The sequence below is a fragment of the Geotrypetes seraphini genome, chromosome 13 (genome assembly GCF_902459505.1).
Source record: "Geotrypetes seraphini chromosome 13, aGeoSer1.1, whole genome shotgun sequence".
NCBI lineage: Eukaryota > Metazoa > Chordata > Amphibia > Gymnophiona > Dermophiidae > Geotrypetes > Geotrypetes seraphini.
The window spans coordinates 64,008,062-64,151,512 of record NC_047096.1 but is presented as its reverse complement, the minus strand read 5'-3'; the positions used below and the strand labels follow the sequence as shown (position 1 = coordinate 64,151,512).

The 143,451-nt window shown below is 43.8% G+C and overlaps 6 protein-coding genes across 7 annotated transcripts in view; 2 read left to right on the top strand and 4 right to left on the bottom strand.

Moving 5' to 3' along the window:
- Positions 1–15,013, top strand: part of PGAP3 (post-GPI attachment to proteins phospholipase 3) — a 15,456-nt gene extending 443 nt beyond the window's left edge. The window contains exons 2-8 of one of the 2 annotated variants that reach the window (XM_033919257.1): positions 6,280–6,377; positions 8,036–8,188; positions 8,878–8,940; positions 10,247–10,308; positions 11,298–11,434; positions 12,069–12,273; positions 13,506–15,013. In XM_033919257.1, the coding sequence (XP_033775148.1) occupies positions 6,280–6,377; positions 8,036–8,188; positions 8,878–8,940; positions 10,247–10,308; positions 11,298–11,434; positions 12,069–12,273; positions 13,506–13,569 (782 nt within the window). In that variant the 3' untranslated portion in view covers positions 13,570–15,013. The remainder of the gene's footprint in view (positions 1–6,279; positions 6,378–8,035; positions 8,189–8,877; positions 8,941–10,246; positions 10,309–11,297; positions 11,435–12,068; positions 12,274–13,505) is intronic. The other variant, XM_033919258.1, reaches the window with a different exon arrangement.
- A 1,654-nt stretch (positions 15,014–16,667) lies between these two features.
- PNMT (phenylethanolamine N-methyltransferase) lies at positions 16,668–21,345 on the bottom strand. The gene is made up of 3 exons (XM_033917488.1): positions 20,986–21,345; positions 18,750–18,957; positions 16,668–17,289 (listed from the first exon to the last, which is right to left on the bottom strand). The coding sequence occupies exons 1-3, from the start codon at positions 21,137–21,139 to the stop codon at positions 16,854–16,856; spliced, it is 798 nt and encodes a 265-aa protein (XP_033773379.1). The 5' UTR covers positions 21,140–21,345; the 3' UTR covers positions 16,668–16,853.
- Positions 21,346–41,392: 20,047 nt separating this feature from the next.
- Positions 41,393–43,585, top strand: LOC117347603 (telethonin-like). The gene is made up of 2 exons (XM_033918729.1): positions 41,393–41,689; positions 42,511–43,585. Exons 1-2 carry the CDS (start codon positions 41,553–41,555, stop codon positions 42,926–42,928), a joined length of 555 nt encoding a protein of 184 aa, XP_033774620.1. The 5' UTR covers positions 41,393–41,552; the 3' UTR covers positions 42,929–43,585.
- Positions 43,586–57,762: 14,177 nt separating this feature from the next.
- TCAP (titin-cap) lies at positions 57,763–61,750 on the bottom strand. Its single transcript, XM_033919412.1, has 2 exons — positions 61,458–61,750; positions 57,763–59,659 (listed from the first exon to the last, which is right to left on the bottom strand). Exons 1-2 carry the CDS (start codon positions 61,610–61,612, stop codon positions 59,242–59,244), a joined length of 573 nt encoding a protein of 190 aa, XP_033775303.1. The 5' UTR covers positions 61,613–61,750; the 3' UTR covers positions 57,763–59,241.
- Positions 61,751–66,537: 4,787 nt separating this feature from the next.
- On the bottom strand, positions 66,538–85,555 carry LOC117347640 (melanoregulin-like). Its single transcript, XM_033918824.1, has 5 exons — positions 85,235–85,555; positions 79,170–79,329; positions 76,333–76,423; positions 73,818–73,984; positions 66,538–67,287 (listed from the first exon to the last, which is right to left on the bottom strand). The coding sequence occupies exons 1-5, from the start codon at positions 85,324–85,326 to the stop codon at positions 67,054–67,056; spliced, it is 744 nt and encodes a 247-aa protein (XP_033774715.1). The 5' UTR covers positions 85,327–85,555; the 3' UTR covers positions 66,538–67,053.
- Positions 85,556–95,734: 10,179 nt separating this feature from the next.
- STARD3 (StAR related lipid transfer domain containing 3) lies at positions 95,735–127,305 on the bottom strand. The gene is made up of 14 exons (XM_033918715.1): positions 126,957–127,305; positions 123,811–123,888; positions 123,289–123,366; positions 123,006–123,059; positions 121,739–121,856; positions 120,736–120,834; positions 120,591–120,646; positions 119,801–119,893; positions 119,288–119,350; positions 118,216–118,311; positions 98,637–98,716; positions 98,293–98,397; positions 97,725–97,818; positions 95,735–97,429 (listed from the first exon to the last, which is right to left on the bottom strand). Exons 1-14 carry the CDS (start codon positions 127,146–127,148, stop codon positions 97,319–97,321), a joined length of 1,317 nt encoding a protein of 438 aa, XP_033774606.1. The 5' UTR covers positions 127,149–127,305; the 3' UTR covers positions 95,735–97,318.
- Between the last annotated feature and the right edge of the window lie 16,146 nt (positions 127,306–143,451).

The window sequence follows — 143,451 nt, the reverse complement described above, 5'->3', positions numbered from 1 at the left end:
TGAGATCTACTCGAGGCCCCCACTTACCTTGCCTTCAGAAAACTACTAAAAACCTACCTATTCAGTAAACACGACCCTTAATAATCCCTTCACCCCACATAACACCTGCCCCCCCCCTGCCTCCTTCACCAGACCCTCTCTTTTCCCAATATCTACTTCCCCTGTCTAGTTCGATCAAAGCTGCAATTTCGGTTAAATTGTTGGAAACCTCCCCTTCATTGCAGACTGTTGTAAATTGCTGTAATTTCATTGCTGACTGGTGTAAATTGTTGTAATCTATCGTAATTCTGCTTGTAATTTGTTGTAAATCTACTTGTTAATTGTTGTAAATCTGCTTCTCAATGCAGGTCATTTGCTAATTGATGTAAACCGCCTAGAACTCGCCGGGTATGGCGGTATATAAGAATAAAGTTATTATTATTATTATTATTACTCGGGGGACAAGAATAAAGGTCATATCCTGGACCAAAACTTAGTGGTGCGTAGATCTAACTCCGGTAACTGGGACATAAGGCCAGTGTCATGCAGACTTCTGTGGTCTGTGCCCCAGTTATGGCTAGGGAGATGTGGATGGGCTGGAATGGGCTTCCACAGCAGCTCCAGTAGTTGGAAGGTATGTCCAGCAGTGGGCAGACTTCCTTGATCCATGTCCTCAAAATAACAGAGGTGGTTGGAAACCCATGGGGAAAATAGGAGTGTGCCAATTGGAGCACAAAGCAACGCATGAATTGGGTATAACACGCCACAATCTGAGGTACGTATACAACCATGTTTTGAGATAAGATCAGTTTCCATTTGGCTGATTTTGTAAATCTAATTGTGAGTACCATATATTGCCATACAGTTCTTCTTATGTGTGGGGTTTTGTTCATATATTTTTGAATAATTTTTTTTAACCACACTGATTTTGAGTGTTATAGTCTCAAAATAACAGACAATGATCAAGTTCCATATTTTATATTGTATCGTATTCTGTGAATGTATCTTATTGGGCAGATTAAATGCCCTGTACAGGTCTTTTGTCTACTGTCATCTACTATTTTAATATGTTACTATGACAGAGGAAGTAGTGTGGATATTGGTGAGGGGTATGAGACTTACTCTCCCATCGCACTTTTAGCATTTGCAATGTGAAGAGGCCTAGTTTGGCGCACACTACGCAGAAGCATTAGTAGGGCGTGACAGAGACCTTCCTAGTCCTGATCAGAGGGTCTTATATACATGCAAATCCACATTTAAAACTTTGAAAAAGTCAGGATGATAAACAAAAGACCAGGAAACCGATATATACGCTCATAAATCAAGGTTTTATTGTATTTTGTATAAAAATTTTTGGGTTGTGGAACGAATCGTCTGAGTTTCCATTATTTCCTGTGAGGAAATTCGCTTTGATAGACAAGTGCTTTGGATTACAAGCATGCTTCTGGAACTAATTATGCTCGCAAACCAAGGTTTTACTGTACAGTTCAAATGCCTCTTACTGCCCTACAAATGCACTCACTCTGCAATTCCTCAATATCTATCCATACGTATCTCCCCCTGTGAATTCAGTTCATCAGACAAGTCCCTCCTATCTTTATCCTTCTCCACTGCCAACTCCAGACTTCAGCCCTTCTATCGTGTTGTGCCGTATGCATGGAACAGACTACATAAGAACATAAGAATTGCCGCTGCTAGGTCAGACCAGTGGTCCATCGTGCCCAGCAGTCCGCTCACGCAGCAGCACCCAGGTCAGTGCTCTAAATGAGTCCAGCCTCACCTGCGTATGTTCCAGTTTAGCAAGAACTTGTCCAACTTTGTCTTGAATCCCTGGAGAGTGTTTTCCCCTATAACAGACTCCGGAAGAGCGTTCCAATTTTCTACCACTCTCTCTCATTACATCGGGCTCCTTCTCTAACAGTATTCAGATCCAAGCTAAAGGCCCACTTTTTTGAGGCTGCTTTCAACTCCTAACTCCCACTCACTGTAAAACTGCCTATGACCATCCTATCATTCTCTGCAAGAAACTCCCCAACCCCTATATGTCCCCTCTGTCTGTCCAGATTAGATTGTAAACGCTTTTGCATGTTAAATGTACAGTGCTGCATACGCCTTTCAACACTATAGAAATAACATAACATAACATAAATCTTTATTTATGTACTGCAAAAGCCTTTCAGTTCGATAAATTGTAAATAAATGATAAATAGTAGTAGTAATATAGCAATCTACCCCAGAGTACAATGTTATATTTAGGTCACAGTATTACTTTATGGAGAATTCAACTCACAATGTAGGCTCTTGTTTGCTCAGTAAAATGTCCTGGGATCTGTCATAAGTGGATGATACTGCTGGTTGCAAAGTTTTATGTGTGTTTTATTGCAAAGGACCTCTTTATTAAGAATGGTGATGTGTCTCTTTCCCTTCACAAATACAGTTGTAGTATCTGGAGTTTGAAGGGATGTGTTGCGTTTTCTGCAATACCATTAGTATTGCCATTAGCTTTTCATCACATATATAGGGCTTGATTCTGTAAATGGTGTCTAAATCATAGGCTCCTAGAAATATGGCACTTAAATAATAGCTCATGTATCATAGTGTGGGTAATAAATATTTTAAATAAGCTTCAAATTTATATAAATTTGTTATACAGTCCATTTGGAGGGCCTTCTAGATCAGTGTTCTTCAACCTTTTTACACCTATGGACCGGCGGGAAAAAAAAAATTTATTTTGTGGACCGGCAAGCTACTAGGACTGAAATTTAAAAATCCCGTCTCCGCGAGCTCGGTCCTTGCAAACCATCTGATCCCATCCGCACAAGCCTCAGTTATGATTTTATATTAAATGTATTTATTAAAGTATAAAAAGAAACAATATTCTGTACAATTCACATATATCCCCTCTACTATCAAGAAAACTGAATAAGCATTATTACAGAATGCTACACAGAAATATCATGCTAACAGAATACCGCAGTCACACATAGCAGGAATAGGGTTAGGGGAGTTCAACTACATAGAAACATAGAAACATAGAAGATGACGGCAGAAAAGGGCCACAGCCCATCAAGTCTGCCCACTCCAACAACCCTACCCCCTTGAATTTACCCCCCTAGAGATCCCACATGTGTATCCCATTTCCTTTTAAAATCCTTCACGCTGCTGGCCTGAATCACCTGAAGTGGAAGTTCATTCCAACGATCGACCACCCTTTCGGTGAAGAAGAACTTCCTGGTGTCGCCATTAAATTTCCCACCCCTGATTTTCAGCGGATGTCCTCTTGTGGCAGAGGGACCCTTAAAAAAGAAGATATCATCCTCCACCTCAATACAGCCGGTGATATATTTAAACGTCTCTATCATGTCTCCTCTCTCTCTACGTTCTTCGAGTGAATATAGCTGCAATTTATTCAGCCTTTCTTCATACGGGAGGTCTTTGAGTCCCGAGACCATTCTGGGCAACTGTCCCCCTGGTCAGAGAGAGCTCTAAGCCACTGCCTGGACTTTGCAGTCCCCAGTTATGTCTAACACCAGCTCTAGCAGGATATATATTTCAAATCTGATATATTCTAATCACAAAATAAAAATAAAATTATTTGTTTCTACCTTTTGTTGTCTCTGGTTTCTGCTTTCATCTTCTTTTCACTCTCTTCCTTCCAGCATCTGCCCTCTCTGTCTCTTCAATCCAGCATCTGCCCCTTCCATCCTCTGTCATCCCTCTCCCCCTTCCATTTGGTATCTGTCTTCTTTCTATGCCCCTCTCCTCTTTCCATCCAGCCTGTGCCCTCTCTTTCCTTTTTACATGATTCATTCCAGCTTCACTGCTCTCTTCATTTTTATCACTCCTATACCAGATCTAGCATCTTTATCCCTCTCTATTTCTCTGCTGACCCCCTTCCCATCTCTCTACTTTCTCATTCCTGTCTCTCCCCTTTCCCTCCTCTAATCTCCCTGCCAGCTGTTTCCTTCTCCCTTTCCTCCTCCCCTCCCAGCAGCATCTCTCCTTCTTCCTCCCTTCAGGTCCAGTAGCAGCTGTCCCTTTTTTCCCCTTGTCCAGCAGCTTCCCAGACTCCTTTCCCTCCTCCCCTCCCAACAGCATGTCTCCTTCTCCTTCCCTCCAGGTCCAAGTAGCTCTCCCTTTTTTTCCCCTTGCACAGCAGCTTCCCAGCCTCCAACAGTGGCTTTCTCCCCTCCCAGCAGCTCTTCTTACTTGCCAGCGCAGTGATTCAGGAAGGCAGCCTTGGGTCCTTTGATGGGTCGCGCTGCCTCTGACTAATGAGGAAGTTGCATCATCAGCAAAAACCCCAAGGCTGCCTTCCTGAATCGCTGCGCCGGTAAGTACAGCTGCTGGGAGGGGAGAAAGCCACTGTTGGAGGCTCTCCATGATCTCCCCGACCCTGCGCAAACTGCAGATGTCGATCTCGCCGGCGCGGACCAGCAGGAATTTTCTGCGGACCGGCACCAGTCCGTGAACTGGCAGTTGAAGAACAGTGTTCTAGATGGTTTATAATCTAATTACATGAAAGTGAAAAGAGCATCAAAATCTGATAGGACAGAAAATAAAAATAAAGATAAAGCTAAGCAAGAAATAGCTAAAACAGAAACGAAAACCACATGTACACATAACCACTTGTCCAGTTTGTCTTAACTAGATTGTAAGCTCTTCTGAGCAGGGACTGTGTCTTCTATGTTTTGATGTACAGCGCTGCATATGTCTTTCATGTAAACCAAAGGTTCTCAACATGCAGTACACTTACCCCAGGGGGTATGCAGTGCCGGGGGTGTATGTCTCCCAACTTCCTTCTGCCATCGCATATCTCCCGCCTTCCTCATCTTCTCTTCCCAGTAAAAGGAGCCCTAAGTTAGGTGCCTAAGTTTAGGCATCATTTATAGAATCAGGGCCATACCATGTATCTCCAAGAATCTTACGAGGTCTGTTCAAAAATTTTCAGGACTAATTTTATAAAAATGTATTAAACAATCTTACAACTTATCCCATTGGGTCCCCTTCAAAGTATACACTTTTCCCAACATCATTTTCACTTGTGGAAACAGTCCTTAAACACATCTTCAAGAATCGCCAAAAGTTGCTGCATCAAATTTTGCTATATGTCTTCATTGGTGTCGAATCGCTTTCCTTTCAACATGGATTTAAGTTTAGGAAAAAAGAAGTCAGCAGGGGCCAAGTTAGGAGAGAAAAGTAACTTGGGAAGAACTGTCATTATGTTTTTGCGCAAAATTTGTAAATTTTGACGCATTCAAAACACCTTCCACAACTCATGACATGTTCCCCATAAGCCACTTTCAACATTTCGCAAGTTTCTATAGCAGTTTTAACTATTTTAAAACAGAATTGCATGACTCCTATATGGCAATTCTGAGTTGTATTAAATTCAAGATCTTGACCCAGGTCCTCTGCGCCTATTACACAAAATTCCCAGCATACTTGCACTCTGTCCTCCGTCATTCTCCGTTAGATCTCAGAGCAATTTCTTAACGGTTCCCTTCCTTCCTCATCTCTGGCTAGATACCTCTCAGATTGCAGTCTTTAGCTGTTTGGCTCCTGCATTATGAAATGCTTTTCCCGTAGACTTTCACTTGGAAAAATCTCTTTTTTGGAAAGGAGGATGTTGTGACAGAGATTAGTGTTCTGGGATTCAAGCGCAAGTTGGATGCACACCTTCTTGCAAATCGTATTGAGGGCTATGGTATATCTGGGTCTCCAATCAGGAGTACCTAAATGGGCTGCCGCGTGTGCGGATCACCGGACTGGATGGACCTCGGTCTGATCCGGTGAGGGCTTTTCTTATGTTCTTATGTAGCGCTGCTCATTGAGGTCACACATGATGAAAAATAGCCATTCACAAAAACACACTTTCACAAAAACTGCTGTAGCTCGGAGACAAAAACAGATATCAATAAATGGCAAAAAAGAGGTTAGTTGTGAGGTTTCAAACTATTCAGCTCTGCCTAGCGTGTCTCAAAAGAACTTCCCGTTGGTGCGTAATTCAAACTGTCTTGGAACTTTTTGAATAGACCTCGTAGATAGAAGTAAATTAAAACAAAAAATATAACAAAAACAAAAGGAAACAAGGTGAGGACTCTTTTATTGGGCTGAATGTAGTGTTAATCCACCTTTTTCTTAAATGTTTTCTTTTCTTTTATCTCCATGTATTACCTTTAAAGTGATCTAACATAACAACCACAACATATCTCACAAGAGTCAGGCTTTCTGGGTGTGCCATTTTATTCAGCTGAGAATTGCAACTGAAGTTTGACTAATTATGTCTTTCCTCTCTAGGTTGGACTTGTAAAGATGATTGTAGCTATGAATGCATGTGGTACACAGTGGCTCTGTATGTCAAAGAAGGTCATAAAGTTCCTCAGTTTCATGGCAAGGTGAGTGACTATCAAAAAGAATAAAGATTCCAGTGGACAAATTCACAAACATATAGACATGCTTCTCAAATAATTCAAAAAAAAATCTAAAGATGTGCGCTATATTGTATGTCTCAGGGGAGTCATCTTATCAGCATGGACAAACTGTTTATGGTGTTATTGTTACTAGAAACATGTTAGCATGAAAATTCTACAACCCATAGTGAAGCTAAGACTTGCTCCTTTTATCAAGGTGCGCTACAGGGGTTAGCGCGTCAGATCTTTTTTTTTTTTTCCAGTTTATGAATTATTTTTAATCTTATTCATTGTTTTGCCACTTGTTTTTGTTTTGTTCTATTTCTATCATTTAAATTTCTCCAGAATTCTTTTGTTCAACGGTTCCTCCTTCTGCATCTATTCCTTTCTCTCCTCTCTTCTACCTTCCAAAGTACTTAGTTCAATACAGTCTTGTTAGAATGTTTATTTGTTTACTTTTCCTCTATCTCTACTTTTCACTTCTTTATTACTCTCTAGGTACTTTAGTTAGATTGTGAGCCTTCGGGACAGTAAGGGAATTTCTAAGTACCTTTCTTTCTTATAATTTTAATGTATATTTTCTGTAAACCGCTTAGAACTTAACGGATGTAGCGGTATATAAGAAATAAATTACATTACATTACATTACATTTCATCACGTGCTAACCCTCGCAACAAGCCAAAAAACTAACGCCTCCTCAATGGAGGCATTAGCGACTAGCGCAGCAGGCGGTTGAACGCGTGGTATTCCGCGCGTTAACCGCCTACCGCACCTTGATAAAAGGAGCCCTGAGTCCGACCAAAGAACCTGCTAATCCAGATAGTATCTGGCATAATCCCCCGAACTAGCAAGATTCTGTGCGACTTACCCCCAGGGATAAGCAGTTTCAAGTGTTCACTCTTAAACACAGCTAAATGATCTACATTCTGTGGCAATGACTTTTAGAGTGAATAAAATATTTTCTCCTATTTGTTTTAAATGTGCTACTACGTAACTTTATGGTGTATCTCCTAGTCTTGTATTTCTTGAAAGAGTAACGAATCAATTTGTGTTTGCCTGCTGAATTTTTTTAGGCCTATCATTTCAAACAGAAGAGGAAACCTCTGAGATGCAGAGGATACTTTTCCTGCTTCTGTACAAAATGAACAAATTAATCTGCATACAACAAATGAGTACCAAGCTATCTGATCATTGTTCATTGTAGATTTCCAGCACGAGACATTTGAAATTGCTGTTGAAGGACTTCCTGCACATCCCTTATTTTTGCTATCATAGCCATTACTGCTTCTATTACTACTTATCATTTCTATAGCACTGAAAGGCATATTCAGCACTGTACATTTAACATGTAATAGGCAGTTCCTGCTCAGAAGAGCTTACAATCTAATTTGGACAGACAGGACATAAGGGGGGGGGGTTAGGGAGTTTCAGAAAGAAAGAAAAGTATCTTACAATGAGTGGGAGTTAGGAGTTGAAAGCAGCCTCGAAATAGTGGACTTTTAACTTGGATTTGCATACTGCTAGAGAAAGGGGTCATGAAAGTTTGAAGGGGACATTGGAACCAGAGATTAGTATGCTGAATGTTAAATTTCCTAATATCCCTTTCTTCCTATCTCTCTCTCTTTTTTTCTTTCCCCTTTAGTGGCCCTTCTCCCGCTTCCTTTTCTTCCAGGAACCCGCATCTGCCTTTGCCTCGCTTCTTAACGGACTGGCCAACTTCATCATGCTGAATCGGTACCGGACTAATGTGCCCCCTTCCTCGCCCATGTACCACACCTGTATTGCCTTTGCCTGTGTAGGTAGTTTTAGAATTCCTGCTGAATGTGATGTGTGGTGGCAAAACCCGACCCTCAGAAGTGGGAAGGTAGTGAGTCTTCTGCACTGTTTGAGGAATTTGTGATTCCCTGGTTTGGGCACATTTTCCATTTCTAGACTGCAAATACCTTTCAGTTCATTGCGGTGTACAAAGAAACGAAGAGACTGTAAAACTATAGCGACTTACAAAGTTTGCAGAAAACAATTTGCAGTTAAAATAGCAAGAATTTTCAGTTATAAAATAAATTACCAATAAATTTGGTAAACAATGATGATTTCAACAATTTTCAAGTTTCATAAAAAAATTTTAACGTGAGTAATTTGCACAATGTAAATACCTCTCCTTTCCCCAGTTTGGCTGTAGTCTGAGAAAATAACTCTGCAGTCTCTGTACTTTTGCTTCTCCTCTCCAAGAAATAGATCCGAAAACAGGAGGGGAAAAGGCACTGCCTTTATCTCCCTTCCACCGTTTGGGACAAGGCAGATTAAGAAAAGAACAGAGACAAAGTTGCATATATCCTGTGCTCAGGTCTTCAGATTGTCAAGGTCACATCCCCAGCTTGACTGAGCCTCCCAACCCTTTCTGCTCCCTTCCCTTCTTGTGCCATGGTGTGAAAGTCTGTGCCATTGATGTGAGTTGTCTTACTGCCCTGTTTCTTTTTCTTGTAGGTTTCTTTAAATGCCTGGATTTGGTCAACTGTCTTCCATACCAGAGACACAGATATAACTGAGGTAATGGGGAGGATTTGTCCATTGACAGGCGGGATATAATCGGGCACACTGCAGACTGGATCCTCTTTCCCAAAGCCCCGACAAGGCTATAAAAACTCACCCCCTCCTCCTTTTTCATCCACCTGGCAAGGCAGGAATGTATCTTTTTCTCTTCTTTTGTTTTTCTTCTTTCTCATCTATCAAAACTTCCTCAATTACAATTAACCTGGAGTCCTGTAGTGAGGGGGATGGGCCAGACTGGGACCTGGAGTCCTGCCGCATTACACTGAAGACAACAGGGACCAATCAGATAGTGGTAATTTTATAACAGGGTGCCTGGAAAAATTTTTGAAGAACATGCCTAAATTGTGCTTGTTTTATAAATATATAAATGTATTTACCCTTTATAAAATAGGCTTCTAGAAAAATCCCCAGTGGGAGATTGTGGCGCAGTGATTAAAGCTACAGCCTCAGCACCCTGGGGTTGTGGGTTCAAACCCATGCTACACCTTGTGACCTTGGCAAGTCACTTAATCCCCCTATTGCCCCAGGTGATTAGATAGATTGTGAGCCCACCGGGACAGACAGGGAAAAATGCTTGAGTACCTGAATAAATTCATGTAAACCGTTCTGAGCTCTCCTGGGAGAACGGTATAGAAAATTGAATAAATAAATGCTCCCACAGAAAGTTACCTGTGCTCTGAAACAGCAGCAACTTCCTGTGTGTGTTCTGGGTAGGTATGTGCAGGTCCTCCCCTGGGAAACATAGAAATAGACGGCAGATAAGGGCCACGGCCCATCTAGTCTGCCCACCCCAATGACCCTCCCCTACCTTTCTCTGTGAATAGATCCCACGTGTCTATCCCATTTGGCCTTAAAATCAATAACCTGAAGTGGAAGACTATTCCAGCAATCAACCACCCTTTCAGTGAATGTTCACAAGTGGTACATAGGGCTCATACATTTAGCTCTAGTTGTACGAATGTTGGCAAAATTTTATAGCAGTCGTTTTCCTCCTGAAAAAAAACATTCTTTATATACAGAAATGCATTGTACAGTAACTCACCTCTGCAGTGGTTTGGGTGTAGGCCCCTCGAGTTGATTTAACTGTTATTCTGGGGTGTTGCAATGTATTAGGTGTAATGGAACCAGCGTAGTAAGGCATCCCCACTATGCTCATGGTATTTATGTACTAGTAGGTCACAGTGGGCAAGATAATTATTTCTTGAAATCATATACAAGAAACGTCTGCTTTCCAAGTATTCATAGCGTCACTGTCTTATGTGTGTAGAATTCACACTAATGTCTCAAACCTTGCTTCCCATAGAAACTGGACTACTTTTGTGCCTCAGCTGTTATCCTGCACTCCATCTACTTGTGTGGTGTGAGGTGAGTCTGCCTCGTATTGCTGTGTAAACATAGCACTATGAATGCACAGTGAAGTCCTTTTTCATTATTTATTTACATTTATACTATTATCAAAAGAAAATCCTTGCTTCAGAAAAGAAGTTTAAGGATTCTAAATATGGTAAAGGAAAACTGTGCAAAAACAGGAAATGAAATAGCATATCATATGGTTCTTATATCCCACAGTTCTCAGCTTGGATTCTTTGCAGTTACACATCCAGAACTTAACTAATCCACAATTAGGAGAGAGAGCCAATTCACTAATTGCAAGAAACTTAGTAAATAAGAAAAAATAGGACAAAAAAAGCTTATATAGTGGCAGTATTTACTTAGATAAGGTCTCTAACCACCTAACTAATAATAATAATAATAATAACTTTATTTTATATACCGCAGTACCACAAACAGTTCAGAGCGGTTTACAATATAAGAGACTGTACATTTACAGCGAAGATACAATGAGGACTGTACATATTCAGTAAAGGTGTTTATACAGCGAAGAACAATGTAGACCAGTGAGTAGATTGGTCACAGGAATAACAGTGGGAGCTCCCACCTCCAAAGATTTGGAAGCCACAAAATTAGGAAAACGTTGCAGTTCATAAAAAATATACCAAACGCCTTGATGTTTAATTAAACATTTGTATGGATAATGGAAGAAAAATTAAAGTGCCTAGTTTCAGCACTGCAGGCTTAACTGACAGGAATTGGGCCACCTTTTCTGCTTCTCCTTAGACACGTCTGAGAAAAGCCATAGTTTAGCATTTATGAAAGTTGTATCTTTCGCTTGAGAAAACATTCTGACAAGCCAGTCCCTATCTGAGTCTAAAGCACATGTTATCAAAAATGTAGCCACCACAGGGTCAGAGTAGTGACGTTCTCCTTTATCCATTTGAAACTTCCATCCTGACCCTGATTGCCGACTGCTGTTCAGGTCCAGCTCAGTTGTGTTCCATTTTGTTTTTTTGCAGGACTCTCGGCTTGAAGCGTCCTGCCTTTGCACAATTCTTCGCTCCCTTCCTGATCCTGCTCTTTGCCTGCCACGTCTCGTACCTGTCACTGGGTCGCTTTGATTATGGCTACAACATGGCAGCGAATGTGGCCTTTGGTAAGGAGGAGGCCATCTGTGTCACCCATGCCTAGCACCTCAGGACCCTCCTTTAGCCTTTCAGAAGCTGCTTAGTTGCCGGGTTTCAAGGTTCTTGGATTTTATGGACGGGTTTTGGATTGTGGTAATGTCTCTCTGGAGTTTTGTACTTTGCTGTTAGTATAGACAGTAATTTGCCCTTAGTCCACAGCCTTGGCCCCACCCTTCATCAGGAAAATAGAGCCACTGAAAGAATGAAGAGCTGTTGAAGGCTGTTTGTTCTGACTTTTGTCTTCACCCTTCAATGTGGCAGTCTGCCAAGGGGGGAGGGATAAAAGGAAGAGGATTGCCTTTGGCTTTTTTTTGTGGGTGGTGTGTCCAAAGGCAGCATTTTGGTTGGTTGCCCAGCAGTGCTACTACTGGATCAGTCCTTAGGTGCCTATGTGCCACTCTTGCTTAAAGAATGACTTATGTTCCTAACTTTGTAATGTAGGAAATGCAAATCTGAAACTTCTTGAAGAGGTTTTTGTGCTTGGAGCATGATTCTGTGACTGTTGCAGGGAGCTGGAACTGAACTCTTTATGCTTGTTATTGTGGATCAGGTTAACCTAGTTCTCAGCAATGCAATTTGGCTAACCTTGAGTTTTCATTGCAGGTTTGGTTAATCTGCTGTGGTGGCTTGGCTGGTGCCTACGGAACCAGGCGTACCTGCCCTATGTCTGGAAGTGTGAGGTGGTTGTGCTGCTTCTGCAGGCCTTGGCACTACTAGAGCTCCTGGATTTCCCCCCTCTTTTGTGGGTCTTTGATGCACATGCTCTCTGGCACCTGAGCACTGTCCCTGTGCACATCCTCTTTTACAGGTGGGGATAAGAATTGTTTCAGCACTTGAGTCTGTACCTTGACTTGTGATTGTCAGAAATACCGTGCTGATCTTTTTCGTCCTATTGCTGTCTGTGCTTGCTGCTGGTAGTACATTAGAGAGGATTTGGTGTCTATGATGTTTGCTGGGAGAAGTTAGGATGTGGGGTTTGCTAGGAGGGCTGCAAGGGATTCTGGGAATGTAGGGTTTTGCTGTGGGGTAGGAGCTGAAAGGGATTTAAGGAGTGTGGGATTTTGCTGGGGGGACATGGTTGACTAGAATGGATTTGGGGAGTGTAGGATTTTGCTGGGGGGCATGGGGGTGAGAGGGATTCTGGGGGTGTAGGGTTTTGCTGGGGGGGACATGGTTGACTAGAATGGATTTGGGGAGTGTAGGATTTTGCTGGGGGGCACGGGGGTGAGAGGGATTCTGGGGGTGTAGGGTTTTGCTGGGGGGTGGGAGCTGGAAAGGATTTTAGAAGTGTGGGATTTTGCTGGGGGGGCATGGTGGGCTAGGATGGATTTTGTGAGTGTAGGATTTTTCTGGGGGACACGGGGGGGCTGGGAGGGATTCTGGGGGTATACGGTTTTGCTGTGGGGTGGGAGCTGGAAGGGATTTAAAGGGTGTGGGATTTTGCTGGGGGATTATGGTGGGCTAGAATGGATTTGGGGAGTGTAGGATTTTGCTGGGAGGCATGGGGGTGAGAGGGATTCTGAGGGTATAGGATTTTGCTGGGGGGTGGGAGCTGGAAAGGATTTTAGAGGTGTGGGATTTTGCTGGGAGGGCATGGTGGGCTAGAATGGATTTTGTGAGTGTAGGATTTTGCTGGGGGGCATGGGGGGCTGGGAGGGATTCTGGGGGTGTACGGTTTTGCTGTGGGGTGGGAGCTGGAAGGGATTTAAGGGGTGTGAGATTTTGCTGGGGGGATATGGTGGGCTAGAATGGATTTTGGGAATGTAGGATTTTGCTGGGGGTAATGGGGTGGGAGGGATTCTGGGGGTGTGTAGGGTTTTGCTGGGGGGGGTGGGAGCTGGAAAGGATTTTAGGGGTGTGGGATTTTGCTGGGGGGGGGGCACGGGGCTGTGAGGGATTCTGGGGATGTAGGGTTTTGCTGGGAGGCATGGGGGGTGCTTGGAGAGATTCTTGGGGTGTGGGGTTTGTTGGCAGCTGAGAGGGATTCTGTATAATGCTGCTTCAACTCCTGTATCTGTTCCTTTTCGTCTCCTGCTGCAGTTTCCTGGTGGATGACAGCCATCATCTCCTGAAGGAGAATCCCTCAGATGTAAAGATAGACTGAAGTGTAGCATGATTTTTGGGACGCAAGGATTCTCCTTCTGCATTCAAGTGCATTACCTGAGTCAGGAGTATCTCATCTGAATGTGAGCATGGAGCCCAGGACAGTGAAGCCTGTTCTGTGCAGCTTGGGCTCTCCCTGGGTGGCATAAAGTGCCTCCTTTACCTACTGGGGATGCTCTGCACTATCATGTATGATTTGACCACTTTGTTTTCTGCCTTTGGAGTGTAACAAATTATTTGTTCCCTCCTTTTCTAAGTATTGAAAATTCAGCAGCCATCTACATAACCAGCACAGGCATGGCTGTAAAAGTGCACACACATTCATTTAGATATAAGGTGGACCCCCCCCTTAGATATACCTGGAGTCACATTAATTGACAGATTTAGGACTTATTAGCTCACTAAAAATTGTATTTGACTAGTAGAAATGGTCCCGGGGTTCCTTGTGGGAGGTAGTATTGTAATGGGGTGTAAGACATTTTGGACCCGGGGAAAGAAAACAAAAATACATTAGACCAACGACAGTTACAAAAATGTGCAGCAGTGTCTTGGCTTGGTCTAGATGTTGGGAAATGTTTGGGCTTAAACTTGTGGCACAGAGGAAGAGAAAGGTAGTGTGAATGCCAGAAGAGGTGCTAGGAGGAGATTTATAGCCAGAAACGTGATCTGAATCTGCATTTGATGCTGTATGTAACCTGGGAGCAGGTGGCTCAGGGCTCAGCTGTAGGATGGTTAGGATACTGCCAGATGGCGCTCTTAGCTAAACTGTACATGGATGGCCCAGAGTCTGAAGCTGTGTTTATGTCAAGAGTGCAGGAGTTAGATCACTATGTCTTCACCAGGCTGGGCTGTCCACATGCAGGCCTGGTTTACAAATCAGATTCTCTTTTTCTGTGCCTGTGAGACAAACCTCTTAAAAATGAGACACAGTCTGTCTATTTCCTTTTTGAAAACTTGCTGAGAGTTCTTGTAGGGGCTGTTGCTGACAATGATGGGGTTATCTTCCCTAGAGAGGGAACAGTCTGGAGCAGCCATTCCCAACCTAGTTCAGGATATCCACAATGAATATTCATGAGTTAGATTTGCATGCAGTTGAGGCAGTGCATACATATTTATTGTGGATGTCGTGATAACTTGTTGGGACTAAATGTGCCCTGAGAACTGGATTGCGAATGGCTGGAGAGGATGCACAGGATTGTAAGATCTGGTAACAGAAGTCAGTAGTTACAGACCTTGGCCTGTGCAGGATTTCCCACAACCCTAATTATTAGAACTCTTGAAGGCTGGACAGCTGGGTGAAGCTCTTCTATGGCCTGAGCAGTACACTTCTCCTTCCGTATTCGCGGTTTCAGCTATCACGGTTTTGATTATTCATGGTTTTTAGCTTGCTAGCTCCTCCCCCCCAAATTACGTCAGCTTGCATAAAGAAATCACTGATTCCAAGCGTTTACAGAGAGAATCGCTGATTCCCAGCACTTTCTTCACCGTGTTTTGCCTCTCCTTCAGGAACTGGCCAGGTCTCCCACCATGTTATTCGCGGTTTCACCATATTCACGATGGTTTATAATAGAAAACTGCGAATAACATATGAAAAAGTTATTCACGGTTTTTCTGTATTCGCGGGTCTGTTAATCCCCTATCACAGCGAGTATGGAGGGAGAAGTGTATATCAGATTAATAGCTGGTTTGGCCATGGATGGAACAGACATCTGCCTGCCTGTCTTGCCAGATTTCTTCTTTTAATGTTTTGACTGAAAATATTCAGCTCTTTATGGTGAATAAGCTCTATTCTACCTGGGTTATTTTCTCTCCTGTTTACTGGTTATGAATGGGTGGTGACTGACATCACCAAATTGTAACTTTATGCTGTTTTTTTAATTTAAAAAAGTGTATTGTTTCCATTTTTTCAAATGTTTCTGTGGTGATTTTTCTGGATCAGTCCAGTTTGGACATTGCTTCAGCCCAGGATCATCCAAAGCTGAGTTAAATAGCTTTATTAGCACTGAATACCTGCCTAGGCATACCCACACTTGCTTAGCTCATGAAGGAGCATCCACACTGCCCTCTTTCTCAGCCTTCATCTGGTAGAGCAGCTCAACCCTTGTTATCTTATTGGAAGACATGAAATGAAATGACTGGAGCACATAACTTTCAATTATATTTGGAATGAAATCCTTAACTTTTTAAGACACTCCGGTATATATTTAAATGCAAACTTAGATCCCAATGGGTTGATATTCAGCTGGTGGGGCTCAGCATGTTGCTGGCCACCACTGGTGTTATGTCTGTACATTGAGTGAAGGGCCAAGTCTGGGCTCTAGCATTGAATTTCTGCATTTCTAGAGCCTTCTAAACCATAGCCAGCTAAGTGCCCATATTTTACCTGTTGGTGTCTCACTGATGTCTCGGTATGTATTTTCCTGACTGCTTATGATGTGACATTCTTACAAGGGCGCACTGTGGTCTCGCAAGCACTTAACTCTACAGGCAGTTTCCTTTGCGCTTGCGGTATTTGCAGTCATTAAAGAGTGATTTAAGCTGCCCCATTAGAAGCAAATTTAGCAGGTTTGGTGAGGTGCCTAATAAATGCAGGCTAATACAGTGAGATCCCTGTTTCTTATTTTACACACCGGAACGGGGAAGTAACCTGGTGGTCAAAGCAGTCAGGGTCTAAATTCCATCACTGCTCCTTGTGACCTTGGGTAAGTCATTTAACCCTGCTCTGCCTCAGGTACAAATATAGATTGAAATACCTGCTGTATTTGAATGTAACTCACCTTGAGCTATATTTAAAAAAAAAGCATAAGCTAAGAAGGAGCTAAATCCAGATCCCCCTTCCCCCATTACTGCCAGTCGCCTTGATCTAGAAACACAGAGTGTGGGTGTGAAGTGAAATCTTTTTTTTCACTTTATTTCAAACAAAAAAAGAAAAGGAACTGGATTTTAGCAAAGAGGCAGTGAAAGAGGAAAGTTGTGTTTCAGTCTGCAGATTAATATTAGCTCTAGACCAGTGATTCCCAACCCTGTCCTGGAGGAACACCAGGCCAATCGGGTTTTCAGGCTAGCCCTAATGAATATGCATGAGAGAGATTTGCATATGATGGAAGTGATAGGCATGCAAATTTGCTTCATGCATATTCATTAGGGCTAGCCTGAAAACCCAATTGGCCTGGTGTTCCTCCAGGACAGGGTTGGGAACCACTGCTCTAGACAGATTAGATTTATCTTATGGCTAGCAGTTATGGTAGTGACTGGGCCATTCCACTAGGGTGGTGTTGGCTGGGCTCATGTCTGCATTTTCTTCTGTGCATGCACAAAAAATATGCCTCTCACATCATCCACACCGATCTTCAGGCTGGAGGGCATGACGTAAGTACGGAAATCCTGAATTTTGTAGCCACACCTAGTAAATGCTCCTTTCACATCCTCTTCTGTCACTGGCACCACCAAGAGTTTGGCTTCTCCAGCCAGGTAGAAGGACTCTTCCAGGGCTCCAATCATCAGGAAGTGGCCGCCGAGCTTCAGTAGGGTGGTGACGTTCTCCAGGGCTTTCTGGAAGCTCTCATAGTTGGGGCTGGCAGCCTCGAGGCAGAAGGTGGATATCAGAGCATCAGCAGGTTCTGTCAGTGCAGAGCCCAGTGGCTTCAGCTGATGGATGTCTATGGGGAGGACACGTTTCACCTTATCTCGTAACTTCCTCTCCTTATCCTTCCAGTGTTCACTGAGGAGAAAGCCAGACAGGAATGAGTGGTGGGATATATCTTGTGTGTCGTATCTCTTATGAGGAGAAGGAGGAAAGGAATATGCTTGGTCTCAAGAGGAGAAGCCAGTTTTAATCATTGCCTGAGGAGACAGGCTTGAGAGTTGAAAAAGAAAACTTGGGAAATCATTCTTCAAAAATTGAGGCCCCAATATTTAAAACAATTGAAACGGAGGCTGCTGGATGTTTAAATCACATTCTTTTGTAGGGTTACTAGATTTCCTCTTTGAAAAAAAAGGACACCTGGCCTTGCCCTGTTCGGCCCCCAGCCCCTCCCCCACACAGACCTCATATCTCCTTCCCTAAGCTCAGAGCCACGTCTGGAGGACCTCTGCGCATGTGCGGATGTTGATGCGATAATGTCACACACATGCGTGTGATGTCATCACGCCAGCGTCAACAACCATGCATGCACAGAGGCCCTTCAGACATGGCGCCAAGCACAGGGCCTTCTAAAACCCAGACAAACTGCTGTTTTTTGGAAATCCCTGCAGGCACCCAGACATCTGGTAACCCTATGCTTATGGCTAACTGGGCTTACTGAGCGGCACTTAACTAGATAGTACTGCTGAAAATGTCTGGTTGGTGCCCAAGCCAAAACTGGTTACTTTGGGGGGCATTCTAGGGCAGAGTCTAATATTTAGCCCTTGATCAGCTAGAATAACTGCATAACCAGGACTGACTTTGGTTCACCATAGCCGATGACGTGCTGAATATCGCATATAACTGGCTGTGTTTTCATCACCCCTATTTCCCCAAAAATTCAATGCTGGAGCCCAGATGTGGCCCAGCATTGAATTTCCAATGATAACGCAGAAGCAGCTGATCACTGCAAGCTGAATATCAGGCCCGGACAATTTCATGGGAAGAATCACAGAACCATTTATACCCTATCTCCAGTTGATGACTTGGCTATCAAAAAAGCTGACAGATCAGTTACATTACTAGGGCTGCCTATCCATTTCTGTGAAGGGTGAGGAGGAAGGGTTAGCAAGAAGCTTCAACTCCTTTAAAGTACTGTACATGACTTCTTGGTTCATGGTCTGAAAGTAAATCATTCCAAGTTCAGTTATTGCCCGATTCTATCTATGAGAAAACTGAGCTTGGACTTTTCTTGACCAGACAACAGTGCTGTTCTAATACCAGCTTCTACAAGAATCCCTGCGGTGGCATAAAGTGATGCACATGTGGACTTGAGTGGGGATTTTGGATCATGTTTGATGGGCCACACTCTCCTATGTAACTGGATGGTGTATGTGATATACCTCAATAACTTGCTATCACAATAGCGCTGAGATCATAACATCAAATACTTATTCTATTTTCAGGTAATGCTGATAAAAAGGAACAGTAAACATTCAGACTGTTAAGAACAGGGAAATGTAATGCCAAAATGCCTATTGTCTACCATCTATACTCACCCTTTGCCCTCCAGGGTGCACGCATGTTTGATGTATGGGCTCCAGTCAAAGCTACCGGGCTCAGCCTGCAGCCACCCCCTCAGCACATCCCGGTTCACTTCCAGGAAATCTGTCATTATGATCTCCTCAAAGTGGTCAGGACTGCTCAGAAGCTGGTAGATGGTGGGTCCAGAGCCAATGTCTATTAGAGTTTGACCATGAATTTCACCTGGCAAAACACAAACAGACTGATAGCAGCACAGGTAAGACCTGCAGGCCTATGATAGATAACTGAATTACTCAGGATGATAAGTGATTTTGTTGCTCCCCCACAGCTGAGGATTCCAGGCTTTATCCCTCACTCCTGGCCTCACAGCTTAGAATCCTCTGTGCTTATCCCAAGCGTCACTCCTCTTAAAGATCCTCAGGGTATGTCCTCGGCTTTACTCATCACTTTAGCTCAGTGGTCTCAAACTCGCGGCCCGGGGACCACATGTGGCCCACCAGGTATTATTTTGAGGCCCTTGGTATGTTTATCATAATCACAAAAGTAAAATAAAACATTTTCTTGATCATGTCTCTTTAGCTATAAATTACAAAATTATTATTAAGACTTAGCCAAAAGGAAAGATTTATAAATTATAAAGAGTTTTACCTCCTGCAAAATTGTCATTTCTTTAATAAGACATTAACTATTTTTTCTGAGGCCCTCCAAGTACCTACAACTCCAAAATGTGGCCATGCAAAGGGTTTGAGTTTGAGACCACTGCTTTAGCCCATTTAAGGCTCCTCTGCTTATCCCGGGCTTTACATCTTATAGCTAGGGAGTCTCTGGGTGTATCCCAGGATTTCTTTCTCGTACTCCCTTTGCTGAGGATCCCCCATCTCGGGTTTTTCAGAATTATGTTATTTTTGCATCCATCGCCCTCACCGGGATACTGTTTTATGCATTGCCACCTTTTTTATGCTATTCATGAGCTCTCCTCCCACACCATTCGGCCTCATCGTTTGACGCTATTTTAGAACTTTGCTACAAAATGGTAATCCCCTTAGCATTATTTATAGTTGTCAGATATTTGAAGGCCAATCAAATATCCCTCTTCTCCCAGATATAAAGTCTTTTCAGGCCTTTTGGTGATCTGTATATCAATTTTTAGCTATCTTTAGGATCCCCTCTAACCTATAAGTAAATAAATTGGGAGGGGGGGGGGGGACCAGAAAACTTTCTTGCAATCACTACATTGGCTTACTAAGAATCAGTCTGGGATCATGCAATCACCTTTCAGAATGTGTCCTTTCCCTTCCTAAGGGGTCTTCCCTTTTTGTTGCCCAATCAGATAAGATCTCAGAACTCACTGATGACATTCAGAAGAGCAACGAAGACCCAACTTTTCAGCTAAACAGACTGCCTCCTCCTTTTCTGTATCCCTCCCCCATGTGCCCCTTTATTTAATGACCAATCTTAACCTTAGTCTCTGTGAAATTTCAACATTTTCTTCCCCCTTTGTACCCACTACCTTCTGACCAGTTGTGTCCTTAACTTTTGTGAAATGTCTGTATTGTGAATGTCCTTATGTAACCCTTTCTGAGCTTCGGCGAGGACAGGCTAGAAATCAAACTAAATAAAATAAGAATGCTTTTTTGGTCCTTGAACCCCTCAACAGATTTGGTTTTTAGACTATCCAGTAAATATTCATGATAGATTTACTTATATTTGGTTAACATTGCACATTTTGGTATATCTGAAAGCAGAATTGGCATAGGGGGCTCACGTCTCTTGCTCAAGGTACAATTGCAGTACACCCCTGATCTGCCAAAATCTGTTGCTCAGCAATGTGTTTTAGCAGTCTAGCCCAAGAGATTACCTGGGACTGATTAAAACAAACATCTACACCCATCCTACCTCTGTACCTGCATCCTGATGCACACTTTCACTCTCTCTGACTGACAACACACACTCTCCACTTGTAATGATGCTGTGACATACAGTACAGCCACACACCGATAATATCCTGGCTTAGGAATGAGGTTCGTTCATTCATGTCATGGTATGTGCAAAACTAACTCTTGAAGAAATAGCCCTGGGTGGCACCATGATGACTGGCACATCCTGATGTATACATACCCATATACCTGCATTCTCTTTTCTTCCCAGAATGGTTTAGAACATACATTCTGACACATGCTGTCCCCTACAACTGTGCTCTGACCTACACTCGCCCTAACCAGTCTGCAGCCTGACATATATGTCACTCACCTGTCCCAAAAGCTTCCGCCAAACAACGCAGCTTCCAGGGCACCACAAAGTCATCAGAGCTGAAGTCTGCCCGGGGAGGCATGTAATTATTCTGTAGGTAGGCTCGAGGGTTGAATTTCTGGTAGTTCTCCCCCACTGCAGCTAAACTACTCATGTTGGGAGGGAGCTGTATGCCGTCTTGCAGGGTACAGTGCTCTGCCCCTCTATTTAAAGGCTGCTTATCATGCTCTGGGCATTTCTCTGCACTAATTGTTCAATTCAGTTAGTGCTTCTGTGGCTGGCCCCTCCACTTAACTCTGGAAAATCAGATAGAATGTCCTACTACCTGCAGGGAGTAGGCAAATTAATGCCATTTCTCTGCCCTCCACCCTCGAAACACACGCTTGCACATTGCTGCCCCCACTGTTTTTGCAGAAGTTTTTGAGTAACTGGAACCCAGCTCTTTTTATAGAAGGAAGGGGTTCAGCAATCTTTCACCGTGCTCAGAGAAGGATTTAACTACAGCTCCTCATCAGTTATCAGAAAGTGTTTAAAAGGAAATGTTATGGTCCGACATCCATCTGCTCTCTACCTGCCACTTTTCATCAGAAGAAAAGATGCAGAGCCAGTCCTGAGCAGGGAATCTAGCTGAGAGTGCTTGGCCTGTGTTCATTCTGCACCTGTGACAAAGCGAAGAAGCCACTATGGCGAGGAAGGCTAGCAGCCTGGCTGTATGCTGCAGAGAAGGAATCATGATGTCATCCCTCTGTTACACTGGGCATGATGTCATCTCTCTGTTTACACAGTTTGAAGGAATTCAGTCAAGGTGGTGTACAGCAAGAAAAATACCTTATACAAAGAGTGCAAAACAGTAGGAGAGCCAGCGACAGACAATAGGAGGGCAGGATTTTTTACACTTCTCCCTCCGTATTCACGGTTTCAGCAATCGTGATTTCGATTAATCACGGTTTTTAGCTTGCTGGCTCCCCCCCAAATATGTCAGCTTGCATAGAGAAATCGCCGATTCCCAGCACTTTCTTCTCCTTCAGGAACAGACCAGGTCTCCCACCATGCTATTCTCGGTTTCACCATAGCCACGATGGTTTTTTAATAGAAAACAGTGCATAACATGAAAAAGTTATTTGCAGTTTTTCTGTATTCGTGGGTCTGTTAATCCCCTATCATGGTGAATACGGAGGGAGAAGTGTAGTGACTTTGGACTGTGACGAACGGCTCTTGGTGGTTACATAGACAATTCCTCCTAAAATGCACTTTATTGACACCAGGCATTGTGGCCACATTTGAGAAACATTGTGCTTGAGTACTTAAGAAGAGGGACAACCTGTAGAAAATGAGTCTAGGATTATGAGTAATAATATAGATGAGCCAGTTTTATAGATGCTGCAGGAAGAGAGGGTTTCATGGGACATGGCCACATAGTTCCAGATTTATTTTTCTTGCCCTTTTTCCTTTTATGGTTTGGAAAATTCTTGTTCTCCCCTCTCCCCCCTTCTTCTCTCTGGTCTCTGCAGTTTCATTACTTCTCTTCCCTAGCTAGTTTTCCTCTCATCCTCTTCTATCCCCTCTCTTCCTATCACTAATTAGGCGAACACAAGAAGGAGGCTTCATGGAGCTTTGTCGCTTGGGGCCCAATCTAACCATATGGGGAAACCATACTGCCAAGTCGGGGCCTAAGAGGCAGAAGTGGTAACAGCTAAGCTGAGGAAATACTATATTTTCATGCATATAGCATGTATATTCTATACATTTTTACAAACTGTGTGTTAAGACATGTGAATTGCAAAATTAGTGCATTAGTGCAAAATTAGTGCATTAGTGCAAAATTAGTGCATTAGTGTTCGTAAGGTTTTTCCTTTAGGTTTGTTGCAGGTTTTGCACAGTTATAATGTCTTGAAGAAGCTAAAAAGAAAAGTCCTTAAAAATAAATGTGTTAATGTGGCAATTAGCACTTTTAGAAGAATAAACTGAATCACCCACACATTAACACTAGTTGTTTTTTCACATAGATTCACAATTCATGTGTATTTTATGTGTATACTACTACTTCAAAAAAATGGATAAGAACCTCTTCCAAATCAAGATAATAAATACAGGTTCCACATATAATTGACTTGTACCTTATCAAGAGGGAAAGACCTCAGCAACCTGCTCCATGAATATATGAATATATAATGCACTATGTGCATTATATATATGTGCATTATATATTCATATTTTGTTTCAACCACTTACCGATTGAAAGAGTTGGGTGTTATAAACACTGTTATAAAAAGTTTTTTCGGGTGGTTGTGAGGGTTTTATGACCTATGATGGAAATTTTGTCCTGAAGAATCCCGTGCTTGAATTGACTATTCGGTGCATGGAGCAGGTTGCTGAGGTCTTTCCCTCTTGATAAGGTACAAGTCAATTATATGTGGAACCTGTATTTATTATCTTTATTTTATGTGTATAGCCATGTTATTCATAAAAAAATATGGTATTTGTTCACTCAGGATCCAATCTATAAATGGCACCGAAAAATCAGTGCTGACCAAAAAAACCACACAGCACCATTTATAGAACGGCGCTTATAGTTAGGCACCATTTAAAGAATAGCACGTGGGCCTAAATTCTCAATAGTGTGCTGTAAGTTAGGTGGTGATAACCACCCTACCACCACCTAAATTGGTTTTAATTGGCTTAATCGACACACTAATTGGTTGTGCTAATTAAACCACCTTTAAAAAAATAAATACATTAAAATGAGGTGCCAGGCCACCAATATCCTGTCCACAGAGGCGGAAGTGGTGCTAAGCATCGAGAAGCGCCTCTGTGGTCATCATTCTCGTGGAAGATAAGCGCTAGCTTACATTTCTGGCGCCTATCTTACACATAGCTGCAATTCTGTAAACAGTGATTGGTGGCCATTTTTAAGGTGGCCGCTGATAACGCCGTTTACAGAATCCGGGCCCTAGTGTCAAAATCCACACCTAACTTTACATGTGAGGAGTTATACCAACTAAACCCTGATATAAATCCTTGTGCCTAAATTAGGTGCAGATCCCCTTTATTCTATAACAGTGTGTATAAATTGCAGGAACCCCTGATCTGCTCATGACCTTTCTTTGGGGGACCGTGCGTAAAATTACTCTCGGCTTCTGGCACCTAAAAATGCACGTGTACATTTTAAGTGATGACAAATAGTGCCAATAATTGATTATTAGCACCCAATTATCGGTACTAATTGTGCACAGAAATTGGGAGCATACAAGTTTAACTCCATGTATAGAATTAGGCCGTCTGTGTTCAATTAATCTGTGGAATCAGGTGGCAATGGCACATTCAAGTTTAAAAGGAGTTTAGTCAAGTTCCTGGAGGAAAATCCATAAACCATTATTAGCCAGGTAGTTACTATGAGCAAAGAGTGGATCTTTGGAATTTATGGGGCATTTATAATTTGGATTGGCCATTGTTGGAAACAGAATGCTAGCCTTGTTGGATCTTTGAACTGAACTGGAAAGGCAAATCATATGTTCTTATGAGGACATATCCTCTTTCTAGTGGTGTGCTACAGGGATCAATCCTTGGACTGTATCTTTTTTTTTTTTTTGTAATTCTTTATTAATTTTCAAATCAAATACAACGTGCAAAGAATATACAATCAATTAATGCATTAAACAGCACTTACATTCAAACAAATAATGATACACAGTATATTCTCCCCCACCCCCCCTCCCACCCTGGATGTGTGTTAAGGTCAATTAGGAATTAAAGGCTTATTCGATTACTCAGTTTTTGTACTGCATCTTTTTAACAGTTTTGCAAGCTTTTGTGGAAGGGCCATAGGATAGACACCCTGGAAGGTATGGATAACATGAAGAGGGAGCTAGTGAACTTTGAAGTATGGTCTAGAATTTGGCAGTGCAAGTTTAATGCTGAAAAATGCAGGGCCATGCATTTGGCTGTGAAAACTCAAGCCAAATGCAGTATGTATAGGGGTGAAATCAGGGTAGGATTAACCAATAGGCCCAGTAGGCACGTGCCTAGGGCCCAAAATGGTCAGGGGGGGCCTGATGAAGGAGGGCATCAACACTTTTTTTTCCAAACAGCGATGGGCCCCTCCAGCATCGATCTGTAACTCGAGCTCCCCCCGATCGCCAACGCAGCCCCCCCCCCCCCCGATCGGCAACCCTCCCCATCAACAGAAAGTAAGTCAAGCAAATAACGCAGGTAAGAAAGGCAACGGGAACTGTAATTTTGAAAGCGGTGCTGCTTGCCCAAAGCTTCCCTCTGATGCAGCTTCCTGTTTCTGCCTGGGCACATGGTGGGGTGGGGCGGGGCATGGGGCCCTCGACGAATTAATCTGCCCTGGGTGAAATACTGAGCATGAAAACCGGGACCTAGGGGCGATTATATCTGATAATCTTATGGTGATCAAACAAGTAGAAAAGGTGATGGCAAAAGCTAGAAAGATACTTGGGTGCAAAGAGCGAGGAGGAATGGCCAACTGGAAAAAAAGTGAAGGTCCTTCTATATAACTTCAATTAGAGTACTATATACAATTCTGGAGACCACACCTTCAAAAGGATATAAATAGAATGGAGTAAGTACAGAGGGCAGCTACTAAAATAGTCAGTGGTCTTCATCATAAAGCACATGGGGATAGGCTTAACTATCTCAATACGTATTCTTTGCAAGGAAGGCGGGAAAGGGTTGATATGATAGAGACATTTATAAATTGCAGGGGATAAATGTGCAGGAAACAAATCTTTTTCAATTGAAAGGAAGCTCTGAAATGAGGGAACATAAGAATTGCCGCTGCTGGGTCAGACCAGTGGTCCTTCGTGTTCATGCGGCGGCCCCCAGGTCAAAGACCAGTGCTCGAAATGAGTCCAGCCTCACCTGTGTACGTTCCGGTTTAGCGGGAACTTGTCCAACTTTGTCTTTAATCCCTGGAGGGTGTTTTCCCCTATGACAGACTCCGGAAGAGCGTTCCAGTTTTCCACCACTCTCTGGGTGAAGAAGAACTTCCTTACGTTTGTACGGAATCTATCCCCTTTCAACTTTAGAGAGTGCCCTCTCGTTCTCCCTACCTTGGAGAGGGTGAACAGTCTGTCTTTATCTACTAAGTCTATTTCCTTCAGTATTTTGAATGTTTCGATCATGTCCCCTCTCAGTCTCCTCTTTTCAAGGGGGCAAAGGATGGAGGTGAAAAGGGATAAACTCAGAAGTAATCTAAGGAAATATTTCTTTACAGAAAGGATAGTGGGTATATGGAATGGCCTATCTACAGATGTGGTAGAGATGACTGTGTATGGTTTTAAGAAAGCATGGGACAATTACAGGATCTCTGAGGGAGGGAGGAACTGTAGAGGTTAGTAACTAGCATGGATGGGCAGACTGGATAGGCCATATGGTCTTTAGGAATTGATAAAGAACAAGCTGCTATATACAAACTCAAAATTAACCAGTCTAAGAAAAAATTTTACACAGACAAATTTAATAAAGCTAAAAATTCTTCAGCACTATTTAACATTTTAAAATCTATCTCATCTCAAAATACAAAACATTCTACAAAACAGACACCGCTTTTAAAAGCACAAGGTTTAGCAGATGCTTTCAATCAAAAAATTTACAACATTCGAAATACGTTTAATTCCAATATCAGTAATAATAACTTTATAGATGATTCTGAAGATCATCTTTTTTCAGCTAAATGCTCAAATTTCAAACTCCCTTCACTTAATGATATTAAATCACTCATGTCACAAATAAACTTAAAGAGCTCTGGATCGGAAATTCTACATCCATTTTACCTAAAAAAAATTTTTTCATCTTTTAGGTCCATTCATTCACTCCATCATTCTAAAAAGCTTACAATCTGCTACAGTACCCACGATTTGGAAAACCGCTACCATTATTCCTCTACTTAAAGATCACAAAATTAGTATAAATGATCCATTAAACTATCGCCCAATCGCCAATATCGCTTTTTTAGCAAAATTGACAGAAAAATTTATATTCAATCAGATTTCGGATTTCATAGAATCCACTAATGTATTACACCCCAATCAGACAGGTTTCCGCAAACACCATAACACAGAACATTCCCTTATCGGCTTAACAAATAACATTCACTATTTTCTGGATCATCACAGATCTGTAGTCTTATTTTCTCTGGACATCTCTGCAGCATTTGATACTATAGATCATGATTTACTTCTCAGGAGATTAGAATCAATAGGCTTTCGTGATCAAGTCCTTAATTGGTTTTCTTCTTATCTTACCAATCGAACCTCTCATGTCAAATTCAACAACGAAGAATCTGAAGAATATACAACAACCTTTGGCATCCCTCAAGGCTCAATCCTTTCTCCCCTGTTATTCAATATTTACCTTGCACCATTACTGAATTTATGTCAGTCTATAGGATTCACTGCTTTTTCATACGCAGATGATATACAGTTAATTCACCCATTTAATCCTGAAAATTACGAAGACATCAAGTCTTTAAATGTAAAACTCAAACAAGTTCATAATTGGCTTAACAATAATAAATTATCATTAAATATAAATAAAACAAAAGCAATGATTTTTAACTGGAAAAAAGATATAGGACTAAATTCTCCTTTCCTACTTAACAATAAACCCATTGAAATCGTCCCCAAAACAAAAATATTAGGCGTAATAATCGACGATAGTCTGGAATTTAAAGATCACATTAATAATCTAGTTAAAACCTGCTTCTACAAACTGCGTTTAATTCGATCTCTTTCTAAATTTCTCGAACTCAAATCTCGCAATATTTTAATTCACTCTTTGGTTATATCAAAACTGGATTATTGCAACTCTTTGTTGCTTAATGTTACCCAAAAGCAAAAACGACAAATGCAAATAGTTCAAAACTCGGCCATAAAACTAATTTATGATGCCAAGAAATTCGATCACGTCACCCCACTCTTTAAAGATGCACACTGGCTTCCTATTTGCCAACGCATACAGTTTAAAGTTTTACTACTTATCTATAAAAACTTGATCTTCAAAGAACCACAATGCATTTCTAAGATGCTAATCCCCTATTGTTCTGCACGCTCTCTCAGATCATCTTCCCAAAATCTATTAGTAATTCCTTCTTTGAAAATTATAGGCACCCGTAGATTGGAAATGTTTTCGGTCGTTGGCCCTCAATGGTGGAACTCTTTGCCCGAATATATAAAAAATGAAAAAGATGTTCCTTCTTTTAAGAAATCTCTTAAAACTTATCTTTTTAAAAAAATTTTTAATACATAAATAATAAAATACAAATTCTCCCATTTTTTAATTTTTCGTTTCAAGTATTTTAATACCTCCCTGATGTTCTTTCCTTAAATGTATTTCTTTTTTTTTATGATATGTAACTTTAACCTCCCTTTCCTCCCAATTGATGTTGGTCCTGTCTAAAATCTATCGTTTTTATTGTATGTTATTATTATTATTTTAATGAACTGTATGTTTTTATTATCTTATCTGATTGTATTTTAATGTACATCGCTTTGTATAACGATATAGCGATCCATCAAATATTTAATAAACCTTGAAACCTTGAAACCTTGAATAACCTAGTAGATGGACTCTAGCAGGCTTTGCCCCGACTCCCAGCACTTAATTTATAGACAAAAAGGAAGTGGAATTGAAGGAGTAGGTGGCCCAAGGCAGGAGAAACAGGAAAAGAGGGGTAGGATTAGGGAGTAGAATGATTGTCTCTGCTCTATTCCAGGCTCACCCCCTTCTCTCCTCTTCACTGCAGGCTACCTAGAATGGAGAAGATGGCATTCTCTAGTATAAAAAGAACTGATGGAACCTCATTCCAGGGTATTCCCTCAGAAATTAACCCCACTGATTCCTAATGTATTTTGCTTTGTATACCTATGCCACTTGTCCCTTGTTCATGGCTTCGATGTGTGAAAAGTACATTTTCAGTGTTGTAAAGCAGTGTCTCACAGACTTTACGAGTCACAGCACACAAAACTGGTGGCCGTGGCTCGAGGGCACCCAGAAGTGTGTGGATGTCGCCGTAATGAAATCACGCACATGTGTGACATCATCACATTGACATGCATATTCATTGGGGAAATCCTAAAAACCCGACTGAATAGCTCAGAGAGATTTTTTTTTTTTTTTCTCTCTCTCTCTGAGCATGTGCAGTGCCCGGGCCCCACTGGGCATGCCCGAGCCCTACCCATTTCCCCCTGCTTCCCCCTAATCCCCAGTCTTTAGTTTCCGCCCATTCCCCTTTTCCAAGAAGATAGTGGGTGCATGTACAGTCTCCTCATCCTAATGGTAGAAGCAAGCCTGTGAGACGGGCAGATGATCCTTAGAATGGGAGAAGTGAAAATAAATCCAGGACCAGTTGTCAGGATAATGGGAAAATGAGGTAGAGCTGGTAAGTACTATCAAACTCTGTGTTATTGTATCAGTAATTACAGTTCCTAAATAAATACCACGATGGCATTGCAAGACCACCAGCAGACTTGGGGGGGGGGGCTGTTACCCTAAGATCTGTGTCCTTGCCCTTCACACCCCCCCCCCCCCGGTACCAGTTAAGAGTGCAAGAGAGAATCTGACAAGATAAAGTTTGTATTTGCCCTCCCCCTCAATAGTCTCCTTCCCTTCCACTCTGAAAAAATAGACTCAGGCCTCACTGTTGGCTTTTCCTTATCAAGTATGTGTGTCATATCTCTACTTCATGTCTCAGAATCTCCGGATTCTATCCCGGAGTCAACATGGACGCTGTGCTCCACCCTGCTGGTGCATCCAGGGTCGGCTAATTCTATTACTTTCAGCCTAATGCATTGCCTCCCTCCCTGTGACTGGGGACCTGGCATACTTCACAAGTGGCATGAGCAGCAGGCAAAATAGGGCAGCAGAAAAGTAGGGGCGGGGGTGGGGATGGGGGCAGCAGCGTTGATAGCAGGGATTAATGTGCAGACCAGTAGAGGGTTATCTTCCTCAGATGCTTTCAGCTCCCTCTTCTAATGATAAATTATGTCAGTGAAATATCATTAAGTATAAAAAATCTACAAATGCTGGACAGGGTGGGCTGGGCTGGAGTGTGTTTGTGTCTGTTTATCTGTTTGTCAGCTTCCCTCTGCGAATCCTTGTATGTGTGTCTGTTCATATATCAGTTGCTTTCACACTGTGGATCTCTGTATTTGTGTGTAAATGAATGCATGTCTTGCTTTGAGGGGAGCAGCATTCGAAAACGAGGGGGGGGTTTGGACTCCACAGTGGTTGCTTCCACTTTCGGCAATGGAGAATGAGCCCCAGAAACTGTTCCTGTCCTGTACTGGAGTTTCTGAAGGTGAGCTTTAGATGCAGACATTCAAGGATCCTTTCCCTGCACCCCTGAAATTCTACCAGGACCCCCCAAACTGCACTAGTTCATGGTACCTCAACGCTAGGGTTGTACCTTTTCTTCAGATGCCTGTATAGAGGTAATAATTAGTCTGGGTCCATGTAGTGCTGGTAATGAAAGCACTGCTTCGCCTTATTATCCTGCCCAGCTCGGCCTCCACAGCCAGGCGAGAGATGCATGAGGCGCAAGGGCACAAGTCCATTCAGCACATCCCTCGGCTAGGGAGTCACCCATATGTGGCTGATTCACCCTGCTTGTCCCAGGAGAAAGTGTAGTTACTTACCTGTAACGTAGGTTCTCCGTGGACAGCAGGATAGTCAGCCAACAACCCACCCGCCTCCCCATACAGCCAACCCGGCCACAGCTAGGAACATCCTGGGGATTAGGGGGAAGCAGGAGGAAATGGGTAGTGCTCGGGCATGCCCGGTGGGGCCCCGGGCACTGCACGTGCTCAGAGAAAAAAAAAAATCTCTGAGTTATTGGAGAGTTTATCCTCAAATGGGAGCTGATGGGACATCACCCATATGTGGCTGACTATCCTGCTGTCCACGGAGAACCTATGTTACAGGTAAGTAACTACACTTTCCTTCAGATGCCTGTATAGAGGTAATAATTAGTCTGGGTCCATGTAGTACTGGTAATGGAAGCACTGTACATGCAAACTATGCCTAAAAGCATTCCACAGACACAGAAAGCTAAAAAATATAGCCATCTCATGGGTGAAAATGAAGCCACAATGTAAGTGTTAGTGAATTGCTAGTTGAAAAGGAAAGATTAAAGAAAGCAGATGAGAATTGAAATGGCCCGGGTACGGTTCTAGACTAGAAAGAATGATGAAGCTGGAACTAGAACCCAGGTTTCTGGGCAATATTAGTCCATAAAATACCTAGTGTTGTGTGGATGTGTTTACGTTTCCAGAACGCTCCTCCTGCCATCTGAGAGATGGATTTAGGAGAAGGCGGGATGGATGGGATACTGTCACTCCGTGAGTTATTCTCCAATCAGATCTTGCCTTAATCTGGTTAGAACTGATGGTTCTCGTAAACTTTCCAATCCAATTTGGATTGAAAGAGCCCAACAGCACAGAGCAGCCATAAGGCAGGAAGGAAAGAGAGAGACAGCAAGCAACAGCTGTGTGCTGAAATACTGAGCAGTCTGACAAGTATCTGTACCGTGCCGTCTGAGGTGAAAGTTTCCCCCCCCCCCCCATTATTTTGAGCAGCTCAGGCACACGGTGAACTCCAGCAAAGCTGGATTCTACCCCTTTTTCATACTCCTAAAAAAGGGCAACATTTTCTGAGTTAACATTCATCTACACCATTAATCCTTCTGCATTTGCGTAATACCTTCCTTCAATCAATACACCACCCAGCTGGAGCACATGAGACAGAGGGATATGCAGCCAACTCAGGGATGACTGTATGTAGAAACATCACAGTTTACAAAATATATAGAGCTATTTATATCCTTTCAAAGGCTCTGCCCTAGGAGCGCAGTGTGGCACCTGTGGAAAGAGAAGCCAGGTGTTGGGAGTAGGAGCACCTGTAAGGAGAAAATGCACTACTGATGAACTGTGGCCTCTCTACTCACTGTGAGAAAAATTTGGGCTTCTGATTTGATACATTTACAGCAGTAACCCCGAGAGGACTGGTCAGTGCTGTCTGGTGTATTACAGAGTTCCTATCTAGGGTTATACCATATGGCTCCAGAGAAATGAGGACAGAATGAGACCTCCAGGTTTTACTTCTAGTGCTTTCAGTGGAAGTAAAAATGAGAGACTGAGACATTTGGGTGGTGACGGGATAATCGTGCGCCAGACAACAGTGCGCCAACAATCCAGCGCCAATTCGGCAGAAGACAGAAGCGCGCGGGGGAAAAATAATTTTTAAAGAGCTCCGACTGGGGGTTTGGGGTGGCACCCCCCCCCCACACACTTTATTGGTTAGTGTTCGCGCTGCTGTTGCGGGGAGGTGTGGGGGGTGAAACCCCCTACATTATAGAGAAAATAGAACTTTTCCCGAAAAAATCAGAAAAAGTTCCGTTTTCGCTATAATGGAGGTTTTCAACCCCCCCGAACCCCCCCTCCAACAGCAGCGCGAACACTAACCAATAAAGCAAACCCCCCGTCGGAGCTCTTTAAAAATAACTTTTTGCCCCTCGCGCTTCTGTCTTGTGCCGAATTGTCGGCGCTGGATTGTCAGCGCTCCACTGTCTATGAACCCATTTAGGTTTTACAGTACTTTCATTGAAAGCAATGGAAGTAAAACCTGGATGTCTCAATCCGTTCTCCTTTTTCTGGCGCCATATGGTAACCCTACCTATAGCACACAGAAAAGAGGAGAGGCATATTCAGATTCTTGTGAATGTCCAGCAGGTCAGTCCTTAAGAAGGCCATATACCTCAGAATCTGCTGCAGGGCCTATGGTTTACACTAGCCACCTCACTGCCAATGCATTCCCGCTTCACACCCTTGAAGTCTGATTTGGCGGTATAATAAGATTTTAATAAACTTGAAACTTAAAGCTATCCCTGAGACTCACATTTGCACAAGGACCTCTACACTGCAAACTACCCAGTCACCCACCTCACAACCTACTCCCAAAAGGCTTCTAGAGAAACAGAGATTCCATAAAACTCAGGAGTCATGTGGTTCCTATAAATTCAACTACAGACCAAATACAAAACTTTGTTCTGGTTCACTGACCAGAGCTAGTAAATGGTAGTTTATTAAACAGTGAGTATGAAAAATAAGTTGTAAATTCTGCAAACAACCAGTGCTTGGGGAGGTTCATAAGAACATAAGCAGTGCCTCCGCCGGGTCAGACCACAGGTCCATCCTGCCCAGCAGTCCGCTCCTGCGGCGGCCCAAACAGGTCACGACCTGTCTAATTCACCAGAAGGGGCCCCCATGCCGCCTTGGTTTCCCTTCCTAGCCCTCCGGTCTTGCACATGCACGACCTGGGTTTCTATACTTATTTTCTGGTTAGCTTTCTCAATATCCCATGATCCCTTTATCCTTCAGGAATCCGTCCAGTCTCTGTTTGAATCCTTGTACCGTACTCTGCCTGATCACTTCCTCCGGTAGCGCATTCCAAGTGTCCACGACCCTTTGGGTGAAAAAAAACTTCCTTGCATTTGTTTTGAACCTATCTCCCTTCATTTTCTCCAAATGCCCCCTCGTACTTGTTGTCCCCTTCAGCCTGAAGAATCTGTCCCTATCCACCCTCTCTATGCCCCTCATGATTTTGAAGGTCTCTATCATATCTCCCCTGAGCCTCCTCTTTTCCAGAGAGAAGAGCCCCAGCCTATCCAACCTCTCGGCGTATGGGCAGTGTTCAGGGCAGGCTTTCCTCAATGAGATATGTCAAGCTGAGCTAGATCGCCAACCATGACCCTGCGGTAACTTCTGGGCTAATTGCAGGTACCGTACAACCAATGATAACCCATGACATGGGTTTCATGGTTAATGACATTACAGAATATTGCAACATCATACCTCCTTTCAAAGACTGGGGGAGTATGCAGTCCACGCCTGACTTTGAGGTCTATTTTCTAATGCTGTATATTATTTTCAACTATGGGCTCCTTTTTAGCGCACGCACAAGATTGGCGCGCGCTATCAAAAAATTACCGCCTGCTTAAAAGGAGGCGGTAGCGGCTAGCGTGCACAGCAATTTAGTGCGCACTGTTCCATGCGTTAAGGCCCTAACTCACCTTTGTAAAAGGAGCCCTATATATTGCCTGCTTATCAGAGATGATAATTACTAGTTCTATTTCGGACATTGGTTTACTCTTTGGACTATCTGCTATTGATATTATTATTGTTCACTTTCTTGCTTGAAGTATTGTTTTGTATTGCTACATACCAATAAAAATATTTAACAAAAAAAAAAGTTTATTAATTTTTTCGTTATACCGCCCATCACAGGTATCTACTGTAGATGGTTTACAATGATAAAAAAAAAGTTTAAACAAAAGAAAGAAACTTAATCTTAAAATATAGAAAAGGGAGAAGATAGACTAGATGTACAGGAGACAAGTGGGGTAGTGGGAGAAGGGAAAAGTTACAATAAAATATAAGAGGAGAACGTTTGGGGGTCTCTTCAAGTTTGCATCATTGAGTAGGTGGGGGTTAATCCGTATCAAAGGTGTCGTGGAATAGGAATGTTTTAAGTTTGGATTTGACTGATGTCAGGGATGACTCCTGTCTGAATTAGAGGTCTGCACTGGTACGGGGATCGCGGGAATCCCGCGGGTCCCGCGGGGGGTCCCGCAGGAATCCCCCTTAACCCACAGGACTCCCACTGGGAAACCCCCCCCCCCTCTGGCCCACAGGACTTCCATGGGGATGGAAGGCTTTGGAAGCAGGGTTCGTCCATATAATATAATGGACACGTCAGCCTTAGTAAAAGAGGGGGGTTTATAAGTTAATTACCTAAACAGAAAACAAAAAAAGGGTTCCACCAAAGAGATTCCACAAGGAAAACAGCAGCAAAAACACAAAAGAAACTGTGGAATTGATGATCCTGTCAGAAGTAATTGCTGGTTTTCATGGGGACGGGCGGGGATGGAGGTAATTTCTTGTGGGGACGGAGAGGATCCTGACGGGGACGGGCAAGGATGGGTGGGATTTCTGTCACCACGCAACTCTCTAGTTTGAATTCATTGGGCTTTGCGTTCCAGAGTGTCAGGGCCATGACAGAGAAGATTGATTTCCGAGTTCAAGGATTGCAAAGAAAGGGAAGTCTCACTAGCGAAACAAGATCTCACAGTGCACAGAAAACCCGTTTCATCACATATCTTATCTTACACTGCAGTGCACTCCATTTTACATCAACATATCTTATCTTTTGCTACAATACCTCACATTGCAGTACTACATATTCAACTGCGAAGCATCTCACCTCACCTTGCATTCCAGTGCATCGCATTTCACACTGCAACACTCACTTCATAGTCTTACGACATGCTGCAATATTGCATGCAACCTCACACTACAATGTATCCCATTCCTGTCTTGCACAGCAATGCATCCTACTTCACATTGCAATATTGTACATCCATAAGAACATAAGAATAGCCTTACTGGGTCAGAAGACCAATGGTCCATCAAGCCCATTAGCCCGTTCTCACAGTGGCCAATCCAGGTCACTACTATCTGGCCAAAATCCAAGGAGTAGCAACATTCTATGCTACCGATCCAGGGCAAGCAGTGGCTTCCCCCATGTCTTTCTCAATAACAGCCTATGGACTTTTCCTCCAGGAACTTGTCCAAACCTTTCTTAAAACCAGCTACGCTATCCGCTCTTACCACAACCTCTGGCAATGCGTTCCAGAGCTTAACTATTCTCTGAGTGAAAAAAAATGTCCTCCTATTGGTTTTAAAAGTATTTCCCTGTAACTTCATCAAGTGTCCCCCTAGTCTTTGTAAATCTTGATGCAGTAAAAAAATCGATCCACTTGTACCCGTTCTACACCACTCAGGATTTTGTAGATTTCAATCATATCTCCTCTCAGCAATCTCTTTTCCAGGCCGTAGAGCCCTAAGCTTTTAAGCCTTTCCTCATAGGAGAGGAACTGCCTTCCAATTTCACATTGCAAAATATTTTTTTTACATTCAATGAATAGTTAAGCTCTGGAACTCATTGCCAGAGGATGTGGTAATAGAGTTTGGACAAGTTTCTGAAGGAAAAGTCTATAGTCTGCTATTGAGACAGACATGGAAACCACTGCTGTCTCTGGTTCTCTTGGGACAAGCAGGATATGTCAGTCACATATAGGTGAAGTCATCTGACAGCTCCCATTGAATGGAAATGCTCTCCAATAACTCAGAGAAAATTTTTTGTTTTTTATAAGATCCCTGAGAAGAAGTACGGTAGCTATCCCTGCTGGGCAACTCCACTTCCTGCCTCAATCTTTACTATCCACCTTCCCAAACAGATGGATCTTCCTGCCCTCTAACTTTTTAAATTTAACTTTGCTTTCTTGTGTTGTTTTATATTATTTTTCTTTATATTCTCACAAGCAGCGGCCCATCAGGGAATTTTCTTCCCTGGTGAGTCAGCAGGGATTCGGAGAACCTCTCTTCAGGCAACAAGGCCTCAGAGCAGCTCTTCCTACGAAGGAAGCTGGGGAGGGGATATGACCTCATACATTCTGGGCTCTCTCTCCCACTAAAGCCCATGACAGGCAGTCAGATTTGCTGACCTCCTGTGTGACACCCTTCGCAACTTGGGATTGTTAGCATGGAATGTTGCTACTATTGGGGTTTCTGTCGGGTACTTGGTCTGACCCAGAATGGCTATTCTTATGTTTTTGGGGCGTAGTAGGGCACCAAATTTTGAAGGCACCAATGGACTAATGCAGAAAGCCTTGTGTTAAAGCTGCTGACTAATGGCTTCAAATGTGAGCTTTCTATAAAAAAATTGTCACCAAGATGGAGTAATCAATGAGCATGTAAATGATTGCTGCATTAAACTCATGGCAGTAATCCACAGCTCAATACAAAATGCATTTATTGAACTATACCTTTTGGTGGGAGTCTCTGTGTCACGTTTTTAAAATGGAACGTATTATGGCTATACAACAGGGACATTACAAAAAGTTTCTGAAGATTTGGGAGTCATTGACAAAATTTTGCAAAAAATGATTGTTGATTTTGCCCTTTGGTCATACACATCCAGGGTGGGTGGGTGGGTGGGAGGGTTTGAAAATATTTTTGAATTCTTTAATTTGAGTTCAATTTTTGAATATGAGTATGGAGGTGATATATCTATTTGTCATAGATTACAAGTTGATTGATTTTAAGTGCTTTTATAGTGTAATATGATTGTATAATATGTTGCACTTATGTATGGCTTAAAAATGAATAAAGATATATTTAAAAAAAAAACCCCAAAACAAAATGCATTTATTTATCTATCTATTAGGATTTGTCAACCCATGTCCCCTTTTAGTCAGTGCATGAATAATGACTGGCCCATGCACTGACAGAAAAGGAGACATTTAAAAAACTCTGTCACATGAGGGGGGGTCACCTCCTCAATGATTCCTCCCCCACCCCAATCTCCCAATCTTCCAGAATCACCTGCTGACACTCTAATCCCTCCCAAACACTCCTAAAAGAAAAAAGAAGACTTCAAATTATTCAGAATACAGCCATAAAACTAATCCATAACGCCAAAAAATATGATCACGTCACACCACTCCTGATTGACTCACACTGGCTTCCTATTAGTCACCGCATCTCCTTTAAGGTCATGTTCTTAACTTACAACATCTTTATTTGTTGCACCTTTTCTTATTGGACAATTCCACTTGTTTTTACTACTTAACTTACAACGAACCTCAATTTATAGCCAGTATGTTAACACCTCACAACTCCATGCGACCTCTTAGATCTTCCTCCCAGAATCTTTTAACTATACCATCCCTAAAAATAATTGGTACAAGGAGATCCAATATGTTTTCAGTAATGGGCCCCCAATGGTGGAACTCTCTACCACAATATATTAAAAATGAAAAAGACCCCACCTCTTTTAAAAAATATCTAAAAACCCATCTTTTTAAAGACGCTTTTAACATTTAAATTTTAGAATTGTTTTTTATACTTAGATTTTTACAATTCCCCCGTCCCCTTTTGTTTTTTTCCTTTTTTGTTTTCTCTTAAGAACATAACATAGTAACATAGTAACATAGTAGATGACGGCAGATAAAGACCCGAATGGTCCATCCAGTCTGCCCAACCTGATTCAATTTAAAATTTTTTTTTTTTCTTCTTCTTAGCTATTTCTGGGCGAGAATCCAAAGCTTTACCCGGTACTGTGCTTGGGTTCCAACTGCCGAAATCTCTGTTAAGACTTACTCCAGCCCATCTACAACCTCCCAGCCATTGAAGCCCTCCCCTGCCCATCCTCCTCCAAACGGCCATACATAGACGCAGACCGTACAAGTCTGCCCAGTAACTGGCCTAGTTCAATCTTTAATATTATTTCTGATTCTAAATCTTCTGTGTTCATCCCACGCTTCTTTGAACTCAGTCACAGTTTTACTCTCCACCACCTCTCTCGGGAGCGCATTCCAGGCATCCACCACCCTCTCCGTAAAGTAGAATTTCCTAACATTGCCCCTGAATCTACCACCCCTCAACCTCAAATTATGTCCTCTGGTTTTACCATTTTCCTTTCTCTGGAAAAGATTTTGTTCTATGTTAATACCCTTTAAGTATTTGAACGTCTGAATCATAAGAACATAAGCAGTGCCTCTGCCGGGTCAGACCAGAGGTCCATCCCGCCCAGCAGTCCACCCCCACGGTGGCCCAACAGGTCATGACCTGCCTTAATCACCAGAAGGGGCCCCCTTGCCCCCTAGGTTTCTCATCGAAGTCCTATCTTCCCATCAATGTCCTAACCCTCCGGCCTTGCACCTGCACGACCTGGTGAGCTGTCTATACTTATGCAACACCCCAGCACCTCCCTCAGTACCCCACGATCCCCTTTTCCCTCAGGAATCTGTCCAATCCCTGTTTGAATCCCTGTACTGTACTCTGCTAGATCACTTCCTCCGGGAGCGCATTCCATATGTCCACGACCCTTTGGGTGAAGAAAAACTTCCTTGCATTTGATTTGAACCTATCTCCCTTCAGTTTCTCTGAGTGCCCCCTCGTACCTGTCGTCCCTTTTAGTCTGAAGAACCTGTCCCTGTCCACCCTCTCTATGCCCCTAAGTATTTTGAAGGTCTCTATCATATCCCCCCTGAGCCTCCTCTTTTCCAGAGAGAAGAGCCCCAGTTTATCCAGCCTCTCGGCATATGGGCAGTTTTCCAGCCCTCTTACCAGTTTCGTTGCCCTCCTTTGGACTCTCTCAAGAACTGCCATGTCCTTCTTGAGGTGCGGCGACCAATATTGAACACAGTATTCCAGATGTGGGCGCACCATCGCTCGATACAGCGGCATGATGACTTCCCGCGTCCTGGTTGATATGCCCCTCTTGATGATGCCCAGCATCCTGTTGGCTTTCTTCAAGGCTGCTGCACACTGTGCAGATGGTTTCATGGATGGATCCACTAGCACACCCAAGTCTCTCTCAAGTCCGGTGTCTTCCAGCAATCTCCCCCCCATTTTATACTCGAACAACGGGTTCTTTTTCCCTATGTGCATGACCTTGCATTTATCTACGTTAAAGCGCATTTGCCATTTGTTTGCCCAGTCCTCCAGCTTATCGAGGTCCCTTTGCAGTTAAATATGTATCATTCGATCTGTCCTTATTTGTATTTGTATTTTTAATTTATGATTTTGTACATCGCTTAGCAAATCGATTAAGCGATTAATCAAATATTAATAGACTTGAACTTGAACTTGAAATAAATCACCTTGGCATCTAGTAGACCCCCAACCACCACTCCAATCCTTCCAAAAATAACCATGACCCACCTTCGAGCTCTCTGCTCCCCCCTGGCATACTTTCAGAGAGGCAGAAGTAATGTATACTCGCTCTTGCCTTTTGCACTACTATCTTGAAAAATGGCAATGCCTGAACCCATGCAGTGTATCCCGGGACGCACCACATGAGATCAGGCACCACCATTTTCCAGGATGTCAGCATGGAAGCAGGAGTGAATGGGAAATCACTCCTGACTCCTTGAAGGCACACTTAGGCTAGGGCAATGGGTGAGGAGTCTGGAGGGAGGTTGTGGGGTGTTGTTGACATCACTAGACATCAGGGCTTTTTTTTTGGGGGGGGGGAATAAAGGGTGGAGTCTACTAAACTTTGAGGCACTTTATTTGGGAGAGTTGGAGAGATTGGGTTGTTGACAAATTGGGGGGGGGGGAATGAATGCTGTTACCCTATGCAACTGCAGTAGAAAAGCAAGCTAACCCTCACATTTGGCGGTAATTTTTTTTCATTTCACCTTAAAAATCTTTTGTGCATTTCCATGCATCAGGGTGGAAAAGCTAATTGGCTCATTACCCCTCATTTTAATATGCTGTGAGTTAATGTCTGCTGCATGAGTAGTGTGACCATATGGCTCCAGAAAAAAGGGGACGGATTGAGACATCCGGGTTTTACTTCCATTGAAAGCAACCAAGATGTCTCAATCTGTTCTCCTTACTTCCATTGCTTTCAATGGAAGTAAATCCCGAATGTCTCAATCCGTCCCCTTTTTTCTGGAGCCATATGGTCACACTATGCATGAGTTAACTGCTGCAGTGAACCCCTAGAAATGTGGTCATAGACCTACAGTAGCTTTCTGCATCATCTTCCAAATACCTGAGCCAAACAGGAGATTGATTCTGCTTGCTTTGAAACCTTTGAGGAAGAAGCCTCCCCTCTGCTGCCTATATCTTAAATCTGGGCCCACACCTCACACGCACTGCATAAGAAATCAAAGAATGAAAAGTCTCAGGTTGCCATTCAAGGAACATATAATAATAATAATAATAACAGCTTATATACCGCAATACAGTGAAGTTCTATGCGGTTTACAAAGATTAAGAGGGGAGGAAGAAAGAGGGTTAATAGGACAGGAAATCCATTTTTGAGGAGAGAGTGATCAAACGAACAAGTTAATCGCTATAGAGGGGAGAGAGAAGAGAGGATCAGATGTCTAGATACTTTAGGAACAGGTGTGTTTTCAGACGTTTCCTAAATTCCTCATAAGTAGTGGGCAAATTGTTCTAGGTCTTTACCCCATGATGCTGCTTGGTGCGAGAGAAGATGTTCATGGTGTTTTTTCAGTTTACAACCTAGCAAAAGTGTTCTTCCTCTTCCTAGAATTGTGTATCAGTTGCCTGCATCCTGCACTATCTCCCTCTGATCCCTCAAGGATGAAACAACCCTAACATCCAAACTCCAGAGCCTTAGAGTGCAGGGAATACAACTTACTGGTGATGTCATAAATGTCATTTGTCACAAACTTCCCAGCAGTATTACATGATGTACAGAAACCTGGCACATGGAGAGCACATACTGAAACAGCTTTCTAAAATAGAATCAGCATGGTTCTGTATAAATAACCCCCAGAGGGGCAAGAGAGAGCTCAGAGCACCAGGCAGGAGAAAAGAATTAGGTGGAGAGATCAGAGAAAGAAGGAGACAGAGCAAGGCAGAGAATTCAGAGCAGGGAGAGGACAGAGAACAGAAAGATCAGAGCAAGTGGGGGCAGAAAACTCAAAGCAAGAAGAAGGCAGCAGACATATGCTGGTAATGAAGACGACAGGGACCGAGAGTGAACCTGAGTTCATTTGTCAATGGAAGGAGGACAACACAGTCAGGAAGGAGCATTTCTCAGCAGAATGGAAGGATTTACCCGTCTCCTCCAGACCTGAGCAGGGGTGAGTACATCAAGAGTTAAATTTCCTTGATTGCAGTATCATTTTCCCTTCTCCACATGCTGTATTAATCTCTCTGAACCTAAGGTTCTGTCTGGGCACACAGCACCTCCAGAGAGACCATATGTTATTCCCTTTGCACTCTCTGCTGCTGGTAAGAGGACCGTAGAAATGGGGTTCAGTGGGGCCAGTGATAAGGTTGTCAGCTGGCTAGAAAGATTTGAGCCAATCCTGGGCTTTCCTCGTAGCATGTGCTCTACTTTTTGGAGTTTTGCCAGGTACTAATGTTGCTGCTTTTTGGGGGGTTGCCAGGTACCAGTGACCTGGATTGGCTGCATGAGGACAGGCTATTGGGCTAGATCAGGGTAGGCAATTCTGGTCCTCGAGAACCACAGGCAGGTCAGGTTTTTAGGATATCCACAATGAATAGTCATGAGATGGATTTGCATGCACTGCTTCCTTAAGATGCAAATCTATCTCTTGCATATTTATTGTGGATATCCTGAAAACCTGACCTGCCTATGGCTCTCAAAGACTGGAATTGCCTACCCCTGGACTAGATGGACCATTGGTCTGACCCAGTAGGCTGTTCTTATGTTCTCAAATAAAAACAGGACTACAAGTCCCTGCATTCAGTGGGATAAAGCCAGGATTGAATTAACTGTTGGGCAAACCTGGAGCCAGTTGGCAGCTCAAGATGGAGTAGACTCCTACACTGCCATGCCTTGTGCTGGCTGTTGAACATTTCCCTGTTGGAAGATGGGTTTGATGTTGCATCTGCTGCCAGACTCTCTAATGCTCGCTGCTCTATGATCTCTCTACAGCTGTTCTTTTAGGGAAGCCAATGATCGCCAGCATGAGACATACAGCCAGCAGCGCCAGACCCAGTTCATGGTACAGAGAACTCCCTGGAACATCATGAGGATGGGCCGTCTAGGAGGCAAAACAACTGAGTACCATCTGCCCTACCAGAGATCACTGCCCGTGCCCATCTTCAAACCTGTAGACCTCAGCACCAAGGTCGACTGGGTGGCTCCTCCACCAGAGCTGCCTAGCAGAATAGAGTTTAATAGGGCACTGAGCAATTCAAGGGTTAATGGACTGTGCCAAGACAAGAAGATGATCTCTGAGATCAAGAAGGAGCTGCCCCCAGTCATGCAGCCAGTCCGAATGGAGATAGGAAAAGCAGGACTAGTGAGGTCGTTCTCTAGATCTATGTCTCAGGAGATCCAGAGAGGCTGAGTTGGGGGGTAGGGGCAGGTTCAAGGGCATCACACCCTTATAAGGACCTTTACTGGAGATTGTTTGGGATTTTATGTTAATTACCCATATGCCATGTAACTAGAGCTGTTCAAAATTCTGAGCCTGCTGCTCTCTGGGTACTACTCTGGCACGGAAGGGGGAGGGTATGGTTTTAAGATTCATATAACCATGTTTTTACCATCTCTCATGGCTTACTGAGCCTGGAGTGAGAATTTCATAATTGACAGAAAACAGTGATGATACCTGTTAGAACTTTTCACACTGCATAACAGGGAAATACCTGGTTTGGCATTGGCCTTTGAGATAGATGGAGCATGCCTGTAATGTTATGCTGAAAAGTTAAAGATGCTTTTATGCATTAAAACAATATTAATCTCATGAGCTGCTGGAGTCTATGAGTAAGGAAGAAGCAGCTTTTTCTGATGCGTAGGGACTACAAATCCCAGACTGCTTAGGAAGTGAATTTAACAACCAGGACTGGCTCCACAGCTTGCGAGCTGGAACCTGGTTCTCATTCTTGCATTTGGTCAGTCTATGTCTCAGACAAGAAGATAGGATTTTACTATTTAAACATTATTTTTCTAATTTTCCTCTGTGGTCTCCATTAAAAACTAATAAAACTCAGCTGTGCTCGAACTTAGTGTCCAGGTGTCCATTTAGACTCAGATGTGGGCTCTGGTTAGGCTGATCTCAGGATCACTGCCAAGGGCTGCAACAACAACAACAAAAATCTTGGTGTGCAGTGGTGGAGCTGTTAGGAAAGGGATTACCACAATCATCCTTCTGCCAGGACACACATTTCTGAGGCCTCAAATCATCCAAGTATTTCTGCCGTGAACTGTCGCTCTTTTCAAGGCTGCCAGGGTATCAGCAGAGTGACTCAGCATGCTCTTTTAACATCTTTGTGTGAGCCTGTGCGCACTCACACAGACACATATATATGAGCACACATGCACACAAAAACACACATGCAGAGTTGATATAGCTCCTTTTGGGCTACTTTGCAAATACCAAAGAAAGGAGACTCGGGTTTCATGCATGTCAACTTTTTCATAATAAAACTGGCAGGGATGGCATTAGACACACTGGGGCCCAGTGAGAAAAATCACCCAGTGCCCTAAAGCGTTGCCCCACCAAGATGAGCCCATGTGGTACTGGGGCACCAGACAAATGCTCTGCTTGCCCCCCTCTCTCAAGAAAACCTGGTTACAAAATTAGTCTGGGACCACTGTTCAGGCGATAGGCCTGATGGGCCGCCGCGTGAGCGGACCGCTGGGCAAGATGGACCACTGGTCTGTCCCAGCGGAGGCACCTTCTTATGTTCTTAATGAGAACAAGACAAGTGGGAAAAGCAACCATTGCACACCATGCCACTCCCAGTATGACACAGCCCTGCCCTGACACATTTCTTCCTAATTAACTGGTATATCTTTTCCATGACATATTAGAAAGAAAATTACTTGTAGGGTACTCTGGTTTCATTTTCTGAATGACTCTCTCCAGTGGGGAGGTGTCCATGATTCTTACATTAGAAGAAAGGGATACAGAATGTCATCCCACTGATGCCAGGGTTTCTGCAATTACTGAAAGGCACCACTGTACAATACTCCTATCCACTGTATCAGCTGTAAGCCCCCTGTTGAAGCTCATTTGTATCTCTACCAAAAGGTCATCAGCCCTTGTTCATCCTTTGCCCCCTCCCCAACCTTGTTCCAAATATCCAGCCTCTTTCTCCTGCCCTAGCGGGCCTAGCTCAAGAGCGGAAAAAGGAATGAGACGTATCTATGCCAGGCTGCTTGGAGGAGCTTTAATTTCTGTAGCAAATGACTGGCAGCCAAGAAAAGAGATTTCCTGGAACCGTTCAGTCTCCCAGGGTTCGTGGGATCAGGAGGGGCTGCAGAAAGGTAATCCTGTTTTGATGAAAGGACACACGGTGGCCTCCGGATTTACTGTTACTCTGCCTGCTGATTCCCTGGCATGTTTAATCCTCCAACTCAGGATGACCTAATGGCAATGGAAATATGTGAAAAATGGTATTCAGAAGGGAGAAGGGCAGGCAAGGGCAAAGGAGGGGGGGGGGAAGGGGGAAAGGGCAGCCTGGTATTGCTGTCAGGTTAAAGTAACTTCATTCAGTAGGTGAAAAGCCCTGTCACATACCACAACCTAGCCAGGGTTTAGGTGGCCCAGTTCCTTGTATATTGTTTTTAACAGCTGCTAAATGCCTTTCTCAACATCCCTTTCATCTCAGTCCTAGAAATGGTAGGGTCTGCCTCAGAGTTTAATCAAGACAGAGCTAGGGGATAAATATTAGCAGGAATGACCTGCATTGCCAGTGCTTGCTGCGTGTGTTGGGTGCATCAATTATGGAATAGCAGGGGTGCCACAGCTGTGCCTACTGCTAAGCTCTTGTGTAACAGGCACCAGGCATAGTCCTCCCCCTTTTACCGTCAATACTCAACACAAACAGCATGAGACCATAAGAATTGCCATACTGAGACAGACCATCAAGCCCAGTTTCCTGTTTCCAACAGTGGCCAACCCGGGTCCGAAGTACCCAGCTAGATCCCAAATAGCAAAACAGATTCTATGCTGATTATCCTAGGAATAAGCAGTGGATTTCCCCAACCCATCTCAATAATGGCCTATGGACTTTAATTTTAGGAAATGATCTAATCCTTTTTTTAAACCCTGCTAAGCTAACTGATTTCTCTGGCAACAAATTCCAGTTCAAATACACGTTGAATTAAGAAATATTTTCTCCGGTCTGTTTTAAATCTACCAAGTAGTAGCTTCATCGCATGCCCCCTAGTCCTAGTATTTTTGGAAAGAGTAAACTTGCTGTTTGTGCTGAGCATCGCCTGATAAACTAAAATTGCTCTGTCACCCAGGGCAGGATGCACAAAGCTCCAGCAACCCGGTAAAAAAATACCAGGTTGGGAGCGATTTTGTTTTGCCGGGCTATGCTCAGCACAATTAACATGCAAATTAAATGCACACTATTTGTGCTGAGTAGCCCTGTGAAAGTGGAACTGTGCCTGGCACCTGCTTAAAAGAGCTAAGCGGTTGTCATAGCTTTTCTGTGCAGGCCCAGCAAAACACTCAATCACCGGAGCTCACAAGCAGTTTATTAAAGTGTTGTTTTTTGTTTGTATGTTTTAATACCCGATATGGACACAGCTGTTGTGCATATGATATGTGAGTATGTGTCCTGCGCCTAACAGGCGTTTGACATACACTCACACAACAGACACACAAACAGCTGGAAAATGTTACCTTCTGAGCATTACAAGGAGTGTTCATTTTAATACTCAGTGGCGTACCTAGGGTATGTGGCACCCGGGGCCCATCATTTTTTGACACCCCCCCCCCCCCTCATGTAAAATTTTTTTTTTTTTTTGCAATAACCATGAAATGGAATAAATGGTCAGAATAGAAACAGGCAGTGAAAATTTTCTTTTTTTTTTTTTTTTTTTCAAAGTATTTTTATTGAGAATGGCAAAAGGTCCAGACAAGAAACCATGGTCTGTACAGAAACTTATACATTATCAAAAAGAACACAGAATGAGAGTAACAGCAACAACAAGCATGAACAAGCCTCTCCCAAGAGAAAATTGCCAATGAGAGGCATAGCAATACACAACAAAAGGCCAAAACTTGGGGCAAGCAAACAAATCCCACCCCAGAACCCACAAGAATAATAAGCCGGACTAGACCCTCAGCCATATTTTATAATGAAAAAAACCCCCACAAGCAACAACACCCAGACCGCTCACCAGACACACCAATCCGCACAACAAGCACCCAAGAAACACCCAGCCACCACCCAGACAAAACTACCAGACACACCTACCCCACCAAGCCCAGACCCAACCCCCCCTCCCCAGAGAGTGCAAGCGCAAAGTGGACCGTGAAAAGGGCAGCTGCAGAAGTGGAAAGCCCCAGATAAGTAGGTTAGCTAAAGAAAGCCCACAGATAGAAGAAATCAGGATAACAGAAGTTCCAACAAATGCTCCCACAGAAAATTTTCTTTTATTGAACCTCATTTATGTAACCATTATTCCAAACATAACATAACATAAATTATGTCTGAATTGTCATGACATCAGAAGTACATATGGAGTAGTTGCAGGTGATGCTTGGGACAGTTCTGATTATGTTAGTTTGGTTTTATGTGTTTTTTTAATAGAAGGGTTTTTATTTCTTTTTTTAAGGTTTTGTAGTTTGTGGTCGAGGTCAATAGGTTGTAGAGTTGGGGGTCAAGTGTTGCAGCTCGAATGGCTAGGAGGTTGTCGAACAGTTTTTTTCTTTTGACGTTTTTGGTTGGAGGGTGTGTGAATGGTGCGTGAGTTCTCCTATGTCTGTTTGAAGTGGATTGAATTATTTAGCTGAAGAAATTAGTTACCCCCCCCCATTCCACACACATTAATTCTCTTCCATTTTTGTTCCCATTATAAAAAAACACTGATAAGTTCCCAGGAAAAAAATACATTAAAATAAGAAGTGAAAACAAAGGCCCCTACAGATGAGAACATAACATAAGAATAGCCTAACTGGGTCACACCAATGGTCCATCATGCCCAGTAGCCCATTCTCATGGTAGCCAATAGTGCTGCCCGATTCAGAGAAAAATATTTCATTCGATCCGATTCACCCTGTTGAATCGATTTTTCGATTAGATTCACTGTTAATGACACCGCTTTTTAAGTTTAAACAAAGTATAACAATAAATTTCACAACAACAATAAATTTCACAAAGTACTTTAAAAAAAAAAAATCACATTTTTCCATTAAAGCAGTTCTGGAGACATTTGCTTGAACAGTCTTTTTTCCCAGTCCATAAGCAAGCAATATGAAAAAGATTTCCTTAATTATCTACTCAAACATTTTTGCTATTTACTTTCATTGTACCTAGACTATTATTCAGTAGAAAAAATTTAGTTTGTTCAATCAAGCAGAACATTCACTCATAGAAGTCCAATGTCCACACAGGATTTGATTGAACAAACAAATTTTTTCTACTGAATAATAGTTTAGGTATACTGAATAGCAAAAATGTTAAAGCCACACAGAAAAGCAGTAAAAGTCAATAGGTTCTCCAAGTGGGAACAACTGAGTGCACCAATCCAGGGCAAGCAGACGCTTCCCCCATGTCTTAATAACAGACAATGGACTTTTCCTCCAGGAATTTGTCCAAACCTTTCTTAAAACCAGCTACGCTATCTACTTTTAACATAACTTCTGGCCACTTCATTTTTAAGCTTAGATCTTTCCTTCCAAACAGAGACCTTGCTAGATGTCAAATACAGCACAAGGTAACTTCACATGGACTTAACTGTGCAGGAAATGAATCTCCTCATACACCCACCATATAGTGCAAAAATGTGCAAAGGTCTGTTTTTTTCTTTCGATCACTACATAGCCTAATGCCACACAAGCAGCGCTGTTACAAACATATTCTGAAGGTCAATGCTAAGGTTGACAAAGTTTCCTTCCTTGGACCAGAAGGAGATACTGACAAACCACTGGAAGAGATTCTAAAACAACTACCCAGAAATAACACCCAAAGACCCACTCAGTGTGTGAACCAGTTGAGTGGAGTGGACTAACTGGGGGTGGAAATGGGCCCAGAGTTTGCTCAGCAGAATTTCCCAGACTACCTCTTCCTCTCAACACACTGACATGCTACCACCACCACCAACACTAGGAACACCTCACCGAGTATGCCAGCAATGCTTATAAACTTTATAAAACACATTATTATATTTTCTTATAAAGCATATATTTTAACTGAACTCAGCCTTGCCATTCACAAAAATAGAAAAGTTCCCATTTCAAGCTGTCTCATGTACACTTTTCAAATCTAACATATTGTAATCACAAAACAGAAAATAAAATTATTTTTTCTACCTTTTGTTCTCTGATCAATATTCAAATCTTGTTGGTCCCAGGCTCTTGTTGTCTTGCTTGCCAGGGTCTCCTTTCTCCGTGCTAACCATCCGTCTGCCATCTCTGTTCTCCCCTTCCGTTTCCCTTCCCTCTCCCGGAGATCTGGCATCTTTCCTTTTTTTTGTCTCCATCCACAGATTCACCTTTTCTCAACTCCCCACCACCCCAGGATCCACCATCTCTCCCTTTCTGTTCCCAACTATCCTCCTATCCAGTATCTCTATCCCCCCTCCACACCATCCCCTGTTTCCAAGTTCTCTCCCTTTCTGTTCCTTCCCTCCCTAAATCCCATTATGCACCATCTCTCTCCCACTCCTCTGTTTTTAGACCCATTATTTCTAACCCCCAAAGTCTGGCATATGCATGTATCTTTGAACCCCCCCTTCCCTCTCTCCCTCTGTGTACTTTTACACCAGGACCCCCCCTCCCCCGAAGGTCTGTCCCCCCTCCGAAGGGCTACACCCCACCCCTGAAGACCTGCACCCCCCGAAGGACTTTACCTCCCACCCGAAGGTCTGTCCCCCTCTGAAGGCCTAAACCCCACCCCTGAAGGCCTGCACCCTCCCCGAAGGATTGTACCCCCCACCCGAAGGTCTGTCCCTCCCTGAAGGCCTGCACCCATCCCGAAGGCCTGCACCCACCCCGAATGCCTGCACCCACCCCGAAGGCCTGCACCCACCCCGAAGGCCTGCACCCCCGAAGGCCTGTCCCCCCCCTTGAAGGCCTGACCCCCCCTTGAAGGCCTGCCTGCTTGTCCCCCCTTGAAGGCCTATCCCCCCTTAAAGGTCTGCCTGTCCCACCCCCTTGTAGGCCTGTCCCCCCTTAAAGGTCTGCCTGTCCCACCCCCTTGTAGGCCTGCCCCCCCCTTGAAGGCCTGACCCCCCCTTGAAGGCCTGCCTGCTTGTCCCCCCTTGAAGGCCTGTCCCCCCCCTTGAAGGTTGGCACCCCCCCAAAGGCCTGCACCCCCTTGTAGGCCTGTCCCCCCCTTGAAGGCCTGCCTGCTTGTCCCCCCTTGAAGGCCTGTCCCCCCCCTTGAAGGCCTGCACCCCCCCTTGAAGGTTGGCACCCCCCCAAAGGCCTGCACCCCCTTGAAGGCCTGCACCCCCTTGAAGGTCGGCACCCCCCCTGAAGGCATGCACCCCCCCTGAAGGCCTGTCCCCCCTTGAAGGCCTGTCCCCCCCCTTGTAGGCCTGCACCCCCTTGTAGGCCTGTCCCCCCCCCTTGTAGGCCTGTCCCCCCCTTGAAGGCCTGCCTGCCTGTCCCCCCCTTGAAGGCCTGCACCCCCTTGAAGGTCTGCACCCCCCCCCCGAAGACCTGCACCCCCCCTTGAAGGCCTGCCTGCCTGCCTGCCTGTCACCCCCCTCCCCCTTGAAAGTCTGCCTGCCCGCCCGCCCGCCCCACCCTGAAGGCCTGATGCCCCGACCCACCCCGAAGGACCATTCGCCCCCCTGGCCTCCCCGCACTACCTATGAAGCAGCCGCAGCAGGATCGCGACGTCAGCTATATTTGCGCTACTTAGGAGCTGCTTCCTGCGTCGCGGTCCCGCCCCCTCCTCTGACGTCAGAGGAGGGACGGGACCGCGGCGCAGGAAGCAGCGCCCAAGCAGCTGAGGGATTGCTGACGTCGCGATCCTGCTGCGGGCTGCTTCATAGGTGTGCTGGAAGGTCAGTGGGGCGAGCGGTCCTTCGGGCGTGGGGGGGGACTGAGCGGCAAGGCCGGGAACACCCCCTCAGGGCTGGTACCCGGGGCGGCCCGCCCCCCCCCGCACCCCCCTAGGTACGCCACTGCACCGAACCAAACTGATAGAAGGAGAATGAGCTTCTTCAGGGATCTGACCCAGTTCTAATACCTCTCCGTCTCCGTGCCGACCGACCCCCTCAAGGACCGACCCTTGGAAACATGTTTTCAGGCTTGGAATCCAGTTAAAAGGCAATAGACGCTCTGTCTATACCTGGGACCAAACTGAAAGAAATTTGTCCAGCCCTGGCAAGTTCAAACCCAACTCAAACCAAATTCTGCACTCCTGGGGAAGGGGGAGGTTTTGCTTCTGAGAAAGTGCTCCTTAGTACATCAGAATCTCTGTCTGCTTCTTGGCACCAGCACTGGAGAAATAATGAGACGCCCTACTTTCTTTCTGCATGTGAAGCCATCTGGAGGGGGGGGGGGTGTGTTTGTGAGTACCAGAAGGCACTGCGAGGAAGGAACGGGGTATATTAGTAGATCTGTGTGTGATGGAGGGCACTAGGGCCAGCAGGAGTGAGGTACATAGTTAGAGCTGTAGAGGGGGGGGGGGAGAAGGAGGGTGTCCCTATTGCAAGGGAGGAGTGAGGTTTTCCCTCGCCTTTTCTTCAGTCCTAAAGTTCACATTTTCTGGCTTTGGCTGCCTTCAGCAGTCATGCGACCGGGTAACAAAGCCCCCCTGACCCTGCACGCTGTCTGATTCGGCTGCTGTTGAACAGTTTGCGTGCCGGAACCCTTCTCAGGCTGAGTGGAATTTGGGTTATGAGCTGCAGGGAGTGGTTGTGAATTTCTCCGTGAGAACCTTGTGCATCCTCCTCCAGCTTGAGTTCCGATCCTCCCCGAGGCTGACGTATTTCCTGTTGCCTCAGCTTTCAACAGCAATCTGACCTGGAGGAGGGGAGAACAAGGCCTGGGAATGCATTTATCTGAGTTTGGGGTTTAGGTTTCTGCCACTTGGTGCTGAATGTAAGACGCGCGCACGAGGACGCGCACGCGTAGACGTCCGCACGTAGACGCCCGCACTAGACGTCCCCACGTAGACGCCCGCACTAGACGTCCCCACGTAGACGTCCGCACTAGACGTCCCCACGTAGACGTCCGCACTAGACGTCCGCACTAGACGTCCCCACGTAGACGTCCGCACTAGACGTCTAGTGCGGGCGTCTAGTGCGGACGTCTACGTGGGGACGTCTAGTGCGGACGTCTAGTGGGGACGTCTAGTGCGGGCGTCTACGTGGGGACGTCTAGTGGGGACGTCTAGTGCGGACGTCTAGTGCGGACGTCTATTGGGACGTCTAGTGCGGGACGTCTAGTGGGGACGTCTAGTGGGGACGTCTAGTGCGGACGTCTAGTGGGGACGTCTAGTGCGGACGTCTATTGCGGACGTCTAGTGGGGACGTCTATTGCGGACGTCTAGTGGGGACGTCTAGTGCGGACGTCTAGTGGGGACGTCTATTGCGGACGTCTAGTGGGGACGTCTAGTGCGGACGTCTAGTGGGGACGTCTATTGCGGACGTCTAGTGGGGACGTCTATTGCGGACGTCTATTGCGGACGTCTAGTGGGGACGTCTAGTGCGGACGTCTATTGCGGACGTCTAGTGGGGACGTCTAGTGCGGGCGTCTAGTGCGGGCGTCTAGTGGGGACGTCTATTGCGGACGTCTAGTGGGGACGTCTATTGCGGACGTCTAGTGGGGACGTCTATTGCGGACGTCTAGTGGGGACGTCTAGTGCGGGCGTCTAGTGCGGACGTCTACGTGGGGACGTCTAGTGCGGACTCAAGCTGGAGGAGGATGCACAAGGTTCTCACGGAGAAATTCACAACCACTCCCTGCAGCTCATAACCCAAATTCCACTCAGCCTGAGAAGGGTTCCGGCACGCAAACTGTTCAACAGCAGCCGAATCAGACAGCGTGCAGGGTCAGGGGGGCTTTGTTACCCGGTCGCATGACTGCTGAAGGCAGCCAAAGCCAGAAAATGTGAACTTTAGGACTGAAGAAAAGACGAGGGAAAACCTCACTCCTCCCTTGCAATAGGGACACCCTCCTTCTCCCCCCCCCTCTACAGCTCTAACTATGTACCTCACTCCTGCTGGCCCTAGTGCCCTCCATCACACACAGATCTACTAATATACCCCGTTCCTTCCTCGCAGTGCCTTCTGGTACTCACAAACACCCCCCCCCCCTCCAGATGGCTTCACATGCAGAAAGAAAGTAGGGCGTCTCATTATTTCTCCAGTGCTGGTGCCAAGAAGCAGACAGAGATTCTGATGTACTAAGGAGCACTTTCTCAGAAGCAAAACCTCCCCCTTCCCCAGGAGTGCAGAATTTGGTTTGAGTTGGGTTTGAACTTGCCAGGGCTGGACAAATTTCTTTCAGTTTGGTCCCAGGTATAGACAGAGCGTCTATTGCCTTTTAACTGGATTCCAAGCCTGAAAACATGTTTCCAAGGGTCGGTCCTTGAGGGGGTCGGTCGGCACGGAGACGGAGAGGTATTAGAACTGGGTCAGATCCCCGACCCACCCCGAAGGACCATTCGCCCCCCTGGCCTCCCCGCACTACCTATGAAGCAGCCGCAGCAGGATCGCGACGTCAGCTATATTTGCGCTACTTAGGAGCTGCTTCCTGCGTCGCGGTCCCGCCCCCTCCTCTGACGTCAGAGGAAGCAGCGCCCAAGCAGCTGAGGGATTGCTGACGTCGCGATCCTGCTGCGGGCTGCTTCATAGGTGTGCTGGAAGGTCAGTGGGGCGAGCGGTCCTTCGGGCGTGGGGGGGGACTGAGCGGCAAGGCCGGGAACACCCCCTCAGGGCTGGTACCCGGGGCGGCCCGCCCCCCCCCCCCCCCCCCCCTAGGTACGCCACTGGGGAGGAGTGAGGTTTTCCCTCGCCTTTTCTTCAGTCCTAAAGTTCACATTTTCTGGCTTTGGCTGCCTTTAGCAGTCATGCGACCGGGTAACAAAGCCCCCTGACACTGCACGCTGTCTGATTCGGCTGCTGTTGAACAGTTTGCGTGCCGGAACCCTTCTCAGGCTGAGTGGAATTTGGGTTATGAGTAATAATACTAGTAATGAGCTCCTTGTAATGCATTTACATAGGGTTCTTGGTAGCTGCTACTGTGATTGGTAAAAGTCCCAGAGAACCCTTTTGAGCATCGGAGACTGAGCTGCCTTGCAAGTAAGATTGGCTACAATCAGTCTTACTTGCAAGGCAAGCTTTTGAGCATTGGGGCCTGGCATTTTTTGTATGTTTTATGAGAAGCTGTAACTGCTGGACACCGCCTGGGTGAATCTCCACTCTTCCACTCCTGCAGGTTAGCAGTGAGGTGCATTGATAAAGCTAAGTATGGGGAGGTGGGGGTCTCAGTGTTCTTTGGGCAGGAATGAGGTACATTAGTATAGCTGTGTGTGAGAATCTCAGTGCTGCAGGGCAGGAGTAAGGTGTGTGTGTGTGTGTGTGTATAGCAGGGCAAGGGGAAGGTGCATTAGCAGAGACGGGGGGGGGGGGGTTCTCAGTACTGGGATAGCAGGCCATGCTGCCAGGCAGGAATGAGGTGCAAGGGCAGAGCTGTGTTGAGGAGCCTTAATGCTCAAACCTCATTGCAAAAGGTGTGAATTGAGCATTAGATATTTTTGAAATAATTTTGAGTCCATGACACATACATTTCATTACTGAAATCCTGCACTGTAAATTTAGGCATATTGTAATATGTGAAACATCCCTGCATGATGCCTCTGAGATTTGGCATGTGTTGATCTGGCCAGTCCCTGCTGTTTGTTTTTATTCACTCCCCAGGGTGCTTGACATCTAATCTTCTGCTGGGATCTATATTAAATCCTAGTTATGGCTGTATTTTTCCATCTGACATTATTTAGAAAGGACTACTGGGAATTTAAAGGACTGATTTTTGAGGATACTAGCAAAGGAAGAAGAAGATAAAGACCCATAACAGAGCCAACATCCTAATGGAGAGGACACCCCTCACCCTCGATTATGGGTCTCTTAGAAACACTCATAATACAGTTATCTGAATTTAGGTTTTGCTAATCTAGGACACTTGGGTGAGGCTGAGTGGGGCAGAGCAGGCATTGTGAGTTGGAACTCCTGTTGGGGAACTTTAAACCATAAAAATGAGAGTTTACTAAAAAAAAATATTCAGTTCATAAACAGAAACCGAAAATGATGGTGGACAGAGGCCATACGGGGTTCCTTAACCATCCCATCACCCCTTGCCCAAATTCAGTTCTTCCTTTCTCCTCCATCCTGTCACGCTCACTGTCCTTAATTCTAATTCCCTCTTTCCCCTACTCAGATTTATCTGCCTCTTCCCCAATCTCCTGCCCCCCCCCCCTTCCTCTACTCCTCACATCTACTGTCCCTTCTCTCCTCCAGCAACTCATTCCATTGCCCCCTTCTTCATAGCCACATGGTCATCACCATCCACCATCCACTGCGGTTCAAATCCTTGCTGATGTCTGCTTACCTAGCCTGACGATGCTGCTCCTCTCCACCATGGACCACCTCCTCTCCTGCAGGAATTCTCTTGGACTGCTTGCTCCTCACACATTGCTTTCCGTCTCTTGGCTACAGGCCAGGCCTAAGGCGCTGCACTAGCATCTGCGCCTTACCACAGCTGTGCAGCACGGCACCTCTTTGCTTTCTCAACACCACAGCCCCAGACTCTGGCACTAGAGAGGAATTTTTAGCCTGCTAGCACCACGGTCCTCTAGCACAGAGCTGCCTCCCTAGTGCTTGTGGAGTGCTGCAGGGCTGGGCCAGTTTTTGCACTGTCATAAATGTCCCCTTTCACCAGGCTGTAATTGTCTTACTATCCCCTCATTTCACCTCCTCATTATATTTTACCAAATGGCAAAGGATGGTAAAACTTCTTAGACTGAGGCCAGAGCCAGGCTAGAATTGATGGGTGTCCTGCTACAGCCCTTTTACTCCGCTCACACCTACATGGGGCCAGGCCACATCACACCAACTTGCATACAGCACATTGTCACTTCACACCAACTTGCCCACAGCACAGTTTTTCCTATTCCAGTTGCCCTTTTCTCTCCTCTGGCCATGACAGGCAACAACATATAGATTTGGTACCAGAGTGCCTCCTGCAGAGAGAGAGGAAGAAAATGGGCATGCATAGGGTGAATTTTTGCCAACTGGGAAAATGGCTTATGGAAAGAAGACCAATCAGGAACGTGTATGTAAATTGGGGGACCATCTCCTAAAACAGGATAATTGATAGTCTAAAATCACCTACCACTTCTTTTTGTCCCTTGCTTTCAGGTGGACTAATATGACAACCAGAATTCTTTGATCAAGCCTTATGAAGTAGAGCCCAGACTGAGGGTAGCCATCTTGGTTGTTAGGAGCCCAGGGTCCCAGGATGTGCTTAATGTGATGTTACAGTGCACAGAAGCAGCACTCTGTTACCCCCATCTGCTGCAATCCAGTGCAACTATGTAGAGATGCCAAGTTACCCAGTTCCAGGCTGGAGATGTTAGTACCTGATCCTGCCCACTGAAGTCAGTGCTTCAAGTCCCATAATGCACCATGATAGGGTGGTCAGAATTCCAGGACTGTTCCAAAATCTCCACTCTGAAATTGAGTAATTTGGCATCTTTGGCTGTACTGTTCGCTGGATGCTTGAGCTTTTTCTGCTTCCTTCAGCCAGTCATAACAGCTGTATTACAAACAATAGATACAGCATTAACAACAGCCTTTTTTTTTTTTTTTTTTTAACTCCTCAAATAGTCAGATAAAATAATTTTTAAAAATTCTGAAATGTTTCTGTTAAAATGTAACCTGATTAGCTCTAGGGTTACCTATCACATAGCTCCAGAAAAAGGAGGACGGATTGGGACATCCGGGTTTTTCTTCCATTGATTTCAAGGCAAGTAAAACCTAGCTGTCTCAATCTGCCTTCCTTACTTCCATTGCATTCAATAGAAGTAAAAACCGGATGTCTCAATCTGTCCTTTTTCTGAAGCCATATGGTAACTCTAGTTAGGGCATCTGATTATGTCATCAATATATGACTGTTTTGTGTAGGTGAGGTGAATGTCTGTGTGTGTGTGTGGGGGGGGGTTGTATTTCACTTATTTTTTAAATTATTATTATTTTATTTATTTACTAGTCTTTAAGCCCATTACATTAACAGGTGCTAGAGACTCCTCTTCCTGTATAAAGTTGCTTTTTTGGTTTTTTTTTTTCATTTTAGGCTTTCTCCCCCTCCCTTTCCCGTCCCACCTTTCGCTTTTTCAACCCCCTTGCATTTCCCTTTGCACGGGATCTTGCTTCATCCGCTCCTTCTCTTGCGCGAGCCACCGGAGCAGAGAGGACGGGGCGGAGGGGGCTGCCAGCAGGGGCCGGTGGAGAGGAGCTAGGCGGCTGGAGGAGCAGCGGCAGCTGCTGCCGATTGCAGCCTCCGTCCCGCCTTTGCCTACCTGGATTTGCTTTTTTTTCTTATAGTTTTCTTTACCGATCCTTTTGTTTCTTGCATCGCATCGGGAAGGTGGAGAGCGGCCTGCAAGGTTCACTACTGTGGCTGGCGAACCTCAGCAGGCTGCTTTGAAGAGGGCCTTCAGCGGGAGGGAGGAGTGGCTGGCACACGCACCTCCAGCTAGCGCAGGCGCCGTGAGGACTGGCACAGAAGCACACCTCACGCCACCAGGACTCACGGACTTTCGACAGCGCATGCGCGCTCTAGGGTTTTATTATTATAGATGTTAGCTGCAGGATGTGCTAAAAAGCTAGAAATAAATTCAAGGGTGAGACCAGTTATTGAGGGGGGGGGAAAGAAGACCAAAGTACCCTCATTTTCCATAGATGCCAAGTTACCTAGTTTTATCCTGAAAACATTTTTGGCCAGTCCTGGTTTTGAACTTACCTCCTAAAGCAGTGTGGGATTTGTAGTGTCCATTGAAATCAGTGCTGCAAGTCCCATAATGCACCATAATGGGGTGGTCAGAAATTCAGGACTGTCCTAAAAACTCCAGCCTAAACCGGGGTAACTTGGCATCTGATTTTCAAAGCCTTTTTAGTAGGAGTTCCAAGCCCCTTCTTGCTTCCAGCTAGCCTACATAATCCTCCACACTTCAGCTCCTCAGCATTAAGTACCAGCCATACTCTGAATCTTTAAATATTTTATTACCATACAAAGTATAAATATAACTTTTTTTTTATTTGTGCAAGATATAAAAATAACTTTCTTTCTAGCAATAAGTACAGTGCACACAGGACAGCATCAGTCCTTCTACAGGAATCCAGACAGTGGAAGAGCTGGAGTGAGGGCACAGCCAGTTCCTCACTTGAAGCAGGAAGTTTGGAAAGTCCTTCATGCATTACATTCCCAGTCTAATATTGGTGGGATGCGTGGGGTAAAATTGAGGGTCTTTCTAAGTGCAGCCCCCCTTCTCCAGCACAAGTTGAGGCAGGAAGACACTCAGACCAGCAATTTACTATGACAGAGCTGCCAACTAGCATCCCACTGCACTATAGGATTTATAACTCATGCAATGCTTCTGCTATTTGAAATAAGCAGGGCAGGTACCAGAATATAAAGTCTAAACAAATCCAGCACAAATGTCAGCATCCCAGACCCCCAGCAACTACAGAGGAAGACCTCTCCTTCCCTTCACTCCCATTTCTCCTTCCCTCTAGCTATTCCAACTCATCCTACAGTCACTCACTTTCTTGTAACTCTCTTTCACACTTTCCCAATGCACTCCTTGCACTTCGTTGTAGAAACCATAAGATCCTCTGCATCTTTCCTATAAGAAATGCCTGGCACAAGGAATCTCGCTTCTGCCTAGTATCTGTGAGTCCAGGTTAGGTGATATCCCCACACATCTAGTCCTTAGACTCACCCAAAGGTCCCACCTACCAACTAACCTCCCTCAGGAGTATGGTTGGAGGAGGAACAGTCTCTTGAAAGAAGAAAACCAATCCCTTCTCAAAATGAAATGTGCCAGCTGTCATTTGATCACTCCCCCCCATGTTCCCAGGGAATTTGAATTTTTAACCTGCCTTTCCATGAAATGCTTAGGCAACACTTTTAGAAGATAGAGGCAAGTCACTTCCTCAGAGAACCTACAATCTATGTGAATCCCAACCCTGAGTCACCATGAGACAGTGCCCGCAGGGTAGCTGGAATTGTAACCCTGGCTCTCACTTCTTTTCAGATCACATTGAAAGGTGCGCATACACAGTATCTGAAACCCTTCGGTAGTAATTTGGGTGGGACCTTTACAAATGAATATACCCCCTCATTATAGGTCTCTTCCTCTCTCTCAGTGACAGGGAGGGGGCACACCGTGCTATATGGCACTTAGAGGGAGATAGAGTTCTCTCTTTCAGGCAAATGCTTAGTTTTAGCTCCCCTACCAAGCAGATTTTGATGGCCAAAAGTTCCCTACCTGACTGGCATTCACAGCTGCCAGACCACTGATTGCCATATCTGGCCACACAAGAGGCCACTCCTAACACATTACTGTACATACACAAACAGCTTACTGTCCAAGATAGCTGGATTTTTAGGCAGACTAGCTGCAGCGGTGCATTATTTACTAACTGGAAAAGGATAAGCAGAAGGTGCTCAGCTTCCTCTCAGCCCCTCTGGGCTTCCTGAGACATAGACCTGGAAAAGGACCTTGGGAGTCCTGGCTTCTCAAACTTTATTCGGATTGGCTGCATGACTGGGGGCAGCTCCTTCTTGATTTCAGTGATCATCTTCTTGTCCTGGCACAACCCGTTAGTCTCAGGATTGCCCAGGGCCCTCTCAAATTCCATCATATCATGCAGCTCTGGTGGGGTGGCTACCTTCTCCGTCTTGGTGCTGAGGTCCGCAGGTTTGAAGATGGGCACAGGTAGAGATCTCTGGTAGGGCAGGTGGTACTCGGTTGCTCTGTCTCCCAAGCGGCCCATCCTTATGATGTTCAAGGGGGATCTCTGCACTATGAACTGGGTCTGGCGCTGTTGGCTATAAGTTTCATGCTGGAGTTCATTAACTTCCCTGAGAAAGCAGCTGTGGGGGAAATCATAGAGCAACAAGCATTAGAACACCTGGAAGAGGTTGAAAAAGGTGGCAGATGCAGCATCAACCCCATCTTTCATCCCCACTGTACCTGTATATAATATGTAAACTGCTTTGGTTGTACCACAGAAAGGTGGTATATCAGATGCATTGCCCATACCCACACCTATGCCCACTTTCGAGCCTGCAGGAAAATGTTTAACATCCAGCAATGAGGGAGCCCCTTCTGTCTCCACTGAACGCCAATTCTGCTTAGGACCAATGAAAGGATAATAGGTACCCTAGGCAGATCTTCAGCTCTGCTCCCTCCATATATCCTCCTGAGATTCTGATAGATAAACTCAACAATCATGATTATCCCAACATCACTCTTCTCAAAACAATCCTGCAGACACTGTACTTTGCTTTGAATATTTATATACTGAGGACAGTTCTTGAAAGCCTTTGAAAATGATCCATCCTCCCTCAGGTAAAGGTACAGGCTGATGGGTCTTTGCCTTTGTGTGGCTGTCAGGACCTGTCGTTTTTCCTTGACTGCAACCCGTGGCATAGCAAGGGTGAGAGGCGCCCAAGCCGGTGGTGCCCATCTCCCGCACTCATCTCTACCCTCCTGCCGCTTGCGTGTCTCATTCTCTTCCCCCATATACTATGGTTGTGCATCGCCATGAGCAACAAGAACTTCAATGTGCTTCGTGCGACCCCGTCATCTCTCCTGCTGATGCCACTTCCTATGCGCGGCACCAGGAAGTGATGTCAGTGGGAGAGATGATGCGATCGCGAGAAGCACGTTAAAGCTGTTGCTTGCGACGGTGAACAGCTAGAGGTACATGGAAAAGGAAAGGGGGTGCGCGCGATGAGGGAAAGAGTGGGAAGAGGCAGGGGCAGAGAGGAGGAGGAGTGCCACCCCTCCCAACATGAATGCCCCCCCTCAAACCCCTCTTACTATGCCACTGACTGCAACTGCATTTTGATGCCCCTCAGAAGCTGCTGTCCTAGGCAACCATCTAGCTCACCTACAGGTTATACTGGCCCTGATTCTGCCTGATCCTCCGTCTAGCAGTGGTGAATGCAAATGGAAGGATTACCAAAAGTGCTTTGCACTAGAGAATGACATGGGGACAAAATTGTCCCAGGAATTCAATTTCCCCGTCCCGTCCCCATGAGTTTTGTCACTGTCCCTGCCCCATTCCTGTAAGCTCTGCCTTAACCACACAAGCCTCGAACACTTATGATTTTAAAGTGTTTGAGGCTTGTGCAGATGAGGACAGAGCTTAGGCATTGGTGGAATGAGGCATTATGACATCACAATCTGAGCTCTAGAATGTTGCTACTTAGGATTTTAAAGTGTTTGAGGCTTGTGCAGATGAGGACGGAGCTTAGGCATTGGTGGAATGAGGCATTATGACATCACAATCTGAGCTCTAGAATGTTGCTACTTAGGATTTGAAAGTGTTTGAGGCTTGTGCAGATGAGGACAGAGCTTAGGGACTGGTGGAATGAGGCATTATGACATCACAATCTGAGCTCTAGAATGTTGTGACTTATGATTTTAAAGTGTTTGAGGCTTGTGCAGATGAGGATGGAGCTTGCAGGAATGGGGCAGGGGCAGGGACAGGAAAAGAACTCACAGGGCCAGGATGGGAAAAATTGTCCCCTTGTCATTCTCTACTTTGCACTCAAGAGTCATTACCAGTAGCTTAGATTCAAGGAGTCAGGTACAGGGGAATGGGAGGGAGATGTGAAGGGCAAACAACTGGTTTATAAATCTGACTCTAAGCTTTGTACTCACCACTGCTCAGGTCTGGTAGAGAGGGACAAATCCTTCCATTCTGCTGAGAAATTCTCCTTCCTAGCCATGTCATCCTCTCTCCATTGACAGCACAGCTCTGCTGCACTCAGGGCCCCAGCTGTCTTCATGACCACAGTCCTCCCATAAGTCTCCATCGTTTTCTTCTATGATGTAACTTTTCCTGGGTTCTCACAGGTTCTGTGCAGGTCTGAGGCTTTAACTCCTATGAACTCTCTGCTGCCTAGTCGAAGGGATGTTGTTCGTTCTCTCAATCTTATCCTGGGCTTACTGCCCAGTGCCTGAGATTTATATGAGGTATCTGTTGCTATTTTGGTGCTCTGTAGTAAGGAGCTATATCTGGTCTGGTTGGAGCCTCTCAGAGGAGACATATGGTCAGAATGTGTCTCTGGAGAGATGACTTTAGACTTCCAGTGTTCTAAGCTAAATTCATCACACATAAAATCCCATGTATTTCAGGGCACAGCGATCTTCCAGTACCCCTTTACAGGATCCAATGACCCATCCCCACTGTTATAGGAAATCTTCTGTTATTTAGAAGTATATTTTAAGCAGCTCCCTTGATGCTCCAGAGGCACCAGCCCCTTGAAAATGCTCCCACCCCCTGAGCAAACATTCACAGGAGTAAAAATTAAACTGAATTTATCCTGAAGGAAGTCTGTGTGTGCCATTCATGGTATCACTAATACAATGGCTGCCTTCATGTTAGCTGGATTGTAAATTATTGAATTACAAATGGATAAATCAATCTTTTACTTGCTTGCATTGGTTTGCCACCAGTGTCTTTCCAAAAATTCTCACCACCAGTTTGTGCAGAAAACAAATTCCTGTTTAATGCCCCCTCTGCTGAAAAATCCTCCCAGTAATTCACCAGCTCTCTGTAAACTTTCCTAAATAGAAAACAAAACTGCCATTAATTTCCCCTTTTGGGGACAGGAGAATGATGACTTTAGGTTTCTGCCACACATGTATAGAAAGGGGACAGGCCTTTACAAAGCTGCTCTTTCACTGTGACTGAGAAACCCGGAGGTGCTGGTTATCCAATCTGCTCTGCATCCAGAATAGTTTTTCTTATTCTGAAGAGTATAGCTGTGGTTGGAACATGTCTAAGGACAGTGTTGTTCAAAGGACTTTTGTAAAAGTAAAAATACAAGTATTTTTTTAATACTTAAGTAAATGTAAAAGTTCAATGTGTTCACATTTAAAAATCTACTTAAGTAAAATTATTGCCTAATATAATACAGTACTTTTTGAGTAAAAATATTGTAACTATAATGAATGCAACTATTGTTAATGTTTCTATCCCAACAATTTTATTGCTCTATAATTCAATCCACTTTGTTTTTAATAAAATAAAATTTTGAAAATGACCGTACTCATGCAAGTGTGCTTGTGAGTCATTATTAAACCAGTACAGCTAAAAAGGTGCTGTACAACTGCATTGGCGAAAAGTGGATTGCTCAGTCTATGTAAAAGGTTCTTTCAAATCAGACCAGGCTGCAAAATTACTGATGTCTTTTGACTGGGTCTGCAACTATTGATCAAGGGAATCTCTATTTGAAACACTCGGCATCCATGTAACGAAAAACACTCTATTATCATCGTCATTATTCGTCACTTTCAAAGCAGTGTGGTCTAATTCATCACTTGCATCTTCATCTTTATCTTCATTATCATCATCATGCCTGTCAATTTAAGAAGGCTTTCACAAATTTGGAATCATTGTCTGTTCTAATAATTTTTAATTTGATGGCAAAGTCTGTTGGAATATCTTCAAGAACTGATACAGGAACATCAAATGTGTGGGAACCCTTCAGTCTTGGAGCCAGACAAGTGGGCTTCCCCTCTAAAGACAGTCACCCCAATGTACAGTTTTCCTTGGGATGACCAGCAGTCTGTTATGGTAGAGACAGTGGTATAGCGAGGATGTGAGGTGCCCGGGGGGGGGGGGGGTTGCTCTTTCCCCACCCGCTTTTCTGCCCCCATCTGTTCCTTCCCCGCCCCCCCTGTCATATGCACACACACCCCCTTCCCCCCATACCTCTACATACCTTCTCTACATGAACGGCAACCCCAACCTGCTGCTCGCACCGTCTTCAGTTCGTCCTCTGATTTCACTTCCTAGGTGCGGGTACAGGAAATGACATCAGAGAAAGAGCCAATGCAGGTGCGAGCAGCAGGTTGGGGGTTGCTGCTTGTGCTGCAAATGTTAAAGAGGTACCAGGGAAGGGGCGCACATACATGGTAGTGGGAGGGGGGCAGGGAAGGAGAGGGGGTGGAGAGGAGGACAAGTGCTGGCGCCCCCTCAAGACAGTGCCTACGGTGGTCCACCCCTCCCCCTTGCTATGCCACTGGGTAGAGACATATGTTCACCAAGAATTGCTTACACTAAAAAGTTGGGAGGTATAAATTTTAACATAGCACTCTTGTATTAGTGCTAGTGACGTCAATTAAAAATTTAAAAAAATCAACCTCAGATACAGAAATAATTATAATATCAACAATAATAAAGGCAAAAGAGAACCGGCATGGCTTACCATACAGGTGAAGGAAGCCATAAAGGTAAAGAAGGACTCTTTCAAAAAATGGAAATGCACGAAGACAACCGAAGCCTGGAACAAACATAAAGATGAACAGAAGAAATGTCACAAGGCGGTGAGGGAAGCAAAACAGGACTATGAGGAAAAAATAGCCCGGGAGGCCAAAAACTTCAAGCCCTTCTTTAGATACGTGAAAGGGAAAAAACCTGCAAAAGAGGCAGTGGGACCCCTGGACGACAAGGGAAGAAAAGGGTACATCAAGGAAGATAAACAAATCGCAGACAAACTAAATTCCTTCTTTGCGTCCGTTTTTACGAAGGAGGACACCTCAACAATACCTGAAGCGGAGAAAGTGTTTGCAGGAGAAATAGAAGACAGCCTCACCACAGTTGAAGTGGACTTAGCCCAGATATACTATCAGATCGACAAACTTAAAAGTGACAAATCACCTGGACCGGATGAAATTCACCCGAGAGTCTTGAAGGAATTGAAGATTGAAATTGGAGAGTTATTGCAAAAACTTGCAAACCTGTCAATCAGAACTGGTCAGATACCAGACGACTGGAGGAAAGCGAACGTCACGCCAATTTTCAAAAAAGGATCGAGAGGAGAACCGGGCAACTATAGACCTGTGAGTCTTACGTCTGTCCCCGGCAAGATGATTGAATCACTGATCAAGGATAGCATAGTTCAGCACTTGGACACACACGACTTGATGAAACCCAGTCAACATGGATTCAGGAAAGGGAAATCGTGTCTGACGAATTTACTCCAATTCTTTGAGACCGTGAACGAGCAAATTGATAGTGGAAAGCCGGTGGACATAATATACTTGGACTTCCAGAAAGCATTTGACAAAGTTCCACACGAAAGACTTCTCAGAAAGCTACAAAGCCATGGCATAGAGGGAGATATACAAAGATGGATAGGCAAATGGCTGGAAAACCGAAAGCAGAGAGTGGGCATAAATGGGAAGTTCTCCGACTGGGAGAGAGTGACTAGTGGTGTGCCCCAGGGCTCGGTACTTGGGCCGATCCTTTTTAATATTTATATCAATGACCTGGAAAACGGAACATCCAGTGAGATCATCAAGTTTGCAGACGACACAAAACTCTGCCGGGCAATCAGATCGCAGGAGGACAGTGAGGAACTCCAGAGCTATTTGTGTCGGTTAGAAAAATGGGCGGAGAAATGGCAGATGAAGTTCAACGTGGAGAAATGCAAGGTAATGCATTTAGGCAGTAAAAATAAGGAATACGAGTACAGAATGTCAGGTGCAACTCTGGGGAAAAGTGAACAAGAAAGAGATCTGGGTGTACTGATAGATAGGACCCTGAAGCCGTCGGCACAATGCGTGGCAGCGGCAAATAAGGCAAATAGAATGTTGGGCATGATAAAGAAAGGAATCTCGAGTAGATCGGAGAAAGTTATAATGCCGCTTTATAGGGCAATGGTCAGACCCCACTTGGAATACTGCGTCCAACATTGGTCTCCCTACCTAAAGAAGGATATAAAACTGCTGGAGAGGGTGCAGAGACGAGCAACTAAACTAGTGAAGGGTATGGAGAAACTGGAATATGAGGATCGACTTAAAACACTGGGATTGTTCTCCCTTGAGAAAAGGAGACTGCGTGGGGATATGATCGAGACCTTCAAAATACTGAAAGGAATTGACAAAATAGAGCAGAGAAGATTATTTACAATGTCCAATTTGACACGGACAAGAGGACATGAAATGAAGCTAAGGGGGGGCAAGTTCAGGACTAATGTCAGGAAGTTCTGCTTCACACAGAGAGTGGTTGACATCTGGAATACTCTCCCAGGGGAGATTATTGCGGAATCGACAGTCCTAGGTTTCAAAAGCAAACTAGATGCATATCTCCTTGAGATAGGCATATAAAGATATGGTTGGCTATAAAATAAGCCAGGTGAATACCTAGCAGGGCCTCCGCGTGTGCGGATCGCCGGACTTGATGGACCGAAGGTCTGATCCGGAGATGGCGCTTCTTATGTTCTTATGTTCTTATGAACCATCATCGCAACAGTGAATCTAACCTATAAGAGCAGTGGAGTTGCCTGTGAATATTGAACCGGTTACTGGTCTCCAGCCAAAGAGAGCAGTGATGAGTTGGGTCACTTTGAAGAAGTGGAGATGAAGCTGAAGCTGGTTCAAAGTGACCCAACTCATCACTGCTCTCTTTGGCTGGAGACCAGTAACCGATTCAATATACACAGGCAACTTCACTGTTCTTATAGGTTAGATTCACTGAATAGCAAAATTTAAGACCACTGTTTGCATAATAAGGTTTTGCTATTTGATCTGGTTTACTAAGGAATCATCATTTACATCTTGCTTCTGCTTATACTTTTTCTTTTACCTACAAGCATCAGATGTAACTAGATAAAAGTAGTGAAAATTGGTGACTTTATTATTTCAGTACAAGTAACAAATGTTACCCTGTAAAATCTTACTTAAGTACAGTAATTAGTTATATTTAAGATAGTTACTATACAACGCTGTCTAGTGTCTAAGATATGTAGTTCACTTTAGTGTTATAGAAATGGATTCTATAAATCCTTAGAGGTTTGCTGGGGTAAACTGGGACTAGTTTAACTGGACCTCTGTTACCCTTTCAGGAACGCCAATTGTTCTTGAGTATGATATGAGAGCACACCTCAGGCACCCATACCAATCAGAGCATTTCTGACACCACTACATTTTGAGAAATTAATGTATCCGCATCCCCCTATCACACTACACACAGAACTGCATTGCTGTAGGAGGAGAGGATTCAGCACAGGCAGCGACAAGGAGACGAAGCTTTTGAGGCAAGAAGGGTAAAGGAGTCACATGTGTTCTAGATCTGCAGCAAGCCTTTTTTTATTGCTAACACATCTTTTAAATATAAAAATTAGTAACTTGCATGTGATGAATTCTACTGAAAGAGGCATTATTTCCTTTTACCAGGGCTGACCTCCACAGTGGGAGTGGAGGAACTAAAGAATGCAGTAGTTAGGGGACAGGGAGCTCTAGATCTTCAGTCCAGTAAATTAACCAAAAGGTTTTCCTCATCCCCCTCTAGGGAGTCATACTTGTCCCCTTCTTCTCCCCCAGCTGGTTCCTCGCCAGATGTGTGCATGATGAGGACAGGGGTAGCTTCTATGGCGAGGACAGGGTGTTCTTCTTTGGGCTGTTCCTTGCTCTCTGGTGGATAGCGTTGCCTGGCCCGGGACACAAAATCTTCTCCCACATCCAACAAGATCAATCGATCCTAGGAAGGACACAGACACAGTTCACAGTCTACCACTGCTGCCTAGGCTACAACCCTCCTTGCCCAAAGTCAGAGAGCAGTGCCCCAGTCCCAGTGTCTCTCCAAAGAAGCAGGTTGTGAGGGGTCCAGGATAGGTGAGTTTTCACAATATCCAGAATTTTAAATATTCATCAGAGATTTTTATAAATATGGTCTGAGAACCAGATTAATTTGCATTTATATTACAATAGTTTGTGGCATTTGAAGGATCCTAGAATATCTCCTTGTTCGAGTTTTGGAGCCTTTGGAGGCCTGCCTAGAAATCTCCTGTTCTAGGTTTGTGGCCTTTGAAGGATAGTCTAGAACAGTGGTATTCACACCAGTCCTCAGGGACCACCTGACCAGTCGGGTTTTCAGGATATCCACAATGAATATGGATGACAGAGATTTTGAAAACCCAACTAGCCAGGTGGTCCCCGAGGACTGGTTTGAATACCACTGATCTAAAACACCTCTCTATTCTAGGAGGTCATCCAATTAACCAGTGGTCCTCAGAACCACCTGAGTAGTCAAATTTTCCAGCTGTCCCTAATGGATATACAGGAAACATATTTGTAAACATAGGAGACCATGAACGCAAACGTCTCTCAAGCAATTTAATTGTGGAAATCCTGGAAATCAGATTGGCCCCCAAAGACTAGTTTGAGAAGCAGTACCTTAGGTTAAACAAATCAACTCCTTCAGCCTGTCCTCCAAGGTCAGACTTCTCAGCATTTGTCATATGGAGCTTCTAACACACTTGCTACTTCAGATGCCCACCAAGAGTATTTATGAACTATATACATAGATTTCAGATAACAAATAAACCTGATCTTGTGTTAAATCCAGAGCTGTTCTGATGACCTCAAGCTGAGAGTCACTAGAAGAATTCATGCTGCATTTAACTTAGATTTTTTTACCACATTCTTCAAAGGGAGGGCTCAGAGTTATGAAGTGTATCAAGCCCACCCTGACCAGGGTTGGAGAGTAAATTGTTTCACCTGTCATCACATTACACATTAGCTCGCTAACTCAGATGGTAAGTATCAGTATGTAAAGGGTAAGGGGGGGGGGGAAACAGACAGGCATATAATGTTGCTGTTGATAGGTGACATCGACTCATGTTTGAATCCTAGCAACATGATGAATTGTGGATCTAAAACAGAAATCGGTTTTGTGCTAGTCCCGAAAGGTCCTCCAGCATCATCCCCATGGTTGTTTTCAATGTGTCCAGCCATCTGATTGCCTAGTTCCTTCGATCTTCCCAAACATGATGTCCTTCTCCAGTGATCTCTCTCTTCTGATGGTGTGACCAAAATAAGAATGTTGTAACTTCATCATTTGCGCTTCGAGTGACATAGCTGGTTTAATCTCGTCCAGAATCAATTTGTCAGTTCTTTTGGCAGTATTCACCCATGCCTAAAATCCTTCTCCAGCACCAAAGCTCAAATGAATCAATCTTCTTTCTGTTTTGTTTCCGCAGAGTCCAGCTTTCGCTTCCGTAACTGATCACTGAGAAAATGAGTGTGTGGACAAATCTGATTTTCGTTTGATGTTACCTCCTTGCCTTTGAATACTTTGTCAAGAGCCTTCATTGAAGAGCGACCACATCTATTCTGTGGAGCATTTCCTCCCTACTAGTTGCTATATTAGGCATAAAATATTGGGGGGGGGGGAAGTGATGTCACAGGGCTGTATGGATGGGTGAATACTCTGCTCCGAGTGGCACCTCCACTAAGGTGGGTGGCTGGTTCATTGAGCTGGGAAGGCACATGGAGAAGGGCCCTTCCCTCCTTTGGGTAATGGGAGTGCGTTTTTCTGTTTAGTGCTTTCTTGTATGGGGATTCTGGAGGGGTGGAAGGAGGGGGTTCTTGGGGGGTGTGGTTGGGTGTGGTAGTTTTGGAATATTTTGGGCTTGGTGTAGAGTGTATGGTTGGTTTTCTGCTTTGGTTCTGGACATATGGGTGATTTGAAACTTTTATCTCTCAATGTATGAGGGCTTAATATCCCGATGAGGCGTCATCTACTTTATAAGTAGCTGGCGCGTCAGCGGGCCCACATTGTATTTCTGCAAAAGACTCACCTGCTGCCTATACATGAACATATGCTGTGCCCCCCTGGATTTTCTACCATTTATTTTGCTTCTAATCAACATGCTAAAAAAACTAAGGGGACTGACATTCTTTTTCATAATAGCTTGCAAGTACAGGGTGACTAAAGAGAAACAAAATTAGCACATAAAACTAACCTTCTGGACTAAACAGTTGCCAAAAAGTCCTAATTGTAAATAAATCAAAGATTGGCTAACCTAAATAAAGTCTTAAAGGGACTGTTTAATCTTGTGAGAACCAATATAAGAAAATGAATAACTAAACTTGATCTTGAAGGGCCTCAGTATGAGCTCTTGGGATTTAAACGAGGGGTATTGAGCTCAGGTAGTGACTTATGGAAATGAGAAATTGAGGGGCGTTACCTTTTGCTTTGTGTCTCTATTGAAGATCAGGTGTATACACTTTTTAATTTATATGCTCCTAATTTGGGACAAGGGGAATTTTTCACACACCTTGATGAAATGTTACGGCCTTGCATAGAGGGTATGTTATTAGTGGGGGGAGATTGTAATCTGGTATTGGATCCCCAATTTGATAGCTCCTCTCATCGGTTCTCAGTTGCCCCAATTGATCGAAAGGGATTGCAGCGCTTCTGCATTGGGGGCTGATGACATTTGGTAGGCTCAACATCCTGGGGAGCGGGAGCATACATTCCATTCCGCGGTACATAATATTGATACTTGAACTAATTATTGGTTTGGGGATGGGGCTTTGTGTCGGTCTGTCCGGTAATGTGAGATTCATACTACTATCTTGGCTGATCATGCTTCCTTAAGTCTGATTATGGCAGCCAGCGGGGGATCCTGTAAACCTACTCAATGGCGGTTCAATGATAGTTTGTTGGCGGACCCCTCTTCTGTGGAGCAATTGACAAAGGATATTACTGACTACCTTGAATTAAATGATATTAATGAGATCAATCCCATATTGTTATGGGAGGCCTCGAAAGCGGTGATCCGGGGGAAAGTAATTGCCTTACAAGCCAATGTTAAGAAGGAGAAACTGAGAGCTGAGTTGGCAAAGAGGCAGGAACTTCAGAATCTTGAAATGCGGGTCCGTGGGCATTGTAGATCGGCTCAAGAAAATGCTCACTTGGCCAAATTGCACTTAGATTTGAAAAATTTAGAGCTGGCTAATATTGAAATGACCTTACGTCAGACGCGCCAAGAATATTTTGAGTATAACTATAGATGTAATAGACTCCTGGCTCAGATTTAAAACTCGGGCCACGAGAAATGATATTTTGGGTATCCTTGATTTCACGGGCACTTGTACTTCTATCCAGGACATGGGGAATGCTTTTTTTACAGTTTTATAGTGATCTTTACCAAGCCTGTCTCCCTAGAGGATTACCTAGATCAGATTCCATTGGAAGCTCTTTCTGAAGGGGAAGCGGTCCGACTTTCTAGACCTATCACAATTGTTGAGGTAGAGGAGGTGGTTCATTCTCTTTCTTTGGCAGCAGGTGGGTTGCTTTTTGGTTAAGCTTTTGAATAAACATTGCTGTATATTGCTGGAATGATGTTTACTTAATGTGGGTCTTCCTGGCTTGACTCCCCTTGAGCAGAAATTGGCGGCCTGTGCTTTTACAGCAGCCCGTCTTGCTTTGGTACAGTGTTGGCGTACCCCCATTATACCTTCTATTCAGACTGTTTACTCTCGCCTGGACTATTTGCAATTGATGTCTAGATTGACAGCATTGAGACATAATACTCTTGTAGCTTATTCTAAGATCTGGGAACCATATGTTCGATGGAGACTACACTCTACTTAATGTTACTATATTGTTTTTTGCTTTCTTTGCTTTGGGGTGGGTGGAAGGATTGGTGAAGGGAGATTTATTGGGATGGTTTATTATTTGTTTTATATTTTGTTGTTTTTCTGGGGAATCTTGGGCTGTTTACTTTGTATATTGGTTTTGTGCTGCATAACTGTATTTGATTCTATTTTATATGAAAATTTCTATAAACAAATTAAAAAAAATAGGGGGGAGGGGGTTAAGAACCCTTTGGTGGTAGTGATCACATTCTGGTACCATGAGTTTTCATTCTGAGGAGCAGGGAACAGTACTGGGGCAAAAGCATACAACCTTCCTCTGGAGGTACCTCAGTTCAACTCCTTGCACATTCGGAGAGCTGTGGAGGCAGTGAATGGGGGTGCAGGAAATATTCTCAGCAAATGCACAAATAGCACAAGGTCCCAGCTCTGGTTCTACTTAACCAGGAAGTGTGAGGAAGCAGGAGGAAAACTCCAGCAAAAGAGGAATTCAAGCTCCCCACAGATACTGTGGGGCTCATAATTTTTTTAAAAAAGTGGCCTAAGTCAGTACTTGGATGATCAAAAAGACAGATCATCCAAGTACCAATAATCAAAACTGGATTTAGATGTATCTAAAACCAGCTTAGGCCTTTACCCTGCCTCTGTACGCCAAGAGCAAAAAGGGGAGTTTTTGGAGGAGTGGATAGGGCGGGAGGTGAGCTGACCTAGACTTAGTTGTCTGCCAGACAGAACTTATACATTTTGACTTATACCAAGTCAAAACAGGTATAAGTTCTGAATAGGTCCGCTGAGCCAATGGAGACGAAAAAAAGGAAAGATGCTAGACCTCCGGTAGGGAAGGGAAATGGAAGGGGAGGACAGAGATGGAAGATGAATAGTTAGCACCGAAAAAGAAGAAAACGACAAATGGGCAGGAGACCCTGGCAAGCGAGTTATCAGAAGACAAACAGAAACCAGAGCCTGGAACCAACATGATTTGAATAATGACCAGACAACAAAAGGTAGAAAAAATAATTTTATTTCCTATTTGTGATTACAATATGTCAGATGTGAAATGTGCACCCTGTCAGAGCTGGTGTTAGATAGCAAGTGTGAGCTAGGACATAAAAGAGAAGAAAAGTCTTTTTCATTTATTTTGTTTACACCACAGAGCCAGCGTGGGGCTGGAGAGATTGTAACCCTATCTTAATAAAAAATTCAGCCTGTGACTTAGCCTGTGGTTTAGATTTCAACCCCTTATGTAATTGAGTTTGACACCCCTGGCCTATAGGGAGAAAAGGAGATAGTGGATGCTAGAGATGGGCCATTTGGCCTTTATCTGCCATCATATTTCTATGTTTATACTTCGAACTCCTGACTCCATCCTTTCTGCTTTTTTGCGCCACATGCCTGGAACAACCTGCCTGACTCGGTACATCAGGCTCTGTCTCTGGCGGTATTCAAATCCAGGCTAAAAGCTCACTTTTTCAAAGCTGCATTTAAGTCTTAACCCCACCGACTTGTATAGCACCATATTCATCTGTCATCCCCTCTGTAATCCCTGGCCCTCTCTACTCCTTCATCCCTTTGTATTTCCCTAAATAAACTACCGTATTTGCCGGCGTATAAGACGACTTTTTAGTACCTTAAAATCCTCCCCAAAGTCGGGGGTCGTCTTATACGCCGGGTACAGTTTACATGCCCTTACTTGCGGGGCTGGATGTACTCAGTCGCGCGGCTCTTCTTCTCCCTACCTTCTCTGCTTGCAGCACAGAGCCGAACGGAAGTCTTCCCGACGTCAGCGCTGACGTCGGAGGGGAGGGAGGGCTTAAACAAAGCTTAAACAAAGCCCTACCTCCCTCCGACGTCAGCGCTGACGTCGGGAAGACTTCCGTTCGGCTCTGCTGCAGGCATGGCAGGTAAGGAGAGAGAGAGTACCAAGAGAGAGGGGCGGCCGCCCCGCCCCGGTTGCAGCACAGCCGGCCAGGTCCCCTTACTTTTGTGGCACTTCCCCGACCGACCGATAACAGCCCGGGTCCGACAATCCTCCCTGCCCTGTAGCCGCGAATCTAAATACCTTCTTACAGCAGCTGTAAGAAGGTAATTTAGATTCGCAGTTAAGGGCAGGGAGGTTTGTCGGACCGGGGCTGTTGTCGGTCGGTCGGGGAAGTGCCACAAAAGTAAGGGGACCTGGCCGGCTGTGCTGCACCCGGGGCGGTAGAGAAGGTGTGCGGAAGAAGGGGTCGTCTTATACGGCGAGTATAACACAAAACTCTATTTTTTAACTGAAAGTTGGGGGGTCGTCTTATACGCCCAGTCGTCCTATACGCCGGCAAATACGGTACATATATCTATTCACCATTTTTTCCAGTGTGTCTGTCATAATTAGATTGTAAGCTCTTTCGAGCAGGGACCATCTCTTGCATGTTTAATGTACAGCATTGTATGCATCTGGTAATGCTATAGAAATAATAAATAGTAGTAGCAGAAGTATTAGCTTTGCACACAGAAAATGAACATACAGACATCCCAATCACAGCACTTCTATGCAACAAGAATATTGCACGCATTGCAGGGGGTGCTGTAAGTGGGGAGTACTGAGGTAAGAGGCTGGGGGAAGGGTCAAAGATGGCAGGTACAAACCAGCACAAAGAGGTATCTCTCAGGGGGGCTGCTCTGCTGCTGCTCAAAGATGCTCGTCTTTTCTGCTAGTGCCTGCAGCAGCCGCCAGGCCTCTGATGCATTCTTTAGGCTTTTATAAGTCATGCTTGAAGTCACGCTTAGCAGGGCATCTGCTTCACTACTGAACCCTGGGTAATAAGCCAGAGGCATTAATAGAGTGAAAGATTCATTTTCTTGTAATTTTTCACTAAACCAGCATATTTTCTATACAAACCCAACTGGAATTAGCATCGTCATTATATCTATCATGTATCAATCATACGTATATATAGTTCCAGCTTCTCTTGTTTCTTCTGTGCAATTAGAATGAAGGAGTTGAGCTTAAACTCCTGAAGAAGCCTGAATGCTCTCAGCGAAATGGTGGCCCCACCAGGTCTAAAAAAGTTGTTTTCCTAGCTCCATATTAACAGTTTTTGCAACCCGCGTTGATCATATACCTCTGCCACCCTCTCCTTTTACTAAGCCCCGGTAGAGGTTTCTACCGTGGCCTGGAGTGCTAAATGCTCCAATGCTCATAGAATTTAGCACTCATATAACTCTCTGGGCTGGGGTAGAAAACTCTTCTGTTGCTTAGTAAAAAGGGGGGGGGGGGAGGCAATAATTAGAAAAGTTTTGAACTGGAAATAGTTTTTGAAGCTAACGCTGCCCATTTGTTTATATGACTAGAAAAATTTGGAACTGGACTTAAAATTTGGAGTACACTCAGGGCAGGATTAATTCGTTGAGGGCCCCTAGGCACACAAGTACACTGGGCCCCCCTGCCCCGCCCCACCCCACCATGCGCCCAGGCGGAAACAGGAAGCTGCGTCAGAGGGAAGCTTTGGGCAAGCAGCACCGCTTGCACAATTACAGTTCCCGTTGCCTTTCTTACCCACGTTGCTTGCTTGTCCTACTTTCCGTCGATGGGGGGTGGGGGGCTGCGTTGCTGATCGGGGTGGAGCCCGTGATGCCGATCGGGGGAGGGGAGGGGTGCCTGTGTTGCCAATCGATGCTGGAGGGGCCCATCGCCATTTGGGAAAAACCAATGTTGATGCCCTCCTTCATCGGGTCCCCCTGACTAATTCGGGCCCTAGGCACGTACCTACTTGGTCTATTGGCTAATCCTGCCTTGAGTACACTTATTAGTAACACAAAGTGAACACAAAAAGTGTGTGCAAGAATTAGAGTACTTGAAAGATTATTATGGGCTGCTTTTGCTAAGCTGCGATAGCGGTTTTCGCATTGAGCTGGGCGTTAGTTCTAGCTGCGAAGCGCGGGTTTAGCGCGCACTAAAATCCTGCGTGCGCTAATAACGCTATTGCAGCTTAGTAAAAGGAGCCCTATATAAAAATGGCTCTGGGAGTGTTTTAATTAATGATGACCAATGAAAGAAATGTTTAGCCAAATCTGCTGAGATATTTCAATGTTAATCTCTGCAAAGGCTTATGATGTCTTTTTCCCCCCATGGTGATCACAATGCAACTAAAATTTCAGATTATTTTTGGGGTCTGATTTTTTTTTTTCTCCAATCTGATTGCCTTCTGGTTTTCAATAGCTTAAAATACAAGATCTCCGAGGGAGAAAAAGGGGTTGTAGAAGATACTGGTTTGTTAGTTTGGATGGACAGGTTGAAGAGGCCATATGGTCTTTTTTCTGCCATCAAATGCTTTGTTTCTAAATTTCGTTGTAAGACTCCCAAACGACGAAGGTGGCTCTGCTGAAAGCAAAGCAGTGAGAGGGCCAAAATGATACTTAATGACTGCTTTTTTCCATAAGTGTTCTCCTTTGAGGCCAATGGATGCATTTCAAACCTTTTCTAGAAACATGGCAGAGTGCTACTTACAATACAGCTGGTATCCAGCAGTTAACACGCTTTTCTGGATGGGGAAGAGATTGTGTGTGTGTGTTTGTGTTTTTGTATGTATACAATACTAGTGTCTTATATACCACAATTCTCTTCAAGGAATCTATGCGGTTTACAATAAAATTAAATCAAGTTCTTGACTTTGCATTTTTAAGCCCAATTGTTAGAGGAAGAGGTGACGGATAGGAGGTTGGCTATAGAAAGAAGAAGAGCTATGTTTAATCTTCTTCCAAAAGGCAAGGTAGGCATGTGTGTGTTTTGGGGCATGTGTATAATGTGTTTGTTTGTGTGTCTGTCTCAAGGTCAAAGGTTAGAACACAGAACTAGAAAGCACTGGGTGTCCATATCACACTGTGTCTGGCAGCTCAATGCTTTGAATTCCTTGGCAGTCGGCAGGAATGCTGTATCCTAAATCTATCTGGTTACGTAAGTCCTGTTTATTTGGGCACAGGGGACAGGAGCTATGGTGCTATTCTGTCCCAGTTTTGTTGTGTTATTTAACTTAAAGAGTCTGGGTGTATCGTAGCACCAGATTATGGCAATGACCTTGCTGTCCCCTTTTTGTCCTCTCCTTGCCCTATCTCCCCTCCCCCATTTCAATCCACATGTTCCCCTTTCCTTTGCACTCCTCACCTAAAGTCTCTAGGATCATCTTCCAGCGGTATTTCAAGTCTCTGCGCACCTGCCGAAGTGCACCAATGTCAAAGCTCAGCCTCCGGTATCCCTGCAAAGAACAAGAGGCCATACACAATCTGTATGCTTTGGATGAAAGGCGGGAGGGGCGAGATATGATAGAGACATTTAAATACCTATGTGATGAAAATGCGCATGAGTTGAGTCTCTTTCATTTGAAAGGAAGCTCTGAAATGAGAGGGCATAGGATGAAGTTAACCCTTTCAGGACCAAGGGACATATTTGTCCCATAACTTTAAAATCCTATACATTTTGATTGGGATAGTCTACAGTTCTAAATTTGATATGTACGGATTCCATAGGATACTGCCTTTATGTAAACAAACTGGTTCCGACATTCATTCATTAGCGTCGTTGCCAGATTGACGAGAAGATTCACTTGCCACACTGTCCATAAGCCAGAAGTGTGATTTTTTAAATAAAAATAATGATATTTCACAAAAAAAAATCAATTTTTTGGCATCTGCAAGCCCTTTTTACCATAAAAATGTCGTCAAAACCACAAAAATTGGCCTACGATCCTTATGGTCCTGAAAGGGTTAAGAAGTGATAGGCTCAGGAGTAATCTAAGGAAATACCGTATTTTCACTCATATACCATGCACCCGTGTAAAACGCGCACACGGGTATAGCGCGCGGGGAACACAAATTTATGTAAAAAAAATTTAATATAGAGCGCACACCCGTATACTGCGCATGCCGCCCCGACTCTCCCTTCGCTGCCCGACTCTCCTTTCGCCCGCTCCGACTCTCCTCTGGCCAGCCCGACTCTCCTTTAGCCCGACTCTCCTCTCCCCCTTGAAGTCCTATCCCTCCTTGAAGTCCTGTCCCCACCCTGAAAACCTGATGCCCCCCCCCAACGTCCGATTCACCTCCCCGCAGGACCGCTCGCACCCCCACTCCGAAGGACCGCTCGCGCTCGCACCCGCACCCCCACCCCGAAGGACCGCTCGCATCCCCCCATCATGTAGAAGCTGCCTACCGTCGTCCTGCTGCTTCCTCTGTCGGCGGTCCTGCCCCTTCTCTTAGCACTGCGTCTACGCTGCTTCCTCTTCCGGCGGTCCCGCCCTTTCTCTGACGTCAGGTAGGCAGGTAGGCAGCTTCTACATGATGGGGGTGGGGAGGCTGTGGGGGTGCGAGCGGTACTTCGGGGTGGGGGTGCAGGTGCGGGTGCGTGTTCGAGCGCGAGCGGTCCTTCGGGGTGGGGGTGCGAGCGGTCCTGCGGGGTGAATCGGACGTCGGGGGGGGGAACTATGTAAAAAAAAAAGGGGATAACGCGCTCACACGTATAACGCGCACGGTTATGCACGGTTTGTAAAATCGTGTATAACGCACGCGTTATATGCGTGAAAATACGGTACTTTTTTACAGAAAGAGTGGTAGATGCATGGAACAGTCTCCCAGGAGAGGTGGTGGAGACAGAGACTGTGTCTGATTTCAAGAAAGCCTGGGATAGTCACGTGGGATCTCTTAGAGAGAGGAAGAGATAATGGTTACTGCGGATGGGCAGGCTGGATGGGCCATTTGACCTTTATCTGCCATCATGTTTCTATGTCAGAACGAAGCTTATCCTCCAGTAACAGAGCAGAAAAAAAACCCCACTATTCGCAAGAGTGAGAGTGAGGTGCACTAGTGTCAAAGCTCAGTCTCCGGTAACCCTGCAGAAAACTTCAGACCGTACACAAGAGTGTGAACAAGGTGCACTAGAACTGTGACACTGAAGGCACCCAAACTCTACTCTTCTCAATCCAAGTTTCAAGCCCAGCACAATTCACTTTCCGTATGACCCTTGGCAGGCCCTCTGCCTCAGTTTTAAACTATGCCACAGCTGTCAACAAGCAGGTCCAGACAGATCACTTTTTTTTTCTCTATACTTCAGCTTGCTTAAGTCTGATTTGGGTTGGATTAACAGAAACATTTCTTTCTCCATCCATGAGAAGCCGCCATAGTATAGATGAGACTTTTCATACCAGGGATTGTAGGATGCATGTTGCCAAAGGTTCATGAAGAACATGAGGGACAGACCAATCATTGCCTATAAGGGAATTTTCTTTGGGGTTAGAAAGCACGAGGGGTGAGCAGAGAGCCAGTTTTGATCTGGTCAGCTTTAGAAGTAAGCTTTTAATACAGTGTTGAGATCACAATGTTAAAAGCGAGGGTTGTAAATGACATCAGCATGCCATGCCATGGTGAGGAGCCCTGAGAAATGGGATAGGTGATGCCTCTGCGTCATCCTGCTGGGAAGGGACAGGTGGTGCAGGCTTGACATAGCTACCGAATTACACATGTCTTGATGACCTGCCACTGTTCCCACATATGCCCCACTTAATGCCAGAAAACCAGCTCACCCCCATCTGTCCAGTGGAGGCCAACAGGGGATGTAGTTAGGTGTTACACAACTCCATAGATTGTGACTACTGTAGTCCACTAACTGCCCTCTGAGTCTTGGGAGGTAGGGTGCTGCTGATATGAGGATTTCTCACGGCTGTCTCCTTTCAATTCAGGATGGTTTCACCTTCTATAAATAGATTTTCAGGAGCAGATCACAGGCTAAGAAACACGGGCCATGCTGTATTAATGAACTCTTTCCAAAAAGTGGATACAAAGCATACTACACACTCAAAATCACATACAAAGACAGTGCCGCCATTTCTGTAGTGGAACAAGGTAATGATACTTTGAATACTACAACATAGGTGAATAAAATTAAAACCCAAGCTCCATATCTTGGGTAAAGTTTGCCTCATACAAAATGTCAGAAGGGAGAAGGCATCTGACCTCAGAACCCTGGCGGGTCTTGGATCTTCTCTGCAGAAGGTTGTACAGTTCCCTGTCATCATCCCGCTCAGTGTGAGACACATCCTGGGGCTCATTCCAGAGGTTTTCCTCTTCTGCCCACTTCCGCTTCGCCTCTCGGTTGAAGTACAGCTGTGTATCACTGAAAAATTAAGCTCATAGGGGTTACAAACATGAAACACCTCCCACAGAGCTCCAGTACAGGCCTTTACAAGCAAGGTAGGTCCCTCTGGGTTCAACACATTCAGATGCCCATCCATTGCTGGAAAGCTCTGATCAAGGCCAGGGTGAAGTGTGGATTTAGGGAATGTCTGAGACATTTGCACAGAGATTCAAACTGACACTAACAGTATATAAAATACCCCACCCTATCCAAAATAACCCAACGTTGATGGCAGATGGGAAGCCTGGCCTCAAATGATTGTAGATGGTTCAGTAAAGGGTAAAGGGAATGGGACTTGATTTTTCTGCTTGGTTGCAATCAAAGCAGTTTACATGTTTGTAGACAGGTACTTATTTTGAATCTGGTCCAATGAAGTGTTAAGTGACTTCCCCAGAGTCACAAGGAGCTGCAGGGGAATTGAACTCACATCCTCAGGGTGCTGAGGCAGCTACTCTAACCACTATGCCATGCCTCCACCGCACATCGCACTTTTTAAGACTTGCTAGTTATTTTTCTGATGAAAAAGACTGCTGCACCTCAACTCCAAGCCCCAATAACAGTGTTGTATGACTCTCTAGGCCCAGTATCCAAAGTGACTTAAGTGGGAGGAAAAGGCTCCGGCCTGGTTGAATCACTCAGGGCTACCGAACTGCTAACATTCAGCAGCACTTAACTGGGCTATGCCACTGAATATCAGCTCTGACTGGCCATAAAAGTGTGCCAGTCAGGGGGTAAAGGGGACAGTGCTGTGAATGCTGGAAATATTTTGTGCCAATATCCACATAGCTAAGTAGGCAAATTTAGGACAACTCAATAGCTTTCCTAATTTGGCCTGCTTAGGTGCCATCACGGGATATTAGCCAGCATTTGCATAATTTTTACAAGAACTTCCCAGGCCCTTCCCCCCACTGATGAAACTGACCCTTTAGATCAGTGGTCTCAAACTCGTGGCCCGCCAGATACTATTTTGAGGCCCTCGGCATGTTTATCATAATCACAAAAGTAAAATAAAACAGTTTCTTGATCATATGTCTCTTTAGCTATAAATTACAATATTATTATTAAGACTTAGCTAAAAGGAAAGATTTATAAACTATAAAGTTTTACCTCATGCAAAATTGTCATTTATTTAATAAGACATTAACTATTTTTTTTCTGAGGCCCTCCAAGTACCTACAGACCCAAAATGTGGCCCTGCAAAGGGTTTGAGTTTGAGACTACTGCTTTAGATCAATGAGTGTTATGTTTCGTGATAGCTTGATTCATTTGGACATAAGAGATTGATATTGTGGTGTTTGAGCCTTTTTTTTTTTATACCATTATATGAAGTGCATTCTCCAAACAGAATATAGCTTGACTCCTGAGGAAGGCACTGAAGGTGCCGAAACACAGGCTGTGTTGAGTCTGATGTTTGTTTTGGTACAATAAAGACCCAGTTGAAGCATCTCCTTCATCTCTACTTTTGTTGATTGAGCATAATTGTAAACCGCCTGAATCCTAGGCTAGGCGGTTTATTAAGTTTTTAATAAACTGTAGCCAAATAATGCCAAGGCAGTCTATAAGGCACTATCTGAAGAATGCTGAGGTGGTCTGCAAAGATAGTCAGAGGAACTGTCTGGAAAGTGCTGTAGTCCATAGGGATGTTCAGATGCACTATCTAGATAGTTTTACATTAGCATGAGAGGCAATGCAGAGGGTCTAAAGGAGAAAATAACTAACTTCCTGCTGTTTGTGATAGCTAGACCAAAGAACATAAGATACTGGGTCAGACTAAAGGTCCATTATGCTCAGCAGCACCCTGCCTCTGACAGTGGCCATTCTGAGTCACTGGGATTTATCCAGCAGATCGAAAGAATAGATCCATTCCTTGCACCTCCCTCCCTCGCTTGAGAGATAATTTTTAGTCAGTAGATATAGAAATTCCCCTTCTCTTTAGATTTTCTAGTTCTCTAAATTTTTTTTTTCTTTTTTCTTTTTCTTCTTCTTCTCTTCATACCTTCCCTATGTACTAACCCAACCTGCTTATTTATTTTTTTTTTTTATAAATTGTATTTTTTTTCTTTCTTCCCCCTTTCCTATTGTTTCATGTGGATTGTTTACCCCAGTTTGTTTTTATTTTTAATTTAAAGTAGTTAATTTTAATTACAATGTATTTGTGATTTTAGAAATTTAATTTTATTTCTTTGTAAAACGCTTTGTATTCTGAAAAGTGTTTAATCAAATAATATAATAAACTTGAAACTTGAAACTTGAACCCTCCTCCAGAAATTTGTCCAAACCTCTTTTAAATCAAGTTATATTAAATGCTGTAACTATATCTTTTGGCAATTTATTCTATAGTTTGATTGTTCATAGAGCAAAAAAAAATACTTCACACATTTTGTTTTAAACCTGTTAGTTTTGTAGAGTACCTCATTGTTCTGGTACGGTTTGGAAAGCATAAACAACCTGCACCATCCCAATTGTGGCTAGATCAGCAGGCTGAGAACCAATGAAGTCAGGGTTCAAATCCCACTGCTGCTCCTCCCCATCTTGAACAAGTCACTTATCCCTCTAGTACCCCAGGTACAAACTTACCCCACCTCCTTTTTTTTTTTTTAACAAAGCTACGCTAGTGGCTGCCTTTGCGGTAACTACGCCGAAGCCCATCAGGATTTAAAGGTCTTTGGGGCTTTTGCTGCACAGCTTTGTAAAAAAGGGGTTTAGAGTGCGAGTCCTCCAGGGAGAGAAAAATATCTACTATACCTTGAACTATGTTTATTGAGCTTTTATAGGCTGCTATTCGATGTACTAAGAAAGATGTTAGCTAAACTCAGTTCTGAGTCCCTTTATCATATCCCTTCTCAGTCATCGCCAAACTAAAACACCCTTACACCATGTTCAGTCTTTCTTCATAAGGGAGATTTTCCAACCTGGTACCCTGTTTCCCCGATGGTAAGACACTGTCTTATTTTTTTTGGAAGGCCAAAATATGCTCTAGGGCTTATTTTCGGGGGGATGCCTTATTTACCCATGAAGAAGACTACAGTACACAGTTATTGTTGAAAAAAAACAGAATTTTATTACGTTCGCGAGAGGTACGTTCGCAATGCGTTCGTTGGAGGAAGAAAGCGGTCGGCTGAAGAATCGGTCGGCCGAAAAATCGTACCGTGTATGGCCAGCTTTATCCGTCATACCATATACTGTACCATTTAATGTCCCCAATGTTCTCCATCAGGGAAACACAGTAAAGAGATTATTCTGTAGTGCAGCATCAGAGGGGACTTGACAAGGTGAAACCATTGTTTATATACCGTATGCATTTTAAACAGGCTTTATATACAGTAAGTGGTATTGCTCACAGCAAAAGAAACCTGTCTGCGTGTCTCACTTTTGGATGTTCTGGCCGTGAACAAACTCCTGCAGTCTCCGTTAGGGAGGGATGAGGGAAGCTGCCTGTGTTTCCTTGCGCGGAGTCACGTGCGCGCGCTGCAGTCCTGTCACTTCCTCCTCTTCACTTCATGACGAGGCGCGGCACGCAGCCATGGAGGCAAATACGGTAGACGGAGGGACCACACGGAGTCACCCACCGTACCACCCGATTCGGGTAAGCGCAGGTATCGGTGGGTGGCTTATTTGCGGGGGGGTGCCTTATTTTACATTTTTTTCTAAAAAGGGGGGGCTGTCTTATTTGATGGCCCTGCCTTATCATCGGGGAAACAGGGTATATAACAACTAGAGAAGAGGCAAGAGTTCACAGCAGAGAATGACACAGGGACAAATGTGTCGCCGTCCCCGCAGGAACTAAATTTCTCTGCCCCGTCCCCACGAGTTTTGTCGGTGTCAGGTCAAAAGCGCGCTGGGACAAAGGCGCGCGCCGACAACTGAGCGCAAGGCGGAGGCGCGCGCCGCTCATAATTACTGTTTTTAGGGCTCTGACGGGGGGGGCATGTGGGGGGAACCCCCCCACTTTACTTAATAGACATCGCGCCGCGTTGTGGGGGCGTTGTGGGGGGTGTGGGGGTTGTAACCCCCCACATTTTACTGAAAACTTAACTTTTTCCCTGTTTTTAGGGAAAAAGTTAAGTTTACAGTAAAATGTGGAGGGTTACAACCCCCCAAACCCCCCATAACGCCGGCGCGATGTCTATTAAGTAAAGTGGGGGGGGGGGTTCCCCAACAAAACCCCCGTCGGAGCCCCTAAAAACTGTATTTTTGAGCGGCGCGCGCCTCCGCCTTGCGCTCAGTTGTCGGCGCGCGCCTTTGTCTTTCGTGCCGTTGTCTATGAACCGTTTTGTCACTGTCCCATTCCTGTAAGCTCTGCCTTAACCACACAAGCCTCGAACACTTATGATTTTAAAGTATTTGAGGCTTGTGCAGATGAGGACGGAGCTTGCAGGAATGGATCAGGGACAGGAAAAGAACTCGTGTGAACGGGACAATGAGTTCCCATGGGGATAGGGAAACATTTGTTCCCATGTCATTCTCTAGGTCACAGGTCCTCATCTTCAGATAAATCTTATCTGGTCCATACAAGTATCAGACTCAGTGAAGAATGCATTTCTGACAGCCACCACTTATAGGAAAGGTTAAAGCAACTGGGTTCTTCAGCCTGGACAAGAGACAGCTCAAAGGGGATATGATAGAGGTCTATAAAATACTGAGTGGAGTGGAGTGAATCACTTGTTTATTCTTTCCAAATATACAATACTAGGACTTGGGGGCTTGCAATGAGCTACTTAGTGGTAGATTTAAAACAAACCAGAGAAAATATTTCTTTACTCAGTGTGTAATTAAATTCTGGAATTTGTTGCCAGACAATGTGGTGAAAGCAGTTAGCTTAACAGGATTTAAATAAAAAAAAAAAAAAAAAAAGTTTGGATAACTTACTGGAAGAAAAGTCCATAAACTATTATTAAGATGGACTTGGGGAAATCCATTGCTTATTCCTAGGATAAGTAGCATAAAATCTGTTTCACTTTATGGGATCTTGCCAGGTAGTTGTGACCTAGGTTGGCTACTGTTGAAAGCAGGATACTGGGTTTGATGGACCTTCATTCTGTCCCAATATGGTAACTTATGTTCTTATGTACAATACATCTGGAGAATCCTATGAAGGCAGAGAGAAATCATTGGTATAAGGCAGTGATTCCCAACCCTGTCCTGGAGGAACACCAGGCCAATCGGGTTTTCAGGCTAGCCCTAATGAATATGCATGAGAGAGATTTGCATATGATGGAAGTGATAGGCATGCAAATTTGCTTCATGCATATTCATTAGGGCTAGCCTGAAAACCCAATTGGCCTGGTGTTCCTCCAGGACAGGGTTGGGAACCACTGGTATAAGGAACCAAATCTGAGGTGATGTACTTTCTTTGTAAAATGGAAGGCTATTTTTCACCTAGAGAACTGCATTCAGATCTGGCTAATTTCTGTACAATTCTAATGCCGATATGGATGAATCCTAAAAATTCCATATAAAGCCCATCCTTCTGTGCTCCTATCAGAAGGGGGATTCCACTTCAATGACCCCCTCCCTTAGGGTAGCTCTAGACCAGTGGTCTCAAACTCAAACCCTTTACAGGGCCACATTTTGGATTTGTAGGTACTTGGAGGGCCTCAGAAAAAAATAGCTAATGTCTTATTAAAGAAATGACAGTTTTGCATGAGGTAAAACTCTTTACAGTTTATAAATCTTTCCTTTTGGCAAAGTCTTAATAATAATATTGTAATTTATAGCTAAAGAGACAAATGATCAAGAAACTGTTTTATTTTATTTTGTGATTATAATAAACATACCGAGGGCCTCAAAATAGTACTTGACGGGCCGCATGTTGCCCCCCCAGGGCGCGAGTTTGAGAGCACTGCTCTTGAATCGTCTTTTTTTCTCTCTAGTTAGTTGTTACCTTATCAGAGCACTTTTCTCCACTTCCTCATAGCCATCACGGCAGCGGCAGCAGGCGTAAAACGCACGGTAGAATGCATTCCTTCGTTCCATCTTCTTCCACAGGCCGTGGACAAATCCCAGTTTAAGAAGGGCAGAAAACAAAATACCAGGAAAGACAACTAAATGGAATCAAGGAGTTGAAGAAAGCACTGGCGTTGTATGCCAGAGCTGTCCATTCCATTTCCTACCCACATTCACCCACTTGCATACAAGCAATGCACGGTCAAGAGAAGAGCTCTCTTATCCCTAGCACGTCAGGGGGAATCATGTGAACTTGGAGCCTGTTTCGTCTCCTTCTGCCTCAAGCTAAAAGGCTGATGCAGGAACATTCCTATTGCCTTCCACTCTCCCACCACCTCCATTTCAGGGCTCAGCTTCTTTACAGCCTGCATCCTGCCAGCAGTCCAGCTACACAATGATAGCCCCTTCCCCCCTTCCAATTTCAGCTGTTTCTATCAAGGTAAGAAACCACTATTTCCCTAGTCTACCACCACTTCTGCATTCAATGTTACTTTCTAGCTGAAACAAAGACTGCATTTTAAGTCAGTGTCTGAACACTCACTTCTGCGTTTTTCATACTATCTACAGGGGAAAGGGGATAGGATTTGATATACTGCCTTTCTGTGGTTATAATCAAAGTGGTTTACATAGAGTATACAGGTACTTATTTTCTACCTGGGAAAATGGAAGGCTGAGTGACTTACCCAGAGTCACAAGTTGCTGCAGTGGGGAATTGAACCCAGTTCTCAGGCCACTGTACTACTCATTAAGAGTAGCCTGGTCAAATTGTTGAACCTTCTATTGGTCCAGATACAAAACTGATTGTGAGCCTATTAGGGACAGAGAAAGTACCTGCATAGAATAAATGTAAACCACTGTGGTTATGCCACAGAAAGACTATCTCAAATCAAAGGCCCTTTACCTTGCACCCAGCTGTGAGGTCTACTTTTTATGTTAAAAAAATAAATTATACTGTATTTCTTCTAGTTTAATGAAATAACACCCCATATCTTTTCTGATCACACTACTTTTATCCAGCTCCTCTTCAGCTATCCGTGCTGTAGGCCTTTACAGTTATCACTATTTTCCTTCATGGGGCTCTGATAAGCAAATGTTCTTCAGCTGTTCAGGTTTCCCTTTACATAGACTAAGGCGATGGCAAGGAAGGAAGAACTGATGACAATCAATCCAGAAGCACCATCAATCCTGATGTCCACAGTGATGATAGCAAATGAGATGTTACATTACATTACATTACATTAGGGATTTCTATTCCGCCATTACCTTGCGGTTCAAGGCGGATTACAAAAGGTTAATTTAAAAAAGCAGAGTTACAATGATTAGCTAGAGAGGTAAGTTGTAGATCTTATAAACATTTAACGTGTTGTTGTGGGTGAGGTGGTTTGTAAAAGAATTAATAGGTGGTCACAGTGGAGGTTCTTTTGTTATTATTAGTGCGGTAATGGGTAGATCTAATGTCAGTTTTAGAGTTACTAAGAGGTCGTGGTGTTATTGCTGCTTCAGGAATTTCTTGAAAAGTGTGGTTTTTATTTCTTTTCTGAACGTCCTATAGTCTGGGGTGGTCATCAGAAGGTTGGAGATCTGGTTGTCCAGCCTTGCGGCTTGAGTGGCTAGGAGGCCGTCGTGTAGTTTTGTTCTTTTGACTTCCTTGATTGGGGGGGGTATGAATGGGGAGTGCGTTTTTCTGTGTCTGGTAGTGGGTGCTTGGATGAGGCGATTGTTCAAGTATGATGGACTGTCTCCGTGTAGTGTTTTGAATAGTATGCAGTAGAATTTTGTCAGAAAGATCTTTAAACATTAATACTGCATAGGTGACAGTCCACATCCAGTCCATCTTACTGATTCAAATTTTTATGGGAATAAAATAGGTCCAGTGCAGATGCCCTAAAGACATTTCATGTCAAATGGCCTTTGACCACATTTGATCAGGAAAATATGTTAAGTAATTATGCATACCACTGTTACTTCAAGTTTAGATTACTGCAATACATGACCACTGGGATGAAGAGTAAGAGCAGGAGCCTAACTGGCAGAGGCTAGAGGGTGTAAATAGAGGGAGCATATTGCTTCATTGTTATAGGAAATCCATTCCAGATTCTCCAGGAAAAACATATGGCCCCTCTTACCTGGAATGCCCTGCCTTTATACATAAGAGAAGTTAAAGACCTCAATATATTTAAAACCAATTTAAAAACTTTTCTCTTTAAAGCTTCTTTTAATCTTTAAACAATCCATTTTAACAATTTTATCCCAATCCTTATGTTTTTTTCCCTATTTGGCTTTTCCTTTCTTCTCATCTGAATAATAGTAATTTTGTAACTTTTTCCCTCTCTTTTCCCTTCCCTTATGTATCTGAGTCTGTCTGTTTTGTCAGTTTGTTTTTATCCCCTTTTAAAGCTGTATAACGTATATTTTATTGTTACTCACTTAGTATGTAATAAGCGATTTATCAAATTTGATTAAACTTGAAACTTTAGCCACATGGTTGCTAAGAATAGTCATCTCTGTAAACCCGTGGGGGGGTGAAGAAGGAAGGATGAAGCTAGCTTCTTCCAGTAAACAATGGCTTTCTGTTGGACTTCTACACTTGGAAATTTCTTCCATTTGACATTAGGGTACACACTGGGAAATATCCTAAAACCAAAGAAACTCGGCAAGCCTTATGACCTTCAGGAAGGTCATATCACTCCTACTGCTTTAGGTATAACAGATTGTAAGTGGTAGTCTGGAGACAGAAAAAAAAGCTATTGCACTCCACTGAAACATACCTTAAGCTAACCAAGAAAAGGTAGTGCCAAATCTAAATATATTAAAAAATATATTTTAAGTCTAGCCAAGACAGCTGGTGAATATGTACATTTTTAATCAACTTTCTTACACAGTGTATATATATTTTGCAGTAATGTCTTTGACTAGATCAACTCAAAGAACAGTACCGGGTAGAGCTTTGGATTCTTGCCCAGAAATAGCTAAGAAAAAAATTAAAAAATTTAAATTGAATCAGGTTGGGCAGACTGGATGGACCATATACTATGTTACTATGGCATATATTGTGAACTTAGAATAATATGAACAAAGTCTATACCAAACACAAATAAGACTAACTATTAATATGAACCCAAAACAGTAAGCTAGATTCAGGATTATGAATTTTTACTGTAGACTGAACTAAGGTTGAAGCACATATAACAAAAGATTTCAAAGCAAAGTTATTTTATGGGATCCTGTTTGACACTGCATATATCATGATTCTGTGTTGTAAATCACTTCCTGCACTTTGGTAGAGAAAGTGTACAGAAATAAAACCTTGTGTATAAAGCAAGTAGGGGTTAAAAACAGCCGCTGCCTGAGAAACCAGAGGAGGCGGACTCGTGATTAACATGGAAAAATACTGAACAGCTTCTCCCAGCAGAGGGGATGGAGATCAAGAGCAACAGGATTTGAGACAGCCTGGAATTGCAGAGATCCTTAGCTAGGGGGGAGTGAGGGTCAAATCCTGGGAGAAGCACTGAGGATTCTTAGTTAGGGGGGAGGGGGAATGTTGGGTAAAGCCTGGAATAAGCATAGAGGATCCTTAGCCAGTGTTGTATAATAACTAAGTAAATGTTAATTTGTTGCTTTACTTATTTGTAAAGAAGTCCAAGCTGACATTTGTTACTTTCATTGAAGTAATAATTTCACTAGGTAAAAGAGTTAAAAGTAGTTACATCTGATGCTTGCAGCTAAAAGTAAAAGCAAAATGTAAAATAACAATTCCTTGTAAACCAAGTCCTTGGGTTGCAAAAATCCAGAACAGCATAATATAGGGGGAGACGTACTTCTGTGTATGAAGAGCAGGACTTGGGGGTGATTGTGTCTGATGATCTTAAGGTGGCATAACAGGTAGAAAATGTGACAGTCAGACAGAAGGAAGAGGAATGGCCAGTAGGAAAAAGGAAGTGATACTGGTGAGGTCCCATTTGGAATACTCCATGCAATTCTGGAGACTGCACCTTCAAAAAAATATAAATAGGATGGAGTTGGTCCAGGGGGCTGCTACAAAACTGGTTTGTGGTCTTTGTCATAAAGCATATGGGGATAGACCTATAGACCTCAATAGGTATACTCTGGAAAAAAGGTGGAAGAGAGGATATGAGAGACATTTAAATATCTCTGTGGCATTAACGTACCGGTAGTGTGACCTTTTTCAAATGAAAGAAAACTCCAGAATGATATGAAGTTAAGGGTGGGAGATGTTCTCCTGCTAGAGATGTTGGATAAAAAGATTGTGTTTGAATTCAAGAAAGTGTGGGACAGGCATGTGAGATCTCCTAGGCAGAGGAAACAGTAGATTCTGCAGATGGGCACACTGGAAGGGCCATTTGCCAAACTTCATCATGCAAACAGTGAATTTTGCTATTCAGTGAATATAGCCGTTGAGAACAGTGATGCTGCCTGTGATTGTTGCTCTCCTGCCAAAAAAGAACAGTGATGAGTTGGGCCATTTTGAAGGGGAGATAAAGCTGTAGCTGGTTGCAATTTTTGGTGAACAGACATATGTCTCTACAACAAAACTGTTGGTCATCCAATGAAAAAATTTACATTGAGCTGTCTGTCCGCTGGCTTGATAGAGAGGAAGTCTGCTCATCTGGCCCCAAGACTGAAGGATTCCCACACATTTGTCATTCTTACATCAATTGTCTAAATCACTGTTCTTCAACCACGGTCTGCGGACCGGTGCCGGTCCGCAGGAAATTTCTGCTGGTCCGCGCAGGGCTGGCAACATTGTGACCATAGGTCCCGTTTTCAGACCTCCTGTCCCGTTGTCCCCACACACAGCTTCGGGACGCCGAAATGTCCCGTTTTCAGGGACAGCGTCCCGAAGCTGTGCTCGGGGACAACGGGACAGGCAATAATTTCCTGTCCCTACCTGCCGCGAAAAAAAAAAGCCTCCCTCCTTCCTTTCCCCGGTCTGCTGCTATCTTACTGTCCTGCTGCTGCTAAAGCTGACAGGAAGTCTTCTTTCCGACGTCAATTCTGACGTCGGAGAGAACGTTCTGGGCCAGCCAATCGCTGCCTGGCTGGCCCAGAACGTCCTCTCCGACGTCAAAATTAACGTCGGAAAGAAGACTTCGTGTCGGCTTTAGCAGTAGCAACAGCAGGGCGGTAAGATAGCAGCAGGCCGGGGAAAGGAAGGAGGGAGGCTTTTTTTTTTTTGCGCGGCAAGGATGGAAGGAGGTAGGAAGGCAAGCAGGCTGGCTTTGGCCAGTATGGTAGACAGGCAGGCAGGCTGGCTTCGGGGGTGGGGGTGGGACAAAGTCTGGAAGGCAGTGAGAGGGACATAGGAAGGAGGCACTGGGGGCACTAAGGATATGGGAAGGAGGCACTGGGGGCACTAAAGACATGGGAAGGAAGCACTGGGAGCACTAAGGACATGGGAAGGATGCACAGGGGGCACTAAAGACAGGAAGGGGCACTAAGAACATGGGAAGGAGGTACTGGGGGCACTAAGGACATGGGAAGGAGGCACTGGGGGCACTAAGGACATGGGAAGGAGGCACTGGGGGCACTAAGGACATGGGAAGGAGGCACTGGGGGCACTAAAGACAGGAGGGAGCACTAAGGACATGGGAAGGAGGCACTGGGGCACTAAAGACATGGGAAGGAGGCACCAGCAGCACTAAGGACATAGGAAGGAAAGAGGGAGGGAATAGAAAGGGACAATTTCTTGGGCCTGAGTGCAGAAAAAAAGAAATGAAAGAAAGGATACACAGACAGAAGGAAACGCAACCACAGACTCATGAAATCACCAGACAGCAAAGGTAGGAAAAATGATTTTATTTTCAATTTAGTGATCAAAACGTGTCAGTTTTGAGAATTTATATCTGCTGTCTATATTTTGCACTATATTTGTCTATTTTTCTTTGGTTACTGAGGTGACCGAGCTCGCGGACATGGGGCGGAAATGGGGTTTTTAAATTTTAGTCCTAGTAGTTTGCCGGTCCACAAAATAATTCTTTTATTTCTGCCGGTCCATGGGTGTAAAAAGGTTGAAAAACACTGGTCTAAATGTATGTTTATATTTTTATCAATTTTGTACTTCGCTTAGTAAAATTAAATAAGCGATTCAACAAACTAAAATAAAACCTGAAACTTGAATTCTCAAAGATATTCAAACAGTTTGTATTCAAATGAATTTTTTTTAGAACAGACAAATGTTTCCAACTTTGTGAAAACCTTCTTTGTAATTGGCCAGTGTGGTGATGATAACAAAGATGAAGCAAGTGATGACTTAGATCAGGGGTAGGCAATTCCAGTCCTCGAGAGCCGGAGCCAGGTCAGGTTTTCAGGATCTCCACAATGAATATGTATGAGATGGATTTGCATGCACTGCCTCTTTGACATGCAAATCTATCTCATGCATGTGGATGCATGCATGCATGCATGTGGATATCCTGAAAACCTGACCTGGCTCCGGCTCTCGAGGACCGGAATTGCCTACCCCTGACTTAGACCATACTATATCTAATGCAGGGGTGTCCAATGTCGGTCCTCGAGGGCCGCAATCCAGTCGGGTTTTCAGGATTTCCCCAATGAATATACATGAGGTCTATTTGCATGCACTGCTTTCATTGTATGCTAATAGATCTCATACATATTCATTGGGGAAATCCTGAAAACCCGACTGGATTGCGGCCCTCGAGGACCGACATTGGACACCCCTGATCTAATGTAAATGGATGATAAAGTATTTTTCACTATACAAAAGTCAGATATTCAGACAGATTCCTTTGATCAATAGCTGCAGACTCAGTCAAAAGACTTCAGTAATATTTCAACCTGGCTTGATTTGAATACATTTTTTAATCAGCGTGAACAATCCCCTTCCTATATAAGAAATAAAATTATTATTATTATTATTAAAGATGTTTAACACCTTTTTTGTGGTGCTGGATTAATGACCCACAAGCACACTTGAAAATGACTGCCACTCATGCAAAATTTAGCTTTACTAAAAGCAAAGTGGATTGAATTGTAGGGCAATAAAGTTGTTGAGATAAAAACGTTAACAATAGTTCCATTCATTGTAGGTAGGATACTTTTACTTTTTATTTAAAAAGTATTATATTGAGCAACAACTTTTTCAATTTCACTTAAGAACACATAAAAATTGTACTTAATATTTTGAAGAACACTGTCTTTAGCTACGGGAGGAGTAATACTTGGAAAAAAGTACAGAGGATCCTTAACTATGGGGGATTGGGGGGAGGGATAAAGGCTAGGAGAAGCGAGAGGATCCTTAGCTGGGAGGAAGGGGGGGAGTGAGGAGTAACATATGGAATAAGAAACACAGAGGATCTTTAGCTGGGGGAGGGCAAAGGATGGGAGAAACACAAAGACTCCTTAGCCGAGGGGGGAGGGATGAGGGGTAAATCCTGGGAAAAGCATAGAGGATCCAGGAGCAATGAGGGGTAAAATCTGGGTAAGCACAAAGATCTTTAGGTGTGGGGGCAGTGAAGAGCAAAACAGTAGCATAATAGATGACAGAAAATAAAAGACCTGTACAGTCTATGTAATCTACCCAACAAGATAAATTCATAGCATAAGGCATGATGCGATTCCACATGTGCATACTTGATTTTTGATTTGTCTTTGCCATTTTCAGGGCACAGATCATAGAAGTCTGCCTAGCGCTAGCCTTGTTTTTCAACTACTAAAGCTGTCATTGAAGCCAATTACAACCCATCTAGAACTGTCCAGCCCTGGCTTTGCTTTCTAATTACTGGAATTGCCATATAAGCACTGCTAAGTTTGCTTGGTTCCATACAGGATTCCTTTGTGTTTATCCCACACATTTTTGAATTTCGTTACCTTTTCATTTCCACCACCATCTGCATGAGGGCATTTCAGATATCTATCACCCTTTCCATGAAAAAGTACTTCCTGATGTTATTCCTTGGTCGGCCCCCTGCAACCTAAATTCATGTCCTCTAATTCTACTGCTTTCAAGCCTCTGGAAAAAGTTTGTATATTAATACATCTCAAATATTTGAATGTCTACATCATATCACCCCTGTCTTTCCTTTCTTCCAGGGTGTACATCTTCAGGTTATTAAGTCTCTCCCTCATACATTTTGTGATGCAAACCCCTTACCATTTTTGGTTGCTTTTCTCTAAACCACTTCAAAGTCTTTTTATGCTCTTAGCAAGATATGGCCTCCAAAAGCCAGGGATAAGCAAAATTGGTTCTATGGCATACAAGAGTAGTGAAAAGAGGTATCTTTCTCAGATCCAAGTAAAAATGCGTTAGATTAGTGCTGTAAAAGGATCTCAGCTACTCCTTGCTTATTTAACTTTACGTCTACATACCACCATGGCCACAGCAAGCACACAATTTTCGGTATTTCTTGCAAGACATCAACAATGCTACCACAGCTAGTACATTCTGTAAAAAGAGATTAGGACAGTAGGGTATTCACCCCATGCTTATGATACATGCAAAAGGAAACAAAACACAAAAAGAGTGGGGAAGGGACACAATTACCCAACTTAAAGGACAATCAATTTATCGAAAACATATAAATAGCTAAAACATATACAAGAAATGATGCAAGCCTAACAGAGAGTCTTTCAATACTTTTAATGCTGGACCCCAACATGGTCCGTGTTTCGGCTTAGAAAGTCTTCCTCAGGGGTGTATAAATGAAGCCTATAAAACAAAAACATCAAAAATGTATCTACACATAAGTATAAATAAAAATCATACATGAAAATAAATTAAGATAATAAAGGATAATTACGAAAGGACTAAATAGAATAATGTATAAAAATACATTTGAGTATACACAATAAAAATGAATGATTCAACATAACTAAAACATACAGATTCAAAATGATATCGTAGAGAACTCAAAAGGAAATAAAGGACATGCGCATCATTAATATTTAGGGCTCCTTTTACAAAGGCGCGTTAGGGCCTTTACATGCGGAATAGCGCACGCTAAAATGCCACGCACCCTAGCCGCTACCGCCTCCTCTTGAGCAGCCGGTAGGTGCGTGCACTAAAAACGCTAGCACACCTCCATAAAAGGAGCCCTAAATTAAACAAAAGAAAGATTATCACAATCATACAAAATGGATAGATATGTAAAAAAACATATTTTTTCAATAAATTGATTGTCCTTTAAGTTGGGTGACTTTGTCCGTTCCCCAATCTTTTTCTGTTTTGTATTATTATACATGGGATTGTGTTTTTCCTTTTTTTGTGGAATTCAGACATGCAGAAGGAATTCATTCCAGGTTTTCAACTCCTCCTTCTCCAGAGGGTTCTGCTGTCTCCTTCAGTTTGTACCAAAGCAGATGATAGCCCTAAATAGGAACAAATAAGGAGGGGTAAGGGGAGACTCACCAAACTACAGATCTGTTCTACTCTGAAAGTATAACAAACATGTTAAAAAACATTTTAATCGAACAACTGAAACATCGAAATAACCATACCAATCAGAAACTTTTATGGAGCTCAAACAGTCCCCCAATCTGTTGTATCAATAGATTATTCTTCATATCCTTGAGGTCTGATTGGCATCAAAATTTGAGTTTTGACTCAAACTTCCTTACTGAGACAGTAGGCAGGTGGGAGTAAATAACTGACAGGGCGGGGTGAGCTATTACCTCCATCAGTGAGTTGTGCCGGTCTGGAGAGATGTTTAAGAATAACCTTTCTCACTGTGACATATGCTCTGAAGATGATGCAGCCTGAAGCAGCTCTAAGAAGTAGCTGAATCTGGAAGAATCCCTGCCTCACTCAGCTAGTCCTCCAAATGCAAAGATCTTAGGGCTGTCAATTGGACTGATCCTCAACTCCCAGGGAGCTGTGCACGTGAAGGGGGGCAGGGAGATGAAATCACAGCTAGAACCCTGAAGAGCCTCCTGCGAATGCCTAACAGCTTTCGCTCCAACTCCTGTGATGCAGTAGGTGAGCTAAGCTACCAGGGATAAGGACCCTAAGTTCCACAAAATATTCTGCAGGCTGGCCAAACAGGGATTAACCTGATGGCTGCAGATCCAAGTCTGCTTCTTCTCCACGCAGGAAGAGCTTTCCCCTGCACTGGGGAGCTCTAGTGCACCAATAGCTACAAAAACTGTGAAAAGTACCAAAAATAATAAAGAAAAATATAGGGCAGATCAGAAAGACACCTTTCAGCTCACGTGTAGAAGGAAAACTGAAGGGGGCAGCAGAGCACTCTGGAGAAAGAGGAATGGAAAATCTGGAATGGATTCCTTCCGTATGGTTCACGAGCATGGGGAGAATATTGTCCAGAATGACACACCTACTGCACTAGAACAAGCTTTCAGACCAGAGATAGGATGTTGCATAGGGTGTGTACAGGAGCAAAAATAAAAAAGAAAGAAAGAGGGAAACCCACAACTGTATGAACAGATACACAAACCTCTCTTCTAGTTTAGATTATTTTGCATTTATTATTAGCATTTGATATGATTACAAAGTTCGAAGACAATGAAGATTTGGGGCTTTTATTAAAATGACTGGTGACATTAGCAACATTTGAAAGGGTATAGACACAAGGCCTAAAACTACAGAATGGAGTGAAATGGCACATGAGCAATAACCAGGAGACTCAATAAAAACCCAGCCCTTAATATGTGAGGTCACACCTCAAGTCAGCCTACTTCTAGAAAGCAAACCCATTGATTTCAGGCCAGCCCGCTCTTTAGCTAGTGAAAACCCACACAATATTAGACAGGGACAGGATCTGTAGTCAGTAATTCCCACCCTCTGATAGAAGCGCTCAGATTAGAATGTTATGGAGCAGTGTAAAGAAACACCAGCACCAGCCCCAGGCAGGCACTTATAATTCTGGGAGCCCCCACAGCCCCACAACATGATCTGGTCACTATCCCTTGGAATGAGTTCACATCACAGTTTACAAACCAGACGTAACAACCATGTGTTTGGAATGTTCTGTCAGCTTCCATCATGAGACAGAAGAGGGTCAGAATCAGAAGTCAAGGCTTTCAGGGCATGAATATCCAATGCCATTATTTAAGGAACTCCCTCCAATCCCAAATCTGACATTAAGCTCTACCATTCTAGATGCATTTGAAGGTCGCATTCTAAGTGCAGAACTTATTTATAGATAAATAAGTTCTTGGTTTCCCATCATGGTGCTCAGAACATGTGCCAAAAGGGGAAGAGAAAACCAGAACCCATTCAAAACTGGAAGGCCTCATATGAACTTCTAGAAACCTTTGCTAAAAGTAGCCATGCTCTTCCCACAGCACCTGTAGAAGTCCTGCTGAGATCACTACCCCTCATCCTGACCAATATCCCAGAAGGCCCAGGACAGAGATACTCCCATTTCCTCCTCCTACCCTAACAACATATAGGTCCGGGACAGACTCTTTCCCCTACATGCCTTTTGCTGCGCCAGGACAACTTGGCCACAGAACCTGTTATAACCTCAAAGAGTTTACAAAGCTGACAGTTCTTAAACCTCACAGCAAAGCAGTCAAAACATGAAGCAATAAGCTGCCAGCAGCCACTGCAAAGGACGACCCCTTCTTAGTCATCAAAAACTGGAGGCCAAGATTTCAGTGCCAGTTACTTCCCTGCTCTTTGTAAAAACAGATCTGATGCCGCGTACCTCATGACAAGACAAACAGGTCACAATACTGAAAAAGGTACAGTTAGGCATGGTAATGAGAGGCACAATTAATAAACATGAGTCACTGTAAAAAGACTCCAACACTGCAGCAGCTACAAAGGCTTGTGATGCCTCCAACTGTCCCAGACACTGGGGCCCAGTGAGGGTTCAATACATGGCGGGGATGGGGAAGAGTTTGTGACACGCGGGCTTTGCTGGCAGTCAGTCCTCACAGACAGTCCCTGCTTATACACTTTCATGATTTAGGTACAACTCCACACAGGTTCTTCAGTAGAGAGACATCACCTCCCGTTTGAGTACCAGAAGTCCAGGCACTGCTGCAGGAGACACAAGACGAGGGCACAGGGCAACCTGTGCTATGGATTGCTGCTGCAATAAATCTCACTGACCCGCCGTCGGAGGTGAAACACAAATTCAAACATGGTAGCAGCCAGGCTTTGGTGGATGAGATACCGGGGCAGCCGACCCTGGGGGTGGGGAGAGAGAGAAGAGGGAAAAAAAAAAGACGACCAAAGTCCATGATGAGAACACCAGGAATTGCGGCATCTCTTTGAAAAGGAAATGAAGTGTTTCACCTACAGTCAACACATCTTCTGGTGCCCTTAATGTTACCAGTACTGTCAGCAGGATCTGCATTGTGACAGGCTGAACAGGGATCTGCAGTTTTATAGAGCTGCATATGCTGTGCAACAGGCACACCGTATGAACTGACAGGACTATATAAGAGCAGCTGAATGCAGGGTCCTGGTAATGGAGCCTTACCTTTAAATCTGTGTTCAGTATCCACAGAAATGTGCAGACTGTGGGATTCCGAGTGCACTTCAGGACAACAAAACCTCCAGGGCCGTTCTCTCCACTGAGGAAAGGAAGAAAAGTCTCCTTAGCGTAGAGCATATGCAGGCAGACACAGCCTATAGCCCCAAATGGGGCAGGAAGTAGCAGTCCGCTTCCCTGAGCTCTGGAGAGTTTGGGCTCTGGATCAAGTTGAATGAGCGATAGTTTATAAAAGAACTAATGACTACTACTAAAGTACCTCCAGCTGTATACACAGCAGTACCAATGTAGCACCATGCAGCAAGCAGATATGACCTCAAATAAGTTATTTGTATTAAAAGGGGCTGGGCATCAGAACCTGCTTTCCAGAGATGACGACCTGGTAAAGGACAAGACTAGACTAAAGCTCACAGCTATCCTGCACAAACAACAGAAATGGACTTTTTAGGTTTCTATTAAAAACTGGGGCTCAATATAAACAAGAATCAATCAATCACTCCAGAGGTTGCAAACCCATTTCTCCCTACTACTGTCACCAAGAAGCAACAGTTCTTACCGGATATATTTGTGCAAGGGAGGCTTGCTATTGTGTGTAGTGGCCATTCCCGATGAAATATAGCGATCCTTTCGCCTTTCAATTCGACGCACGTTCACAAAATCCCTGCAACACAAAGACAGTCACTGAACCACTCTTAACCAACCTCACTTCTTGTATTTGCGCAAAGAAAATTAAGGCCTCAATCTCTTGGCCTAGGCAGCTGTCTAGAGCTCTAATGATTTACCATGTGCATAACATTTCATAAGGATAAATAGAGTGTAAAGTAAGAGGAACACAGGCAAGGGCAGGATAGGCTAGGCAGATTTCTGAAGGACTAACAATGTATAGTTTCAGCAGCTCACCTTGGCGACACAACTCCCCCAGCGACTCCTGCAGCCACATCGTATGAAATTAATGTGTTGTCTTCCACCCGTTGCAAGATCTGAAAGAGAAAGGAAGAGGCTGGGTCAACAGACACATGGAGTATATGAACCTTGCTAGACACCAGGGCTGGAGGTGCCATTACTGAATCACAGAGTGGCACATTTCAAAATTTAGCTTAGTTTGAGAACTAATTATACCGCCTTACATCATTTGTTACAGGTGAACGTGCAGTTTTTAAAATTTCTTCATCCTGGTCAAAAATTATAAAGTTACAATAGTTCAAAACAGAGGAGAGAAAGAAAAAAAAAATTAACAAAAATAGGGGAAGACAGGAGAAAGGAGAATGAATGAGCACATTCTGTGCTACCAGTATCAGGTGTTCCAAGCTTCCTAAAGGCCAGAGCAAACAAATAGGTCTTTAAAGCAGCTTTAAAATGGGTGTGGTTGGTTTCACTTTGTAGAGTTTGAGGAAGTGAGTTCTACTCCATTAGACTAAAACAGGAAATGGCAGAGCATATTGTCATATCAAGGCAATGGGCGGAAGGAAGCAGGAGGTTAATTGTAACATATAGGGAATACGCAGGGAAGTTGGGGTGATAGGGAAAAATATCAGCTAAATAAAAGGGAATTCCTGAAAATAGAGACTTATGTATTATATTATGAGTAGTATCTTATCCTTGATGAAACTGGGAGCCAGTGAAGTTGTTCTAGGGCAGCAGTGATATGATCAAACTTGCCCTTTATTGACAATTGTAGATTTTGAAGGGAGGCATGTTTTAACATGAATTGCACTAGTTGATACGATATACAATGAATGTAAAGCAAATATCTTCAAGTGGTCTGGGAAGAAGAATGACTTCACGGAGTGCAATCACCCAACAACTAGTTAGGATTCGATAACTGAAGCAAATCTGTGAATTGAAGGCTCAGGAATGAATCAAATTTACAGCCCACAATTTTGACACAATTTGGATATTGTTTAATTGATGCTGGATATCATGAATAGACCAGCAGTGAGAACATAAGAAGTGCCTCCGCTGGGTCAGACCTGAGGTCCATCGTGCCCAGCAGTCCACTCATGCAGCGGCCCAACAGGTCCAAGACCTGTGCAGTAATCCTCTATCTATACCCCTCTATCCCTGTTTCCAACAGAAACTTTTCCAATCCCTTCTTGAACCCCAAATTGCTCTGAATGGGTGCAGGTAAATGGGCTAGGGAGAGATTAAAGGAGAGCCAGTGCAAGGACTGATTTTGTTGACAAATTGTTGATCACACCTGAAGCATAACATTGAATTTTTTTTTTTTTGCACATTAAAGGATTCTAAAGATTTTATGAGGGATTTTCAAAAAGTTTCTGCACTTTTATTTTTTTAAACATTTGCAAGCACTGGGCTCTAACCAGCTTGTCCAGAATAACACACCTATTACACTAGAAAACTTTATAAATATCTCAAAAGCAAATTACATCACTACCTGCAACTAGTGACTAACTAGTCACATGACATTCCCGGACACGCTCTCTTACCACTTCTCCCGCCCCATTTCCCACAAAAATATTTAAAGTGCGGATCATTTATGAAGAACCCTCATAGTTTGACTAGCCAAATCCTTGTGATTCCAGTCTAAAATATATTCATCCTACAGGACACAGTAGAAATGTTTAAACCTTAGATATGAAGGGAAGAATTTTCTGCAACTAGTACTGTAAATTTCTGCCACAGGAAAAAATATTCTGGAATTCAAAGAGAAAACATCCCAACAGCTCAGAATTCAAACATTCAAATTTTGGAAGAAGATTTGTACAGTGGATACCTCCTATGAAGCAAACTTCTAACAGAGCCTTATATAGAAATCAGGATTCCTAGTTAGAGATTAAACAGGGAGAAATTAGTGCAGAATATCCATATCTACCACAGAAAGTCAACCAAATTGATTGCAAAACCTGAATGTTCTGGTTACAATAGTTTTGCTGGTTATACTTCATTTCCTTATCAGAGGGCACGATTTAAGATACCACAGTTTTCAGAATTTGGCACACCTGTGATTTCTATTGAATAAGAGTTCTTTGCATCCAGATATATTAAGTTAATTTATGATATAATGGGGACAATCTGCCCCCTGGTGGTCATGGCCCTGCACAACCTCACATCAAGGCCTAGAGATATGGTTCTGGTTTATCCAGTTGACCAATTGAAGGGCACTGCATGAAAACCCGACAAAGTCACAAAAATCAAATATTTGACAAAAGTGGTTCTTGTAGATTTTTTTCCTGTGAAAGCCATTTTTCAAAGATTACATTATTGTTGTTAACTATGCTAAATGTCATCAATGTCAGAATAACAAAAATAACACGAAGAAATCTGTCTAAAAAGAGATTAGGTTCTTTCCTTGATAATATATCTTTTCCAGTAGATAGTGATGGTATGCTGAACCAAAGGGTTGTCCATCTGTGCTCATGAGCATACTGCAGAAGATGCCAATCACAACTTTTCAACTGCTCCTCCTCCTCTGTGGTCTCTGCCGTCCCCTTCAGTTCGTACCAAAGCCAGCGACAGCCCTACAGAAGAAGACAAGAAGGAGGGGTACAGGGAACTCCCCAAAACCAGGTGTCTGACCTGTGAAAATGAATTTAAAACAATCACTGAATGAACAGTAATATAATTAAAACATTAACAAGCCTCTGAGAGGAATAATAAATGTAAGAAAATAAAAGTTAAACAAGAAACTTTAACAACCTGAACATTTATGAAGCTCAGCCATTCCTCCCCTTTAATCATATACACAGACTCTTAATACTCCAATAGTCTGACTGACAGTAAAATCTTAGCTATGGAGCTGAGTCAGAAAGCAGGTGCATCAGAAAAATTGCTGGGTGGGGGAGGTGGGGGTTCAGAATACCATCACTATCTACTGGAAAATGTATTTATTTATTTAATTTGTTTTCTAACCCCGTTGTCTCCAAAGAACTCAGAACAGGTTACAGGTTAAACATACATAGTATACACTTCTCCCTCTGTATTCGCTGTGATAGGGGATTAACAGACCCGCGAATAAAGAAAAAACACAAATAACTTTTTCATGTGTTATTCGCTGTTTTCTATTTAAAAACCATTGGGAATATGGTGAAACCGCGAATAACATGGTGGGAGACCTGGCCTGTTCTCGAAGGAGAGGCAAAACATGTTGAAGAAAGAGCTGGGTTTCAGCGATTTTCTCTGTAAACACTTGGAATCAGCGATTTCTCTATGCATGCTGATGCAATTTTTGGGGGGGGAGCCAGCAAGCTAAAAACCATGACTAATCGAAACCACGAATGCTGAAACTGCGAATACAGAGGGAGAAGTGTACAGTTAACAGGTTACAATTTACACTGGATCTGCCATAATTTCAGTACAAGTTTTCAATACAAATTTTTTCCTAACTAGTATTAAGGGTATAATACTAATATACATAATATAGTTTACTGGTTACAGTTTACCATGGTTATTCTTACAGTGCAAATTTTATCCTAATTGACACACAGACAGATTATAGATTGAATTTGGCATAGTTATAATACAAGATTTTACCTTATAAGCTTTCCTTGCATGATACATACCGGGTTCTGGTATTAATGTACATTTCTTTGTAATCCATCAGTCAAGGGCAGGGGGTTAGGTAAAGAGGTATATTTTTATTGCTTTCCTAAAGTTGAGGAGTCTTTCAAGGGATCTGATCTTCGGGAGCAGTCGATTGCAGTGGCTTGGTATGTAGTGGGAGTAGGAATGTTGTTTGGTGGTTTGCAGTTGCAGGGCATGACCAGGGGGCGTTTTGAAGTGCATTTCAGCCTGAGAGTGGAGAGATGGGATTGGTACGTAAGGAGGAAGCTTAGCCATCATATAGCCTGGCGCCATGTCATGCAAGGATTTGAACGCTAGCATCAGGCCCTTGAAGACACAAAGTTTGGCTATGGGCAGCCAGTAAACTGACACTAGAGCCTAGAAGACAGGGTCGTGGGCATGGAGGTATTTTAAAAGCCTGATCGCCGCGTTTTGAACACACTGGAGACATCATGAGACCGTGGAATAGCACATTGCAGTAATCCATGCGGGAGAGTACTAAGGCATAGAACAGTTGGGTGAAGTCAGACTCTGAAAATAGTTCCTAATTTTTCACTAACTCTCTTATATTTCAGTTTACTTTATTTTTTTTTTTTAATTGTTAACCGCGTCGAGCTTCTGTTGGTTGAAGACCCGGTACATAAGGTTAAGTTTTAATTTAGTTTAGTAATATAAAGAAGACATCACCTGGGAGATATGTTCAGAAATACACCTTGACATCAGAAGCAGAAAACCTGTGAGGGAATGTGGGATCGTTGGATGATCAAGGAGCGAAAGAAGCGCTCAGAGAGGATAAGACCATAGCAGAAAGACTGAATGAATTCTTTGCTTCGGTCTTTATGGAAGAAATAGTTTTCAAGGGTGATGATGTGGAGAAACTGAAAGAAATCTCTGTGAATCTGGAAGATGTACTGAGCCAAATCGACAAGTTAAAAAGTAATAAATCACCAGGACTGGATGGTATACTCAAACATGAAATTGCTGACCTGCAGTTAGTGATCTGTAACTTGTCGCTAAAATCGTCTGTAGTACCTGAAGATTGGAGGTGGCCAATGTTACGCCGATTTTTAAAAAGGGCTCCAGGGTAGGTCTGGGAAATTACAGATTGGTAAGCCTCACTTCGGTGCCAGGCAAAATGGTAGAAACGATTATAAAAAATAAAATGTGGAACACCTAGACAAACATGATTTAATGAGACGGAGTCAGCATGGGTTCAGCCGAGGGAGATCTTGCCTCACAAATTTGCTTGCCTTCTTTGAAGGTGTGAATAAACATGTGGATAAAGGTGAGCTGGCTGATATAGTGTATCTAGAGGCTCATGAGAAAATTAAGTGTCATGGGATAGGTGGCAAAGTTCATTTGTGGATTAGGAATTGGTTATCGGACAGAAAATAGAGGGTAGGGTTAAATGGTAATTTTTCTCAATGGTGGAGAAAACAGTGGAGTGCCGCAAGGGTCTGTACTAGGACCGGTGCTATTTATAAATGACCTGGAAATTGGAACGACGAGTGAGGTGATTAAATTTTCAGATGACACTAAACTATTCAAAGTTGTTAAAACGCATGTGGATTGTGAAAAATTGCAGGCAGACCTTAGGAAATTGGAAGACTGGGCGTCCAAATGGCAGATGAAATTTAATGTGGACAAATGCAAAGTGATGCACATTGGGAAGAATAACCTGAATCACAGTTACCGGATGTTACAGTCCACCTTAGGGGTTAGCGCCCAAGAAAAGGATCTGGGTATCATTGTAGAGAATACAATGAAACCTTCCGCCCAATGTGCGGTGATGGCCAAAAAAGCAAACAGGATGCTGGGAATTATTAAAAAAGGGATGGTTATGTTCTTACCCGTTGCGCTCAATTCTTTGTCATTTTGGTATGTGACAGCGTGGGCGGAGATGGAGGACACTCAGTTGATCTCTCTGGCTTTTAAATGGTCCCTGAACCTGGGGGAGGAGATTACTCCTGGGGTGCTTCAAACCTTTCCTCTAATATATCCCAAGGGGCATGTAATGCCTCATTACAGGAGCTTCAATTTAAATTGCTCCACCGCACTTACTTTACTAGGCTGTTGGGGGTGTGGGCGGGTCTTTGGGAGTCCGTTGATTGTGTGAAATGTGGGCATCTGCCTGGGACCTTATTGCATATGATCATTGAATGTCCCGTTCTGGGCACTTATTGGAATGGGATGCTGGATTTTCTTATCAAGATCCTAGGGGTGCTGGTTCAGTGGTCCTATGGGATTCTGGTTTTGGGCCATGATGTAGAGCTGCTGGACCAGGGGTTGGGAGTGGACCATTGACGTTTCCTATATGTTGCTATTCTGGCAGCCAAGAGGGGAGTGCTTTGCCTGTGGATGGATGGTGTGGCCCCGGAGCTAGTGTACTGGAAGCGGTCCCTCCAAGAGCTGGCAAACTGGGAGTTGCGCAGTGCGGGGAGGAGTCTGGTGGGTCCTCATCGGTTGTATGGGTTGCTCTGGGAACAGGTCCTGGCTGAGGTTGCCCTTTTATGAAGTTGGTCTGTTTCTACTTCTCCAGTCGCTGGGGGGGGGAGGGGGGTTGGGGGTTCCTGTTTCTCTGTAGTGGGGTTTTGGAGGTGGTTTACTCAAAATATGGGAGCAAGCTCGCAGACAATGTTTACATCTCTTTCTCTTTTTAGTTTGTTGCTCTGTGGCTGGCACTTTGTTGGGATTTGGCCCTTCCTCTTCTGCGGTAGGGGCTTTCACTGCTCCCTGTGCTGGTCCTTTTTCTGTTCCCTTTAATTAGCTTTGTTTTGGGATTCGAACTGCCTTGTTGCCCTACCTTGTACCTTATCCCTGGATACTGACTGTTTGGCTGTTTCTGCTCTATTTGTTTGTTTGCTTCACAATAAAAAAAAAAGGTTAACAAGACTAAGAATGTCATAATGCTCCTGTATCGCTCCATGGTGCAACTCATCTGGAATACTGCGTTCAATTCTGGTCTCCTTATCTCAAGAAAAATATAGTGGCACTAGAAAAGCTTCAAAGAAGAGCGACCAAGATGGTAAAGGGGATGGAACTCCTCTTGTATGAGAAAGACTAAAACGGTTAGGGCTCCTCAGCTTGGAAAAGAGACAGCTGAGGGGAGATATGACTGAAGTCTACAAAATCCTGAGTGGAGTAGAACGGGTACAATTGGATCGATTTTTCACTCTGTCAAAAATTACAAAGACTAGAGGACACTCAAAGTTACATGGAAATACTTTTAAAACTAAGAGGAGGAAAAAAATTTTCACTCAGAGAATAATTAAGCTCTGGAATGCATTGCCAGAGGATGTGGTAAGAGCAGACAGCATAGCTGGTTTTAAGAAAGGTTTGGACAAGTTCCTGGAAGAAAAGTCCATAGTCTGTTATTGAGAAAGACATAGGGAAGCCACTGTTTGCCCCCTATTGGTAGCATGGAATATTGCTACACCTTAGATTTTGGCCAGGTACTAGTGACCTAGATTGACCACTGTGAGAATGGGCTACTGGGTTTGATGGCCCATTGGTCTGACCCAGTAAGGCTATTCTTATGTATTCCTAGGCTGTGCACTTGGTCTTCTGCAGTTATAGTAGCCAAGGCCCAGCACAGCGAGTGACGGGCGCAGTCACAGCATTCTTTGCAGATCCAAAGGAGTTCCGGCTTGGAGGAGTTTAGTTATAGTTTGTTGATGGACATCCAGGTTTTGATTTCCGAGAGGTAGTTTAGGAAATTCCACAGTACTGAAACCGTCCTTCTCAACATTATCTATGACTGCTGGAAACTCATGGATAAGGGAAATAATGTCCTTCTAGTCCTGCTGGATCTAAGCACAGCGTTTGACACTATTGACCATCCTTACCGTATTGCTCTCTGAAATTGGAATCCGAGACATTGCACTACAATGGGTCACCTCTTTTCTGAATAACAGATTCCAAAGTGTTCTGCTCACTGACAAACCAAAAACGATCAAATATGATGTTCTGCAGAGGGCTCTGTTATTCCCCCTACTATTCAATTTCTATGTTAGACTTGTTTTAGACATAGCCCGTAAATATCAAATACAGATTCACTCCTTTGCGAATGACATTTAACTGTACTACCGCTTGGAGAAACCCATGACGCCCAGATTGCGAGTTAAATGTCATTTGCAAAGGAGTGAATCTGTATTTGCGGGCTATGTCTAAAAAGGGTCTAACATAGAAATTGAATAGTAGGGGGAATAACAGAGCCTCCTGCAGAACATCATATTTGATCGTTTTTGGTTTTGATAGCATGTCATTGAGCAGAACGCTTTGGAATCTGTTATTCAGAAAAGAAGTGACCCATTGTAGTGCAATGTCTCGGATTCCAATTTCAGAAAGCAATGCGGTGAGGATGGTCAATAGTGTCAAACGCTGTGCTTAGATCCAGCAAGACTAGAAGGACATTATTTCCCTTATCCATGAGTTTCCAGCAGTCATAGATAATGTTGAGAAGGACAGTTTCAGTACTGTGGAATTTCCTGAATCCAGATTGGAAGGCAGATAGGGCTACTTGTTTGTTGATAAAGGAATGCAATTGGTTTAATACTGTTTTTTCCAGGATCTTGGAGGTGAAGGCATATTATTAAGGCAAGAACCTAATCTTTTTTTCCATTGCAGTAGGGATGGTATGCTGAACCACAGGGACCTACCTAAGAAGTCCTAAAACTAGGGTGGAAAAGATGAACCTGCACATAGTATCAAGGACCCACAAGTGGCCTCCTCCTGTGCTGCTATGTCCACCCTGCAGAATTTGGTGAAAGTATGAAGGGAGGACCAGGTCGCTGATCTACAGATCTCCTCAGGAGAAATTGATCTTGCTTCCACCCAAGAGAAGGTCACTCCTCTTGTCAAATTTGTCTTCAACAAGATAGGCAGCTGTTTGCCGCAATTAATTTATGCAGAAGATACAGATAGCTCTATGAATCCATCTTGCCCGATTTATGCAGAAGATATAGCTCTATGAATCCATCTTGGCTGATTGCTTAACACAAATAGATGATTTGAGAGATGAAACTCAATGGTCACCTCCAGGTAATGCAATAGGACTCTCCCGATGCCCAAAACTTTTAAGGCTTTGTCTTTCTTCTTGGATCCTATGGGGTGAAATGCTGCCAACCTAACCTCTTGGTTGACATGAAATGTTGAAACAATCTTCAGTAGGAAGGAGGGAACCATACGCAAGATCACTCCCACTACTGCGATCCTAAGAAATGACTCTCTGCCCAACAGAGCTTACAATTCTGAGAAGTAATTGCCACCAAGATAACTACATTGACTGATAGATCCATGAATGAGGCCTTTGTAAAACTATATTAAGGTTCCAGGATGGAAACAGGTCTCAAATTGGGGGCCAAAGTCTCAGGGCACTCTTCAGGAACCTGACAATGTCTGGGTGGACCGCTAGTGAAGCTCTCTTCTCTTGGCCCCAGAAGCATGATAACCCTGCTATTTGAATTCTAAGGAACGTCACTGCAAATCTCTTATCATGATCCTCATGAAGGAATGTCAGTACTGATGAGATGGAGGCATTGCCCGGTTCTAACTTTTCTCTGCTGCCCCAGCACTGAAATGTATCCCATGCCTTAGCATACATTGAACTGTTGCTGGCTTTTTGGCTCTAAGGAGTATAGCAATGACTACTTCAGAGTATCCTTTCTGGATTAGCACTGCATGCTCAAGAGCCATGTTGCAAGACTAAAGCGTCCCGGATCTTCTAGAGCAAGTCTGGATGCACCTGGAGTCTCAGACTTTGCTCCTTTTGTAGTTGTATGAGATCCACGAACCTCGGGCATTTGAGTCAATCTGGTGCTACAAGAATTACTGTTCCTGTGTGATGTATTATTTGTCGGATCACCTGGCCTATCATGGGCCAGAAGGGGGAATAGGTACAGTAGCCTGATCTACAGGCTGACTGGCCATGACTGAACCAGGGCATCTAGCCCTGCACTTTCAAGTTCATACCTTCACATGAAGAGCCAATTTGCATTTTTGTTCTTTACAGTCACCATAAGGTTGAACGTTGAACGACCTCATCTTCTCACAATGGCCTGAAATGCTTTCATGGACAATAATCACTCTCCTGGGTCTAAGGTCTATCTGCTGAAAATATCCGCTTGAACATTGTCCACTCCAGCTACGTACACTGCAGAGATCGCTTGCAGGTGTGTTTCTGCCCAACAGAACAATGCTTTCGCCTCCTGCTAGAGCGGAGTGCTCCTTGTGCCTTCTTGTCTGTTGACATAGGCCACTGCAGTGGCATTGTCAGAGAAGACTGACTGCTTTGTCCTCTGGCCTGTTAATAGACCACTTCTGCTGCGACGGAGTCCACTGAACTGGGTGACCATTGCAATGAGCCTCCCAGCCAAATAAGATGGCATCTGTCGTCAAGATGATCCATGAATTGATCCGGATCCTTTCACTAGAGACTGTGGATGGAGCCATCAGATTATGCTGCATTTAGCTGCCACTGTCCAGGGGAGCAGAACTTGCAGAGAGTCTCTAAGGCAACCAGTGAGACAAGGTGGCATCTTGGAGGGGGTGCATAAGCACCTTTGCCCAGAGCATCACCTTTATTGTGGCCGCCATTAATTCAAGGACTTGAAGGTAATGCAATGCAGTAGGCTCTGGCTTAACTAACAGGTCTGTAATCTGACCATGAAGCTTCTATTTTTGTATTTTTGAAAGAAAGACTCGGCCTTCTGTCGTGTTGAATAAGACCCCCAGATATTCCATAGACTATGTCAGAACCAGGTGGCTCTTTTGAAAGTTCACAATCCATCCTAGACTCTGCAACATCTCCATAATTGCCTTTTCTCTTTCTGCTTAGGATGGTGCTCTGATGAGCCAATTGTCCAAGTATGGGTGCACCTGCCAACCCGCTCTGCAGAGATGATCAGACACCAGCACCATAATCTTGGTGAAAGTTTGGGGCACTGTTGGCAGCCCAAAAGGAAGCACTGGGAATTGATAGGGATTCTCCAATACATGGAATTTGAGGAACTTTCTGTGTTCTGGGAAGATAGGGATGTGAAGTTAAGCTACCTTCAAATCTATGGTGGCCAGAAACTCTCCCGACTCCACCGCTGTGATGATGGACCGAATGGTCTCCATGAGGAACTCTCAGGGCCACACTGACATGTTTGAGATCAAGGATGAACCTCCATTCTTCTGAGCCTTTCTTGGGCATGACAAAGTATATGGAGTATCTGCTGGAGCCCGAGTGTTCTGGAGGAACTGGTTCTATGGCTTGATTATTTAGCAACCTTTGTAACATTGCCTAGACTCTTTCTGACTTCTCTGGCTGGCCTACAGGTGAATCCACAAACCAGTAGGAAAGAGGGTGCATGAACTCTATCTTGTAACCCTTTCTGATAATCTCCAGGACCCAACGGTTAGATGTTATCTATTCCCAAACCTCTGAACACCAAAGTTGAAATGATTTCCAGGCTTTTGAGCGAAGGAGTGTAGCTATGACCACTTACAGATCCTTTTACATACAAGGGTTGCATGCTCATGAGCCATGCTGTAAGTCCAAAGCATTCTGGATTCTCTAATGCGATTGGGTCCTGCATGAGACTGAAATTGTAACAGCAGTTGCTTAGAATAATTGTTTTAAAATGGATGATTTTAGTTTGTATGGACCTTTAGGATGCTTTTACTTTACTTTTTAATTTTGGCATTCCTTTCTTTAAATTTTGTATTTATGCAAGCCGCTGTGACTGTTTTTTTTTTGTTTGTTTTTTTACAATCAGCGGGGTATTAAGTATATAATAAACAAACATATTTCTCAGTACCGAGGCCACTTGTTTTCCCAGTCTCTCCCTAGCTATTCCATCCCCTCCGATGCTTGACCTACCGTATACCCACTATCTTACAAATGTTCAATCAAGTTTCTTGGCATTTTTTTCTACAATCAATTTAAAATCACAGATAGATGGTGTAGCACACTCCTCTTTTATAGTCTTCACCGGATTCATTGTGTGCACTCACTCCTTTCTGTGTCTATTTATGTCTTTCTTCTGGCCCTTGTAAATCGCTCACCTTAACCACTATAACACTCTGTATGCTGGTTTATATTTTTTAAATGTTTACAACTAGTTCGATCCACTGCTGTCCATCTACTCACCAATGCATGCCCTTTTGATCAGATCACCCCTTTTAAAACTGAACACTGGCTGCCTCTCTCCTCTTGTATCCAATTGCTGTTGATGTTGACATGTTCAATTATGGCCGCCATGCTCAAAACCAAAGGATTGCTTTGCCTCACAGTGATGAATGATTAGCTAGGCTGGTGTGTACATGTCTAATAAAACATAGGCCCAAACACATATTACTATGCTTCTCCTGGCAGCATGCTGTGAAAAAAAATTTAAAAAAATTTCTGCACACAAACTTTTTTATTGAGTTTAGTATATAAAGTACAATAAATGTTAACAAGGCAAGAAACATGCACGCCGCACCAATGCAAAGAGTCACAAAATATTATCTACATAATGTACGGCAGGCAGACCCATGCCTATCTATAAGGAGGAAAGTAGCAGCACAGCACGCAGCCAAAAGTACATGTAATATCCAAAACACAGAGAGACACCGGAGCCATACACCTACAGAGACACTAGGAGTGAGCCATAAAGTAAGAGCCAGGTTTAAATGATGATATCCATGTTTCAGCATATGAACTGAATGTTGTCAGCCTGTGTTGCTGCCCTGCCTCGCACCCGCTGAGACTTACCACTGCGCCGAGACCGACTCCCTCCACAGCTCCCGGCTGCCTACTTCCTACTGGGCCGGGCGTGTGAGCATGCTCCGCCCCCCAGTACCTGCCGGGAGAACTTAAACTGATCTGAACAGCAGCGGGAGCCATCTTGCAGCCGTTGCTGCCCTGCCTCGCACCCGCCGAGACTTACCACCGTGCCGAGACCGACTCCCTCCACAGCTCCCGGCTGCTTAGAAACATAGAAAGATGACGACAGATAAGGGCTACAGCCCATCAAGTCTGCCCATACCATTGACCCCCTTTTAAGTCTACTGGCCCCCTTAACTCTACTGACCTGCTCTATTAAGTCTATATCCTAGCGACCCTATTTATTGGTATGACTCTCGCAGTGATCCCACATAGATATCCCATTTATTCTTGAAGTCTGGGATACTGCGGGCCTCGATCACCTGTACTGGAAGCTTGTTCCAATGCTCTATCACTCGTTCCGTGAAGAAGTACTTCCTGACGTCTCCACGAAACTTCCCTCCCCTGAGTTTGAGCGGATGTTCTCTTGTGTTCGAGGGTCCTTTGAGAAGAAAGATATCATCTTCCACCTCGACCCGTCCCGTGATGTACTTAAATGTCTCAATCATGTCTCCCCTCTCCCTACGCTCCTTGAGAGTATAGAGCTGCAATTTGTTCAGTCTCTCTTCGTACGAGAGACCCTTTAGCCCCGAGACCATCCTGGTGGCCATCCGCTGAACCGACTCAATTCTGAGCACATCTTTACGGTAATGTGGCCTCCAAAATTGCACACAGTATTCTAGATGAGGTCTCACCATGGCTCTGTATAATGGCATCATGACCTCAGGCTTCCTGTTGACGAAACTTCTCTTGATACAACCCATCATCTGCCGTGCCTTACATGAAGCCTTCTCCACTTGAGTAGCAGTCTTCATGTCTGCACTGATGATCACTCCCAAGTCTCGTTCTGCTGTAGTCTTGGTCAAAGTTTCTCCATTCAAGGTGTAAGTTCTGCATGGATTTCCATTTCAGAGATGCATGACCTTACATTTCTTGGCGTTGAAGCCCAGCTGTCAGACAGAGGACCAACTTTCTAAAGTACGGAGGTCCTGTTCCATAGTATTCTGCAGATTGTAGCCGTTTATGATATTGCATAGTTTGGCATCATGAGCGAATAAGGTTACCTTACCTTGAAGCCCTTGAGTCAAATCCCTAATGAATATGTTGAAGAGGAGTGGACCCAGGACTGAGCCCTGTGGCACTCCGCTGGTCACTTCCGACGTTTTGGAGAGGGTACCGTTAACCATCACCCTCTGAAGTCTGCCACTTAGCCAATCTTTAACCCATGCAGTTAGTGTTACTCCTAACCCCATCGATTCCATCTTGTTCAGCAGTCTACGGTGTGGGACGCTGTCAAAAGCCTTGCTGAAGTCAAGGTATACGACGTCTAAGGACTCTCCCGAGTCCAGCCTTCTTGTTACCCAGTCAAAGAAGCTGATAAGATTGGACTGGCAGGACCTACCCTTGGTGAATCCATGTTGACTGGGGTCCCGGAGATTCCCCTCATTCAAGACCGTATCTAATTTATGCTTAATTAGTGTTTCCATGAGTTTACACGCTATTGAAGTGAGACTCACCGGTCTATAGTTCGCAGCCTCAGCCTTGCAACCCTTTTTATGCAGAGGAATGACGTTGGCTGTTTTCCAGTCTAACGGAACTTTCCCCGTGCGTAGTGAGAGATTGAAGAGCACGGCCAACGGTTCCGCCTACTTCCTACTGGGCCGGGCGTGTAAGCGTGCTCCGCCCCCCAGTACCTGCCGGGAGAACTTAAACTGATCTGAACAGCGGCGGGAGCCATCTTGCAGCTGTTGCTGCCCTGCCTCGCACCCGCCGAGACTTACCACCACGCCGAGACCGACTCCCTCCAAAGCTCCCAGCTGCCTACTTCCTACTGGGCCGGGCGTGTGAGCATGTTCCACCCCCCAGTACCTGCCGGGAGAACTTAAATTACAACAGCTGAACGGCGCGCAGCCATTCAGTGCGCCAGCTAAGGTGCATGGCAAAGGCGCGTGCCTTAGCGCACGCCTTTGTGAAGTGACTAAGCCTAGCGCAAAGTAGCCTCCCAACTCCACGCCAACCTCTCATCCAGCCACCAGACCCTACCCTTCGAGACCCTTCAGCGGACGAGGGAGCCTCCTGCTGACGACAACCTTCAAACGCTCCACCCTGACCTGGAGATCTCACCAGCAGCTCGGACTAGCTAAACAGCTAATTAGCTGCATGACTATCTCATGTATCAGCATGCCTCGACAATACTCTATTATCTTACATGTCTTCAGATTATCAACTGCATGCCCCTAGTTACCCTGGACACCTCTTATACTGTCTTATTTAGCTAACTTACTCTATACCAGTATTGTCTTCTGCCAAGCCAAACCAAGTTCCTGAATATCTGGCTAATCTATCAACTGGTTATTCCATTAACTAGTTAGTCCCAACAATCACCAGTCCTTTTCCTACCAGTACTTGCAGAACCAGCCTTTCAGCTCCCCAAATTTTCTTCAACGTACCACCAGCTACCCCAATTCTCCTTCCAGCCCCGACCCAATACGCGTCCATCTCTCTCACCAGTTCAGTGAGATATAGTACATCCAGTCTGCTCCCCTATTTTCACAGAATACAGCCTTCTACTCTCCCCATCAACCGGCAAATTACCTAGCTCCACTTCTCTAACCTATCCTTTTAACCACAGGACCAACATGTCCGACTTCATAGGAAAACTTGTAACCCTCCTCCTTCTCTATCTACTTGGCACGAGAAACTGGATCACTAGAGCCTTAGCTTTTGAACCAATCCCTACCTACTTCACTTGGAACAGAATCACTGGACCTGAAAACCCACTTCACCCCTCTCGTACCCTCCATGACTACAAGGAATCAGGTCCTTTTCCAAACTCAGGACAATCCAACGTTGGAGCATAAAGATTAGTAACAGGTACAGGACATTTATTAACACTCAAATTAACCTGGACTCATCTTCCACTAGCATCATTAGAAGACGACAGAACAGTGATATCTGGTCTATTTCTGACTAGTGTAAGGACCCCATTTCTTTTTCCTGACGCAGAAGAAAAGTAAGGCAAGTGGGCCCGTGGTAGCCGTATTTTATTAGCCTCCATAGCACTCAGGTGGGTTTCCTGTAGTAGTATAATGTCCGGTTCTGAGGAGCTTAGGTAGGATAAAATTATAAGAACATAAGCAATGCCTCTGCTGGGTCAGACCTGAGGTCCATCGTGCCCAGCAGTCTGCTCATCCTCTATCTATACCCCTCTATCCCCTTTTCCAGAAGGAAATTGTCCAATCCTTTCTTGAACCCCAGTACCGTACTCTGCCCTATTACGCTCTCTGGAAGCGCATTCCAGATGTCCACCACACGTTGGGTAAAGAAGAACTTCCTAGCATTCATTTTGAATCTGTCCCCTTTAAACTTTTCTGAATGCCCTCTTGTTCTTTTATATTCGAAAGTTTGAAGAATCTGTCCCTCTCTATTCTCTCTATGCCCTTCATGATCTTGTAAGTCTCTATCATATTCCCTCTAAGTCTCCTCTTCTCCAGGGAAAAGAGACCCAGTTTCTCCAATCTCTCAGCGTATGAAAAGTTTTCCATCCCCTTTATCAGACGCATTGCTCTCCTCTGAACCCTTTTGAGTAACGCCATGTCCTTCTTAAGATATTGTGACCAATATTGGACGCAGTACTCCAGATGTGGATGCACCATCGCCTGATACAATGGCAGGATAACTTCTTTCGTTCTGATTGTAATACCCTTCTTGATTATGCCTAGCATTCTGTTTGCCTTCTTAGCGGCCGCTGCGCACTGTGCCGTCGGCTTCATTGTCATGTCCACCATTACCCCCAAGTCCCTTTCTTGGGTACTCTCATTTAATAACGTCCCTCCCATCGTATAGTTGTACCTCGGGTTTCTGTTTCCCACATGTAATACTTTACATTTCTCAACGTTGAACTTCATCTGCCATCTCGTCGCCCATTCCCCTAGTTTGTTCAAGTCCCTTTACAATTCATCGCAGTCCTCTTTAGTCTGAGCTCCACTAAATAGTTTGGTGTCGTCCACAAATTTATTATCTCACACTTCGTCCCTGTTTCTAGATCATTTATGAATATATTAAATAGCAGCGGCCCGAGCACCGAGCCCTGCGGGACCAAACTCGTGACCCTCCTCCAGTCCGAAAAGTGGCCCTTCACTCCTACCCTCCGTTTCCATACCCGCCAACCAGTTTCTGATCCATCTATGTACGTCTCCTTCCACCCCATGGTTCTTCAGTTTCCGGAGTAGGCGTTCATGGGGCACCTTGTCAAAGGCTTTTTGGAAATCTAGATATATGATATCTATGGGGTCTCCTTTGTCCATCCGTTTGTTAATTCCTTTGAAGAAATGCAATAAGTTCGTTAGGCACGATCTCCCCTTGCAGAAACCATGTTGGCTGGTTATCAGAAGTTCGTGTCTTTCAAAATGTTCATCGATGTTTTCTTTTATCAATGCTTCCACCATTTTCCCCGGAACTGAGGTCAGACTCACCGGTCTGTAGTTTCCCGGATCACCTCTTGATCCCTTTTTAAAGATGGGCTCACGCCTGTTTTTAGGGATAGATTGCAAATTTGCTGCAGTAGTTCCTTCAGAACCCTTGGATGGATTCCGTCTGGACCCGGGGATTTGTCAGTTTTTAGTTTTTCTATCTGCCTGCGTACATCTTCAAGGCTCACTTCCATGGATGTTAATTTTTCTGCTTGATTTCCATTGAAGAACTGCTCAGGTTGCATTGAAGAATTGCTCAGGTTTTCTTCCTTTTAATAACATTATTAAGGCCCTCGACATTCAGTGATATATTAAATGTCATTGAAAAGTGTGCCAATAATGACAAGAATTATCCATAGCAGTAATCACAATGGTTCTAGGGTATTTTCCTCCGGTGTCAACTCTGTGCAGGAATAGCAAAATAGAGCTGCAGTCATGCTACCACTCCCCATGCAGGGAAAACATCTCACAAAAAAAACAAACAACCTAACACATTGTGGGTTAGAGAGGAGAAAAGGAAAACCAACCAGCACAAGTCAGTCTCCCCACAGCGTCGGAAAAGAGGAACTAGTTAAGAACATCAATAGTGGATAATCATCGTAAAAGTGGCAAAACAGGAACATAGAAAAGTAATGAACATAGGTACTATCAGGGAAAAGTAGCATGTATACATTAATAACAGGTCTGTGCCAGCATATAATTTTAACTCAGCAACATCAAGCATTATGTCCAATCAAAAACATAATATATAGGCAATGAGTGTGAGTAGAAACCACACTCCAAAAGCTGTTATAATAGAGTTTGCAAATTTGCACATTAAGGACATCAAAAGCAATTAATCATCACAGGGATGACTAAGAAGAAACATGTAAGGAATATACCTAGACACAGTCATAAAAAAGTAAGATGAATGTTTCAATAACATATCTGCACTAGCATATAATTTTAGTACAGTAATATCAAGCAGTAAGGCTATCAGAAGCAAGATATATAAGCAATGCATGTAAGAAAGAAAAAAGAAAAAAACCCAAAGGAACACACTCCAGTGTCTACAAAAGGAGCATAGTGAAACAGAAGTTTTATAACAGGACTTGCAAACTTGTGTAGGTAACCAAAGGCTGACTGCAGAGAAAAACCACAGCATAAGAGAAAAACCTCCTAGAGAAAACAGATAAGTATAAGTATAATATGAGATAATTAAAAAAAGGAGGTAGGGAGGGGAAGAAAGCCCAGTCACAAAGCAATTAACCAAAAGGCAAAAAACATAGATATAGCATAGGGATAAAAGTAAGTAGTAGGTGAGTGGTATGTTATAGCAGGAAAGCATAAGAGGGAATTGATTGAAGATATGATTGAAGTCTACAAAATCCTGAGTGCTGTACAACAAGTGGATCAATTTTTCACTCCGTCAAAAATTACAAAGACTAGGGGACACTCGATGAAGTTATAGGGAAATACTTTTAAAACCAATAGGAGGAAAAAAAATTTCACTCAGAGAATAGTTAAGCTCTGGAACGCATTGCCAGAGGTTGTGGTAAGAGCGGATAGAGTAGCTGGTTTTAAGAAAGGTTTGGACAAGTTTCTGGAGGAAAAGTCCATAGTCTGTTATTGAGAAAGACATGAGGGAAGCCATTGTTTGCCCTGTATCAGTAGCATGGAATATTGCTACATCTTGGGTGACCTAGATTGGCCACCGTGAGAACGGGCTACTGGGCTTGATGGACCATTGGTCTGACCCAGTAAGGCTATAATTACGTTCTTATGACTCTGACATATTGATCATTCCTTTTTAGATCTTTTCTGCTTCTTTCTTACCCTTCTCTTTTAACTTTTCAGCAACCTCTCAAATTTCCATCTTCTCTTCCATTTCCCATCTCATTCTTTCCTCAGCACTCCATTCCCTTTCACCTTCAATGTACCCCCATTACTATATTTCTACCCTGCCCCATCAGGAGAGGGTGGCTAGGATTTGACCCTAAAATGGACTTATTAGGTTTTTGTGTGACACCCTTCAATTAAGTTTGAAGTTTTAATTTCATTAAAAAAGCCTATAAGTGAGACTTTCTAAGCAGTGCGCAATATTAAAAACCATAAATGAAAAAAGAAAAGAACACCATTATAATATAGGAAAGATAAAACAAAAAAGAGGGAGAAAAAGAAAGAAGCCACATCTTAAATAACAGCTAAAAGTCAGTCGCCAAAGTCGGCACGGCCTTCAACCAGTCTACTCCAGCTGAGCTAGTTCAGGGAAAAAAAGAGTCAGTAAATAAAGTTTTTAAAATTAGCCTTGACATTTGTTAAGGACTGTTAAATTTTGAGGTGGGTAGGTAAGGTGTTCCATAAAGTAAGACCAGCGACATTAAAAATCCTAGTACAGACAAAATCATAACTAAATTGCCAAAATGAAGGGACAGCTACAGTGGTAAGCTTGCTTGGGAAGACCAGAGGGCATTGGAGGGACAGTACGGAATAATAGCTCAGAAAGTATATAGTAGGTTTCTAGAACTTTGTACATTGTTGTCAGGATTGCAAGAGTGACCAGTGGATGGCTGGTAGTCGGATAAGCAAAGCCTCAATGGAACGAGAGAAAGGGTTACCCCTCCACTCAGAAGCAGGGCATTGAGGTTAAAGGTACCTGGCATGCTGTGATCGTGCTGTTCCACAGTACAATCTTCTCAGGCTGAAGAATGACTTCCTGATAGACTAGCTCTGCAGGACACTGTACAAGAGCCTGTGAATGGGTACAAAAAAATCAAGGCAGAAATGAGAAAGGTGATCTCTCTATCAAGGGAATGATTCAGTCATACCATTTTAAAAAAGGGGTTTTCCTCTGGAGTCCCAAGTAACCTATGAATTGTGGATGAGCCTTAAAGAGCAGAACTATGCGCTGCTCAAGAACAACTTGGTCCTCAGGGATTGATGGAGTTCTGGCCACCAGCTTGACTCAACCATTTGAAAAACTGTGCTCGCTGCCTGTTAGAGGTGTGATACACCCCTAAGTAATTAGGGGTGTATCACAGTTTTAAAAATGTCCCCGTTTAAAAAAAAATAATTGTATGCCATACAAACCAGAAACACAAAAATAGAAGATTTCTCAGGTCATTGCTGAATATACTGCAGCTCACTAATGTAAACAAAGAATAACTAAGTGTGGGGCTAGACAGATTCCAAACACATGTGGATAGAAACTTCACCCATCCTCAACAGAATCTGACCCATACTTGCTAGGATCCATTCCTTCCCCATCTGTATCCATGGGAGCTGATGCAATTATTTACTGATTTTCTAAGGATTTGCTCATTCGTGTTTACATATTTTTATTTTGTTTTACAAATTTATGTATGTAATACCATGTAAACTGTTTAGGCTTTAGTCGGTACAGAAATTCTTAAAATAAATAAATAAATACTCGTACACAGCCTCCTGCGTTTTCTTTTGGATGTTTGAATGTTCCAAACCTCAGTCTGGCGTTCCAGCTGCTTCTCTCCACACATTTGACACCTCATTCTGCAGTCGGAGATTTTTGACTACACTCCTGTGGGACTCCCACCACAATTTCTTCCATCTCCCCCAGGGGTTCCATGGGATTCCCACAATCACCATTTCTGTGCATGCAAAATCTCCCCAACACTGAAACCTGTGAGACAGTCTATATAAACACCCCCCTCCCCCAACATACAGGACATCATGGCTCCCCCTCGTCTTACTTTTAAGATAAAGGTCTTGCCATGGAAAGGTACTTCTATGGTGTAAACTTTATCTCCGACATCCTAAGCCAAAAAAATACAAAAATATTAATACAGACCAGGACATCCCTCACTCTCTTGTAACATAACTGCATGCCAATAGCTTCCCTCCCCCACCCCCATGCCTAAGCTAACCATTCCTCTACTAGGCTCAGAATTCAGAAAAATTACCGACACAGACCTCTTTGTGGTTTACAATAATGGTCTCTACTGTCTCCTTATCCTCAGAGTAGGTCCTGAGAACTCCTGCCAGTCTTCTCCCCAAAGTGATTTCTTTTGATATGAGTATTATTGGCACTTATATTCTTTGGAATTTATTCCTTTTCTTTTGTCTCCTTATCGCCCCATAAAATGGACTACTTTAGTGTTGCCATTATTCTTAAGAACTGTTTAGTTAAAATTATGTAAATTTTTGTCTATCTTGTAACTTTAAAAAAATTAATATAATAAAAAAAAGAATAAAGAAAGCCTTACATTACTCTTCTCGAATTTCCAGTTTGCTTCTTGGGCTAGGATCTGATCTAATACTTCCATGGCTTCCTTTCCCTGTTGGATGTATTCCTTCTCCTGGAACAAAGCACAATTCTTTACTCTTGTATGCAATAAACACTTGTCAGTGGCTAGCAGTACTGTGAAGTTGTGGGTAGGGCTGAGCAGATATGGGTGGCTATGGTTATAAACAAAATAATTTGGTTAAATTGCTAGGTTTGTTATGACTTCCTGTGACTGGATATTTGGAAAAATTTATTGTGCCTGGTAGAGATATAGCAGCGGATTTTAGTGTATTAGTGGCTGATTATGTTTCTGAAGCCTTGTTACCGCTGCAAAAGTTAATAAAAACCTCAAAATTTTAAGAGAACAAGCATTCTGTTTATAAAGTGGTAACTCCTCTAGTGCTATCGCATAAAGCTTCCCCATTTCTGAGTAAGAGAGCACCAAACCTAAGTAGGTTACCACTTTATAAACAGAATGCTTGTTCTCTTAAAATTTTGAGGTTTTTATTAACTTTTGCAGCGGTAACAAGGCTTCAGAAACATAATCAGCCACTAATACACTAAAATCCGCTGCTATATCTCTACCAGGCACAATAAATTTTTCCAAATATCCAGTCACAGGAAGTCATAACAAACCTAGCAATTTAACCAAATTATTTTGTTTATAACCATAGCCACCCATATCTGCTCAGCCCTACCCACAACTTCACAGATAAGATTCCAGGGGGTAAGATAAGAGTCAAAAGCTTAATACAGAGTTTCAAGTTTACCTGAGCACTGAGCATTTTTCTTCCTATCCCCTCATCATCAGATTCATTATCCGAGCCTAAAACCATTGCAAAAATCAGAATGTTATGGGCCAGACAAATGGAAAGTGTTATCAATGTAAGGTATACAACAGAGAATGCAACTCACCTGCAAAGGATTCTGGGGGAGAGTAGAACTGTCCATCAGAGAGTGCTCTGGGATACAGGATAGATGGGTGAATGGCTGCAGCCTGTGCAGCCAGATACCCTACAAAGAAAAGGGTAACAGCATTACCTCCTTGTATAGTATCACCAAAGGCAGGTCTTCCCATGGAAAGGCTGTAATGCTTCAGCACGCTGTAGGAGATATCAGGTGAGATAAGATAACACCATCAAATGTATTTGAAACTTAAAATAAATCAGCAAGGGCTATTTCGCTGGCTATGCTGCTGTTGTGTGCAGGACCTGGGTTTAATTTTCAAATAAGATATTTGACTTCCTGAACCAGGCAAGGCTGAGGATGCTGTGGAGGGTCGCAGTGATTTGCTTAAAGATGACGTGACAACATCAAGTGACTAAGGGCTCCTGTTACAAAGGTGCGCTAGCGTTTTTAACACACGCACCGGAGTAGCGCGCTAGCCAAAAATCTACCGCCTGCTCAAAAGGAGGCGGTAGCGGCTAGCGCACACAGCAATTTAGCGTGCGCTATTCCACAGGTTAAGGCCCTAGCGCACCTTTGTAAAAGGAGCCCTAAATTTAGAGCCTATAAGTATAAGATCCCAGAAAGAGTCCTGATCTATAGTTCCTCCTCCAATGCCAAAGCTGAGAACTATTGCTGCGGTGATTGGACTTAGTAAGCTAGGACAGATCTGGAAAAAAATCCCCCTCCTAATTGTTAATGAAAACTCCTTTTAATTGAGCTGGAAGCCCAAAAGAGCAGAAGGAAATAGCTAAGCAAAGAATAATATCTGTCAGCTCTCTGCAGCATCTTATGATGATCACTATTAAGAGAATCTCTAGATAAAATTTTGCAGTAAGTTACAACTTCAGGATCATTCAGGTCAGAATAGACAGTGCAACTCATGGCCCTGTACATCACAAGAAATCACAACACTGGGGACACACTGAAGGTGCCACATGTGTACAGCAATCCCTCCCACACTACCACTCACATCTCTCTTCCTCAGTCTCCTGAGGTAAGACCTTAAAATCCAGGAACCATGTTTCCAGCCACGCAAGAACGAAGGACACAATGGGAAGGAGGTAGCCAAATGCTCCTTTGGACAGAAGCTGGAGAAATAAATACACAAAGTGTCCATAAACATTGACTAGGATTACAATCAGCCATAGTCATAATAACATAATAGATGACAGTAGATAAAGACCTATATGGTCCATCCAGTCTGCCCAACAAGATAGACTGATAGCATAAGGTATGATGTGATACCACATATGCTTACTTGATCGTGATTGTCCATGCCATTTTCAGGGCACAAACCAAAGAAATCTGCCCAGCTCTAGCCTTGTTCTCCAACTACTGAAGCTATCATCAAAGCCCCACTCCAGCCCATCCAAGCCACAATCAGATCTGCTTGGAACTGGCCTATCTGAAGCTAAATCTGACCAGCCAACATCAGGGCCAGCATTGTCTTTGCCATCTAATGACTGCTAAGCTTCTTTGGTCCTATGGCTTCCATACAGGATTCCTTTGTGTTTATTCCATGTATCTTTTTAATTCTGTTACCATTTTCATCTCTACCAATGGAGGGCATTCCAGGAATCTACAACCCTCTCTGTGAAAAAGCACTTCCTGACATTATTCCTGAGTCGGCCCACCTGAAATCTAAATTCATGTCTTCTAGTTTTACCACCTTCCCTTCTCTGGAAAAGGTTTGTTTGTATATTGGTATATTAGACAATTGTATATGTAGCCCTTACATCATAGGCCTCTAACCCTGAAAACCACAATTCAATTCCCGATGCCCACTAATCTGTCCATGGGAAAATTCCCAATCTCCCTGGGGTCCAGGCTTTGGGGCAGTATTATTTCTTTGTTTCCCACTGGGTAAATGCCTCACTATAGTACTGCCAATTCCAAGGCACTACAAGGTTAAGCAAACTTTGAGTACTCAGCTAAGTATATGCCTAATGCTGACATTCCATTAAGTTTCAATACCAACCACCTCTCCTCCCTCCCACTGTCACTGCCACTGCCAGAACGTGGCTGCACTCCAGTGCCCTTTGCCACAGTAACTATTTCTTTAATCTCTTTTTAGAGCAGAGAGCTAAAAAGGCATATTCTAGAGGTTTGGGTTGTTTTTTTTTACGAAATCTCATTTTTGAAATATTTGAAACATCAAATTCAGAGGCAAACCTCCAAAATCCATTCAGTCTAAAAGCTTACAAACTATTTCAGTAAATAATATAGAAAGCACTCACCTCAGACATAATCACTTTCACAATAAGGAAGACACTGCTCACCAGAGTTGTGATCTGTAAACCAGAAATGGCCAATGAGGTACAAGCAAGTACAACTCAGTGATACTGCCTCAATCTGAGCGACTCAGCATACCCACAACCATGAGGTTGTGTATGTGGTGAGAGGAGTCATTAAGACTGAGATCACCCTGCTGACAGAAACGTAAGGGGAAGGCCCTTGATTTCAATTAATAAACAAGTTTAAGCTAATCCTGCTATGGAAGTAAACAGAAAAGGTACTTACTGCTATAACCCACCAATGACGAAGTCGTAAAACTGCATATCCCAGTAGCAGGACAAAAAAGCGGAAAAATGCCAGGAGCTTAGTAACATGTAGAGAAAAAGAAAGAGTAGAACAGGTAGATGTGAATCGCTTGTTTACTCTTTCCAAGAACACAAGAACTAGACAGCATGAAATAAAGCTACTAAGTCATAAATTTAAAACAAATTGGAGAAAATATTTCTTCAAAGAGAAATTAAACTCTGATATTTTTGCAAAAGAATGTGATAAAAGCAGTTAGCTTAAGTTTGGATAATTTCTTAAAGATGGACTTGAGAAAATCCACGGTTTATTTCTAGGATAAGCAGCATAAAATCTGTTTTACTGTTTTTGGATCTTGTCAGGTACTTGTGACCCCCTTTGCCACTGTTGGAAACAGGATATTGGGTTTGATGGCCTTTTGGTCTGTCCCAGCATAGTAATGCTTATGTTCTTTTGTAATCAAAATTGAAAAAGTCTGACAATATGATATCCTGTAGTACTTACAAATATATCAAAAAAGGAAGTTGTAAACTTGTATTCAATTACTTCATTTTTCAGGTTCTTCTCAATGCCACTGTTCGTCTGTTGGGACATAAAAGCAGAAAGTGTAAGCAGACAGAAATAATTCTCTAGAATTGCTTCAAAATTATGCTTAGGCTGAAAAGAATGCCCCAGGCTGGTTTTGGTAAAATAATTTATTCTACAAAATGAGTGCACATAAAAAGTATGCTATACATCTGATGCTCCCTGCCTCCTACTCAGGAGGGAGAGGGGGAGATCACAGTCCCCTTCAACTTAGAAACAGAAAACCATGCCAGGAATCCACAGGGGCTGAGCCAGTTGATCATATACGGATTTGCAAAGCAAACCTTTTTCACATCCAAAAGCCTCTGGACTTCACTCAACCCCCAACATACACCCACCAGAAGCAAGAAACACTGTCAGGCCAGTTCTCAGCCTTATTTATTTTTAAAATATATATACCATCTAGATGTACACAGTTTACATATAAAACATGCATAACACAAAATCAACATTACAAAAACTTCACAGCAATGAAAGGGGTGAGGATAAAATGAGGATCCTGTAGACCTGACGGATCCTATGGATCCAAAGTGCATTGCCTTAAAAAGAAAGCGCCCGTGGTGTGGGGTCCATAGTGATCCTCATATTAACTCCCACAGATCTCATGGATCCCACTCACCCCATGGATCATCCTCTTACCCCCTTCCCATGAACCCCACAGATCCAGCAAATTGGTATCTGAATCCGCATGAGGGGGGGGGGGGTAAAATGAGACTCTCTGAGGTCTGCAGGGGTGAGTTATAGTTACAGTTATTTTATTTGCTATACTGCAATTTTTAACAAAAAAAAAAGTTAAGCCAAAGTGGTGTACAAGAATAAAAATAATGGGTTAATATTAAAAAAGACAAACATGGCAGGGGCACCAAGACAAGTGAACAAACTGAACACAAATAAGTTGACAGAGGAAAGTATGGCTTACAGTGCTTATAGGGGAAAAAAAACCCAAGAAGGAAAATAAGGGTAAGAAGAGGGAAAAGCATCAAAGTATTCATGTTTACTTGAAGGCCTTGAGAGATTTTTCTGACCTTAAATAAAGTGGTAGAGAGTTCCAGGAGCCATAACTGAAAAACTAGAATCCCGATTAATATCCAGAAACATAAAGAATGGCACAGACAGTAGATGTTAGGAGGAAGATCAAAGATTAGACAAGGAAGCCCGGAAGACTGGATCCGGAAGGTAAGGACGTTATATTTGAATGGTACCATGTAAGCAATCGGGAGCAGTTTTGAGTAAAGGGGTGATATGAGAGAGAGGATAAAACGAGGATCCCGCAGATCCAAAACACCCCCCCTGAAAAAGTAAACTGCCGTGGTGTGGGATCTGCAGGAATCATCGTTTTAACTCCCGTGGACTTCACAGATCCCACTCACCCCACAGCTCCTCCTCATTTTAACTCCCGTGGACTTCACAGGTCCCACTCACCCCACAGATCCTCCTCGTTTTAACTCCCACGGATCCTGGTCACAGAAAACATCAACTATGATCTTTTGTTCAACACAATATAAGCCAAACCTTCCAAGTTTTAGATTGAAAGGTACCACTCAGTTGTATTCCTCCTCAATTAAGATCCTTGGTGTTGTTATAGACAATTCATTATCATTTCACTTGCACATCTTTAATGTTTTTTCCTCCTTACAGCTTTGTCAGCTTCGTTCTGTTAGGTTGCTGCTAAACCAAAACTCACTTAGGATTCTTCTACATTCTCTGGTTATATCGAGGCTATATTATTGTAATTCTCTATTAATTGGATTTCCTCAGTTTCCTCAACTTCGCCGTCTTCAGGTCATACAAAATACGGCACTCTGGCTTCTCTATCATCATTCAAAATATGATCAATTCACGGGGAGGGGTAAAACACGGACCTCGCAGATCCTTAAAAATCTTCATTTATTGATAGCTGAGGTTTCATATTTCATGTGTGCAGGTCCGCATTTTAGCCCCTCATTCCACCGTTGTATCTGTTGCCGTTTCTAACCCCACAGATCTTCTCTCTCCCTATGCTGTGTTGAACAAAAGATCATAGTTGATGTTTTCTGTGACCAGGATCCATGAGGTCCGTGGGAGTTAAAACGAGGAGGATCTGTGGGGTGAGTGAGATTTGTGAAGTCCTCGGGAGTTAAAACGATGATTCCTGCAGACCCCACACCACGGCAGCTTACTTTTTCAGGGGGGGGTGTTTTGGATCCCGAGATCCTCGTTTTACCCTCTCCCGGGAAGGGGTAAAACGTGGACCTCGCAGATCCTTAAAAATCTTCATTTATTGACAGCCCCTCATTCCACTGCTGTATCTGTTGCCGTTTCTAACCCCACAGATCTTCTCTCTCCCTATGCTGTGTTGAACAAAAGATCATAGTTGATGTTTTCTGTGACCAGGATCCATGAGGTCCGTGGGAGTTAAAACGAGGAGGATCTGTGGGGTGAGTGAGATTTGTGAAGTCCACGGGAGTTAAAACGATGATTCCTGCAGACCCCACACCACGGCAGCTTACTTTTTCAGGGGGGGTGTTTTGGATCCCGAGATCCTCGTTTTACCCTCTCCCGGGAAGGGGTAAAACGTGGACCTCGCAGATCCTTAAAAATCTTCATTTATTGACAGCCCCTCATTCCACCGCTGTATCTGTTGCCGTTTCTAACCCCACGGATCTTCTCTCTCCCTATGCTGAGACTAAAAGTGGCAAAACTTTTGCCCTGAGATTCGTACCACTTTTAGTCTCAGCATAGGGAGGGAGAAGATCCGTGGGGTTAGAAACGGCAACAGATCCAGCGGTGGAGTGAGGGGCTAAAACGCGGACCTGCACACATGAAATATGAAACCTCAGCTGTCAATAAATGAAGATTTTTAAGGACCTGCGGTTCAGATCTGCGAGGTCCGTGTTTTACCCTTCCCCAACAGAAGCGTTGGGCGAACAAAGAGCAATCTAGAATTACATGAGGGCAGATAACAAGCAACTGGTGCACCATTGGGGCTGGACTGAACACCAGATTAGCTAGAGCTTGATCGGGCTGTGACTGAAGAGCCCCCCCTCCCCGATCACCTGGCCCCTTTCACCCGTTAGCGGACTCACATTCAGCTCAATGATCCAGAGCAGGGACACAAAGAGCAGGTCGAAGGTGACGAAGAGGCAGAAGGTGCGGCGCACATCCGAAATTAGCTTCCTCCGGGAAGCCGGGAGATAATGGGACGTAAAGGCCTGGCTGTGAGAGAGGGAGCTGATGGCTGTGAGGCTGCGCTCCAGGTCCCCCGGAGATTTACTCATCCTGCCTCCGGTTCCAGCGCTGCTTTGACAGCAGCCCCACTCGCCTCGCTTCCCTGTTCCCCGCCGCCACTTCCTTCTTCCGGGTTCGACAGGATCCGGAAACAAAACAGTCGACTCCGCCCATCGGGGGGGAGCAACTGTCTCGTGATGTTAGGGAGGAGCGAAAAAGGCACGAAGGCTTCCTTTTAGGTTCCGGCAAGTGGACAGTAGGAGAATGGGCACCAGGGAGAAGGCTCCGAACCCCCAACTCCTCAAGATCGCTCCTTGCCTCCAGTGCCTAAGTTTATTTTGCAGACGGGTTGATCGGGGCCCGGAATCACCCTAGTGCATGCAGGGACTTGTAGTCCCGCCTTTGTTAAATCAGGCCCTGACAAACCTGATCTGAAGAACTGCAGCCAGTTGCATGCAGCTCATTAGTAACCTGAATCATTATTGGAACAAAGATGATTGTAACAACATCAAATGTTATAATGTTTATTTTTTAAAAAAAAATATATTTTAATTGAGAATGGCAAACGGCCCATACAAAGAAGTACACACATCAAAATGGCAATACAGGAGGAACAGAAATAACAAGATGAAAGAACAAATAGGAAGTCTCCCCAAAGGGAAAAGAGAGGCCATGTGGATACATGTCAAGGTCCATCATAAGCAGAAACAGCAGATCACCCCTGCCTCACAAGTACAAAGCCAAACTAGGCCATCCGCCATAACTTTTTTCAAAACTGGGTTTACCCTCTAATCCACAATCAAACAATCTAATCCACACACCCCACTCCACACACACACACAACAGCCACACTACATCCACCACAACAGACATCCCAAGCATACCACCCATACAGAACCCACCCCCACCCACCCTTGGAGTACAGATAGGGAAGCAAAAACACCACAACCAAAGAGTCCAGGAGAGCAAACGCAAGGAGGTATACAGTTGGTCCTCATGGAGGAAAGAGGTCCAACAAGCTCCCCCTTAATGCAACAATGCCTCATGTCCAGTTTAGGAGATTTATCATAAGAATGAATCTCAAATTGTGCCATCTCTCTCAACTTGCCGCTCCATTGAGCAGTGAGTGGGGAGTCCTCAGACGCCCAGTAGGTCAGAATCAGTTTTCTCGTCACCAATGTGGCATTGTACAGGAATCCACATTGAGAGGGAGAGAGGCCTTGCCCCCATAGTAATCCCTGAAAGCCCAGAAAGAGGGTGCCATAATCCCACTCTATGGGTCTGTGGAGAACAGAATCAAGAAGGCCCGAGAGCTCCTACCAGAGAGAAATCTCAGTGCACTCCAGAAATGAGTGGAGATAGGTTCCAGGCTTGCATTTGCACTTGACACAAAGATCGCCACTCCACAACCCAATCTGTGCCCCTCTATGCCTAGTGAGATAAGCTCTATGTAATATTTTATACTGCATTTCTTGATAGTCTGCCGATTTAGAAAAGAAATAAAGGATCCGAAAACAGTCCAAAAATTGGGAATCTGAGATGCTGTGGATTCTGAAAACGGACACATTTCAATCAATAAATTGAAAATAAAATCTCTTTTCCTACCTTTGTTTTCTGGTGATTTTTATTTTTCTACTCATCTCTTTCCAGTCTCTGGTTGTACTTCCTTCTGTCTGGAACTCTGTTTCCAAGGCCTTCTTATCTATTTGCTGTTCTGCCCTACATCCATTTTTGGCATTAACTTTTAATATTTAACTTTCTTCCATTTTTCTGCTTCCTCCATGTCTTCCCTTTCCATCTATCCATGCACACTATCTCTTCCCTCTCTCTGCCCTTCCCCACCATCCACATGTGCCATCTTCTCCCCTATTCCCATCTATCTATAAACATTTCTTCCATCTCTCTTCCCTTCCCCATCCCTATGCACCATGTCCTCCCTCTCTCTCTCCCCTCCATCCCTATGTACCATCTCTTTCCCTCTCCTGTGGTCTGACATGTCTTCCCCCTTTCTCCCTCCTATGGTTTGGGATCTTTAGCCTCTCCTTCCCACAGTCTGGCATCTCTTCCCTCCCTCCCCTTTGTGGTCTAGCATCTCTCTGTCTGTCTTTCCCCTCCCCTGCCTTAGTCTGGAATTCCTCCCTCCTCCTTCCTTTCCCTGGTCTAACATCTCTCTCTTCTCCCCCCCCCTCCCCCTTTCCCCATCCAGTGGTCTGACATCTCTCTTCTTCCCTTCCCCCCTCCGGTGGTCTGGCATATTTCCTTCCCTTTTCTCCCCATCCCTGTGGTTCAGCATCTCTCTCATCCTCCTAATGCTATTTCCCCCCCCCCCCCAGGGATCCAGTGCTGCTGTAAGTCTTTGGGCCATCGGCAGCATGACTGAAGTAAACACACTGCCTTCTGCGACCCGGAAGCTTTCTTTCTGCTACTGCTTTCTGCCTGGGCCAGAAAACAGTAGCTCCTCCCCATCCTGCCTCCAGCCTCACCTCATCCCTGTTGTTGTTTTTTTCTATTAATAGTAGTACATCAAATACTGAATAAATAAATACAATAGCCTCTACCTGTTTCACCCCATTATAGCAACTGCTCAATTACCCCCATTATAGCAACTGCTCAATTACTTCACTAGCTGCTGGTTATGTTAGTTCTTAGACAGGAAAAGCCATTAAGGCAAATCACAAGAAAAAGACTCAAGAAACCAAATCTGCACAGAAGGAATTTTAAAAACACAACTGTTCTCACAAGTAATCTGAAGTGCAAATAAAAAAAGGCAGTGGCTCAAAGCTGCCCAAAAAGCTAGCAGTCTTTGCTTAGCCACATCAGAATATTCCAATCCTGCAAAAGAATAACAAGTTCCATTTCTTGCATCACCTCAGTGAACTGTAAAATTCTTTTCAATATGAGCTTTTACATACCCCTCCATATATGGGGTGTGAATTACCAGAATCCTACCTTACTCTGATATACTATTTCTTCTCTGTGAAGTTGAAGAAGAACCCATCAGCCCCTTAGAACCATAGGAAATAGTGTGGAAACAGAAAATCCTCTAGCTGGGATCTAGCTAGGTACTTGGAACCTGGGTTGGACACAGGATAGTGGGCTTAATGGACCTTCGGTCTGTCCCAGTATGGCAATTCTTATGTTCTTATACGAGGAGGAGAAATTAGTATGCTCTTCAAGAGTGCAAGATCAGCAAAAGGAAGCTTCCTATCCAAAATTTCTCAGGCAGTGTAAATAAATAAGTCCTGCTGCTGCTTCCGATGCAGGACCACTCTGCTGAGGCATGTGCTGTTGGCAGTGCCAGTCCTTTACCCCCCCCCCCCTCCCCCCAGACATCAATTTCTATTCTGGAGCAGAGGACTGACACAGCTGACTGTCACAGCACGTACTTCAGCAGAGGGGCCCCTGTGCAAACCCTTGCTGAAATCCAGACAAAATTAGAAAAATAAAAAAGCCTGATGGAGCGTTCAAAAAGAGGGCATGTCTGGGGAAACCAGGACAACTAGTAACCCTTTTATATATGTTTTATACAAATCATGAGAGAGTAAAAAGGTTATTTGTTAATTTATTAGGATTTATTTACTGCTTTTTATTTACTTACTAGCCTTTAAGCTCGTTACGTTAACGGGTGCTAGAATAGATGTGTGTGTCTGTCTTTCTCTTTCTCCTTGGCTGCTGTCTGTCTGTCTTTCTTTTTTTGCTGTCTTTATCCTTGGCCGCTGTATGTCTGTCTGTCTTTTTTTTGCTGTCTGTCTCCTTGGCCATTGTCTGTCTGTCTCTCTCTCTCTTCTTGGCCGCTGTATGTCTGTCTATCTTTCTTTCTGTCTCTCTCCTTGGCCACTGTCTGTATTTCTTTTTTTGCTGTCTCTCTTTTATGGCCGCTGTATGTCATAGAAACATAGAAATAGACGGCAGATAAGGGCCACGGCCCATCTAGTCTGCCCACCCTAATGACCCTCCCCTACCTTTGCCCTGTGAATAGATCCCATGTGTTGATCCCATTTGGCCTTAAAATCAGGCACGCTGCTGGCCTCAATCACCTGCAGTGGAAGACTATTCTAGCGATCAACCACCCTTTCAGTGAAAAAGAATTTCCTGGTGTCACCTCGCAGTTTCCCGCCCCTAATTTTCCACGGATGCCCTCTTGTTGCCGTGGGACCCTTAAAAAAGAAGATATCTTCCTCCGCCTCGATGCGGCCTGTGAGATACTTGAACGTCTCGATCATGTCTCCCCTCTCTCTGTGCTCCTCGAGCGAGTATAGCTGTAATTTGTCTAGCCGTTCTTCGTACGGGAGATCCTTGAGTCCCGAGACTATCCGGGTGGCCATTCTCTGAACCGACTCCAGTCTCAGCACATCCTTGCGATAATGCGGCCTCTGTCTGTCTTTTTTTGCTGTCTGTCTCCTTGGCCGCTGTCTGTCTGTCTCTTTTTTTTGTGTGTGTCTCTCTCTCCTTGTCTGCTGTCTTTCTTTAATCTCTCTCCATGGCCGCCTGTCCTATGTGTGTCTTTCACTCCCACCTACCTGTCTTTTAGTATGTGTGTCTCTCCTTGGCTGCTGTCTGTCTGTCTCTTTTTTTCTGTGTGTCTCTCTCTCCTTGTCTGCTGTCTTTCTTTCAATCTCTCCCTGGCCGCCTGTCCTGTGTGTGTCTTTCACTCCCACCTACCTGTCTTTCAGTGTGTGTGTCTTTATTTCTGTCAGTCTGTCAACATCCTGTCTGTTTTTTTTCTTTCAATCTCTATCCCTGGCCCCCTGTCCTTCTGTGTGTGTCTTTCACTCCCACCTACCTGTCTTTCAGTGTGTGTGTCTTTATTTCTGTCAGTCTGTCAACATCCTGTCTGTTTTTTTCTTTCAATCTCGCTCCCTGGCCCCCTGTCCTTCTGTGTGTGTCTTTCACTCCCACCTACCTGTCTTTCAGTGTGTGTGTCTTTATTTCTGTCAGTCTATCAATATCCTGTCTGCTTTTTTCTTTCAATCTCTCTCCCTAGCCCCCTGTCCTTCTGTGTGTGTCTTTCACTCCCACCTACCTGTCTTTCAGTGTGTGTGTCTTTATTTCTGTCAGTCTGTCAACATCCTGTCTGTTTTTTTCTTTCAATCTCTATCCCTGGCCCCCTGTCCTTCTGTGTGTGTCTTTCACTCCCACCTACCTGTCTTTCAGTGTGTGTGTCTTTATTTCTGTCAGTCTGTCAACGTCCTGTCTGTTTTTTTCTTTCAATCTCTCTCCCTGGCCCCCTGTCCTTCTGTGTGTGTCTTTCACTCCCACCTACCTGTCTTTCAGTGTGTGTGTCTTTATTTCTGTCAGTCTGTCAATGTCCCGTCTGTTTATTTTTCTTTCAATCTCTCTCCCTGGCCCCCTGGCCTTCTGTGTGTGTCTTTCACTCCCACCTACCTGTCTTTCAGTGTGTCAGTCTGTCAATGTCCCGTCTGGTTTTTTTTTTTTTTTTTTTAATCTCTTTCTGTCAATTATCGTGCCCCATCCTACCTTTTTTTTTTATCACGCTTTGTGTTGGGAAGGGTAACCGGCTGCTGGATTAGGTTAAACCGCCACTCGAAGCAAATCGTCATGCGCGCACGCGCTGAACGTTCGCCAGCGCCACATGCTTTGCAATTTCTCTGCCGGCCACGGAGCTACAGATGCACGGAGCCACAAAGATTGAAGTGCGCATGCGCGCTAAGGGTATTATTATATAGGATTTATTTCATTTTTTTTCTATCCCGTCCTCCCCAAAGAGCCCAGGATGGGATACAGGTCAACATACACAATATACAGTTAAGAGGTTACAATTTGCCATAGTTACAGTAAAAGTTTTCTTGAGGAAATTCAGCAAAGGTGGTATACATCAAAAATAATCTGGACGTAGGCAATAGACAATTACAAGAAAATATATTCAAGTAACTGGTGTAGGTTGCTACTTACAACTTCAACATTATATATATATTAAAACAATAACATGGGGTGTAAATGGAGGTAGAGCATACACCCCCCTCCTTTACAAAGCCACGCCAGTGTTTTTAGCGCCGACCATGGTGGTAACAGCTCGGATGCTCATAGGAATTATATGAGCGTCAGAGCTCTTACCAAGGCAGCCAGTGCTAAAAATGCTAGTGCAGCTTTGTAAAAAGGGGAGGGGGGAGATAGAGTCCATATTATATATAGAAAGATAAGATAGAGTAACAGGAAGGTGGCGAATGTTACGCCGATCTTCAAGAAAGGTTTGAGGGGTTATCCGGGAAACTACAGACCTTGGTACCGGGAAAGATGGTAGAGGCACTGATAAAGGACCGCATTATTGAGCACCTTGATGGACACGATTTGATGAGGACCAGCTAGGAGGCTTCAGCAAAGGAAGATCTTGCTTGATGAACTTGCTGCACTTCTTCGAGGGAGTAAACAGGCAGATAGACAAGGGCGAGCCGGTCGACATTGTATATCTGGATTTTCAGAAGGCGTTCAACAAGGTTTCAAGTTTCAAGTTTCAAGTTTCAAGTTTAATACGTTTTTGATGAATCGCTTCTTCTAAATTCGAAGCGATGTACAATATAATAAAATTACAATATAAAAACAAAATCATAAAAGATACTACTAACAAGGTTAAAAAACAAATTTGACAAGACTGGAGACAAAAGGAAAATAAGGGGATGAAGTTACATTTTAAATACAGTAGAATGTACATAAAGGGAAGGCACATAAGGGAGGTATAATGATAATAATTTTAAGAAGATAAAATTTGATAAAAGAGTAAAAATCGGAAATAAGACTCGAAAGGTTAAATTTATGAGATTCTAAAAATTTTTAAAGAGACACTTAGAAGCTAATTAGTTTATAAATGCGTCATTGAACAGGAATGTTTTTAGTTTACATTTAAATTTTTCTAAGTTAGTTTCTTCCCTTAGAAAGATCGGTAAAGAATTCCATGTCTGGGGTGCAGTGACTGAAAAAATAAACTGACGACGTGTATTAATTATTTTTAGCGATGGAATTGTTAGAAGATGTTGTTCGGCAGATCTTAAAGTTCTATTAGCTGTATAAGGGATTAACAGTTTGTGAATGAAAGCTGGTGTTTTGTAAAGAAGTGATTTAAAGGCGATCAAACTGAGTTTATATATTATTCGATGACCCACCGGAAGCCAATGGGCTTCCTTAAGGAGCGGCGTTACGTGATCAAATTTTTTTGCTTTAAAGATAAGTTTAATGGATGTATTTTGTATTATCTGTAAGCGTTTTATTTCCTTTTGTGCTATACCTTTGAACAGGGCATTACAGTAATCTATCTTTGAAATGACAAGTGAATGAATGAGGATGTTTAGAGAATTGGCATTAAGGAACTGAGATACAGAGCGGATTTGTCGAAGTCGGAAGAATGAAGACTTTATAACATTACTAATATGGTCGTGGAAGGAAAGAGAGTGATCGAAAATAACTCCAAGTATTTTAATATTGTTGACCTCTAGTAAAGGATGACCCTTAATAGAGATTGGGAGGCTTAGTTTGGGGTTGTCCTTCCAGGGAAAAAGTAGTACATTGGATTTCGTGATATTCAATTCAAGTTTATTATTGTTTAACCAGTTATGTATTTGATCTAATTTTGTGTTGATTACTGATATGTCAGAAGGATTATTGGTATCGATGGGATGCAGAAGTTGGATATCGTCGGCATAAGCGAAAACATTAAAGCCAATAGATTGACATAAAGTCAACAGAGGTGCAAGAAATATATTGAATAGCAGTGGAGAAAGTATAGAACATAAACAACTACTTCGAAAAATTGTGAGCCATGTAATCGAGGGTGAAATACTCATGTGGATTAAAAACTGGCTGGTGGATAGGAAACAGAGAGTGGGGGTAAATGGACAATACTCGGACGGGAAAAGCATCACCAGTGGAGTGCCGCAGGGTTTAGTGCTTGGACCCATGCTCTTCAACATATTTATAAATGATCTGGAAATTGATACGACAAGTGAGGTGATTAAATTTGCAGACAATACTAAGTTATTCAGAGTAGTGAAGACGCAGGAGGATTGCGAAGATCTGCAACGCGACATAACCAGCTTGAGAAATGGGCCGCGATATGACAATTGAGGTTCAATGTGGATAAGTGTAAAGTGATGCATGTCAGTAACAAAAATCTTATACACGAATACAGGATGTCCGGGGCGTTACTTGGAGAGACCCCCCATGCAGGTAGGGCTGGTCTCAGTTAGGGCACTGGTCTTTGACCTAGGGGCCACCACGGGAGCGGATTGCTGGGCACGATGGACCACTGGTCTGACCCAGCAGCGGTAATTCTTATGTTCTTATAACTAACTAGCTGATTACCCTGCGTTGCCCGGATATTTACTTATCCCAAAATGTCCAACCCCCTACATGTCCCACCCTACTATGTCCCACATGTCCCACCCCCCACGTTACCCCCCCACATGTCCCATATGCCCCACCCCCATGTCCCAACCCCCTACCCTCCACATGTCCCAAAGGAATGTCCCTCTCTATGGGGCTGAACTTAGACTTAAACGGCATCGGGAGTGTCGGTATTCATCTCTGCGAGCCCGAAAACTATGGGTTGGACATTAATATCTGTCGCTTTTGATAATTTTAACATATCACCCCCTTCCCACCCCCACATTATTTTACCCAGTCCCACCTGCACAATATTTTTCCCCAGATAGTAAGTCATATGTGTACCAAGTTTGGTTGAAATCTCTCCATGCGTTTCAGAGTTATGCTGAGTATGCATCTGTGAGCCCGAAACACTATGGGGTAGATACTAAAATCTGTCATTTTCAATCATTTTTACATATCCCCCCCCTTCCCACCCCCACAGTGTTTGTCCTCAGATCGTAAGTAATGTGTATGTCAAGTTTGGTTGAAATCTGTCCATGCATTGAAGAGTTATGCTGGAACATACATACATACACACACACACACATATATTCAAATTATAATGTGAAATATTTGACAAAATGAATACAATACAACTAATGCAAAACTTGATTATAAACAACATTTTTAGTTTCACCTCCAGGAGCAAGAACATATAAATTCTTGGGTGAACCCACCCTTGAGCAAGCAACATAGAGTTGTGGGCCGCGAGACCCCCAGAACATATCACCCCAGGTAGTGAGGGATCTGCATACCAAGTTTCGTTCAAATCGGTCAAGCCGTTTTTGAATTACTGTGAGAATGGCAGCTTTTTACATTTTTTCCATTGACATGAATGGGTGAAATCTGATTTTCTGTTTGTAGCTCCGCCCACGTGTGCAGGTGGGCCGCGATACCCCCAGAACATATCACCCCAGGTAGTGAGAGATCTGCATACCAAGTTTCGTTCAAATCGGTTAAGCCGTTTTTGAATTACTGTGAGAATGGCAGCTTTTTACATTTTTTCCATTGACATGAATGGGTGAAATCTGATTTTCAGTTAGTAGCTCCGCCCACATGTGCAGGTGGGCCGCGAGACCCCCAGAACATACCACCCCAGGTAGTGAGGGATCTGCATACCAAGTTTCGTTCAAATCGGTCAAGCCGTTTTTGAATTACTGTGAGAATGGCAGCTTTTTACATTTTTTCCATTGACATGAATGGGTGAAATCTGATTTTCTGTTTGTAGCTCCGCCCACGTGTGCAGGTGGGCCGCAAGACCCCCAGAACATATCACCCCAGGTAGCGAGGGATCTGCATACCAAGTTTCGTTCAAATCGGTCAAGCCGTTTTTGAATTACTGTGAGAATGGCAGCTTTTTACATTTTTTCCATTGACATGAATGGGTGAAATCTGATTTTCTGTTTGTAGCTCCGCCCACGTGTGCAGGTGGGCCGCGAGACCCCCAGAACATATCACCCCAGGTAGCGAGGGATCTGCATACCAAGTTTCGTTCAAATCGGTTAAGCCGTTTTTGCGTGATCGCGGCACATACACACACACATACATACATACACACATACATACCTCCGATTTTATATATATAGATTTAAGGAAACATTCAAATGAAGTCAGAAAAGGTGCATGAGAAACTTGAAAAACAACACACACACACACACAAAAAACAAACCAACCAAGAGGATACTGGATACTGTATGATACCGACAAATTTAAAAACAGAACTTAGAGCAATTTTTTTCCCATTCAGCGCATAATTAAGCTGTGGAATCTGTTGCCAGAGGATGTGGTCAAGGCAACCAACTTAGCAGGATTCAAAGAGGTTTGGACAATTTGCCAGAGGAACAAATTTTAAAAAAATATTACATAGGTAGAATTGGGAGAAACAATGCAGACCCCTTTTGGGATCTGCTGGATATTAATCTGACCTTGTAGGGCTTTTCTTATGTTCTTATGCTTCCCTTTGTCAAAGAACTGACAAAGGCTCATTATTACTTCAAAACAATTCAGTGTAGCTGATGCAGAGCATTTACTAACAGTGAACATGCATTATTCAGAGACACCAAAGGTGGTTCATCCTAGAGAGTAAGATATATCATTCCAGTGAGTGAGACTGAAGGCTAAGTGTGTGGGGGGTTTTGTGCTGCATTTTTTTGTATATGTTTGGAAAAGATCTGCCTTTTGTATTCCTGTATTCCCCTCTCTCTCTCTCATTTGCCCTCCCTCCCAGTCTAGCATCTCTCTTCTTGCTCTTCCTTCTTCCCCTCCCAACTGTCCAGCATCTCCCCTCTTGTTTTTCCCCTACCAGATCTAGCATTTCTCTCTTCTCTCTCTCCCCCTCCCTCAGGCTAGCATCTCTCCTCCCCCAACCTGTCTAGCATCTCCTCTCTCCGTCTTCTCCCTTCCCATGCATCCAGAAGCCTCCCTCATGTAGTCCAGCACCTTCCTGTCCTCTTCAGTGATCCAGCATCTCCCCATCTCTCATCTCCTTCCCCCTTGCAGTCTAACATATCTCTATCCCTCTCTTCCCATACCCTCAGTGGCCTAACATCTCTTAGCTAATGAGGGTCTAACATATGAGTGTGTACTGTGTTTGCGTTTTTGTCTTTTCTTTGAGAACCAGCGAAAGGAACTTTGCAGCTTGGGTCTGGCCCACGAGTGGTAGTTTGGGGCCACCTGATTGCATGCTGTAATGAGGTTTATTAATTTGATATATGCCTGTCACTAGGAATTAAGTAATTGTTAAGAGCCTGGCCTACCTAGTAAATAATGGCTGCTCCTGTCCAAAATGGGAATACAGTCACCATATTTGGAGACCAAGCAAGTGTCAGAGCAGTTTTGCATGACCCAGTAAGGATGGCAGCCCATCTCAGGTGTGCTTGGACTTCCCCTGACATTAAATTGAGGTACTTCTTGAAATTATCACGTTGTCCTCCGATATTTCTAATAACTTACAAATGGACTGGTGGTGGTGCCTTGAGTTTGGTATTAGTATATAATAGAAAGTGATAACAGTTTTTACGAGGTTCAGTTTACATCTCTTCAGTCCTGGTATGGTATACAACACCTGATAGACTTTATACACTGACAAACACTCAGGCATCTCCTTTTGCAGGCTCTGCCAAGGGAGCAGAAAATCAGGGAAGGGCTCCCTTAGTACTAGTGCACTAGTCATTGACTCCCTGTACCCCTCAGTGTTTTCTCTGTAGGAGTATTCCCTGAAGTCCTACAGAGTATTACTGACTCCATGCCTTCCTCAGCGGGAATATCACTGGTTCTTAATTCTACTCGATGTAAACCACAAAAGGACAAAATTGACATGTAGGTTTCTTGTGGTAGTCATGCTTAAATGGCTAACTGGAAGACGTCCTTAGCTAGGCTGGTCAAGGCAGAGAGCAATTGTAAAGAAATGAGTGGGCCAAGGGTCTTTATCAGACATTATTTATTGTTTGAGGTCAAGAGAGGCTTATCACAGTGTGCATCGCGGTTTTTGTCCTTGGGAAAAATGCTTAAGTACCTAAATAAATTCATGTAAACCGTTCTGAGCTCCTCTGGGAGAACGGTATAGAAAATTGAATAAATAAATACCCCACCTCCCCCCACTCTCAGAGACATTTCTTGCCTCTGCGTTCACAATTGCACTCTGGCCACGTATATGTGTTGTGGGACAACTTTGTCTGTTCAAACCAGTGTGACAGATATGTGTTAATCGAAACACGGATAGTGTCAAGTCCCTTCTTTTGCACAAAGGTGGTTTGATAATATGCAACAACTTAGTTTCAGAATAAAAGTGCCTGCATCTTGTACATCTTGTACCAATCTTCACTGGCTCCCAGTACTTTCCAGAATTCATTTCAAATGCTCCTGCCTGGCTTTCAAGATCATTCACGGCATCCTTCCGCCCCTAATCCCTCTATCCTTCCTCGCCCCGACACCAACGACCACCAGATCTGCCCACGGACATAAACTATCCTTCCCCTCTCTACACGGCATCCTCCATGCAGGTAAACTGGGTAGATCCCTCCTCTCCAAAATCACCGGCCTCTGGAACGACCTCACTGTCCCGCTGCGGAACCTGGACGCCCTCCAACTATTCCGAAAACCACTGAAAACCTGGCTTTTCTCTAGCATATAATCATCTCTTCTCCTGATTACATCCCCTCTTTTTATGAACATAAGAACATAAGAAGTTGCCTCCACTGGGTCAGACCGAGGTCCATCTCGCCCAGCGGTCCGCTCCCGCGGCGGCCCATCAGGTCTGCGACCTGTGAAGTGGTTTCTGACCACTTCTGTAACCTACCTCGAGTTATATCTGTACCCCTCTATGCTTTGTAAACTCTTTCTCTTCTCTCTTCCCATATTTTTTAAACTCTGTAAACCGTGTCGAGCTCCACTTCAGTGGAGAAGATGCGGTATATAAACCTAAGGCTTAGTTTAGTTTAGTTAGTTTGTTTTGCCTCCTCCTTCCACCCCATAACCTTTGAAAGTCTCCTGAGGGAACATTAGTTTTCAAATTTAGAGAGTGCTGGGGTGAAAATCTTGCCATAGGAAATGCATTCAAAGTCAGAGGCTGGATAGAATGTCACTTCTTGCTTGTCTGGAATGCCTGTGTTTTGGAAACAGAGAAACATATTGTGTGCATTTAAGCACAAATTCCCTATTGTGCCAATAGGTATTTGCAGATTAAAACAAAGCCCTTAAAGTGTGTTTCATCCAGCTGCCCGGCATGGTGCTTCCTTAGCAGCTGGATAATGTGTGACCACTGAATAAAAGAAAGGATGCTGATTACAGATTTGAAGTGCAAGTTGTGCAGTATGTACAGAATGTCCCTAATCTGGGCACGATTTAGCAAGTCCCAGAGTGCAAATCCAAATGAGAGCAGAATGTGTGAGTCTGGCAGGCTGGTATCCTGAGGAACAAGTCCTGCCACATGGCAGGGTAATAGGACAGGCAGTGTTCTCCCCGTCCTCCTCCCCTCCACTTAATCTCCATACACTCACAGCTGAACAGATCATTTCATTCCAGGGCAAACTGTGGCGTAAACTTTGGCTGTAATATTTCAGGTTTTCTTCTAATTGCTAGAGTGAAAGCTGTCAGTGCCTAGTGAATTAACAGATGTGAGGAGGAGTAGAGCTGTGTGACTTTTCCTTTGCATTTTTTTTTTTTGTTGGCAGTAAATTGGTAGAGTGCAGAAATAGGGAAGGAATAGGAACATACTCTGGTAATACAGTAACATAGTAAATGACAGATAAAACCCAATGTGGCCCATCCAGTCTGCTCTGTAAATTGTTTAGGATTGTAGCTGCAAGTTATTTCCATCCCTTTGCCCACCTTGACTTTTTAGAAGTGCAAGAAGAAAAGGCACTAGAAAAGGTTCAAAGAAGAGCGACCAAGATGATAAAGGGGATGGAACTCCTCTCGAATGAGGAAAGACTACAGAGGTTAGGGCTCTTCAGCTTGGAAAAGAGATGGCTGAGGGGAGATATAATCGAGCGATGTAGAACAGGTACAAGTGAATAGATTTTTTTTACCGCATCCAGGTTTACAAAGGCTAGGAAACATTCGATGAAATTACAGTAATACTTTTAAAACCAATAGGAGGAAATTTTTTTTTTTCACTCAGAGACTAATTAAGCTCTGGAATGCATTGTCAGAGGATGTGGTAAGAGTGCTTATTATAGCTGGTTTAAAAAAAAGGTTTGGACAAGTTCCTGGAGGAAAAGTCCATAAACTGCTGTTAAGACAGACATGGGAGAAGCCACTGCTTGTCCTGGATTAGTGGCATGGAATGCTGCTACTATTTGGGTTTTTGCCAGGTACTTGTGACTGGATTAGCCTCTGTGAAGACAGGATACTGGACTAGATGGGCCGTTGGCTATTCTTATGTTCTTATTTCACTATTGATTTGAGATGAAGCCTACACTGCCTAGTTTCCACCCTTTTTGCCATTAAGTCATCCTCTGTGTATATCGCACACCTGTTTTGAATTCCATCATTTGAATTCCACGTTTTCTGTGAAAAAAAATATTTCCTGATATTACTCCCTGGTCTTACTTCTTGCAACTTCATGTCATCCTCTAGTTCTACATTTTTCTTCCATCTAAAAAAGGTTCATATATGCATGAATAGATTACAGGTATTTAAATGTTTATATTATATCTCCGTTGATTGATGCTGTTGTCCGGATCTTGCCATATCTGGGAAGGTACCCTGAAGAAAGCCACAGCATGATGGCTGAAATGTCGATTCTACCTTCCCAGATGCGGTGAGACCCGGACAACAACGCAATCATGACACCAGCCGCGGAAGCCTAAGAGATCTCGTACCTCTGTTATCCTTCCTGTACTCTAGGTTCTCTTTATATACTAAGCAAGTTCAGACTGTTATATCAACACCATTGGCTTCCAATTCACTATCGTTTCAAGTATAAGATTCTTATTCTTGCTCACAAAGCACTCTATATTGGTTTCCCATCCTACTTATAGTGCCCTACCTTTCTGCTCACCATCTCTGTTCTTCTTCTGAACCAGGGCAGGATTAATTCGTCGAGGGCCCCTAGGCACACAAGTACACTGGGCCCCCTGCCCCGCCCCACCCCACCATGCGCCCAGGCGGAAACAGGAATCTGCGTCAGAGGGAAGCTTTGGGCAAGCAACACCGCTTGCACAATTACAGTTCCCATTGCCTTTCTTACCCGCGTTGCTTGCTTGTCTTACTTTCCGTCGATGGGTGAGGGCTGCGTTGCTGATTGGGTTGGGGCCCGCATTGCCGATCGGGGGGGGGCCAGCGTTGTGGATCGATGCTGGAGGGGCCCATCGCCATTTGGAAAAAACAATGTTGATGCCCTCCTTCATTGGGCCTCCTTCATTCTGGGCCCTAGGCACGTGCCTACTTGGCCTATTGGTTAATCCTGCCCTGATCTGAACTACTATTCACTTCTCTACCACCCCTGTCTAAGGTACAGTATATTTGGAATCTACCCATTTTCAGCCTTTTTCTATTTAGTTCTAGCCTTATGGAATTCACTTTCACTACCACTTCGGGCTGAACTTCCAGCTTCCTACACAAAATTAACAGTTGGTCTGAAGACCCATTACTTTACTTTAGCATTTATTATAGATTGATCATACAGAGTTTGATCTTGAGGAGGATAGTGTGCCTGCCTTGTATTGCTCATCTATTCTTTGAAACATATTGTTTCTCTTCTCTCTTTCCTCTATCCTATAAGGGGCATTCAATCATTTACCTACTTGAGTATGAAAGAAAGTAGCAAGTGTGTTGAAACAAGTCTGTGCATGTTGTGATATGTCTCAAGGTTACTCATGCCAGTCTAACATTCCAAGAGACAGGATGTCAGGAGAGTCCTCATGTGAATCAAGTAAGAAACTGCTAGATTTGGAGCACTGTTCAATGATAAAATTTCTCACAGAAAAAGGAAAAAGTCAAAGGAGATCCATGAACTACTACTTCTATTACATATGAATGCATGACTGCAGTTTATGGCGAGTCTGCCCCATTGTCCTACAAAGTAAAATTTTGGAACAAGTAGTTTAAGTGAGGTTGAGAATCCATTGAAGATGACCCTCACACTGCATGGCCTGTGGAAGCAGGAAGAGTTACATTACATTAGAGATTTCTATTCCGTCATTACCTTGTGGTTCAAGGCGAATTACAAAAGAGTTATAGACGGTAGGTTACATAGGAAGATCATTGATCATTTCTAGTGAAGGTAAAGAGTAGATCAGGTAGTATCGGTGAGTCAAGAAGAAGATGGGAAGAAGGAAGGTATTCATGATGTTAAGACTTTTTCAGGGATTTCTTGAAGAGTATGTTTTTTATTTATTTTCTGAACATCTTGTAGTCTGGGGTTGTTATCAGTAAATTGGAGATTTGGTTATCTAGTTTTGCTGCTTGAGTGGCTAGGAGGCCATCGTATATTTTTTCCTGTTTAACTTCTTTGATTGGAGGGTGTGTGCATGG

Coding starts and splice junctions, on each gene's coding strand:
- PNMT (XM_033917488.1), bottom strand. CDS start 21,139: ATGAGTAGTTTAGCTGCAGTGGGGGAGAACTACCAGAAATTCAACCCT. Junction 18,958..20,985: donor GGCGGAAGCTTTTGGGACAG/GTGAGTGACATA, acceptor GTGTTTTGCCAG/GTGAAATTCATGGTCAAACT. Junction 17,290..18,749: donor TGCACCCTGGAGGGCAAAGG/GTGAGTATAGAT, acceptor CTTTCTCCTCAG/TGAACACTGGAAGGATAAGG.
- TCAP (XM_033919412.1), bottom strand. CDS start 61,612: ATGGAGACTTATGGGAGGACTGTGGTCATGAAGACAGCTGGGGCCCTG. Junction 59,660..61,457: donor TCTACCAGACCTGAGCAGTG/GTGAGTACAAAG, acceptor TTTCCCCCACAG/CTGCTTTCTCAGGGAAGTTA.
- STARD3 (XM_033918715.1), bottom strand. CDS start 127,148: ATGAGTAAATCTCCGGGGGACCTGGAGCGCAGCCTCACAGCCATCAGC. Junction 98,717..118,215: donor GCACGATCACAGCATGCCAG/GTACCTTTAACC, acceptor TTTCTCTTTCAG/ATCTTGCAACGGGTGGAAGA. Junction 98,398..98,636: donor GGGGGAGTTGTGTCGCCAAG/GTGAGCTGCTGA, acceptor TTTGTGTTGCAG/GGATTTTGTGAACGTGCGTC.
- LOC117347603 (XM_033918729.1), top strand. CDS start 41,553: ATGCTGGTAATGAAGACGACAGGGACCGAGAGTGAACCTGAGTTCATT. Junction 41,690..42,510: donor TCCTCCAGACCTGAGCAGGG/GTGAGTACATCA, acceptor ATCTCTCTACAG/CTGTTCTTTTAGGGAAGCCA.
- LOC117347640 (XM_033918824.1), bottom strand. CDS start 85,326: ATGGAACGAAGGAATGCATTCTACCGTGCGTTTTACGCCTGCTGCCGC. Junction 79,330..85,234: donor GAGAAAAGTGCTCTGATAAG/GTAACAACTAAC, acceptor TTAATTTTTCAG/TGATACACAGCTGTACTTCA. Junction 76,424..79,169: donor AGACCCGCCAGGGTTCTGAG/GTCAGATGCCTT, acceptor TGTTCTTTGCAG/GGATACCGGAGGCTGAGCTT.